The sequence below is a fragment of the Talpa occidentalis genome, unplaced genomic scaffold (assembly GCF_014898055.3).
Source record: "Talpa occidentalis isolate TD23 unplaced genomic scaffold, MPIMG_talOcc4v2.1 talOcc4.3, whole genome shotgun sequence".
Lineage (NCBI taxonomy): Eukaryota > Metazoa > Chordata > Mammalia > Eulipotyphla > Talpidae > Talpa > Talpa occidentalis.
The window spans coordinates 127,668,425-127,804,062 of NW_023603184.1; the positions used below are offsets into that span (position 1 = coordinate 127,668,425).

Consider the following 135,638-nt stretch of genomic DNA (forward strand, 5'->3'; position numbering starts at 1 on the left):
CAGATTTAATTTTCGGGGTGTTGATTAGATCCCATTCATCAAAATGATATTGAACTGGTGCGCTCTGTTGAGCTCAGCACTGGCACAGAACCAGTAAGACCACGCTCTCGGCTTCCACATCTGCACCAACGGGCCTCCCTTCTGCCTGGCGGGAGTGCTTGGTATATGTTTCTGGTACACTTTATGCCTGGTAGGGGTTTGAAAATGGAAGACTTTGAAAGTCAGCATTGCTCTCCCCCATCCTTCCACTTCAGAAGCAGTGTGAGAAGTATCTGTGTTAACACTTCCTTCCAGACCACTAAAGGTATCATTTGGGGCCTCCCTGGTAGCGCAAGGGGTTAAGCACTGCACTATGAAGCAATCCGCAGACTCTGCAGCACGAGTTCGATCCCCAGGCGCCCAGGGGAGAAACCCACATGGCGCAGCAGACCTCTCCTGTCTCACCCGCTGCTCCCCTCCGCAGTGTATTTCAGTCAGTCGGCCTGTTCTGTTCCCCACTCTGTCGCTGGTGAATCCTCTTATCCCCTGCATCTCCGGCCTATATCCCAGCTCTTGTATGCATAAATAAATAAATCTTTAAAAATAAATAAATAAATAAAGGTATCATTTGCCTTCAGTTCAGTTCTGTGCTTTGCTGAATTCGAGATTTCTCATTAAACAAATACCTTGTTCCTCTATAGACAGATCAGTAAGAGGGGCCCAATACAACACACCAATCATCTCCTCCTCTAAATCTATTCTTCCTTTTATATTATTTACTCTAATTCAAGGATATCACCGTGCCCCTTGCCCAAGTGTTGACAAACCCTCTGCAAAGGGCCAGATACTAAATATTTTAGGCTTCAGGGCTCTGAGTTCTCTATCACAACTCCTCAGTTCAGCTGTTAGGTGTGAAAGCAGCCATAGATAATGCCTAAACAAATGGTGTGTCGGGCTCCCTATAAAACTCCATTTACAAAAGCAGGTGGTCAGGCCTCCCCTGGTGGCACACCGGTTGAGGGCTGGGTTGCGAGGCAGCCCACAGCCTCTGCAGCGCTGGTTCAATCCCCAGCCACCGGCCAGGGTCCCACAAAAAAAAAAAAAAAAAGGCAGGTGTTCTCCCAGATCTGACCAGAGGATCATAATTTGTCAACCCTATTGATCAGAAACCTAGGAATGGCTTTTTTTCTTTTTTCTTTCACCACATATATCCAGTCAATAGATGAGTCTGCCAATCATATCTCCTAAATAGTCCTGAAATCGGCTCTTCATCACCATCTCTAAGTTCTTACTCTACTTCAAAGAAATTGCAACTGCAAATTAGAGCAGCTTCAAGAAAGACAACAGGGTACACCAACCAGTGTTCAAAGAAAATTGCTCAAGCATCAAAAGATTAGAGAATAAATTTATGCTTACTGTGGTTCATGAACTCTAAGATAGCATTGATGGCGATATACGTTATCTTATGCATATCACTAGGAAAGAAAAAAGTAGAGCCGAAATTATAATCAAAATGCCCTTATCAGTTAGATTTTTATTTTGTACTTCTTGAAAAAATTATTTTAGATATGGAAAACATTGATTTTTTGTTGTTTTTCAGTCTTGTGCATATATTAAATATACATCATAGGCAAAATTAACTGGCTTATGTATCCCTAAACCTTCCTGCTACATGGAGTCTGACTCATAGATCATTTCCTTCTGCAGCCAAAAAGCCGGGGTCTTTCAATTCAGCATCTTTGCCTCTGCCAGCAGGGCGATGACACTGCAAGATTTCTTGAAAGTGTGTTCCATGGTGGTTTCCAAAATTCTGCCCAGCCCTTGACACCCACTCACCAAGTCTGGTAGTTTAAGGCTAAAGGATCGACCTCCCTGGGATGTCGAGGTTAGGCCTCCCCAAAGGGTTCTGTGCAAACCTTCCTGAAATGTGTTACTTGGGTATATGGATTATGTCAAGTTGAGGGCCATTGGAGCCCTGCAGGCACATGAGAGTCTCATCACTCCCTTAACTACCTAGAAGAATGAAAGTCAGGCGTATTACCCAAAATTAGGATTTGTACCAGAAATAAACTTTCTATGGGAGAAAACTATATGGCAGGACAAATAGCTGATATAGAGCACCTTATCTTTATCATAGATGCTGCCCTCATCTAGTGAGTCCCCCTGCCTTCTCTCTTTGAAAGCCCAGGCCCCTGTTCTATTCTTTAGCTCAAGGTATGTACCCCACCCATTTGGGTCATTATGTTTGGAATCTACATCTATGTAGATTCCCCCATACATCTATAATTAAATGTGATTTTCCTCCTACTAATCTACCTGATATTTATTTGATTGCTGGGTGAACATGAGAACAAACCAGAAAGCTAGAGGGATATTTCACCTCCTCCTAATACTGCATACAGCATGATGTTTTGATTTACATATGTTATGAGCTGATTCCCAGAACAGGTTCAGCTAATATCATTCAGCAAATTTTGATGCAGTCGCTTTCATGACCTTACTTGGTGTCAAGAGAATGTTTGCCAACAACAGCCAGGACTCACATTCCTTCCTCAAAGAGTCCTTAAGCAGTTTGTGACTTAAAACACTGAGGCTCTGCAATTGTCCACCAGGAGTAGCACACTAACATATTCATGTTGGCCACGACAGCCACATCTGGAATTTGGCCTCACAGACTGTGAGCACAAAAGCCCCATTTCAGAGATGTCACTACCAAAAAAAAAAAAAAGTGCAAAAAATGTCTTTGCATCCATGAAATGTGATATTTATTTTAAGTTACAGCAAATGTTTATGGCACGTTTATAACATTTTTTATGATTCCCCCACTTCAACCAGATTTTCTGACTAACCTGTCAGTTACCAATAAAATAATAAGTGTTTCTCTGTACTAATGCCAAATGACTGAGACAATTCTGTCTCAATCTGAGGTGAGTTCTGGAGCTTAGCCTCTCTCTTGGGATGAGAGTGTCACTCGCAGCTGGACTATCTCACTGGCACTCTCTTAAGCAAGTAGGGGGCAAAACCCTAGGTTTATTTCCCCCAAAAAAAAAACTCTCCCAGGGCCTCCCCGGTGGCGCAGCGGTTGAGCGCTGGGTTGCGAGGCTGCCCGCAGCCTCTGCAGCGCCGGTTCGATCCCCGGCTGTTGGGCGAGGGTCCCACATGGCGCGCAGACCTCTCCTGCCGCCCGCTGCTCCCCTCAGCAGTGTGCTTCGGTCCTTCTGCCTGTTCTGCTCCCTGCTCTGGCTCTGGTGAGTTCTCTCACCCTCCCACACTTCTGACTGTACCCAGTGCTTGTATCAATCAATAAATAAATCTTAAAAAAAAAAAAAAAAAAAAACTCTCCCAATGAACTTGAACCATTCTTATCCCCCTATTAATTTGGCTTGAAAAGACTCAGGCCTGGTGGCAGAAGGAGCACTCAGATCCTATGTCACTTGTCAGTATCCCCCACGGCGGAAGGAAAACAAGATGAAATGAATGGCAGGGAATGAACTGAGCAGGTCAGTGAATGAGTTTCTGTCCAAAGGGCCCGATGCCTGCAAAAAGGCAGTGATACCCCAGTGTGCAGCCGATGTCCGAAACCACAGGAGCTTTGAAATGGACTGGAAACCTGAGGTGTCAGGTACCTGCTGAGTGCGCAGGCTGCATCCTGCTGAGGAAAGGGGTTGCCAGTGGGGTGGGGCTTGCTGGGCCTCCAGATGACCGACAGTGCACCAATGGATGGAAAGTTGTGTCACATCACAGAGCGGCTGGGCACGGGTGTGGGAGTCTCCCCGGACACCCAGAGAATCCCATATCACTTCTCATTTGGTTTAGGCCCCAGTGGGTGGCACAGAGCCACCTGAAATGGCCCTTCTGCTGCCCCTTCAGGATTTCTCCACTGGGACCTTTCAAGTCTCCAGGCCAGATGTCAATGGGAACTCTGAGCAGCTCCTCAGCCAGCCCCAGAGCCGCTGCAGCCTCCAGTCTCAGGAGCACAGCACCCCAGAGAGAAGCTGAACCCTAGAGGCGGAAGAAGTGGGGAGGCCATCCCGACATGGACACCCCTTTCTTCTTTTCTCAAATCAATGTCAGGGAGTCAAAGGGGTTGTGCACTGCACAGAACAGGGTTTGATTTGTTTATTTTTAAATATTTTAAAAAGGGGAAATTTTATGCTCAAATTATTTACTCAATACTCATAGCAAGCCCAGAAACCACTCTCCCTCCTCCAGCAGCCTAGGATCTGAATTTTGTCTTCTGACAATACTAGAGAAATGGGCTGCGGCCAGGTCAAGGACACTGGGGCCGGCTGGGCCCCCTGGGCTGGGTGGCACTCCATGGCAGACCTGGGTTTCCCCTCAGGTCTCTAAGCCTCTGTCTTGTCTCTTGCTTCTAAACAAGATGACACTTTCCCCTCTTTTTATTTTATTTTTTTTAAGATTTATTTATTTATACAAGAATTGGGGTATAGGCCAGATGTGTGGAAGGCTGAGAGGATCCACTAGAGACAGAGCGGGGAACAGAACAGGCAGATGGACTGAAGACACTGCTGAGGGAAGCAGCGGGCTAGGCAGGAGAGGTCTGCTGTGCCATGTGGGTAGCTCCCCAGCCTCTGGGAATCAAACCAGCACTAATCAAACCCGCGCTGCAGAGGCTGTGGACAGCCTCACAGAGCTGCACTCAACCCGCTGCACCACTGAGGAGGACCTCCCCTCTTTTTAAACTGCAGGTCTATCTTATTTCTTGACCCATTCCAGAAGAGAGCTCCTTCCTTTACCCCAGTACACTAGTTAAGGGACAGAAGAAGAAGGATGTAGCCTTAAATCTTGGAGATACAAAGTTCAGAAAGGGGGAATTCGGAGTTTTTCCTGACTTTTTCACCTTGTGGGTAATCACCCAACCTGCATGTTGTTGCTGCAGAAATGGTCAAAATTATTAATTATTAAAAAGCAGATCCATGCCCTCCATCCTTAGGTGAGGGGGAAGGATATAGGGGGTTCCAGGCAGCCCCCTTATGATCCAAGGGTTTGTATTTTTTAAAGTTTGTTCATATTTAAAGTTTGTGCATATGTATGTACATATCTCTCTAACACCAGAGGATTATCTTTCTATAAATATACAATGCAATCTGTTTTAAAAGAGACAAGATCCTATGTCCCAATTCTTCCACTCCAAAATCATGCCATCACCTCAAACTATTGAAGTCTTGTGGCTCCACAAGATACAACAAAGAGGTAAGCGCTGAGTTTCACAGGGAATTGCTCTTACTCTTGGAAGTGGGCGCCCCACGGGCCCTGGGAGGGCAGGTGCAGTAGAAGAGGGCAACGAGCCTTTCAGCCTCATCCGATAGCGCCCATCAGAAACTTGGACCGGAGCCCACTTCCTCCTGGAATGAGCTGCTGGTTGTGCTGTTGAAATCAGAAACTGTGCTACTTACATAACCGTAGCATGAGCGGGACCTCAGCGAGCCAACCCCCGCCGGGAAGGCTAGAGAAAATGAGGTCTTCCTGTAAGATCACCCCTGGTAGGGGACAGGGAGTCTAGCTAGCTCCAAAGGATAGTGTCCTACCCCACACCTTGCAATGCTTGGTGAAAAAATACTTTTTTTTTATTTTTTGGAGACAACATTGGTTTACAACACTATATGATTTAGAAATAAGGATCATACCATCCAGGTGTATGTTCCCACACTACACCCACAACCAAGGTACCCATGGTCCTCCACCCTAGTCTACTGTGCTCCCTCCCTACTCTGCTCTCCCTCCTCCCCCTCCGATAATCTCAATTCTACAGTCAGATTTCTAGGGTTTGTAATTGGCTTGGTTTTATCTGACTCTTTGGTAACAAAATTGCTCTGTTCTTCAGACAGAGACTGCTCCTTTAGGCAATTTTTCTTTTTTGGTCATTAAAATAAAATATCACCCACTCCAAGCTCTAGAGAAGGAAATAATCTTTTTTTTCCCCCTTTGAAATGTGGAAGAGAGTAATACTGGCCAACTTTCCCTAAGACCTCTTCCTCTAGTTTTAAATGTAATTAAAGCACTTGACCAAAAATAGTATTGTCTGATTTTCTGGTGTTTCTAAAATACTTTGCTGAGATTTTTCAAGAAAAGGCAGCATAGCACTAAAAATTGATAAATAAAAGATGCCCAGGCAACATCTAGATGAAGCCATAGCTTCCAGATGTAACAATTAGCATTGGAACCACTTCTGATGAACCAAAGTTAAGCATAAGCGCTTGCCACGCTTGTCTCTTCCTCTGTGTGATCCTGCGCTGTTGTGTGCCTAGGAGACTTGCCGGTAGGTGTGAAAGAATGGGGGGTCCAGGGAGAGAGGAAGGTGGGGTCACTTCTCTCTGTCTTACTTCAGCTGTAAATTTTCTGGGCTACACAACCGTGACATTTGATTTATTTTTCATTTAATACAGATTTATTCTGTGAAGCTTTGAACACTCACTAACTCAGAATAGAGAATTTTCAGTTTAGCCAAGCCAACGCTCAATAAATAGTATTGGATATGAAATTTGTTAATCTGCACTTCCCATTTGGAGATAACCATATTTTCTGCTGCCCCATTTGACAGATCTCCAACCTCTAGCATTTCAGTGTTAATCTGAAATGATAAGTGATCAGGGCTCATAACCTATTTTCTTTTCAGATGAGACTGACATTTTTTGAAAGATCACATTTTTAAAATCGCCCAGAGTACAAGTTAGGAATCCCTGGGGAATCTAATCAGATCTATTATGCTAACTATGAAGACACCCCTGCCCCCCAGCCCTCAAGAAAAGATCTTAAGGAAGTAGAAATTAAATTGCCAGGTCTAATGGATTCCTTGTGTGACTAAATCATTGTATTATTTCTTGTGTTTGAGGAGATACACAAATTTCACGGGCAGGCCCACTCCCGGCTTAGATATTTCTGCTTTAACAGCTGTTGCCCTGCCCCTGTGTCTAAGGTCAGGTTCATCCATGGTGGAGCCCAGCAGTTCTTGCTCAAGGGGACTGAATGCATGAAAGGGTTTTCTGTGGACATTATTCTGACGCTTCCAGGAGACCCCTCCCCACCCAGTGCCAGTGAAGATTCTGCTTCTTTGTGATGGGAGGTGGAAGCGATTAAAGGAATGGGGTTCAGGAAAGTGCTTTCATCTGAGAGTCTGAATAGCGTGGAGTGGCCCAGGTCACCCAGCAGCCCCAGATTAGCGCTGCCTTCGCAGGGCTTCCAAACTTCACCTTTATTTTCAACAATTTACTGCTTCTTGGTCACCATTTCTTATGCAGACTCCAAAGAGAAAACTAAACAAAGCCATTTCAATCTCTTTGGGGAAAGGGGCATAAATGCATTCAACAAAGAATAATTATAAAATGTTGACTTTCCTTTTTTCTTTTCTGGTATGCTCGCCCAGATCAGCCTGTCTTCTAACGGCAACCATAATAGCAAAATCTGAAATAGCCCTCAAGGCAATGGCATAACATTAGTTCTTTACCCTCAATTCCACTTAGTGCATTTAAGCATGGCTATTAAATATATATATATATTATTTAGAAATTATCATTTAATATATTAAATCATGAAACCAGTATAGTCATACAATTCTATATTGCCACACATTTGTGTGTATAATCTTAATAATACAATGTCAAATTTCATTTTGTTCCCAAATGAGTTGTAAATAGGGTAAGTATATTTTTTAGCTCTATCGTGGGTAATCCTTTGTTTCTTTTTTATGAATCTTAAGTCCAGTGAACACTAAAAAAAAAGACACTTAAATTTTAAAATTAATTCCTCAAGGAGTCCTTTGCTCTGATCATTTTTAGCAGTTTCTAACATTATTTCCATGGTACAATATCAATATTGTTTATATTTAAATAGGAGCATCACACACACACACACACACACATCTACCTGTTCAAGAAATTAATCAAATACACTATGACTGCATCTCAAACCCTTTCTTTCCTATCAATTATCATTTGAAATGGACAAAGGAAAAAAAAGACAGTTCTGAGTTGAAAATGAGTCAGGCAGGTGGCGCAAGGGTTAAGTGTCAGCGCTATCAAGCTATCGCCAGGCTCTTCAACCTGAGTGGCCTGAGTTCGTTCCTCTGGCAGGGGACTGATCCACATGGTGCAGCAGACCTGTCCTGTCTCTCCCACTGCTCCCCTCAGCAGTGTATTTCAGTAGATCAGCCTGTCCTATTCCCCAATCCGTCTCTGGTGAATCCTCTCACCCCCCACACCACTGACCTGTACATCAGTCTTCTTTTTTTTTTTTTGATATAAATTACCTTTTTTAAAAAAAGATTTATTTATTTATACAAGCACTGGGTACAGTCAGAAGCGTGGGAGGGTGAGAGAATTCACCAGAGCCAGAGCGGGGAGCAGAACAGGCAGACTGACGAAGTATACTGCTGAGGGGAGCAGTGGGCAGCAGGAGAGGTCTGCGTGCCATGTGGGACCCTCGCCCGGCGGCCGGGGATCAAAATGGTGCTGCAGAGGCTGAGGGCAGCTTTGCAACCCAGCGCTCAACCACTGCACCACTGGGGAGGCCCTGTACCTCAGTCTTATATGCATAAATAAATAAATCTTTTTTTTAAAAAAAGAAAGAAGCATTTTATGCAATATTTTGACATATCCGGAGAAGGCAGGATTTTAAATCTATAGTGTTCAATTAAATCAAGACTTTTTGAAAGAGTCTACCAGAATATAATACTCCTTGAGTCTCGTGTCTCCCTCTCCAATCCTGTACTAGCTTTTTCTCTAAAGAGGAATGGAGGTTGACTTAGGCAAAGTGAAGTGCCCAGTGGGGCCTGTTTGCAGCAAATTCTAAGTTTGTGTAAGCCAGATAACACCACTTTCTGAAAAGTTACAAGGTACAGGAAAAGAAAAAGACAAAAGAACTATTGTGCAGACATCCCGATGAATCAAAAGGAATAAAAAAAACACTAGATGTAGATTTGAACAGAAAATCTAGGACTAAGAGCTTGAGAGTTGTCAGGATAATTGAGAACAGGCAATTTCTTAAGTGAAAATGAACTAATGTAGAAGACATGTGCTTTTCCAGCCCTGGGAAAGGTACCCAAATACCAAATTGAGGGAGATCCCAGACAGACACACAGGAGTGAGAAAGCCATCTCCACCCTGCAAAGCCCAGCACGTTAATTAATGCTTTGGTGTTGCCGGCCACCCTCCCACCCCAGCCAGCCGGGGAAGTAAAAGCCTGCAGCAGAGTCCAGTCCTCACAGCCAGCTTGCCCTCTCTGTGGGAATCCCTGGGTCAGCAAAGAAGGGGCCACAGAACCTACGTGAAACCAAGGTTGTGGCTCAGTGGCTGGGAAGATGTATTTCTTGGCTCTTACTGAGCCCTGGAAGGTATGAGACCACCAAGCCAAGTTCCCCACAACCCTTCAGGGAAACCTGCCTCCAACCCTCCATCTGTGCACAGAGCCATTCCAAGTCAGGCCAGGGGAGGGCAGACTGGACAACAAATCACAGCCCTGCTGGGTGGGCCCTGGATCCCCAACACACACCCCTATGCCAGACTCCAGGCAAGGGCTCTTTTTGTCCTCCAGATATGAGAGCCAGACCCCCAAATGCAAGCTTGCGTGGGAGGACTCACAGGGCAGAAATCATGATGGGTGAGGGCACTGTTGGGGCACTTTCGGGGAGGATCTAGTATCAGGCCAGGTCCTGGGCTATCCTGGCCCATCCTCACCTCCCACCCTAAGCTCAAGCCTTTGGTTGGCAGGGCCAGGCGCTCGGCACTGACATTGGCATGCGTGTGGGCGTGGACTCCACACTCAGCTCCACAACATCTCAGAGACACCAAGCAGCCTCATTCTTGTCACAAGGCCAAGTGGCCTTTCAAGCCACCTCCCTGCACGTCTGGTGACCAAGACGATGGCCACGGTGTATAAAGTGCTGGGAAAAGGACAATGAGCCACTCAAGGAAGTCTGTGGCCAGGCGATAATGCAGCTGCTGTAAAATCTTTCCTTTGAAATAGGACATGAAGTTGAACTTAAAATAAGTTATCAGCTGAACAGCATTCAAAATTTGATTCCACACCTGGATTTAAGTAAAAATATAAGGAAACAAAGGCTTTATCCAGAGGGAACCAAGCGAAGCTGCTTGGATGCTGTGTCCTCTCTGTGCCATTCTTTGTCAATTATTCGATTCATAAACAGAGGTGATTCCAAAAAAATAATAAAAAGAGGAAACCTAGAAGACATGCTCCAGTTATATCAGAAAATCACCATAATCTATAGAAAGACACAGACACAGAAAGGAAACATAATAGGAAATGAGAGAAGCAGGAGCAACCTTAGCTCAGAATGTAATAAAGTCTCCCCACCCTGCGTTGGCTTGTCTCCCCCTTATCTGGCTTTGCCTCTCACGCTCACTCAGTGTATTCTATCTGCAGATGGACACTGGACTGAATGCTACAAAATAGGCCACTTTTATACTAAATGGAATTCAATAAAAGTGAAACACATGGAAGCCGGTGCTTATAGATTTTTATTATGATTCTTTTCAGCCCGGCTTTAAAACATGCTCTGATGTTGAGAGAATAAGCAACATATCTTGGAGGAGACAAGATGTCAGAAAGCAAGACCTGTCAGCCTGCACAAAGACAACCCAGGCCAAAACCTGAAACCCCGCCTTTCACGGGAGCCACAGTCAAGCTCAGCCCTCCCCACTTTGGGGCAACTCGCTTTATGTTGGTGCTCTTGATGGTTTAGGTGCCAAGGAGGTAGTCCCCACAAAGTGCCTTTTTCATGAATCTTTCACAAAAGCATGTCTTTTCTTAAGTAGTGGTAATCTGCTGTTCCTAGAGACTGATGAAGGACCCTGGGGGCTGGCAAGAATAAGACAGATGGCAATTGTGACAATAAATAATCAAATGCCTCTCTCTCATGACCTTAAGAATTCAGGGGGCTCAAAACACAGCAGAAATGATCAGGAAGGAAGAGACCTTGGGAAAGGGCATCTCATCCATCCGACCTACTTCTCACCCAGAGCTCAGACTAAGCGGGGTGCTCTTGTCCACACTTGACCCCTGACCGCCATGGGGAGAGCTATGCTCTGATGAGAATGTGGGTACAGCCCATGAGTTATGGCAACAACTTTCTCATTGTCCTGGGGGGATTCGAAGCTTCTAGACCCAAATAGAGAAATAATAAGCTCGAGAGAGGTGTTAGGCTGGCTGGGGGTGCAGAAGGCAGCAGTGGCCCTCGGGTATTGTCTTAGATGGACACGCCTGCCACAGCAGGGCAAAGAAGCTGGGGAACTGACCTGTCATGACCTGCCCCTTGGAGCCCAAGCCAGGAGTTATTACATGTCAATTCCTCCTCATGGACTGCCTGTCAACCAGATGTTAAGTGGGGACTTGGCATGAGATGTTGACCAGTCACTCACCTCACCTTCTACGTGGGGTCGCCTTGACAGCGCTGGAGAAACACCACATGCCGGCACATCCAGAGGAGGGTGGTGCACAGGGAGCTGCAGTTACCAAATCTTGGCCCTGGGCAAAAAGGATTAGAGGGTAAGTGAGCAAAAGAAATGAAGTTTTGCTTCAGTTTTCCTCATTCTCAAGACCAGGACAGAGTGACCAGTTATAAAAACCCTGATATTTCACTTTTCCTCATTTCTTAGGGCTTAAGGCCTCTTAAGAACCCTCTCTCAGCAGCCATGGCTTGTGGTCCTAAGAAGCATCTGCTGCGAGTCCCGGCTCGAAAGCATTGGATGCTGGATAAAATGACAGGATGTCTGCTCCATGTCCATCACTGGCCACCATGAGCTGAGAGACTGTCTCCCTCTCGTCATTTTCCTAAGGAACAAACTTAAGTATTCTCGAACAGGAGATGAGGTAAAGAAGATCTGAATGCAGTGGTTCATTAATGTCCATGTTAAATCTGCACAAGACTAGAGAGAATAGGTTGTGCAAGTGAGAAAGAACTTTGCAGCTGGTGACCCAAGATGCTTGCACCATCTGCTGGCCTGATCCCTGTGTCCAGATGAACATCATTCAGATTGACTTGGAAACTAGAAGATGACAGATTTCATCAAGTTCGACACTGGTAACAGGTGCATGGTGACCAGAGGTGCTGACCTGGGCAGAAGGGGTGTGAGCACCAGCAGAGAGAGACACCCTGTTTCTTTGGACGTAGTCCATGAGAAACATGCCACAGGCAACAGCTTTGCCACCTGCCTCACCAACATGTTTGTTATTGGCAAAGCCTACAAACCATGGATTTCTCTTCCCTGAGGAAGAGGTCTCTGCCTCACCATTGCTGAAGAGGGAGACAAGAAACTGGCAGCTATGCAGAGGAGTGGATGAAATGCTTTCTAGGTAGCATAGTTGGAAGGAAGGGTCATGATACATAAATAAAGAGAATAAAAACAAAAAACAACCCCTCTCTTCATGGGTTTCATAATCACAAGTGTTCCAACCAAATCCCTCAGGGGTCTCCCCATTTCTGATCCAAGATCTCTCCCCTTCCTTCGGGGGGCTCATCTCTCCTGAATATTATGTGTATCTTAATTCTCATACCCATTAAGGAAGATAACCTTGTCTTTGACTAGAAAAGCATCAACTATACTGTCCCCACAGAGGTCTATAATAACATCCTTATTCTTGAAATACAAATAAAAAAGATCATCTGGCCTCCTTTACGGTGTCCAAAACGAACAACCTAAATTGAAGGAGATTTAAAATTTGACAAATTTCTTAATTTACTTTTTCCAATTAAAATAATATACTTGAGGGCCTCCCTGGAGGCACAAGGGGTTAAGACACAACCTATGAAGCTATCCTCAGCCTCTGCAGCATGAGTTCGATCCCCAACCAGGGAGCTGACCCACATGGCGCAGCAGACCTCTCCTGACTCACCCGCTGCTCCCTCAGCAGTGTATTTCAGTCAATTCGCCTGTTCTGCTCTGTCTCTGGTGAATCCTCTCACCCCCCCACCTCTGACCTGTACCCCAGTTCTTATATGCATAAATAAATAAATCTTTAAAAAAATATATACTTGAAACAATAAATTCCAACAATGGTGACATTTGACAAATGAAGAAAAAAGAAGCACTTTTTATAAAGGTCCAGTTTATGCCTCAGTTATCCTGCCCTATGTCAGAAACAACTCCAGGCTTCATTGAAACAAGATCAATCTAATATCAAAAACGTTTCTCATGCTCTTTCCCAGTCAGCAGCTTAAACCTTCCCCAGACAATCCAGGGATCATAGCACGACTGTGTGCTGCCATCTGGTGGCCAAAGGTGAAATGACCCTGAATGCTGAGCCAAAAGACTGAAAATTGATATCCTGTAAACTGCAGTCATCCTTAGCGAGATAGTTTTCTCAAGTTTGTTACCAAAGAACAAAGGTGAAATCTTGAAAAAACAAACCAGATTTTGAAGTATCTCCTTCTCTAAGTCTCACAGATACGAATGAAAGACCCTTAAGCTGTTCACTTAAACGAGTCGGTCTGGTTACCAAGCAGAGGTACAAAACAAGAGTAATAAGTCTGCAAAGCCCTTTGGTCAAATGTATACATTGTCCATCTATCCAGGCACATGTCTGTTCGTCTGTGGTCAAATGGAGAAACAAATACAGGCATACCTCATTTTATTGTGCTTCACAGATGCAGTATTACTTACAAATTAAAGTTTTGTGGCAACCCCAGGTTCAAGCAAGTTTGGCACCCTTTTTCCAACTGCAGGTGCTCACTTCATGTCTCAAAACATTTAATTAAAACATGTGCTTTGTTTTTGAGATGTAATGATATTGTCACTTAATAAACTAGAGTGTAAACATAACTTTTATTTTTTTAAGATTAATTTATTTATGCATACAAGAACTGCGGCACAGGCCAGAAATGCGGGTGGTGAGAGGCTTCACCAGAAACAGAGTGGGGAGCAGAACAGGCAGATGACCATAAACACTGCTGAGGGGAGCAGCGTGTGTGACAGGAGAGGCCTGCCGCTCCATGCGGGTATCTCCCTGGCTGGCTGGGAATCAAACCCCTTGATGCAGAGGCTGTGGACAGCTTCGCAGCAATGCTTTCAACCCGCTGTGCCACAGGGGAGGCCCTACTAAAGCCTTTTAGAACAGAGGAATGGATAAAAAAAAATGTGGGGGATGTGTGTGTGTGTGTGTGTGTGTGTGTGTATGAGAATAGTACTTAATTATAAAAAAGGATGATCCCTTGCCATTTGTGACAAGTACAGGAACTGGAGAGGATGATGTTAAGCAAAATAGTTAGGAGAAAGACAAATATCAGATAGTCTCACTTATTTGCAGAATATAGAAAATTATAACTATAGGGTGAGTAAAAACCAAACCAATAATGAACTCTCAACATTTGCCTGTGAAACAGAGGCAAGCAGAGGGGAGGTTGGCAATGTGGGAGTGGGAGAGAGGAGACACTATGGAGCATGGGGGAGGGTTATTGGAGCACTGGCAGTGGGCATGGTATAAAGATTGGCATTTATGGAGGTTTGAACCTATAACCCCCAAAGATGCAACAATGTAAACCAACTTCACTTCCACACACATAATAAAAATAAAAGAAAATTTGCCTCTCCCTTAACAACCTAGAATTCTGGGGTAGAGGGGAGCTGTTCATTATGAGACTTATTACCAAAAATAACATTTTAGGGCCTCCCTGGTGGCACAAAGGGGTTAAGTCTCGGCACTATGAAGCTATCTGCAGCCACTGCAAAATGAGTTCAATCCCCGACAAGGGAGGTGACCCACATGGTGCAACAGACCTCTCCTGTCTCGCCCACTGCTCCCCTCAGCAGTGTATTTCGTCAGTCTGCCTGTTCTGTTCTCCGCTCAGGCTCTGGTGAATTCTCTCACCCTCCCGCGCTTCTGACTACCCAGTGCTTGTATAAATAAATAAATAAATCTTAAAAAAAAAATAACATTTTACAATCCATCTGTGGGGTGGGACAAATATCTAATTACCAAACATCTGCTCTTCTTAGGGTCCTGTGAATTAGCCTCCTCCCCTTTGAACCCCAGGCTCCTGTCTCACTCCTTAACTCAGGATGGCACATGAACTGGGTGTTTTACCCTTCTGTCTAGGACTCCTCATGTCGATATGTGCTCTCTGTACATACAAAATTAACTTTGCTTTTCTTCTGTTACTCTGTTTTGTGTGAATGTAACTATTAGGCCAGCTAAACGAAGCTTGAAGGGTAAAAGAAGAATTTTCCTCCCCCACGCAATCAACTTTCTAAAATGGTGGAGATTATCTGAGGCCATTCATGGGTCACTGTCCCTCCAAACAGCCAATTGCAGCACACATTTATTCCCTTCCTCATCCCACACCAAATTTTTGAAGGAATAATGACAGGCTATTAATAAATAAGAGGGGGAAGAATAGGAGAAGGAACAGCCACAGACACCCAATTTAAAAATTGTGAGGTAGATAGAGAAATAGCACTGACTTGCCAGAACATAGGAAGTTATAAAAGGGGGGCAGGCTGCGCTTTCCAAAGATGCCACAGCGTGTCCTCCCATCCCACATTTCTTCTGCAACGTGACCTTGCCACTCTCCCACCAAGAAATTTAGCCTAACTTCCTACCCCTTTGACTTTGGACTGACCTTAATGACTTTTCTATAACCAGAGGAAGCCTGGCAACTCTGCCCTGGTGTCTTGGAAAGCTAGCTCTCAGAACCTTCCCTCTTGGCTTTTAGCTGCCGTGCTGTGAGGAAACCTAGGCACCTGAGTGGCTGGATGGGCATCCTGGTCTACAGCCCAGCCGAACACGTATTTGAGTCACCCCCACCCAGGAGACAGACAGCCAAGTGAAGTAGTCTTTTTTTTTAAAGATTTTTTAAAATTTATTTATGCATATAAGAACTAGGGTACAGGCCAGAGATACAGGGGGTGAGAGGATTCACCAGAGTCAGAGTGGGGAGCAGAACAGGTGGATGTACTGAAATATACTGCTGAGGGAGCAGCGGGCAAGACAGGAGAGATCTGCTGCGCCATGTGGGTCACCTCCCTGGCTGGGAATCGAACTCATGCCTCGGTGACTGGAGACAGCTTGGTATCACTGAGACTTTAATGCCTGGTCACCAGGGAGGCCCCAAGTAAAGAAGTCTTAACTTCTAGAGAAGCTAGTCTGGCTAAACAACACCCTCGAACTGCTTTATTTTAATCATAGCCATAAATTAATTCATTTGTTCATTATTCCCCCTTGCTAGAATAGAATCTTCATAAGGTCAAGGGACTTGAATGTTATTAGCCACTATATCCCCTACAACGAGAAATACTCAGCATATAAAATGCAGTCAATAATTGATGAGTAAGTACAGGTGTCCCCCACAGACACATACACTCTCTCCTTGATTTCACTTTCTGCAGTTTCACTCATCTGAGGTCAATGGTGGTCCAAATATATGTTAAGAGAGAGCCCATATTCATTTAACCTTTATATTTGTTATAACTGTTTTATTTAATTATTGGTTATTGCTGTTAATCTCTTATGTCTAATTTACAAATTAAACTACATCATAGGTATGCATGTATGGGGGAAAAACATTGTATAATATATACAGGGCTCAGTACACTCTGCAGCTCAAGCGTCCACTGGGGGCCTTGAAACTCCCCTGTATATAAGGAGAGACTATTGTAAATGAATAAACGAAACAGAAAGAAAACAGTGGAAAGTTCAATCAATACAAGAAACAGAATAAAGCTTCAACAAAGTAGTAACATCCTCTGAGAGGTGTATAGCATCCACATAACAAGAATTGGAAGCTTCTGGGGGGAGCAGCTAGATAAGCAGAGACAGGGAATAAGAAAGAGTTTTTACAAAGTGAAAATGTGCTAGCTGAAATAAAAAACTCAATCGAAGGCCTATTAGTTAGCAATGACAAAAGTCGTCCCGGAAGCTGAACAAGAAAATAAAATGGAAAATGGGGGGTGGTGGGGGTAGAGAGTGTGCATGTAAGGGATCGATCTAGGAGGGGTCACATGTAATACAAATTCCAAGAAGGCAGCGTGGTTGAGCCATGAAGGCAATCCCAGGAAGCCCATGTGCCCCAAGCTGAGAGCACCCAGCCCACTGTGGGGCTGCAGGACTGTGAGATATGCTGGAGCGTTTAGAAAAACCATTATAGCTTACTTTGTTGGAAAGATCTGTTGAAGTACTTTGAGAAAAAAAAAAAATATGTGCAGTGCTAGCTTCATAGAAAGCTACAAAAATAAAAAATAATCATTTAAGTCCAGGGAAAGCAAAATGTTATGCAATTTAACTTCTATGTAAAGAAACATGACTGTCCATTTAACCAACTGCCGGTAGAGTTCAGAGGTTGGCACTGCCACACACTCCTGAAGAGATGTGGGGACCAACCTCCAGGTCTCCACACCACAGGCACATCCCTGCCAGCCGGGCCGGACTCCTCAGTCCAGGCAGGTCCAGTTCTTCCTCCATTCACAGCACTGGGCCCACGCAGGGTCAGAGAGACTCAGCAGCACAAGGTACTTTCTTGGAAAATGTGATTAACTTGAGAGCAGCAGCAACTAGGGTGTTCAGCTGAAGAAAAATGAACAAAATGAAGCAAAATTTCCTCAGCCAGTGAACATCCTAGCCACCACCAGGAGCGTGCAGGCCTCCCTCACCACCACCGTGGGAGGATGTGGCTGGATTTCCAAGTCCCTCATAACCCAAGAGCTGTTGGTTGCCTAGAGAAAATTCACCCTCCCTGCCCCCTAGGGACAATTACCAATATTTAGAGACACTTTTGTTTGCTTCAACTAGGGGCTATCGCCTGGGTGCCACTGGCAAGTAGGGGATAGAAGCCAGGGATAGAAGCCAGGAATGTGGCTAACAACCCTGCAGTGTCCAGACAGCACCCTCCTTGCTACTCCAATAAAATATCACCTGACCCAAAATGTTAATAGTACCCAGACTGACAAAACTTGAACTAGAACCTATGACACAACTATTCAAACAAGATTTAAAAATTAGCTGTCCTTTTACCACAATCAAGTTCTATTATCTATAAATACTCAGTTTAATGGATTGTTTTCTAGGCCATGTGCAAAATTTGGGACGATTTTTAGGTGTATTTGCAAGAACACCAGTCAACCCTGCCCAAATCATATCAAAACACACATCACGGTCCCCACTCCTTAGCAGGCACAGCTATAACCTCATAAAAGAGGCTTTGCATGATGTGCGGTTTTTTTGGTCTTATTTCCTAATGGAAGCTAGAGATGATCAAAAACAAAATCTGATACAAAGGTACTGAGAAAAACAATTTGATGAGTGATGTCCCGTGATAAAAATCAAGCAACATATGTGAGTTTCCTTGTATGAATAAGAATATAAGATGCCTCCAGGTAAGTCCAGTCCATCAGCATGACACACTGGAATGAAGGGACATTGCAACTAATTGTCAGGTCACACCAGACAATTAGAAATAAAAGGCGTGGCCATGTGTTTGGGTAAGATGTTTGGTTAGGTCGTATAACTGTTCAGATGTGGTCAGGAGCGACTGCCATTGAAAAGATGGTTCATTACTTGTAGTTCTCAAGAGGGGCACACCATGCTGCACAGGGCCAGTCAGGAGGTGGGGGGACGGAGGGGTGCAGGCATGTGGGTAAACATCTTTATTGAGGTGCCTAGGGGGAGCAATAGGTGACTCAGAGTGAGCAGGTCTGGGGCTGGCTAGCCTGAATCATTCCAGCAGGCACCAGCCCAGGCACTGTTCCTGCTTGACTAGTGTGGATCCAAGCAGTGACAGAGGCCCAGAGCAGGAGACCCCAATAAGGAGGTGTGCATGTTTGTAGGCTCTGGATTGGTTGCTTTGTGTTGGAAAAGCACATAGAGGATGAGATATTTACAGTCTCTAGGAACTGACTAGCCCTAGGAGGGGAAGTCCTGCAGGGTCAGCAAGCCCCAGATGACAGAGCATCAGAAGCAGAAAATAAGACATGGTTAATACACAAGAAGAATGTCAGACTGAATAACAAAACAGGTGAGGTAGTTAACTTATTCTTGCTGAGTGCGCTTGGGTCCAAGAGAAGGAGGCACCCAAGGAAGGGGATGGCGTTTGACTCAGTGTCTTCTTTTTTCTCTGCAGATGAGAAAAAAAGGCTGGGTCATGTCCTGGATGGACAAAACCAAACTTACACCCAAATGCCCATCAACTGATGAACTGACAATATGTAGTCTCCATGCAGGGGGATAGTTTTTTTCAGGAAAAAGGAATGAAATACCCTCACCTGCTCCACCAGGGACAAACCTTGAAAATGCCAAGACCTGTGAAAGGCGCTAGACCCAGAAGGCACATAGTAGGACTCCATTTGTATGAAAGGTCCCGAACAGGAAAATCTACAGAGTTAGAAAGTAAATGAATGTGTCTGCCAGGGTTGAGGGGAAGGGGAAATGTGGAGTGGCTGAAAATGGGTGATGAAAATGTTCTAAAATCACCTGGTGGGGGTGGTTACACAAGTCTACAAATATACTAAAAAAAAAAATTGAATTTTATACTTGAAAATAGTGAACTTTATGGTGTATGAATTAAATCTCAATAGAGATGTTATTTTTAAAAAAGCAGTAAGACTTTGCAGGGAGTGATGGATTCAGGGAGTAACTGGGCACAAGGGGTGGGCGAGGGTGGGGGGGGGTCAACCCAGGGTAGGAAGGGCGCTTGGCCCACCTGCCCTTCACCTCACTCCTCCCCTGCACTCACCCTCACAATCCCTTTCTGGCTTGGCCAATTGTATTCCACCCTAAGCTATTTGTGACTTTGATACTTCAAAGCATCTGATGGTCAAAAGTCTCCTACTGACATGCAAATAGTCCCAGGAGAAGCACAATATTAATAGCATCCTCCCCTGAAGGGGAAGGCAGTCCCGTAGAAATTGCTGCTAGTCAGCCATGTTGGAATGTGTCCCTGCAGTTCAGCCTTCAGCTGTGTGCATGTGTATGTGGTGTGTGTGTGGTGGGGGCTGTGGGGGTGTGCATGGTGTCTGTGGTGTGTGTGTGTGTGTGTGTATGGGGCGATGGTGTGTGTGTTGTGTTTGTGTGGGGTGTGTGGGGTTTGTGTCTGTGTGGTGTGTATTTGTGTGTCGAGGGCGTGGAATGGGATGTGCTTGACACCAGCAGCTGACAGCAGGTGGCAGGTGGCCAAGGATGGAGGTTGGCCCAGGCTGGGACAGAGGGAGGAGGCTGTGCAGTTTGGGAACTTCTGGGGCATTGGGGTGAGAAAGGGTGGTGAAGGTAGTGGGGGGCAGAGACCACAACACACTGAGAAGTCACTTCACCACTGCACTTCCTGAGGTGACACCAGAAAGGGATTAGTGCAGACTGGACAAGACTTCAAATAGGTTATGAACAGAGCAGGTGGGTGGGAGAAACCAGCAGGCAGTGTCACAGGCCTGGGCGGCCTCTCGCTCACAAGCAGGTAGAAGAGGACCAGGATTGGGTGGTGACCCCCAGCACCAGGGCAAACACAGGGAGCCCGGGTCTCCCCACCTCAGGTTCTGATTGTGCTTCGGGTCTGCACAAAGCAAAAACACAAGACATAAGGAGAGCACCCGCCCTCTCTGCTCAAGGATCTGCACTAAACTCTGTCGGTGACCAGCGCTTGCCACTGCCTCGCCATCTCAGGAAACACACTGAGGCGCTGCCGGCCCAGGTCCACCGCAGACACTGTGCAGGTGGAGAGGTTGAAACTTGGCACCTGGACGGAGTAAGGAGATAGTTATATCCAGAATTGGAAAGAAAGCACAAGACGCTGCCCCTGTAGCTGCTGCCAGACACTCTCCTTTGGACTCCGCGCAACAGCAACAATTCAGAGCAGAGGCAGCGGCCCCAGCCCTACTGCGGGGTCCACAGTGAACGTCCCTCCACTGAAGCCAGCTTTTGGCTGTTTCAAAATTTATGGGGGATTAAGTGATGGAAGCCAGACAAAGACCCTTTGGAGTCAGTAACACCCTTCAGCAAGAGTTGTAGCCTTTTGAATATTCTAGTCTTGCTGGACCCAGTATCACTAAAAGACAGCCCGTAAGGTTTTGGTGGCCACTAGGGGTTTTTTGGGGGGGGCTTCCAAAACTTTGCATCTTCAATTCAAAACCTCAGATTTGAATGGGTTGATTAGGACCTACGAATCCATGGAAAGAAAAGAGAGCTTAGCTATCCTTTTTACATATCCTCCTTCTGCTTTACCACCACTGCTCACCAATATTGCTGATTCGTCACCAAATTATGGCTGAAGAGGAAGGGGGTTTCCTATCGCTGGTCTTCACAGGAAATTATGTAAGTCTTTTCTTTGGTTATCTATGAAATAATTCTAAAGTTTTCTAACATTGCCAGAAATATTTCTTGTTCGTCCTGACTATCACTTGACAAGAGACTTGAAAGGGCTCTTTTTATAATAACCCCATGATTTAAAAAATTGATCCAGTTAAAAAATATGTAACATGCAGACCCTAAAATTGTTCTGGCTAAGATAAGGATCTTCCTTTGCAATTCCCCCACAGTCCAGCTTAACTGGATAAGATAATAAAGAGGAAAAAGAAAGAGAAGAGGGCCTCCCCTGGTGGCGCAGGTGGTTGAACGCCGTGCTGTGAAGCTGTCCGCAGACTCTGCAGTGACTGTTCAATTCCCAGCCCACCAGGGAGATACCCACATGGCACGGCAGACCTCTCCTGTCTTGCCCGCTGCTCCCCTCAGCAGTATATTTCAGTCGATTTGCCTGTTCTATTCCCCACTCTGTCTCTGGTGAATCCTCTCACCCTCCCGCACCTCTGGTTTGTACCCTGGTTCTTGTATAAAATAAATAAATCTTTTAAAAAAAATAAAAAATCTAAAAAATAAATTTTTAAAAAAGGAAGAGAAGAGATGTGCTTAAATCTAAGCAGATTCTTTTGCCATGATTCACTTAAGAATAGGGACACCTCGCCTCAGATATTAAACTTATCCTTGTGAGACGTCAGCTGAGTTTTCCCAACTGTTGCTTTAAAAACTAATGGACAGATTTTTGAAAGCATCTCTCTGTGTCTGTATGTTTGTATGTCTACCTATATTTTATTTTTTTACCGCTGGTGGTACTACTGAAATTAATTTTAGTAATTTAGAATTTTTATTACTAAAATAAAATTCATATATATTTGGATTATGAAAAGTATCTACATAAACTCTCTAAGCTCAGAAGAAAAGTATAAACTAACCCAAACATTTTTCAAGAAACATGATCTAAGATAATTTTTCTTTAATGAAAGTTGCTTTAAAATTTAATAGTTTAATTTGAAACATGCAGTATTAAGACAGGATGTAATACTTTTATTCCTCATAGGTTTATTAATCAAAAATTAGCTTACACTAATTGTATGGGGAATATAACCAAAATGAAAATGCATACATTGTGCAAAAATGAAAAATGATGTGAGAATTATATAAAATAAAATATATTAATAAAAAAAGATACTAAGGAATTGTGACAACTGAAAAAAAAAGGAAAACATTTATTTTCTCTCACAGTGGGGGGTGTGCAAGAGAAAAGGAGGAAGAGTCTGAACAAAATGGAGCTATTAGAATTCAGCTGGAGACAAGTGCATTGTAAGAGAGCATCAAACCAATGAACCTGCTTTCGGTCAACCTAGGAGACAGCAACATCAAATACTGCAGGGCTTGAGCTTTGTCAGGCAAGGAAAGGGGTTGTGATTGAGCTGTCTCAAGCCTGTGAAACAGACACATTGTGTGAAGAGTTCATGAATACACCATGGCACCCTTTTGGCAAGGTTCAGTTCATTACAGGGGGATACAGAACTTAACAGGGATTCACGAGGAACTGAAATGAACAGCTTTCATATGGGTAGGACAATCAGGCCAAAAGCAAACTATGACAGGACAAATCATAAGCTAAAGTCAGCAAGACTCTATCCTTACATGTCATTCAGACATGAAGGTTTTATTGGAAGCTTGGAATATGAACGAAGAATGAAAGTATCCTTAAGCAAACATCTGGAAAGAGAAGAACCAAGAAAAGGAGAGAACAGAGCACAAATCAAGGAAGATATCTGAGCACTTGGATTTCTGAGCTTCTCAAGCGATTCGTATTTTGTTCTATCACTGTGCTTTACCACACTGTGACCGACAGCAGCAGGTGCACAGCTGTGTGTTGTTAGCAAACATGCTGAGGTCAACATGGAAAAATAATTCCCACACTTCAGAAAGTACACCTGAAGCTGAGAAACAGGATTTCTAAGTCAGAAAAAAAGAAATTTGTTCAGGGAAAAAAAAAAGCTTTTTAATTTTGTCAAATCAAATGTTGTCAAGTTAAAAAAATAATAATAACAATAACTGACTTGGTCTCATGAGATTTTCGTGGCTAATATCAAGATATAAAAGATACAACATAGAGGGCCTCCCTGGTGGCACAGGCGGTTGAAAGCAGCGCTGTGGAACTGTCCAGCTCTCCACAGGGCAGTTTCGATGCCAGCCGAGGAGATACCCATATGGCGCAGCAGACCTCTCCTCTCGCACCAGCTGCTCCCCTCAGCAGTGTATTTCAGTCAGTCTGCCTTTACTGTTCCCTGCTCTGTCTCTGGTGAATCTTCTCACCGACCTGTACATCTGGCCTGTACCCTGGTTCTTGTATGCATGATAAATAAATCTTTTTAAAAAAATAAAAATAAAAGGTACAACATAGAGCATATGCTAAATCCACATCACCCTGAAATGTCAACCTGAAGTTTTCTGTTCAAAAAGCTTGCATAGGAGGTAAAAGATTTGAACAAACAAGGTATGGATCTCTAACAATGAGTAGTCTCATATTTTTTTTACAACTTAAAACTTCAGAGCTGAGTTATATTAAGTAATGCCATAAAATAAAGGATTATTTCAGGCAAGATAGCTTTACTAGCATAATTTCAGATTAATTGGATTGCAACTCTACCCCCAAGGAGAAAACTGAAACTGCAGTCTCTTAGGCATTAGGTCTATTATTTTTTTAGATTTATTTTATTTATTTATGCATACAAGAACTGGGGTGTAGGCTGGAGGTGCGGGGGGTGAGAGGGTTCACCAGAGACAGAGTGGGGAGCAGAACAGGCAGATCTACTGAAATACACTGCTGAGGGGAGCAGTGGGCAAGACAGGAGAGGTCTGCTGCGCCATGTGGGTCACCTCCCTGGCTGGGGATTGAACTTGGGCTGCATTGACTGGTGATAGCTTCATAGTGCTGAGAATTAATCCCTTGCACCACCAGGGAGGCCCCAGGTATTAGGTCTTGATGGAAGTTAAACATAGGTAACACCATTTTGGTTTTTTTTGGTTTTTTGGGGTTTTTTTAATAATAAATTTTATTTTTATATTCCCCATACAATTGCAACCCCCCCCATTCTGACCCCAATCCCTCCCCTCCCGCCCCTCACCCCCCAAAAAGTGTCTCTGGTTCATAGTTTTTTGTTGATTTTGGTTTTCACTTTCTTATAGTTATTCATTTTCCTGGTCCCTTATTTAAGTTTTCTAGATTCCTGCTATGAGTGAGATCATCCGGTATTTTTCTTTTTCTTTCTGGCTTATTTCACTGAGCATGATCCCTTCCAGCGCCATCCATGTTGCTGCAAATTGCATGTGTTTATCTTTTTTGAATGCTGAGTAATAGTCCATGGTGTCTATGTACCACATCTTCTTGATCCAGTCATCTATTTTTGGGCATTTGGGTTGTTTCCAAAGCTTAGCTATTGTAAACAGTGCTGCTATAAACATAGGGGTGCAGGTGTTTTTTGGAATTGATGTTTCTGTGTCCTTTAGGTAAATACCTAGGAGTGGAATTGCTGGATCCTATGGAAGCTCTATGTTTAGTAGGTCCAGAAATCTCCACACAGCTCTCCATAGTGGGTTACTCCATTTTGAATCAGCTTCTTTTTAACAATACTTTTAGTTGTTTCCCAAATCTCTTTTGGAAAATTATAGTTTTACTATGTTTAATAATGGGAATTTATTGCATATCTAAATCATTCTTCAGAAATATTTATTACAGAACTTTCAGGTTTACTTTTCTTATTACAGAATAAAATAATTTGATGTCTATAAATTAAATGTGCCTTATGTCATTTTGAAAATTATCTTATAAAGCATACTGATATGACAGTTTTTACAATTACTTACAATTTAGAAATTAAAATTTTATTTTTTTTTTTTAAAGATTTATTTATTTATTTATACAAGCACTGGGTACAGTCAGAAGCGCGGGAGGGTGAGAGAATTCACCAGAGCCAGAGCGGGGAGCAGAGCAGGCAGAAGGACCGAAGTACACTGCTGAGAGGAGCAGCGGGCAGCAGGAGAGGTCTGCGCGCCATGTGGGACCCTCCTCTGGTGGCCGGGGAGCAGCCGGGGATCGAACCGGCGCCGCAGAGGCCGCGGGGAGCTTCACAACCCAGCGCTCAACCGCTGCGCCACCGGGGAGGCCCTAGAAATTAAAATTTTAAAGGTTACAATATCTTATCATGTATGAGATTAAAACAAATAAACGTACGGAAATGATATCTGTAAGGAAAATACCATTTTCAATAAGAGAAAGAAATCTTAAAACAGATGGGTTTTACCAAAGTAAGAATGGGGCAAACACTACATTTTTTAAAAGGTAATACTACATGTAAAATCAAGTAATTATTATAAGGATATTTTAAATTAAGTTTTAATATCAGAAGTATACACATGGGAAATAAAACTTTAATATTTTTCTCATTGGCTAAAAGGACAGAAATATTCTCAAAATGTGATCAGATCAGATTTTAATACCAGATTATAAAGTTTAAGCAAGCTAAAGATCTGGTAGTTCACATTATCTTCAGGTCTTTGTTTAACTAAAGGAAATCAGTCCTGTCAGCATTGCATTGAGCTGAGCTTTGTCAGAGATACATATTTGCTTTTAAAAATCTTTAATTTTTACTCTGGGTAATTAAGTATTATTTCACAGAAATGCACATAAGGGGCCTTCCTGGTGGTGCAAGGGGTTAAGCACAGCACTGTGAAGCTATCCTCAGCCTCTGCAGCACGGGTTTGATCCCTGACCTGCCAGGGAGCTACCCACATGATAAAGCAGACCTCTCCTATCTCGCCCACTGTTCCCCTCAGCAGTGCATTTCAGTGGATCTGCCTGTTCTGTTCCCCACCCTGTCTCTGGTGAATCCTCTCTCTCTCTCTCTCTCTCTCTCTCATGCACACACACACACACACACACACACCACTCCTCTGGCCTGTACCCTAGTTCTTATATGCATAAATAATAATTTTTTTTTAAGATTTATTTTATTTATTTATTTTATTTTTTTTTTTTTAAATAGAGGCATGCTTTTATTTATTTATTTTATTTGTTTGTTTTGTTTATACACGCACTGGGTACAGTCAGAAGCGCGGGAGGGTGAGAGAATTCACCAGAGCCAGAGCGGGGAGCAGAGCAGGCAGAAGGACCGAAGTACACTGCTGAGGGGAGCAGCGGGCGGCAGGAGAGGTCTGCGCGCCATGTGGGACCCTCCTCTGGTGGCCGGGGAGCAGCCGGGGATCGAACCGGCGCCGCGGAGGCTGCGGGCAGCTTCGCAACCCAGCGCTCAACCGCTGCGCCACCGGGGAGGCCCCTATTTTATTTATTTATACAAGCACTGGGTACAGTCAGAAGCACGGGAGGGTGAGAGAATTCACCAGAGCCAGAGCAGGGAGCAAAGCAGGCAGAAGGACCGAAGTACACTGCTGAGGGAGCAGCGGGTGGCGGGAGAGATTTGCGCGCCATGTGGGACCCTCCTCTGGTGGCCGGGGAGCAGCCGGGGATCGAACAGGCGCTGCAGAGTCTGCGGGCAGCTTCGCAACCCAGCGCTCAACCGCTGCGCCACCGGGGAGGCCCAATAATTTTTTTTTTAAAAAAAAAGAAATCCATGTAAGTGTTTTAGACATTTCAATACTGTAACAGTGTAATAGCTATAAAAAGGGAAGGTTCCAGGTTCCCTCTCCCACCCAAGGAAGAGTGGAGCTGAACCAAGGAGAAGCTAAAAAAGACTTGGGGAAAGGACTTGGGAAGCAAGGGAAAAAGAAGAGAGAAGAAAACCTGGAGGAAATACATGGCGCAGAGGGACATGTGAAGAAGCCACTCTTGCTTCTTGGCCTTGGGCTATCACCAAGGACTTGAGGGACATGGATAAAAGAGATAAAGACGTTGGTGAGAGACCTATGGGAAGGCTGACAATAGCAGACTTTATCTTGACTTGGGTTTTGATTTTGCTCTTTTCCTTCTGGACTTGGCTGGCACCTTCTGCTCCTTTCCTATGGTTTCCTACCAGAAGGTGCCTCAGACTTGCGCCTTGTGGCAAGTTTTCCAGCTTCTGTTGCCCTTCTTTCGGCCAATGCTGTTTGGCTGTGCATTTACCCACGACGGGGTGGGTACTTAGAGCATTTCATGAGGAAACCATTTTAACTATATTCTTTCTCTTCTCTATCACACACTAATTGCATTAAGTTCTTTTTTATTGAAGGTCTTACACACCAACTATGTATGGTCTTTACGTGATTGCAGAACCCATTGAGAGCATGTAGTTTTGGAGAGCCCATTCTGTCCACTAATACCGATGACAAAACTTCCCAAAAATCAAAATTCTAAAATAAAGTCTTTTGATTGATTTTATTAAAATAAGAATTATAGGGCCTCCCTGGTGGCACAGGGGTTAAGTCTCAGCACTATCAAGCTATTGCCAGCCATTGCAGCATGAGTTCCATCTCCGACCAGGGAGCTAACCCACATGGCATAGCAGACCTCTCCTGACTCCCCTGCTGCTCCCCTCAGCAGTGCATTTCAGTAGATCTGCCTGTTTTGTTCCCCACTCTATCTCTGGTGAATCCTCTCACCCTGGGGACCTCTGCTTACACCCCAGTTCTTCTATGCATAAATAAATAGATCTTTAAAAGAAAGAATTATAGGAAAACTTAGAAGAAATCCAAAGACACCCATAAAAATTATTATCTCTCCTTATGGAAAGAGAATTACTAAACAAATCAGAAGAGCTGAACAAATATTTGAAATTTTGAAACTTCTTAGGAAGCTCTGTTACATAAGGAAAAATGTTCACCTCTCTTTATATATGTGTGTGTATTAAGAGAATATGATGGGCCTCCCTGATGGCGCAGCGGTTGAGCGCTGGGTTGCAAAGCTGCCTGCAGCAGCACTGGTTCGATCCCCGGCTGCTCCCTGGCCACTGGAGGAGGGTCCCACATGGCGCGCAGACCTCTCCTGCCGCCCGCTGCTCCCCTCAGCAGTGTACTTCGGTCCTTCTGCCTGCTCTGTTCCCCGCTCTGGCTCTGGTGAATTCTCTCACCCTCCCGCGCTTCTGACTGTACCTAGTGCTTGTATAAATAAATAAATAAAAATAAATCTTTAAAAAAAAAAAGAGAATATGAAACTTCTTAAAAGTCTCATATATTCTGGTATAATATTCCTTGTCAATCTGGTTATTATTCTAAAATATTTTATGTCAAAAAATTGAGCAAACTTCTTTGTCAATTGCATTATAATTAGATCTTTATGGTCATTTTTTCCCATATTTTAAAAAATATTTTTATTGAAGTAATATTGGTTTATAAAAGTATGTATCAGGTGAACAACAATATAAATTAACATCTTTTTAAACTGTATCAAGATCATCACCAAAAGTTTACTTTCTAAACACGACCATAGAATTGACTCCTTTTACTAACTATCCCCAGCCCTCTAGTAACCTCTAGTCTGTTCTTTGAGAGTTTGTTTTTGTTTTATTTATACTGTGTATTTACTTAGTTTCTTTTTATTCCACAGATGTGTCAAATCAAATGCTATTTGTCTTCTTTTGTCAGATTTATTTCTCTTAGCCCAATAACCTCAAAGTCCATTTGCATTGTCCCAAATGGCAAGATTTCATCTCTCTTTTTTAAATAGTTAAATCATATTCCATTGGGGGCATTTGCATTTATATATATCACATACTTTTTTTTATTCATGCATCTATCATGGGCATTTAAGTTGTTTACATATCTTGGCTATGGTAAATGATGCTGCAAAAAAACAAGGGGAACATTTATCTTTTCAAGTAAATGTTACTGCATTCTTTGGACAAATATCCAGAAGTAGCATTGAATTGCTGGATCATGTGGCATCTCTCTTCTTAATGTTTTGAGAAAGTACATTACTTTCTCAAAGTATATGATGGTTTCTGCTTCTCATCATCCTTGCCAATATTTGTTTTTTCTTGACTTTTTGATAGTAGTCGTTTTAAATGTGTGAGGTGATATCTCATTGTTGCCTTGATTTGAATTTTCCTAATAATATGTGGTGATAAATCTCATTTCATGTGCCTGTTGATTTATGGTCATTTTTTAAATCTTTTGTCATTCACAAAACCTATTACTTACTCTAATGCGTTGTATTCAGAGAATTCACAGGAAAAGACTGAAAAATACTGTAGAAATAAAGATTTATCATGGAACTGAATGAGGATAAGAAATTGCAGAATAATTGATCCACTTCTTACTTTAGAATTTAAAACCATCTAAGTTATCCATATGTATGCCATCAAAATTTGGCCTTTTCTCCTACTTACCTGTCTGCTGTTAAGCATCTGTATTTGTGGGCCAAATTCAGACCCACAGGCCATCTTGCCATAAGATGAGATAAAACTTAAGTGCTGAGAAGATAAGCCTGGGGTTACATACAACACACACACACACACACACACACACACCATAAAATGATCAGATAGGAGGGCCTCCCTGGTAGCCTAGGGGTTAAGTGTCAGTGCTATCAGCCTTATGGCCTGAGTTCAATCCTCAGCCAGGGAGCTCACCCACATATGGTGCAGCAGACCTCTCCTGTCTGGCCCGCTGCTCCCCTCAGCGGTGTATTTCAGTAGATCTGCCTGTTCTGCTCCCTACTCTGTCTCTGGTGAATCCTTTCACCCTCTGCACCTCTGGCCTACACCCCAGTTCTTCTGTGCAAAAATAAAATAACAATAATAATAAAGTATGTTTTAAAAAAAAGTCAAGTAGACTTTTCCCAATTGGCCCAGAGTAGGTCTCTTGTCACGTTGATATGGGAACTGAAAGTCCCTCAAGATCCTGTGAACCTCAAGAGATCTACCAAAGCAGACTGCTTTGCTGAGTGCAAACTACATTCCTCTAGGTCATAAAAGAAGAACCAGTGATTATTTCTTTGATTAGGAGAACAGGAGAAACATAGGATATATCCGCCTCTTCTTTGATAAGGATGGGGAGTGGCGTGCAGGAAGGACTTGGGCTAAACAGAAGCGTCTCTTACCTTTCAGGGCACTCATTGCTTTCTTGTAAATGTTTCTTATAAGGAGCAAACTCCCCTCAGTCTCCAGAGCCCTGCTTATGAAATAATCCTTTTGTGCTTCCTCACATTATGAATAGACATTCTAGCAGAAGAATTTTTTTTACATTATGTGAACATTAATACAGAGAAACCCCATCTCAGTGAGACTGGAGGGTAGAAAGATTGCCTACACATGTGTAAAACAGCAAAATCCAGCACCCAGCATGTCTTGCATCTCCCAAAGCAAGTTATGCTGTTTCTTACTTTAGCATAACAGAGAGGGAGGTTTTCCTGAGGTCACACAGGGGATTGCTAGTTAGTGTTCAATTCAGAGGAAAGTCTCCATGAATATACACTTTCTAATTTGCCCTCTTTACTAATTTTTTTTAATTTCTGAGTCAGCCCATTTTGTTCTTGGAATAACTGAGAATGCTTGGAATAACTTGTAATACCTTTTTTTTTTTTTTTTAAGATTTTATTTATTTATTTATACAAGCACTGGGTACAGTCAGAAGCATGGGAGGGTGAGAGAATTCACCAGAGCCAGAGCAGGGAACAGAACAGTCAGACTGACAAAGTACACTGCTGAGGGGAGCAGCGGGCGGCAGGAGAGGTCTGCACGCCATGTGGGACCCTCGCCCAGCAGGCAGGGGTCGAACTGGTGCTGCAGAGGCTGCGGGCAGCTTCGCAACCCAGTGCTCAACCGCTGCGCCACCCGGGAGGCCCAACTTGTAATACTTTTAAGATCAACAGTGATTAGTAAGTCAAAACAGACACTTGTCATGTGAAAAGTGACAAGAGAAAGCAGCACAATTGAAGCTTTGGTGCTGAAAAAGACCAGGGACCAGAGAAAGGTGCCACCACAACTGTTGATATTAAGTCCAATGAATTAGAACTCAACAGTGGCTTCAAATAGTAAGATGAGAATTTTTTACCCATGAAAGAAAAACATCAACCTGATCAAAATAAACCTGAAATGAGAAACCAGATCCTGACTCTCCATCCAGTCCTTCCTACCAGGCATGATGTCACTCAATCCATAATTGAAGCAGGCTGCTCTCCCCCTGCCTGTGACTATGCAGATATTTCTTTTCACAAACTTTTTCCTTTTGCGAAGCAGCAGCAGCAGCTCTCTGCCCACGCGTGTCTATGCAAGTAACTTTTCTTTCTCCTTTTCCTACTAAACCTATCCTTTTAAAATAGAAATAAAATAAAATAATTGAAACCTATCTTTCAAGTAAATTAAAGAAAATCTAGAAGCTGAGCTCTGCCCCCGGAGGTAGCCTCAGGTGAACATTTACACACGTCAGAGTAAAGAGCATTTCTGCTAGCCTCTAGATTCTCCAGAGACAACCTCAGGGCCTTGAAAGTCTCAGCAGAATTCCAACAGATGGTGAGATGACAAACATATGCATAATTCCTCTAACCCTGTGTGCATGTGCATATACGCACATGTGCATGCAGATGTCTGTACCTATTGGGTTTACATTGCTAGAAGCAATGATGGGGAAAAGGTGAGGAGGGAAGAAAAGTGTTGAGAGAAAGAAAAATGAAGAGATATTTATATTAGGGGAGATACCACGTTCCCCACCCCACCTAACTGTAGGAGGATCTGAGTGGCCAGGTGAGGCTATGTAACACGGAAGGCAGGTGGGCACTAAAAAAAGAAGAGTTCTTGTTCCTGTGACCCAACTTGCACCCTGGAACTGCTGGGAAAAGAACATGGAAGGAGACACGTGGAGAAGAGACACGTAGAGACCCCTGGAAGAGGCAAATGTGTGAGAGACACATGGCTAGGTGGACAGTGGCAGCCATTATCTTGATGTGCTATCTCCTTCTGTCCTGGCTTTCTAGGACCTGCTTCACACCACTTTCTTATGGTCCCACCAGAACGTGCCTTAAACTTGTGACAAGTTTTTGTGCTTAAGCAGCCCCACCTCAGGTCAACTCTGTTTGTCTGGGTATTTGCCCATGAAGGGTTGAGTGATTTAGGGTATTTTATTGGGAAAAATATCCTTTCTTCCCTATGCACACTCATTCTATTAAAGTTCTTTCACATTAAGAGTCACTTTGCATTTGTGCACACACATGACCAGACCCCTTTAAAGTGTGCAAGTTTGGGGGTTCCTGGATATCCCTTGTTCAGGCACTAAGATTTAGAGCTAAATGTAATCTTTGTGTCACTTTTCTTTTTTGCTAAAGCCATTGCCATACTAATGGCAATCGTTATGAATGATGTAACTATTCTTAGCTTACATCTTAAGGGAATTTTTTCATTAACATATGTATTCTTTTTAAAGATAAGGGGAAAACGACCAATTTAATATATGGTATTAAGCCATTAAGACACAGCAGGACATGCCTTATTGGGTTTGAAATTGCCAATGAAAGCTTTTTGCTATAATTATGCACACCCTTAGTGATTTCAATGGTAACGAAGCTCTGAGGGGTCTTAGGAAGATTCACAACAGCCACAAAGCAAATCTCTGGTTTAGACTGATAAATAACCGGTAATAAGGGGCTCCCTTGACTTCATTCATGGAAAATAAAAAGGAAAATAAATTAATTTGTGGTATTTGTGAAAGGGGAAGCCTGACAATCTGCAAAGACTACACTGGCAACAATTTTATCTTGCCTCTGTAGGTTTCCTCCTCCTCTACCAAGATCAACTTCAAAGTCGATTTCCAGAGTGGAGCTATCAGAGGAGTGAGAAGAAATGGAGCACTGGACCCAGATGACAAAAAAAATGGTCCACAGCCCCGAGCTTTCCCCCCTGAAACCAGGCACACAGTGCCAGGATCTGCCCTTCCTCTAATTTTCATGAATTTCTTTTTATTTCATGAATTTCTTTGACATCCCTTTTTTCTGTTTGTTTTTTTTAAGATTGATTTATTTATGCATACAAGAACTGGAGTCTAGGCCAGAGGTATAGGGGGGTGAGAGGATTCACCAGAGACAGAGTGGGGAACAGAACAGGCAGACTGACTGAAATACACTGCTGAGGGGAGCAGCGGGTGAGACAGAAGAGGTCTGCTGTGCCATGTGTGTAGCTCCCAGGCTGGGGATCAAACTCACCCTGCAGTGTCTGGCAATAGCTTGATAGCACTGAGTCTTTAACCCCCGTGCCACCAGCAGCCCCCTTTGACATCTGTTTTTAAAGGTCTCCCCTCTACCCAACACTGCTGTGTCAAAAAGTATTTTCACTTCTCTTTCAAAATGCCTCTATTTTGTGCAAAATGATGCACCTATTAATGCATCTGACAAAAGTACAGGATGCTAGGCAACAAACCTGCCTAAACTTAGTTGTGATAGCGGAGTTAAAAAAATGTCCAGGCAAAGAGGAAATGTCCCCTACCCACTCTGAATTCTCAGGCTGGTCCAACAATCAGATTAGCATCAGACAAATGAATAGGGGAAAAAAACAAATTTAATTATATACATATGGATAATCCACATGGATGTGGATTCTAAAGTGAATGGGCCAAAATGAGGGTATATATTGATATATATTCAGAATTAAGGAATGGGATAGGGGTCTGGGGTCTCAGGAGGAGTGGAGAAGAGGTGACATGATGAGAAGGTGACTCACATGATGAAGACCAGCTGCTCTGAAATTATATATTTGCCCTGCCATATAGGTAGGTTTCACTGATAGATTATTTCTATCCTAAATTAGGATTCCCCAATTTTCCCATTTCTCGTTCTTTGGGAAATTCCCCAATTTTCATTCTTCTAGGTAGTTAAGGGAGTGGTAAAAGTTTCTCATGAGCCTGCAGGGTTCAACTTGACCTCAGTTTAAAATAATCCACATGCCAAAGTCACATATCTTGGGGAAGCCTATTTCAACATCTTGAAGAGGTCTCTTTCAAGAGAAATTATCAATGTATGGGGCAGAGGAGAGAAAGCACTTCCTTCCAGCAGAGAGGGACCTAACTATACAAGACCAGGGATCTAGAGCCTCATGGCATCTGGCATCAACAGCCTAGGTGGAAGTCTGAACATGTGGACAGACTTGAGTCACAGGCGACTCAGTATTACTAACCTTGCATTTTCTCTTCTTTGTATCTAATGGGGTGCGTGACACAACACACACACACACACACACACGTGTGTGTGTGTGTGTGTGTGTGTGTGTGTGTGTGTGAGAGAGAGAGAGAGAGAGAGAGAGAAAGAGAAACCACTAGAAGTTCTGTCAAGAAACAACTGAAGGGGCCTCCCTGGTGGTGCAGCAGTTGAGCGCTGGGTTGGGAAGCTGCCCGCAGCCTCTGCAGTGCAGGTTCGATCCCTGGCTGCAGGGTGAGGGTCCCACATGGCGCGCAGACCTCTCCTGCCGCCCGCTGCTCCCCTCAGCAGTGTACTTCGGTCCTTCTGCCTGCTCTGTTCCCTGCTCTGGCTCTGGTGAATTATCTCACCCTCCCGCACTTCTGACTGTACCCAGTGCTTGTACAAATGGATGAATCTTAAAAAAAGAAAAAAAAGAAACAACGGAAGGGCATACTAAGACATTTCTTCCTGGCTAAGAGAAAGCACATAAATATATATAGATATATACAGAGAGATATATAGATATATATATACAAAATGTGTATTTATATCCTCAAACATCTATTTTTCAATTATGTTATGAAGAAGTTGGAAATAGGAGATAAAATAGAGTGTTAATATTCATACTTGGCTTTTATCCTGAGGAGTGGATTGGGCATGACCAAGCCTGGGTCTGCTTCTTACCTTGGGCTTGTCATTCAGTTCCACACTTGTACCATTTTATTGCATGTATATTCATTTTCCCTATAAAAATCATCAGATATATATATAGCAAAATGACCATGCTTAGTACTCCCTCAGGTCTCTTAATTTTTTTCTAAATATTGAAAAATATCTTTATCAGAAAAAGTTTATTAGATTTGCTTACTGGTTGAAAAATCCATTTTTCAAGTATAACGTGAATTATAGTATGAAAAGAGTTCTTTGGAAAAACGGAGTGATCAAATCTAGGTTTGCAGATCACTACTACTGGAGCTTAGCTTAAAGAGAACTGTGGAATGACATGTTAACTGGAAATTTCTCTGGGAAAATATATTTTCCTGCTCTGAATTTTGATAAAAGCATTTCAAAGGTCAGGTTGAATCACATCATAAATCAAAAACAGTTAAACATCCGCAATTTCATTTGAATGAGTCTAATACAATTGGTCTGAGAAAAGTATCATTACTTTTCTACTTGGTTATAATAAAAATTCCACTCTAATTGTATACTTAAAATGAGTGAATTTTATGTAAATTGTATCTTAATATTATGACTGAACATGTCCTCCAAAATTTTGCATATTGAAACCTTACTCCTCAGTATAGCCTTTGGGAGGTAACTAAGATTAGATAAGGCCATGAGGATGGAGCCCTCAAGAATATGAAGCAATCTGCAGCCCCTGCAGCTTGAGTTCTATGCCCTGCCAGGGAGCTGGCCCACATGGCTCAGCAGACCTCTCCTGACTTGCCTGCTGCTCCCCTCAGCAGTGTATTTCAGTGGAACCACCTTTTCTGCTCCCCACTCTGTCTCTGGTGAATCCTCTCACCCTCCTGCACCTCTGGCCTATACCCCATATCTTTTATGCATAAACAATTTTTTTAAAAAAGAAAGAAAGTTATTTTTCCATTCCTCTTTTCAAATCACTGATCAATCATCACTGAGCTTCCATGAAGCTTAATGACTTATCCAGAGAATGGAAAACCAGCCCATAAATGAAAAGCTCAGAACTTGCTCTTCTTGGCTCAGTTCCCTAGCTCATAAGACATCAATAGAGAAAGGCCCAAGGCATTCCCACTGTTTGCTTTTCTCTAAGATGGATAATTAAACCAAGGTCACAGAATGTTTTATTAGAGAAAGCACCAGTAACTAAAGTCCACTATCTCAACTGCTCCTTTTTCCAAGATAGAGTTAACCATTAACTTGAGTGCACAAACAAGGACTTTGTCTTTTTCTCTGATGCTCTTCCTTCTACTGTGCCACACCCGCTTCTCCTCAGCCCACTTCCCAAGCCCACCACATTTAAGTGTTATTGCAGACGAGCTTCCTGTGAATCCAATTCAACCAGGAGAATCCATATGGGAGAGGAAAAAAACAGCATCAGCACAGCATTCTGAAAGCCTTGCACGTGGTGCCTGGCAGGACACAGAACAGTGGCGCGCATCCCTGGTAGCAGGTGAATCTACTAAGCTCCGGGAAGTCCTCTGGGGGATGCTTCCCAAACTTGACTGTGCACCTGAATCTTCTGTGGGTCTTATTATGACCCACAGTTTATGACTCTTTAGGTCTAGGGTGGACACTGAGTCTGCAATTCTAACAAGCTCTCAGGAAACACTGAAGCTGCTGGCGCAGAGACCACACTTTAAGTAGCAAAACTCTAGAACAGTGCTGTTCAGTAGAAGTGTAAGGCAAGGCAAAAATCTGAGCCATATATATACTTTAAATTTTCTGTTAGTTACTTTTAAAAATAGAGAAACCGTGGGCCTCCCTGGTGGCAGAAGGGGTTAAGATGCAGCACTATGAAGCTATTAGCAGCCACTGCAGCACGAGTTCGATCCCTGGCCAGGGAAGTGACCCACATGGTGCAGCAAACCTTTCCTGACTTGCCTGCTGCTCCCGCAGCAGTATATTTCAGTAGATGTACCTGTTCTGCTCCCCATTCTCTCTGGTGAATCCTCTCACCCCCCACACCTCTGGCTTGTACCCCAGTTCTTGTATGCATAAGTAAATAAATCTTTTTTAAAAATAGAAAAACTGATAAAATCAATTTTAGTATGTTTTTATTTTATCCAATAATTCAAAATATTTCAAGGATATAACAAGGATTTATTAGGAGTGTTTCACATTTGCTTTTTCTTTTTTTTTTTAAGATTTATTTATTCATGCATACAAGAGCTGGGATGCAGGCCAAAAGTGTGTGGGGGGGGAGAGGATTCACCAGAAACATAATGGGGAGAAGAACAGGCAGATACACTGAAATACAGTGCTGAGGGGAGCAGCAGATGAAACAGCCACGTGGGCCAGCTCCCTGGCCTGGGATTGAACTCGTGCTGCAGGAGCTGTGGATAGCTTCATAGTGCTGACGCTTAACCCCAGGGAGGCACCACACTTGATTTTTCAATACTAAGTTTTTGAAATTTAGCACATCTCAATTCCAGTGAGCCATGTTTTCAGGGCTTGGTAGCCCCATATTGTTATATGGCACAAATGAAACGTGGGCACCAGGGCTAACAAGAAGCAGGTTTAATGCACTGGTGCTGACTGAGCAGATTCACATCCCAAGGCTGAGCCCCCTTTGGAGGAAGTCAGGAGATTATACACATTTTCAGTTTCTACAAAGTTCCGGGTGGGCTTGCATTGGTAACTGTACGTGGTCAGATAGGATGTGGCTACATACCAAGAGGTGAGTCATATAGTTGCATACCAAGGGGAGAGTAAGTGTCAGTAGTCATGGGACCCCTCAGGTCCATTCTGCCTCATGGTGGTACATGATCTAACATGAAGCAAGATTCATAACAGGAACTAAGTTGCATACCAGGAACTGAGCAAAAGGTTGTTACTAAGGTCCCTAGGCTGCTTATCTCAGGTCACCATGGTTCATTCTGACCAGTGTCTGGAGTGAAGGAGAACACAGTTCTAGGGCCTTCTTCACTGGCTCCATAATGGCTCGCCTGCAATACTACTAGCAGCCAAGACCAGGGGGAATTATTTCCCTCATTCTGCTCTATATTATCCTAGTGGGAGCATAGAGATAAGGACTCTTATCTTTTGAGGGCTACTTATCAGAGACAGGGAGGGGCATGATGAGGAGAGAGGAAGGAGGGCATTTATAATTGGGAGCCTGCTAACAGAAATCTAGCAAGTGCATTAGGAAGCTATGGGTGGCCACTCTGGTGGGTGAGAGGCAGGGCAGCTGCTCACCCATCAAAGACTCTTCACCACCCATGATTGACAGAGTGCTGCTGGGTCTATGCCCTGGACCCTTAGGTCACAGCCAAACATAGAAATCTGTGGCTTGAATTTACTATCAAAAACAAAGATGGAAAGAAAAATATTAGAGAAATAAAGAAAAAAAGGAATGTTGGGCCTCCCTGATGGTGCAAGGAGTTAAGACACAGCATTATGAATCTATTTGCAGACACTGAAGCACGAGTTCAATCCCCGGCCAGCCAGGGAGCAACCCACATGGCGCAGCAGACCTCTCCTATCTCACCCACTGCTCCCCTCAGCAGTGTATTTCAGTCAATCTGCCTGTTCTGTTCCCTGCTCTGTCTCTGGTCAATCCTCTCACCCCCCACACCTCTGGCCTGTACCCCAGTTCTTGTATGCATAAGTAGATAAATCTTTAAAAAAATTTTTTTTTTTACAAAGGAATGTAAAGAAAGTGGGAGATAGGGCCTCCCTGGTAGCACAGCGGTTGAGCGCTGGGTTGCGAAGCTGCCCACAGCCTCTACAGCGCCAGTTCAATCCCCGGCGATCCCCGGGGATTACCGGCCACTGGGCGAGGGTCCCACATGGTGTGCAGACCTCTCCTGCTGCCCGCTGCTCCCCTCAGCAGTGTACTTCGGTCCTTCTTTCTGCTCTGCTCCCCGCTCTGGTGAATTCTCTTACCCTCCTGTGCTTCTGACTGTACCAAGTGCTTGTATAAATAAATAAAAAATAAATAAATCTTTAAAAAAAAATGAACTCAAAATGGATAAAAGATCTGTACATAAGACCTGAAACCATAAAATACATAGAAGAAAATACAGGTAAAACACTACAAGATATACATCACAGTAACATCTTTAAAGACTCTTCACCCAAAGCAAAGAAAGTGAAGGAAAAGATAAATACCTGGGATTACATCAAACTAAAAAGCTTCTGAACAGCAAAAGAGACATTAATTGAAACAAAAAGTCACCTCACTGATTGGGAAAAAATCTTTGCACTCTATACAACTGATAAGGGACTGATCACAAAGATCTACAAAGAACTCACACAACTCAACAAAACCAAAGTAAACAATCCAGTCAAGAAATGGCCAGAAGGGGCCTCCCTGGTGGTGCTAGGAGCTAAGAACAGCACTACGAAGCTATCGGTGGCCTTTGCAGCACAAGTTCTATCCCCAGCCTGCCTGGAGCTACCCTTATGGTGCAGCAGACCTCTCATGTATTGGCCGCTCCTCCCCTCAGCAGTGGATTTCAGTCAATCCACCTGTTCTGCTCCCCACTCTGTCTCTGGTGAATTCTCTCACCCCCCCCAACTCTGGCCTGTACCTCAGTTCTTGTATGCATAAATTAATAGATCTTCAAAAAAAGAATTTAAAAAAAAAAGAAGTGGGCAGAAGAACTTAAAAGACACTTCTCCAAAGAGGAAATGCAAATGGCCAACAGGCATATGAAATAATATTCAACATCCCTTATAATCAGGGAAATGCAAAACAAAACCACAATGAGATATTACCTTACACTAGTAAGAATGGCACATATCAAAAAACTAGCAACAACAAATGTTGGCAAGGATGTAGTGAAAAAGGAACTCTCCTACATTGCTGGTGGGAGTGCAAACTGGTCCAACAACTATGGAGAGCTGTCTGGAGGTTCCTCAGTCTACTAAAAATGGAGCTACCATATGACCTGGCAATTCCACTCCTAGGGATCTACCCAAAGGACACAAAAACATTGATTCAAAAGAACACCTGTACCCCTATGTTTAATGCAGCACTATTTACAGTAGGTAAAACCTGGAAAAAACCCAAATGCCCAAAAATAGATGACTGGATCAAGAAGATGTGGCATATATACACAGTGGAATATTATTCAGCAATCAAAAAAGATAAACTCATGCCATTCGCAGCAATGTGGATGGATCTAGAAGGAATTATGCTCAGTGAAATAAGCCAGAAGGAAAAAGAAAAATATCGGATGGTTTCACTTAGAGTAGGAATATGGGAGAATCAAATAAGACATCAATGTAAAAAAATAATAACAGTACAAAACACAACAAAGCAAAAACGGACAATTATAAATCAGAGACATCCTGCAGGGGAGGAGGAGGGAGAGGGATCAGAGGGAGGGAGGGAGGAGTACAGGGGACTGAGGTGATGGAGCACAGGTGCATTGGTGAAGGAAACTCTATGGGGACTACACCTGAGGGGGTGGGGGAAGCAAACATTGTTTAAAAATGAACAATGATGTAAAATATATACAAATTAATTACTTTTTTTAAAAAAGAATCTTCCCAGTAGAGAGCTCACATGATCTTGATTTACGTTTTCACAATATCACTGGCTGCTGTTTTGAGAAGAGCCTGACAAGGACCCTGGACAAATCAGGGCCACCAGGCAACTACTGAGATAATACATGCAAGAAATGACAGTTGCATGGACCAGTATAGTAACAATGGAGGTGGTTAAACCAGAAGTAATCAATCAGTGGTCAAAGTATATTGTGAGAGGAGTTCCCAGGATTTACTGAATAACTAAAGGGGAGAAATCAAATACTGTACAAAAATTAACAATGATGTAAGAAAGTAAATAAATAAATAAATTTAATAAATAATAATTGATGGAGGATAAGGATAGAAAAGTTGGAAAGGAGGCACCCCAAGACCACAAACCTGGCTCATACAATGCCAGGAGCAGGAGGTCAGAGTAGAAATGATTAGTTAAACCAGCTATAGTAACTAAAAATCCTCAGTCGCCAAGGCACAGACCTGAGTAAAATGTCAGATGCTGTTAGTGTCATAGGGCACAGCCCGGAGGTAAAGATAGAAGATTGAGGGTCTTGTGGAACCTCAGGTACCTTTCAAATTCTACATGGTTATCCTAAATCAACAGCAAATAAACCATTCCCACAAAGGGGTGAGCCCCTCCCAAAGAGAAGACTACATAGTGCAATCTCTGTGCTGGCAGGGGGTACTCGTCCTTCTGCCCACCTGTGATTATGCAGGTTGCTTTTTTTCACCAACCTTTTCCTTTTGTAGAATCGCCAACTCTCTCCCTCCACGCCAACTCTCTCCCTCCACGGGGCAGCATCCTCCAGCCTCTGTGTGTGACCTCTACCATGCCGGGGCTTCTCTTCACTCACCTCCCTCAGCTGAGGCAGCTTTGGCTGCAGGCCTGCAACCAACCATGCAGCTCTCTCTTTTAGCAAATCTGTACCTTTCCGGGCAGCCCTTTCTGGATGTCCTGATCAAACTTCACAAACACAGGTTTTATGGACTCCACCCCCACCCCAGACCAAAGAGATCCAAGGCACCAAGAACTACAAACCCCATAATGTCATCACCACGGAAGGGAGGATGCTGGGAACTGAGGGTGGAGTTAAGCAGCCAGGCTTGGCGTATAATCAGACATGTGGGCCTTAACAGGTCCCTTGGTTTTTCATCAGTTTTCAGCCTGCTATTGGGGTCCCAGCTCAGTAGAACTGGTAAGACACATTTGCCAATTTATCTCTCTTTCTCCCTAAGCTATTCCCTTATTTATTTTCCCCTTTTTATTAAAAAAAACCCATATTATTAACCTTTTTGTGTGTGCCTGCAGTTGAGTCTCATAAGTCCCTTTAAACACACAGGTGAGAACCTACACTCAGGCCACCCCATTTCACATTGGGGTTGCCCTGTAATTAACACAAGGACCAAGGAAGAAGGTGCAGTAAATGCAGACCTATCTTCCAATGACTAGAATCATGGCAAGAGCACATGAATTTGTCTTTGATTGCTTTAATTTTCTTAGTAAAATAGGAAACAAGGATATTTGCTAAAGTTATGGATGAGACCAACTAGAGGTTAATATTCAGGATCTATGAAGAATGCAGCAGGGCCCCTCCTGGTGGCACAGCGGCTTGAGCGCAGAGCTGTGAAGCTGTCCACAGCTTCTGCAACGCGGGTTCGATTCCCAGCTGGCCAGGGAGCTACCCCCAAGGCCGCAGCAGACCTCTCCTGCCTTGCCTGCAGTATTTTTGGTCTGTCTGCCTGTTCTCCTTCCCGCTCTGTCTCTGGTGAATCCTCTCACCCTCCCGTGCCTCTGGCCTATACCCCAGTTCTTGTATAAATAATATAAATCTTTTTAAAAAAAAATTTTTTTAAAAAAGAATGCAACAACTCAACAACAACAGAAAAAAAAAACCCAATCGTAAAATCAGAGAAGATCTGAACAGAAACTTCTCCAAAGAAGACATACAGATGGTCATCAGTCCTATGAAAAAAAATGCTTAGGGTCAAGAAAATGCAAATCAAAACCACAGTGAGATATCCCCTCACACCTGTGATAATGACTCATCTCAAAAACACCAAAACAACAAGTGATTTCACTCATATGTGAAATATAAAGAAATAAAGCAAAGGATCAGGCAAAACCAAACTGAAACAAACCTTTGGATCCTACTGCAAAGCCCCCTCACTGAGCCTACCAGTGAGGGACAGATGGGGGAGAGCGAAGGGTGGAGGGTTGTTAGTGGGCGTGGGGGCGGATCATACATGGAAAAGGTGTGAACTTATATTTGTAAAACATAGAGTGTAGTAAACCATCATCTCAATAAAAATAAATAAATAAAATTTGAAGATGGGGCCTCCCTGGTGGCGCAGGAGTTAAAATCTCAGCACTATTGGGCCTCCCCGGTGGCGCAGCGGTTGAGCGCTGGGTTGCAAAGCTGCCCGCAGCCTCTGCAGCGCTGGTTCGATCCCCGGCTGCTCCCCGGCCACTGGAGGAGGATCCCACATGGCGCACAGACTTCTCCTGCCGCCCGCTGCTCCCCTCAGCAATGTACTTCGGTCCTTCTGCCTGCTCTGCTCCCCGCTCTGGCTCTGGTGAATTCTCTCACCCTCCCACGCTTCTGACTGTACCCAGTGCTTGTATAAATAAATAAAAATAAATCTTTAAAAAAAAAATAAAATAAAATCTCAGCACTATCAAGCTATTGCCAGCCACTGTGGCATGAGTTCAATCCCCTGGCCAAGGAGCTGACCCACATGGTACAGCAGACCTCTCCTGTCTCACCCACTGCTCAACTCAGCAGTGTATTTCAGTCAGTCTGCCTGTTCTGCTCCCCACTTTGTTTATGGTGAATCCTCTCACCCCCTACACCTATGGCCTGGACTCCAGTTCTTACACATATAAATAAATCTTAAAAAAAATTTGAAGATGAGGTATAAGGTGAGATTTGAGGGACAAGGAGAAAATGTGCCCTTATCCTCTAATAGAGGGAGAAGAATCAAGGATTAATTATTTGCTAGGTAGCATTATAGGTACACTTTAATCTAGCAGCTATAAAATCATGTTTATAATTCCAACTTTAAGAATAACTAGGAACTAATAAGTGAAAAAAACTGACTTCACTACTAAAATCATAAGATCCTAGACTTATTTAATTACAAGATACTTTAAATACAATCATTCAACTTCTTTCATTCATAAAGAAATATAAGACATGGGAAGTGAAGATATTTGCTAAACAAGGTCCCTAAATAAGCAAGTGGCAGCACCCAGCTCTTCATTGTGGGGAGGAGAATAAGTACTTGATTGACATGCCCCCAAATGCAGGCTATGCAGCAGTGATTGCAATTTATAGATTTCAGCTGAGTATGGTTGTCTTATTTGATGTCCAATAATGGGATGGGCTACCTAAAAGGGAGGAAGGCAGAAGAGCTCTATAAAGAATGGTTCTTGGGGGCCTCCCTGGTGGTGCAAGGGGTTAAGCGTCAGCACAGTGAAGCTATCTGCAGCCACTGCAGCACGAGTTCATCCAGGACTAGGGAGATGACCCACATGGCGCAGCAGACCTCTCCCATCACGCCCGCTGCTCCCCTCAGCAGTGTATTTCAGTCAGTCTGCCTGTTCTGCTCCCCACGCTGTCTCTGGTGAATCCTCTCACCCCCCACACCTCTGGCCTGCACCCCAGCTTTTATATACATAAATAAATCTTAAAAATAAAAGAATGGTTCTTGCATTATGGAGTTAGTTTAAATTACCTTCTGTTTCTCATATTCTAGTGTGGCTATGGGATGTTCAAGAATACTCTGTGCTGGCTACTAAAGAAATAACAAGGGCAGTGTTAGGGCCACTAGAATAACTAAGACTCTAAGCTCACTTAAGAAGCTCCCTCTCCACTAGATTCTTCAATTATAATTCTTTTTTATATTAATTTTTTTAATTTTTTACATCATTGTTCATTTTTATTATTTATTTATTTTTTTAAGATTTATGTATTTTTATACAAGAATTGGGGTACAGGCCAGAGATGCAGGGGAGGGTGAGAGAATTCACCAGAGACAGAGTGGGGAACAGAACAGGCAGATTGACTGAAATACACTGCTGAGGGGAGCAGCGGGCGAGACAGGAGAGGTCGGTCCTGCCATGTGGGTTTCTCCCTGGTGGGCCGGGTATCAAACTCATGCTGCAGTGGCTGCGGATTGCTTCATAGGTTGCATCTTAACCCCTGCGCCACCAGGGAGGCCCCATTGTTCATTTTTAAACAATATTGCTTCCCCCACCCCCTCAGGTGTAGTCCCCATAGAGTTTCCTTCCCCAAGGCACCCGTGCACCATCACCTCAGTCCCCTGTGCTCCTCCCTCCCTCCCTCTGATCCCTCTCCCTCCGCCTCCCCCGCATATGTCTCTGATTTATAATTGTCCATTTTTGCTTTGTTGTGTTTTGTACTGTTATTATTTTTTTACACTGATGTCTTATTGGGTTCCCCTATATTCCTGCTATAAGTGAAACCATCCGATATTTTTCTTTTTCCTTCTGGCTAATTTCACTGAGCATAATTCCTTCTAGCTCCATCCACATTGCTGCAAATGGCATGAGTTTATCTTTTTTGATTGCTGAATAATATTCCATTGTATATACATGCCACATCTTCTTGATCTTCAATTATAACTCTTATAACAGACTGATGCTCCCTATTTGCCCTGTGTATACTGTGGGACTTGTGTTCATACTACACGCAATGTCCGTAAAACAAGGTGGAAAAGTCAAGAGACCTAAGGAGCTTGGATAATAAACAGAACAAATAATTAGTCTTTGAATAATTGATTAACTTAGACTCCAAGGCTGTTATTCCAACAAATAGTCTTTTTTTTTTTTAAAGATTTATTTTTATTTATTTATACAGGCACTGGGTACAGTCAGAATCACAACCCAGCACTCAACCGCTGCGCCACTGGGGAGGTCCCCAACAAATAGTCTTAATGGTACCAAAACAAATCTGAACATTTTCCCAATGCCAACAATTGAGTGGATGACAAATTTGCTCCCAAGAAAGCACTGTGCAGAAATGGTGAGTGTGTTGCTATTCCAATAATCAGGAATTGCCAGAGCAAAGAAGGTGCCTTTAAAATATAATCTGGGGGCGGACCTCCCCTAGTAGTGCAGGCGGTTGAGCACAGCGCTGTGAAGCTGTTCGCAGCCTCTGCAGCGCAGGTTCGATTCCGGCCGGCGAGGGTCCCACATGGCGTGGCAGACCTCTCCTGTCTCGCCCGCTGCTCCCCTCAGCAGTGTATTTCAGTCAGTCTGCCTGTTCTGTTCCCTGCTCTGTCTCTGGTGAATCCTCTCACCCCCCCACCCCGCCCCGCGAATCTGGCCTGTACCCAGGTTCTTGTGTAAATAAATAAATAAAAATCCTTTAAAAAAAATACATATATATATAAAATCTGGGGGCTTCCCTGGTGGCACAAGGGGTTAAGATGCAACCTATGAAGCTTCCCGCAGCCACTGCAGCACAAGTTTGATCCCTGGCCAGGGATAAACCCACATGGTGCAGCAGACCTTTCCTGGCTCGCCTGCTGCTCCCCTCAGCAGTGTATTTCAGTCAGTCTACCAGTTCGGTTCCCCATTCTCTCTGGTGAATCCTCTCACCCCCCAATATCTCTGGCCTGTACCCCAGTTCTTGTATGCATAAATAAATAAATCTTTTAAAAAATAAATAAATAAAATATAACCTGGGAAAATCCTGTCTGATCTAGTTTGTTCCATGGCTTGTTTGTCTTTTAAAACTTCTCTAGGGGCCTCCCTGATGGCATAAGGGGTTAACTCGCAGCACCATGAAGCTATCCACAGACCCTGCAGCATGAGTTTGATCCCCCACCAGGAAGGTGTATTAGTACATCTGCCTGTTCTGTTCCCTGCTCTATCTCTGGTGAATCCTCTCACCCATGCCTACTGCATCTCTGGCCTGCACCCCAGCTCTTGTATGCATAAATAAATAAATCTTTAAAAAATAAATAAAACTTCTCTGCAGCATATTTGGAAAAGAACTAGGAGGATGGCAAGGAAAGACAGAACAAGTCAAGCAAGGGAGACAGATTCCGCCAGTAGAGAAAAAAGGAGCCAGTTTATATGCACACAGATGGCAAAAGGACAGTGAGCAAATGGGCCAGTTTGTCATGTCCTTTGTCCCCCAGGCAACACCAAAACAAAAGGGGCCAGATTACCACAACACAGAAGATAGTTTGCTCTGTTGCTGATGAGTCACTGCCAAGAGGGGACAAAGCAGTTTTTCAGCCTGAGGCTATATTCTAAAAGGGCTGACTTCCTCTTAAGCCACTAGAAACTGTCTACTGATGGCTGTTCAGGAAAAGTGGGAGACAAGTGGAAAATAGTCTGATAGCAGCTCCTGACAAGTGTCCCGACACCAGCATAGGGACCATGTGGAGACAGGTGCTGTGCTGGAGTCAGCCCCTACATCTTGGTGAACTAGAAGAGGGTCCTGGGAAAGATTACAGAGGAAGCAAAGACACGCAAAAGTCCATGAAAAGAGCCAAAAGGCATAGCGTGATTAGGAAGCTTGAGTACTGGTTAGTCAACAAGGGCAAAGGCAAGAAGTCACACAGGCAGTAGTAGTTGCAGGCTGGGTCCACAGGGAGTAAGGGGCCACTTGCTGGAAAGGCCAGCGGACAACACATACAGGAGAGGCCAGCCTCTGCCCAGCACATGAACGTGAATACAATACTTTAGGTCATCAAAACCGAAACAGAAGTGTTTAAGCTTTTTAGCATTTGTAAAGGCTAACAAGCAAAATAACAAAACATTAGAAAACCATTGTTTTAGGGCCTCCTTGGTGGCCTAGGGGTTAAGCCTCAGCAATATGACCATGGGAGTTCAATCCCCTCCGGGCTGAATTCGTTCCCCTACCAGGGAACTGATCCACACAGTGCAGCAGACCTCTCCAGTCTCACCTGCTGCTCCCCTCAGCAGTGTATTTCAGTAGATCTGCCTATTCTGCCCCCCACTCTGTCTCTGGTGAATCCTCTCACCACCGCCGCCCATCTCTGGCCTGCATTCCAGTTCTTGTATGCATAAATCAATAAATCTTAAAAAAAAATTTACTCTATTTTAGTAACAAAATTGGGGGGGAGGGCGAGAAATACCTACCTTGTATTAGCAGTTTCCATCAATATCCAGGCAATTATAGTAAAACCAAGGCTACTTCACAGCAAGATTTATTAATACATCCAAAAGAAAGAAAGAAAAATCATTTTGTCACACTATATACAGATAATACATACAGTGTTTTATACACATATTACATCAGTTTTTACACAAGAAAAATATACATAAAAATGTAAACTTTTGTATACAAAAACCCTTAAACAAATTAAACAAGGACCAGATAACAAAGGAGACCAATCCGATATTATTTCATCAAATTTTTAAAACAGTAATACAGTACATTCATTGAGATATATATGGAAAATGTGAGCCATCTCTCCTTGTTTAAAGGGAAATTACAAACCAAAAGCTCATCACCTCCCACAGGGTGGCCACCCTCAGCAACACCACACCATGCCATAGAAATGCCTTTCTATCCAAAGCAGGGGCTCTTACTTAACAAGATGTGCCAATCTCATCTTGCTCCTATAATCTGTGCAGAAAGAAGTGGCTCCTAGCTTTTGTGCATATAACTTCCCAGCCACTATTAACACAAATGCAGAGAAGATTCTCAGTTTGTAAGTTCCCTTTAAGCAGCTTTTTTTGTTGTTGTAAATATTTTTTAATGTATGGCGTGTTCAACATACTCGTGTGCCAAGGTGAATGAGAACACTGAAAAAGGGCTTAGAGAGCTGCTAGTCCTTGCTACCGTGCAGTTACTTGGTTAGATTTTAAAACTGGGCAAACTGTCTGTCATTTACTGGTTTTGAATAAGCTACCTCACCTTTGATTTCCCACTGCAACTTGATTCCAGCTGACACTTCATACTCTAGTATCTAGTTAGTACCACACAACCGCCAAGAAGAGGCTTTCGTTAAAGGCTGCTTCTGATATCAAGTTCCAGCTAAGCTACTCTCAAGTCACTCAAACCCCAAGCTCTTCATTTCAGTCTTCAGAGGGTCCTCTTTCTTCACTGCTTTTTCGTAACATCTTAAAATTGAGGATTGTCTATCTACCTTCCTCTCACTGTTTAGGTCTTGCTGCTGACTCATCATAAAATAAAATATTTAACAGCTTTTTCTTAATATTCCTTCATTCAGTGTGTCAAATTGATGTATCAGTGAAAAATACCTGAAGCTGTGGGGAATAACAATTAAATCTGTTAATTGCATACAGACTTGGAGTTCTTTTTTCAAAAAAATGTTGGGAAGACCATTAACTAAATAAAGCAAAACATGCTTAAGACCGCATCAAGAGAAGCGGCCATCTCGCAAAGTTGAATTTCAAAAAGGCAGAATAATAATTAGGAGATATATTTCCCTGCAGCTAGAGAGTAGTTAACTTTCCCCAGGCAAAATGATCTCAATGATCACTATTTATTAATGAAATGAAGAGGCAAATTGGTGAATTAAGTCAATCCAGGAGATAGTAGAGGACATACACTAATGGAAATATTAGGACTGCTTTATAACTGAAATCAACAGGCTGGTCTGTGGCGCGTCTCCATTTCAGAGAGGAAAAATTGCACAGGGTGCCCAGAGTGCATCTCCACCTCTCTCTCTGATTCCCATGGGACAGATAGCATTTTTAAAATGACAGTCTCCCTCAGTTAAAAAAAGGAACAATAAAAGGGAAAGGAAGATAAATAAATAATGTGTAGATGTCTTTAGATGACTTTTAAATGTTCTTTAAATAATTTTTGCTAATGTATTTTAAATCATTACATACAACTGCCATTGCAGTGACAATATTCCAGTAGGGGCAGCATTTTGCTAAATGTAAGATTGCCATTTAAAACTCATACATATACATGTGTATATACAGTATATCAACACTATTTATATACATATATATCTAGAGAGCAACATTTCATTGCCTTTGAATATCTATAGATCTACTCCCACAATATATACTGGAGACATACTGTGTGAGTCTATACCAAAGTATATGTACACATGCTTCAACATGTATATATACACTTTTTGTCTGTGTGTGCATAAGAGCTTTAAAGGCACAATATATAGGGATGCAAGTTTTCTAGAGAGCTGCAGCAAAGTTAAAACAGAATGTTACAAGTGTAAGAAAAGTCAGAAGGAAACATACCAGAATTCATTACACAAGAATTCATTAGAGCAGTTTCATCATGAGTAAAATGAGTTATAGAATTCAAGAGGCTCACGTCTGACTTTTTTCCATTATTGAAAATGTTAAATTTATGATTAAACCACAAAAACCAATTTGTTAAGATAAGTTAATGCTAATAAATGAGAAAATGGACTTAAACCTAATATGAATCATAAAATCATAATCATTTTCTTCTTCCAATTTATGTGTCCCAAAATTATTGAGGTAAAACTTCCAGATTGGTTTTGTTTGAATGTTGGGTTTTTTGTTTGCTTGTTCATTTTGATACAAAGATGAATGCCCAATTTCTCAAAATTACTATAGAACATATAACCAAAACTTTTTATATTCTGGGAAACTCGGAGATAAAGATCTTTAAAGGACAACTTTGTGTAAATCTTGAGAAGTCAAAGGAAATTAGCTTAAGTCTGCTGGCTAGAAAGGACATAATACAGGGGGAAAAACCACAAGTGAAGTATGGTTTTTAAGTGATGAGAGACTGACTAAGAAGGTAGTAAAGACAAAGAAAAGTAGAAATGGCAAGTAAGAATAGTTCTGGCAGGAACTAATTATAATAACCATACACAAGACTATAATCCAAAGGACTTCCATTTCAGTATGCTCTGATGATATACTCTACATTGTCACTTCCTTCTGCTTACAGAATAATCCAGAATTTTCCATAGACATATAATCTTGCTTAACAAAGGCTGTTTATCTATTATACACACACATTTTTTAGGGAAATATATGTATATAGCTTTATCTATACACACACATATACATACGTGTATATATAGATTTATACAAATGTATAAATAAACATAATACTTTTCAATCTTTCCATTGACAAGGCAAGTTCACATTCAGCAAAGTGCCACCACATCCCATATACACATCTCTGTACAGATATACACAAAAGGGTCTATTTTCACCCTTCAATCAGGGGGAATTTATTCTAGCAAATCCCATTAACCACTAACTGAAGGGAGAAATGGCACCAATACAAACTCCCTTCTTTCATTTGCATGCATATGTACAAGAAATATGCAGATTTTTTTTTTAATCCATAAAGCAAGAGTTGAGTGAAACTGGGAGATGCTGCAAAAATACAACTGTAAAAAAAGAACAATATATAAAGTTTTCCTAGGTCTTGACTATATCTAAGATGAATGAGGCTTCAAAGACAACTACAAATTCAGTGTATTATCAGAAGTTGTTTGACATATTTTAAAGTAAATGTTTTTTACTATTAAAAATAAATGTGATCAGAGCATTTAATAACAAATCTAGTTTTGACTATTTTAGACCACCAGATACTCCAGTAATGAATGTAGAGCAAAATGACAATTTAAAACTCAAAATACAGGAATGTATTTTTTTTTTTTAATTCCATATGAATCCAGGTAAAGTCAAGGGTAGCATAATTTTTCCTGTAGGCAAAATATGATGTTGGGGGCAGGGGCACTTTACCTTCATAAATAATAGCATGACTGATTAATTAAAAACATTTTTCAGAAATAACTGATATCCTGAAATCCTCCCAGCTTTGAAATATGCATGGTGAACACAGCAGCCCCTTCAAAAAAATGCTTTTTTTAATAAAAGGCCTATAGTTTTCTTAACTTCACCAAGAAAAGATGAGCAACAATATTTTCTAACTCAGGATATGAAGAAATATATTAACATAAAAAAAGATTCAACTGATCACTGGTCCCATCATTCCACAGATAAAAACTGCTCACATCTGGATCTCTCTCTGATTTTTATGCTTTTAAAAGCGAGAGGCTGGTTTTATAATCTGCTGTTTCGCATGTTATTTTCAAAACAAGGTGTAATATAAGTTAATCAAAAGGTTAAAATAAAAAGCACATGATATCAGAGCTAGCCTTTTAACATAGCATAATGAAGAATTTGGTGTATTTATACAACAGAGACAATGAGAAAGTAATTCCAAAATCCTCAACATAAAACATATTTCTATAATACATTCTGCTACCTTTCTCTATTTTTACCTAAGCACACATTCATCTTTCTCACACACGTGCCCCCAATGTATATTTTTGCATGTGTGTAAAAACACAGACATCTACATGCACACAGTAATTTAAATCTATTTTTAAGTCACAGTGGGAATTCCTTAGTGAGGAGGGATAAAAAGTTCCTGAATAAGACACTGAGAACATCTAGATTTATTATTTTCTCTATTTTACTTCCCAACTTACAAATTAAACTGTAAATTAAAGAATAAATCCATAGGAAATAAAAGAGGTCTTAAAAACAGTTTACAAATTCCAGCTACAGTAGTTGGGAGTTTTACTTGATCTATGTTTTTCTATTTACCCTGTAACTAAGTTTCTAGCCATCGAAAGTGTAAACCACAGATCATTTACTAAAGAAACATGATTCTCAACAGTTCTATGAGCGGTAATAAAGGTCTAAAGGTGTTCTACATTTTGAGGCCCCAGGATATCCTTTTATTTTATATATCTGCAAGGTAGCAAAGGATAGCTAGACACCTTGACACGGCAGAGATCCAGTGTAAAAAGGTGCTTCACTAGTTTGTTTTGTAAAAAAAAAAAAAAAAGCTCATATATTTTTTAAGCTATTAAACACATAGGCAACATAATTCATTACACTCAATACAGCTTTAGTATAAAACTTATAATTTATGAGGTGATGTTAATAGCATAAATTAATATACCTTTTTCTCTTAAAATCTACAATAAGTATTCTGAAAGCTCATTGGGGAAGGAAATTTTTAAATAAAAGTTTTAAAGCTGTGCGTGATGGGAAAGGATGCTGGGTGCTGAGTCAAGAGCCTGAAGGAGAAAGGAAAGAGGTCCTGTGCCAGACATTGTGGGCTGTGAAACCAAACGTTTCTCTTTCTTGCGCTCTCTTTGATGATGAGTCACCTTTAGTTTCTTTTAAAACTATTTTATTTTAAAAACTGCCCTAATTTCCACAAGGAATCCCTGAGACATACTCAACACTATACAGTGAAAAGAACCATCACTGTTGAGAGGAGCTGATTCAACTCTTCCAAGCAGATGAAGACAATGGTCAACAAGTTTCAAACTTCCCACCACTTCACACCAATCCGCTGGAGCCAACTGTACCTTAACGAGGCAGGTGGGGCCAGTTCAGGGCAAATCAGCATATTCCCCAAGTAAAGGCAATGGTGCAGCAATTGAGCTGCATGGAGCCTTCTGCACTGCATGCTGGAAATTCTTCCAAGGGGAACTTTGGGTGCATATAGAGCTTACATCAGTGGTCCCCAGCTTAAAACAATGAAAACAAGTGAAAGATTCTACCAGCGCAGATCTGGGTGTGCATACTTCAGGACTGGGGCGGGCTGGGGCGCGCAGGCAGTGGCCAGAGGAAGAAAAGTTTCACTGCCCTGCGTAGCTCACTAGAAGTTAGACAGGTTTCTCTTAAGATTATTTTCCACAATGAATTTTAGATCATCCAAAACTCTGCCATTCAAAGTAGCCAAAGATACAGGAACCTAGGGTAAAGAGTCACACCAAATTTGCTGTCTCTCGGAAATGCCGTATTTCCTTTGATTAGGAAGCTAACAGGGAAGAGCTGGAGTGAAGAGAGAATTTTTGATACAGAAATCAGGCTCTCTAAGTTTCACCCACAATTTTCATGTGAACAACACTGGTAATTAGGGGAGACATAATTATTCATAAATGTTTTGTGTTTTCTTTCCTAACTCACTGGCCAGGGGAAATGCTTAACAGATGTCCAGATATGTTCCTCATTGATATTTCACTTCAAATATTTTCAAAGATAGCATTTAAAATGTTTCTGTCACCTACTAAATGAGGATTTCATTTCCCCCACCCAGAATGTGATATTGGAATTTCAAGATATTAAGAGGTCATTAAACTGTGTTAACTTTCTATAGAATGTCAGTGAAGATTCAATCAATTATTTTTAATGTATGGAGCAGGGAACTGAATTTGATCACATACCTATGCCCAACCTCATCCCTCCCCAAGAAGTATCTTTCCATCAGGTGAAAAAAATCCTTGGAGCAATGTAGGTGTTAGTGATGAAAGAGCTACAAAAGTGCAGACTATTCAGTATGACTACATTTTCTTTCAAGGAATCCTTTAAACTGCCCCCATATTAAACTGCAGAGTTCTGCTGATCATTTAGAAGACCATCCTACTAGGTTATTTAATATATTTCATATTAAAAATAAAATTTAATAGAATTTTTAAGAGAGTACAAAGAAAGAGGATAAACTGGAAACTTTGACATCTAAAGTTTTTCAAATGATTTCAAACGTATTAGTTTAGTGTTATTAATAGCCTCATCTTTTTACAATACCAATTTCACCACAAGGCAATGGCCTCACACAAACATCACCAAGAAAGCTTTTCACCAGCCATCACTGCCACCCCAGGGCGCAGGCGCAGGCGCGGGAAGGACAGGCAAGCATCGCGGGATGGACAGCATGGGAGGAACCTCCATGCTCAAAGTTTGGTGCCAATTGGTAAAAACTGAGTGGTATAGGTCTAGAAATATAGAATCTTTCACATGAGATGAAAGTTGTCAGACAGGGCACCTGTGTCGTCACATACATCCTTTTCTGCCAAATCAAAGAACTGTCTTTGTCTCTGTGGACTGTCATCATGGATGGAGAATGAACTCTGATTAAGTTTTAGTGTTAGTCACAAAAAATGATGATTCTTAACTTGCAGTTGAAAAGACTGGGCTTATTTAAGAAATAAGTCTTATAAAGAATTACTTGGAAAAGATAAAGTAGTAGCTTTCTTTAGCCTTAAAGCTACTAAACACAGTAAAATTTTGAGGAAAAGAAATCCATTTTCCAAGTTGATCTCCACACCTACTATTTGCTTCTCATTAAATTATAATCTTTTCACGGAGGGACACTAGACACACCACACCGCTTGCCCACATGAAATTGCTCAGGAAGTCATTTATAAAGCAGTTATCTCACATGGTAGGTTTCTAGAGAAAATAATCCTTCACCGAATAAGCTATGCGACATTAATTAGAAAAAGTTCCATTGCATAGTCTGTCACTTGGTGGGTTAAGTGTAATTGCTATTTACTACTGTGGATTGTTTACTAGCTACATAACCTACCCAGATGTGCAAATTGCTAAGCCATTTTTACAGAGAAAAAAAACAATGTCTTAAGTACTTTAATTAAAATAATACTAACAATTGTGTAGAGAGTAAAGGAGAGAAAACACATCTTTTCTTGAGATGCTACAGATCACAGCCAGTGAATATCATACATTAGAATGGAATTCAGATTCTCAGAATACAGAATGCACCCATTAACTGCAGCAAGTTTGTACATTAAATCACATTAATACAATCGAACTGGCCTTTATAAATGGTCCCAAAGAACTGCAGAAACAGAATGAGGCTTCGTTGTACTATTTCTCATGAGTTTAACACTAGGATAAAAGCTAGCTTTCACCTATTTAGGACCTTATTTAAAATTTGTTTTGATTCCAGTATTGCCTTATGATAAGTATTATTTTAGAAGACACTAATTGTTTATATTTCTGGAGCAAAAGACACTTCCTTTCTTTACATATCCATAGCAAACCTACTACCGACAGACTAGAAGCATCCATTAGCTAGAAGACCATAACGGATATCCCTGGGTTCACAGATGTTTTCTCTTCCAAAAAGGGACTCACAAGAAATGGCAAAAGTAAAGCAAACTGTAAGCTCAGATTTTATTTTGAAGTAGATGAAATGAGAGGAAAACTTTTGTTTTTTTGCTAATTCCTCAAAATCTACACTGGTACTTTCTACAGGTGCCCTTTCTTCAGCTATCATCGTGGGCGTCTATAAACAAAAATGAATTTACTCAAAATTTTTGGTGTGAAGCTGTAACTGGCAACATTCCTGATCATTTCATGCCTCCTTATTAGAAAGCAGAAAAGGGCTTTTAAATGCACATACAACAGAAAATTGCAAACTATAAAATGTGCAACTTACTGCAAACTCAGCTTTGATAACTGAAGAATTTCAAGCAGCTACCATGAGGGACAAATCAACTACCCAAGACTTTCCTTCACTGTGAGAGAAGGGCTGAGAAGAAAGTCAATGTGCTCTTCTGCTACCACCTGTAATTAGCATACAAAGGAGACCAAGTCAATCGCTGGGAATGGATGGTTTTCTAGTGAGGATTGTACTGGGATGTGAAAGAGTTTAGCAAACTAAATGACACTTTTGAGCAGAGGTAACTACTCAGAAGAATCATTTCATTACAGTACAGTAACATAAAAAAGCTTGCTAACATAGGCTCACAGGTAAGAAATAGTCAAATTAACTATTCTCACCACTAGGAATAGAAATTTATGGTGATACCAAATATAATTTTGCTTTGTGACATAATTTATAATTTAGAAATTTTTCAATCTGCAAAAAAAGGCAAAGCTATTAAAAATAAATCCTCCAATCAATTATCATGATTAAAAAAAAAAAAAAACTAAATATATTACAAACACATTTTTGGCCCACAAAAAGAAACTTCAATAAATACAAAATAGGGCATATAATGATTTCATACAGTCACGTGACATTTCCCCTCCATTATCTCAGGCACGTGGTATCTGCATAATGCCTGCTGACCACCATCATTCCTTTAAAAAGCAGAGAAAGAAAAGCTTTCAAAAGAAGGGACTGGTTAGAATTAGCATGGCATAAAGAGAATACATATAGGAAGTAGGAAAATACATCCAAATCTTTACCTATTGAAAAGGAATTAAGATCAAATATTCCCTGACAAATGAATTATTATATCACATCATTAATAGATATGTTCTCTCTACTCATCTTTTAAAATATATATATGTAAATTAGACTACTCAGGTATAAATAGCCAATGGTATATCTCAGGGGACAGTGAAACTTCTCTGCAAAAGTAGAGAAAAGATGCCTTTAAAATCTAGTTCCACGGGGGTGGCAGGTAGAGGGGAGAAGGCAGGTAAAAAGAAAACTCACATATTCATTCTATAGTCACCAACTTACTACACTACCCAATATGACTTTTAACCCTATAATCCTGTATCTTAAAAAAGTTTCCCCCAAATTTAAATCTAAGTACTTAATTTTTTTTTTAAAGTACTGAAGGGTGCGTAAAATTTGTCTCATTTCCATATACTGCTTTGAAACTTCAAAATGTATATCCTTCAGATATTACACATCACTTCACAACTGGTACACTGATTCTACAAGTGTCTTCAACATTTTACAAATCTTACCAAAAATCACTACCGTAAACATGAAAAATTCAAAAGCAAAAGATGGATCAAGGAGTTTGCAGGGCCCGCCTTTCCACATCTGCCTGACCTATCCTGCTTGCACATCCCAATGGTATATTTTTTTACATCTTGCAAATGTATTCCACGGGAGAGGGATTCAAAACAAATGCATGTCTGAAAAGGCAACACAGCCACCACCAGCCTCAGAATTTCAGCAGCTGCAGTCCCGCCCTCTCCTCCCTCCCCCAAGCACACCCAGCATTCAGCTTCCTGTGCTCTGTCCTCCTTGGGATAACTTAACAGAAAAGGGTTGTGCTATTCTCACCTCTAATCCACCACCCTCTCTGTTCAGGAAACTTGGTGAACTCAGTGGGAAATGACCAACCTTATCAGGGTTGTGAGATGTGGGTAAGGAGAGATAAGAACCATACTCATTAGGAAAAAAAGACACCAACGGGACAGCCATTCCCTGGCCTGCACAAGAACACACACGGGGTGTACACATACACACTGGCGGTCAAGAGACCAACTTTCTTTTTTTTTAATGAAACATGATCATAAGTGGGAATGGAATCCTGGCCTCATGTGGCGTTTAGCGGTTGGTGCAGTCAGAGCCGCGATCTGCCCCTGCACACCATTTGCTACCTCTTACACAGGAACTCAGTTAATAGGAACTTTCTATCTAGAACCACCTATAAAGATCTGGCAATATAATGGAAAGCGTTATCTGAATACTAGGAAATAGTAAAGGGCACTGGTAATCTGAGGTATCTTCCACTTCTAGGACTTGCTGCTAAAAATCAATTCTATCCAGTCACTGTGCTGAACCACTAAGGAAACCACTGGGGTGCAGTGAACCTGCCAGGAGGGAATGAGCACCAGTGCGCAGGAGCACATGTGAACACTGAAGCGAGGTCCACTGCGGGTAACTTGTTTTAACTGGAAAAGGGAGTTCCCCTTGTGTCCCCATCTGTTATTTTTAAAATCTTCTTTAGGAAAAGGGGAAGGGGTGATAAAGAGGAAACAAAGATAGAAAACACCAAGTTCCCCACCTGCCTGCAAACACAGACACGCTCAGTTAGGGGAGGTGAAGGGAGAGGATGCATTATTGGTACTTGTAGCTGTGGCACCTGTTACTGTGAAGCCTGTAGGAGGGGCTATAGAGCTGTGGCTGGGCTGCAGGTCCTTGGGAATGCCACTGTGAGAACTCAGCTGGTGGCCGAAGGCTGCGCTGAACTGAGGGAGTTGCTGCTTGGGAGAGGTGGAGGCCATAAGTTCAGCAGAAGGCCCCATGCCACTGAAGCTGGTCTGCGGTAACCCCGGAAGCACACTGGAGCTGCTGGGGGTCACGGTGGCGAAGGCAGGCTGTGTGGTCTCTGAGTTCGAAGTGGTGGGTGGCGTGGACAGGGAAGTGGAAAGAAGATGTCCATCTGCGCCGAGAAGGTTGCTAAATGGAGAGGGATCTCCAAGGTTGACAGGGAGATTACCCCAGTGAGTTCTGGGGTTTACGACTCCTCCAAGTGGCACCTCAAGTTGGGTGGGGAGCAAGTGCTGCGCCATGATGGGCATCTCTGCTGAAAAGGTAGCTGCCATATTATCACCAGAGTAAGATGTTGTGTGGGGAGACGTGATATGGTCACTATAGGGAGACGGCACGTGCTCACTATCATAATGGCTTCCATGGGGCGAGGAGTGTGAGTGATCACTGCTGTATTGCTGTCGTGAGGTGATTAGGTCATCTGCCTTGCTCAGCAGCTGGGCAGGATGTGGCCTCTGGGAGGCATGGCTGCCATCATGAAGTCCATGAAACTGTCCTGGGAAGGCTCTCTCCCCAAGTGCACTCTGGCTGATCAGAGTGGCAGAAGTAAGGCCAACGTTGGCTGGGGCAGAGAACTGCCCCTGGATCTGCCCTGCCAGGGGTGTAGGTGGGTTGGACAAGGTAGCAGAACGGAGCAGATTCTCATCCAGCTCTAGACTAGAAAAATTATCATGTACTATACGCCCATTCAACAGCTCCCCAAGGTCCGTGTTGACTTCTCGGCTCAAAGACTGAATTCCTGAAGCTCCGGTTCCTGCAGAGAACACCCCTATTCCTCTGTCTGACAACTCCTGGACTGGCACTCCATCCGACTGGGTAAGTACCCCAATGGTACTCAGGCACTCGAGAGAGGTTACAGCCTGCAAGGCCCGTTCAAGTTCCTCGGCCTCTTCGGTAGTTGGGATGAGGTCTCCGTTCTTTCCTGAGGAAACAAAATTCACCAAGAATCAACAGTGTTACCCACCTTAAGCCAGGAACAAGGCCCCTTTGAATGATTAACAATGCTCCATTGAAAGAGAAGTTTCCAAGGATTGTATTGGAAGGAAAAAGAGGGATATTAATTTGCAGGACAGGCCTGAAAGGATCAGCTGTCCCGGACCATGTATCATCTCTTCAGTTTAGTTACAGTGCTTTCAAAACCCACCTTATCTTAATGTTAAATTCCTAGGGAGTCTCAGAATTACCAACTTAAGACTCACAGTGACTATTTGGTTATACATAAGTTTTTTGCCTCAAGTTATGTTCAAGTCACTGAGAGAAAACCTATCATATCAGTTCAGAGTTGAGACAGAAGACTGTAGGGCCCACCTTGGTTCTTCTAACCTTAGACTCTTCCAGTTGGAGGGGAAGCTGTGGAAAACTAGCATACAGACTTTCATACACGTGTTTTGTTTCAGCACAACACGAAACAACACATTTCATGGGTTATTTTTGAAATTGCTTTGAGTTATTCTCTAATTCTTCTCTCATTCTTTCCCATTTCTAACTAATTTGCATAAAACCAGAAGTCCATGGGCCTACAATGCCATTTCCAAACTAAAAAAATCTATTGTCAACAACTTGACTAACCACTACAAAAATACCCAATTTTGAATAGTGAAATAAACATTTTAAAGATATAAAATATTTCCACTGAAAGCAAGAAGCAATTGATTAAGCAAACTTTAGTTGGGAAAAGTGTACATCAACTGAAGTAGGGGGTGGGGTATTGAAATTGGGACAAATTCTAAAAAACTTCAGTAAACTTCAAGTTTAAAAATATCTTTGTTCAAAAATAATGTAAAATCACTCATTCTTTTTTTTTAAAGATTTATTTTATTTATTGATGCACACAAGAACTGAGGTTTAGGCCAGAGGTGTGGGGAATGAGAGGATTCACCAGAGACAAAGTGGGGAGCAGAACAGGCAGATCTACCAAAATATGCAACAGCAGAGGTCTGCTGCTCCCTGGGTTAGCTCCCTGGTCGGGGATGGAACTCATGCTGCAGTGGCTGGCAATAGCCTGATAGCGCTGAGACTTTAAACCCTACACCACCAAAGAGGCTCTGAAACCACTCATTCTTAAGAAACAAAGTTATAAACCTAGCTGTCAGACTATCACTCTACTAAGCTTGTCAGATGGTTAGACACAATGCACATTCCTCACGTCAAAAAGGGGTGAAATACTTTTAGCAATGTTATATTTTCATAATCACAGTGAAAGGTCTTATGTATGTGGAGGAATGCTTCAAACATCTCAAAACATACTATTTCCCTCTTACAGACTCATTTTTAAAACCAGTCTTCTTGAATCAAAACGTTGACCATACCTTCAAAAAAATCAAAATCCTGTAAGTCATCAGGTAGCCGTGGCAGGACATCTGAGAAGTCTTCCTGGTTCAATTCCAAGTCGTGTGGAATGTCAGAGATCTCATTGGCAATGTCATCCGGCAACTCATCAGCACTCAGCTCTGGTGTGGACGGGCTCCTGGGGGACAGGACATGGTTGGCCCCACCACTACCCTTTCACCTCGACACTCATGTCACCGAGACAAGCGCGTCCAACATGAAAATGAGAAACCCTAACCAGTGTCTCCTTTCCACCTTAAGATAAGGAAATCTGAAAGCAAAAGAATAGCCTGCACTGTGTATAGTCACATATAGCTGCAACCTTTACCCACACATTAAGAGAAGATAACTGTTTCAAGATAGCATTTTTACTTTGAGTTAGTAGAATGAATTACAATCTGGGATATCAAGAGTGTCTTAATGCTTTTTAGAAGACTTTGGTAATACATACACATATATGTACATATTTAAATGAGATAAACAGTTAATTTCTAGCTATAACAGAAACCACATTCATTTGGTCAAAATGCTTGCCCCGGCCAAAATTAATAATGCATCAGATTTCTTATGAAATATGGAATATCTATTAAAATAGAAAAAAAACTGAACATATACAATAAAATTCTCAATTTCAACATCTGCTCTCTTTGGTATAATCAAGAACTAACCTCAGCAGATATTTGGTAAAGTCTGCACTGAAAACTAAACTGTCTAGGTCAATATACTGAATGGCTGCTGTAGTTAGCTCTTTATACTAGACAAGTCAACATAACTAAATGTTCTGGAACAATCAGAACATGTGAAGGAAACATAAATTTGGGCTCCTTTACTGACCGGATCTGAGAGGCCTCCACTGGCAGTGAGACGCTGGTGGGCATGCTGAGGTTCCCTTGGGGGACTGCAGGGGGAATGGGTTTTTGGGGTCGACGAGGTCCACGCCTTCTTTTCTTCTTGTGTTTTTTGGTAAGTGCAGGAGGCTTGGTTTTTTTCCTGGGTTTCCTCTGCTGCTGGTGCTGAACCTTACGGGAGCTATCACCTCTCAAGAAATTATCCTTTGGATTGAATAAATGTGTATTTTAGCCTGGGATTATTTGTAAAAAAACCTAACAGCTATCTAACAATAATCAAATGAATAAAAAATAAATTTTAAAATTCAACTCAAACCAATTCAATACATGCAAATAGCTCATCCCACATTCAAAAACAATTCGGTAGCTATTGTAAGAAAATGAAGAAAATTTGTGCTCAACTTAATTCTCCTATGGGAAAAATACGGATACAAGTATACATAAAGCATAGAGAAAATTGGGTGATAATAACACAAACATCTATGAGCACACAAAAGGGAAATCAATTACCTTTAGGTGTTAAAAGATAAGTGTTTGAGGTGTTAAAAGATAAGTAGGATTTTTATTGGTTGGGATAGGGGGAAAATTATTCTGTGTTAAAGAAAGTGGCACAAACAAAACTAAGAGCAAATAGTTGGATATGACTGGTGCTGAGGGTTTACATGTGATGAAATATAAAAGTAAATTGTGAAGAAATTCGGGACTAGCTCACGTATAGCTTACAATATCTCATTCTAAACTTTATTTTACAAGTAATGGGGGGTGACTTTTGATGAGAGAAGTAACATGAAAGATTGACTAATTGGTAGCAATGTAAAGAGATGCACAGAAGCAGTAAACGGATGGAGGTAATAATTCTAATTAGGGGGCTCTTTGAACAGATGATCCAAGATAAACAGCTAAAAGTAAAGAGAGGGGGAAAGAAGTTGCTGAGATAGAATTCTCAAGAACAGATCCTGGAATGTGGTAAAGATGAAGGGGATGTAGAACTAATTGTCCCTTCAATTACTCAATTTGAGTGATTAATGGATGATGAAACTATTAGTTGGAATAAAGAACAGAGCAGAATAAACAGATTCAGAAGAAAACTTAAAGAATTAGTTTGGCTCACATACAGTTTGAGGTATGAAGATGTTTAGGGAGGGAGAAAACTGTACTAGTACACAGGAATAAAGAGAGCGATGAAGATGTAGACTTGAAAATTATGACACAATAAAAGTCTTTCAAGTAATTTAAGGGCCAGGAGACAAGGTAAAGAGAGAAGCAGTGGGATACAGCCTTATAAAATTGCTGCAATTAAAGATAAACCAGTAAAGAAAAATAAGAAATTGACAAGATAACTAGCTTTCTTCAGCTAGGAACCTTAAATCTGAATGCCATATTTCATCAATTCAAAGATGCACATTTTAGTATCTCTGCAATTAAGGAGGATTTTGCAATAATGGTATTTTACAACTGCTATTGGCCAGGTGCTAGTTATTATAGTTGGCACTGTCTACATATGCTTAAAGCTGGTCACAGCTTTTTGTACTGGCATTGTTTGAAGTAAAGGTATGTGCATTACTGGTATCACATGTGGAAGGAAAGGTGGTGTGTATGCAGAAAGGCACGTTGCTCGTGAAGCAAATATTCATTATTGAAGACAGACCACAATTTCTTTTTTTTTCAATCACAAAGCAACAATCAAGTGAGAAAGGAAAATAACCACAAAGCTGTGTGACAGCTAAAGTAAATTAGAAAATACTGCCTTTCACAAGTCAAGTAATACAACTGAACCAGGAGTTGAAAATCAGTGTCAAAGTTTAAAGAAGGTATCTGGTAAGTTAAAAACAAAAATTTAAGTGATAAGAAAGCATCTTGGAGAATTTTTTTGTCTTGGTGGCATATAAAACAACAGTGGTTTTTACAATTGATATTATCTTTGATTTAATGAATTCAGGAATAGCTCATAACTAAATACATTTTAAATTGTATGGTTCATAAAAGAAATCTAAAAAACAAAACAGATTTAGCGTAGAAGTTACTGAACAACATAAATGAAAACTATGGTCCAGAAAGAATGAATCATTAGATTCTAGCAAACATTTACCAAGTGTCAATGTCAGGATCACAACCTTAGACTATTAAATTCTGGGCCACTGGCTATTTAGATACCCTATACCTCTGAAAACTGTCACATACTCACAGAAGCAAGAGTTGGTTTACTTTTTTTGGTATAGAAGGTACCTGGCATAATACCTTCAAATAGCAGAAGAATTTAGCAAGTTTCGGATGTGTGAAAACAATAAAAATGCTTTTAGTTTAAATGATTTCCAGACATATAAATGGCTGACAGGCACATAAAAAGATGATCACTATCTCTTATTACTAGGGACATGCAAATCAACAAGCTCTCCCTCTCATCTATGAGAACGGCCAATGTCAAAAAGACCAGAAACAACAGCATTAGTGAGCATGTGGAGAAAAGGGAACCTTCCCGCACCGTTGGTGGGAACATAAGCGGTGCAGTCACAATGGAAAACAGTATGGAGATTATTAAAAAAATTAAGAACAGAAACACCAGATGACCCAGCTATTCCACTTCTAAAGGAAATAAGTCAGATGAAAAGGACAAATACCATATGATTTCACTTATTTGTGGGAGATAAAGAAATAGAACAAAATTCAGACTGTAGGAACACAAGGGTGGCTAGAGAAGGGTGGGTAAATTGAACAAATAGGAGAATGGAAACTAGACTTTTGGTGGTGATTACAATGTAATATATACAGATGTCAAATTATGCTGCTGTATATGTGAACTTTGTGTGCTATAAAACAATGCTACTTCAATAAAAACCATTTTAAAACTAAAATAAATGATTATATAATTATTTAATTCAGCTCATTAATTCAGACTTAGCCTCCAAATTTTTCTGAATGAATTAGGGCTCATGATACTAGCATTAACTAGAACAATAATTAGTTAAGTTCAATAGGATTATGTAAAGGTTTGGCTTTTGACTGAAATTATATTCAATATTTACAGAATTGTATAGAAAAAAAATGGGAGAAATGGGCAATGAAAGTGTGGAAGCCTGCTAAGTATAAGAAAATGCATCTTTAGACGTATAGACTATGGTAAACACAATGACCTTGTTTGAGTACCTACTAAATAACTTCTGAAACACTGTTTACTTTTTTTAAATAGTGGTATGAAATTAACTCAAATGCATCAAAACTAGCACTTTTTTGGACTACTGTTTTCTAACAGTAATAGAACAAAGTAGAAAATATCAGGCACTGAAAGTATTACTTCACAAAAGTTGTTACAGTGATTTGTATATACATGTAGTTGGTACTGAAAGTCACAAGATACTTCCTGCTGTCCATAGCTATCAGCATCTAAAAGTCTCTGTTGTATAAAATCAAATCTGAACTCACCATTTTTTTGGCATGTTCTTCACACAGAGGTGTCTGGTGTGTAATGTCAAATACGGGCACAGAGCATTGCTGTCCATCTGCAAACTTGGCCGTGCAACTTGAGAAGAGCTGCTGAGAGCGGTTCAAGAGGATATCTGGGTTTTTTTAAGTTAGGAATAAAATCGCTGAACCTCTATATAATGTTCCAATTTCTACATAAAATTTACTCTTTCCCTTACTTTATTTGATAAGTATACATTTTATTATGTATAAAGGATAACGTATCAAGCCAACTATTAATATGGGAAAATTATAATAATTGAATTTATCAACCCAATTTATCAGAATATATATCTAAAGGAGTCAATTTTGCTAATGGACTGTGAACATAAGCCTCCTTTATGGCATTACTGATTGCTGTGATTTGAAGAAGGGTCATTTCCTTTTTACACAATGACTATTAAAAGTTCCACTATTAATGGTTAAATAGCCAACTTCTATTAAGGAAAACTCCTGCATATGATACTTATCAAGAAGAAAAAATTTAGAGACATAATTATAAAAATATCATTCGGCCAAGTTTGGATTTTTTGTATCACATTTCCAATACCAAACTGAAACCTTCAACTTATGAAAAATTATTTTAAAATCAAAACCTTACTATTAAAATTGGAACATCAGCTTTACATGATCAACATATTTAAGCATCTGTACTTTTATCGACTAACTACATTTTCACAAGATTTACTGTATGTCTAACAAGGAAGTATCTTCCTGTTTTTCCTTTTTTGCTTTTATAGTTAATACTATCTAAAAAAGTTGTGAAAATGCACAAAAACAGAGAAGGGCAGTAATCAGATAGTAAAGAAGAGTAAGTTATTGCTGCTGTACAACAGTATAGCTTTCTTGGAAGCATAAAAATAGTTTTTGATTTTTCCACCAATAGTTACATCATAATGATTTTTTTTAATTCTTTTTTTTTTTTATAGAGGCATGTTTTATTTATTTATTTATTTTATTTGTTTGTTTGTTTTGTTTATACATGCACTGGGTACAGTCAGAAGCGCGGGAGGGTGAGAGAATTCACCAGAGCCAGAGTGGGGAGCAGAGCAGGCAGAAGGACCGAAGTACACTGCTGAGGGGAGCAGCGGGAGAGGTCCGCACACCATGTGGGATCCTCCTCCGGTGGCCGAGGAGCAGCCGGGGATCGAACTGGCGCCGCAGAGGCCGCAGGCAGCTTCGCAACCCAGCGCTCAACTGCTGCGCCACCGGGGAGGCCCCATAATAATGATTTTAAACATTAAATAGTTGTAGCTTCAAAAGTCATTCACTTGGTTTAAGAATGAAATAAAGACCCCTCTGTTTTTGCCTCCCATAGAGTCACCTATAATAAACTTTTCCCAGTTCTAAAGAAAAACAAAAGAAAAAAGAAATACACAGGGGCCTCCCCAGTGGCGCAGCGGTTGAGCGCTGGGTTGCGAAGCTGCCCGCAGCCTCTGCAGCGCTGGTTCGATGCCCAGCTGCAACCCGGCCACCGGAGGAGGGTCCCACATGGCGCGCAGGCCTCTCCTGCCACCTGCTGCTCCCCTCAGCAGTGTACTTCGGTCCTTCTGCCTGCTCTGCTCCCCCCTCTGGCTCTGGTGAATTCTCTCACCCTCCCGCGCTTCTGACCGTACCCAGTGCCTGTATAAATTAATTAAATAAATAAATAGATAGATAAATCTTAAAAAAAAAGAAAAGAAAAGAAAAAAGAAATATACAGCCATAAATGAATCCACACTTTCTAATGAACACTCGATTTAGTTAAGAGGATACGCTGGAAGCAATGCCTGGTGAATGGAAGGGCTTTGTTAGTGCACTGTTCACCCTTCACAGTTCCACTGCACGCTGCTGGTTCCACCTCCCTCAACTTGGTCCGACTTATGCTAAGACAAGAAAAAAAATTAATTAAAAAATGTTTCAAGAATTCGGGGCAGTTTTTCAACATTATGTTACCACAGTGCAACACCAACATTTTACCTACCTACATTCATTAATTAAAATGCAGTGAATTACGGGGCCTCCCTATGAAGCTATCCGCAGCCACCGCAGCACAAGTTCAATCCCCAGCCAGGGAGCAACCCACATGGCACAGCAGACCTCTCCTGTCTTGCCTACTGCTCCCTTCAGCAGTGTATTTCAGTCAATCTTCCTGTTCTGCTCCCCACTCTGTCTCTGGTGAATCCTCTCACCCCTCACACCTCTGGCCTGTACCCCAGTTCTTGTATGCATAAATAAATAAATCTTTTAAAAAAATGCAGTGAGTTACAATGACCAAATCAAGTTTTCCCCCCAATCTATTGACAAAACAAACAAATTACATTGTAAAGAACTTGACTAAGTCTATGTGGTTGTTTGTTGTTTAAAGATTTTTATTTATTTATTTTTGCATAAAAGAACTGGGGAGTAGACCAGAGGTGTGTGTGGGTGGGGGTTAGTGGTAAAAGGATTCACGAGAGACAGAATGGGGAGCAGAGCAAGCAGATTTACTGCAACATACTGCTCAGGGGAGTACAAGTAAGAGAGAAGAGGTCTGCTGTGCCACATGTGGGCCAGCTTCCTGGTTGGGGATTAAATTAGGGCCATTTTTACTCAGGCCGACTTAATGATAGCACTGAAACTTAACCCTTAGGCCACCAATGAGGCCCTGTGGTTGTTTTATTTTTAAGTGACATTCTGGTTCCTTTTATTTCACAAAGATACAATAGAGAGAAGTGATAAAGACTAGATCTGACAGACCTGGTTCCAAATCTTAGCTCTGCCTAGTACCAGCTGTGTGACTTTGGGCAAGTTACTCAGCCTTGCTGAAACCTCTACTTCCTCACCCATAAAGTGGAAATAAGAGTACGTTTAGCTGACAGCTAGGCACTAAAAGACTTGACCTAATAACATGAGGAAGTAGATAGTGAGATGAAGAAATGAGTGATTTGCTCTCATTTTCCAAAATGCACTCACTTTAGGCAAATTTTTAAAACTTGATATGTGCAATGTCATCTTTCATTAAATCAACCTCTACTTTTTACCTTAACTATTTAAATCTTTTAACTTTATTTTTAAATTTTACAAAGAGGCACCATATCCCCCTTGGTTCAAAAAAAAAAAAAAAAAAAGTCAAAGAATAATGAACTAGGTAGTAAAGCAGTAAAGAATCTCTTTTCTGTCCCTGTCTGACAAGCTGGTTCTCACTCCCTCCACATTGAAAGACTCAGCTATATGTGCGATTCTATAATAATCACAAATTATTAGGCCTTTACATATGCCTGACTACGTAAAAAGAATCTACTTAACAGTCCAAATCACAAGTCAGGTATCAAAACTAAAAAAAAAATCTTGAAAGTTGTTTGCTTCAAGATCTTTTTAAAAATCCAATGCAACGATTTACATTAATCAGAGAGGGTCATATAGTATCTAAATGACATGAATTTACATACAATTTAAACAAAAGAATATTTTTATTATAATTATTGCTTTCAATAAATAGCTAATGCAAATAGAAAACCAGGAGTTATTTAAGAGTTCTGCAATATCTGTTGGGATCACGAGAATGGGGAAGTGGGTCATTCAGTTTAGCCCATAAAAAGGATATACAATTTCAAATAAATAAAGCTTTACGATGCTGGCAGTTAAGCCCAAATTCTCTTGATTAATAGAGAGACCAGAACTCTCTATATTAAATGGATAACTTTTATGGAAAAATTTCACATTTTGTTCAGTCATCTACCAGGTCCAGTATGCAACACAATCCCTCATTTTCTTTATCCTGGATTTCAAAAGCAACCATTGTTTTTTTGTTTTTTTTTTAAGATTTATTTATGCATACCAGAGCTGGGGAGTAGGCCAGAGATGTGGGGGGAGGGGGAGAGGATTCACCAGCAACTGAGTAGGGAACAGAATAGGCAGATCTACAGAAATACACTGCTGATGGGAGCAGCGGGCTAGACAGGAGAGGTCTGCTGTGCCATGTAGGTCACCTCTCTGGCTGGGGATCGAACTCATGCTGCAGTAGCTGCAGATTGCTTCATAGTGCTGACGCTTAACCCCACTGTGCCACCAGGGAGGCCTTCAATTGTGCTTTTCAATACGAACACATAATTCACCGGGGATTTCATCCATACACAGACACACACTACATGGAGGTGCATGTGCATATACACATTCACAAAGAGACTAGAACCCAAACGTTCACAGTGCTTATTCTGTTTTGTGAACAGTGATATTATGGAGCTATTCACCTTCTTTTGGCTTTATTTTTCAAAATTTTGTCCAATTAGCTAGTATTTGCATTATAAAGGGATTTTTCCCCCAAAAGAAATTCAACACAATATTCTGAATACAAAATATGTGGAATAATGTAACTATTAAAAGAAAATACATTGGAAAGAAAAATTTTAAATATAAGTAAAAAATATAAAATACCACTTCTGTAGTTAAAAAACTATTTTAAAATACTTACATAACACGAAAATTTCTAAGCACTGTATTTATTTTAAAGTCCGATAACAGGGTCCTCCCTGGTGGCGCAAGGGATTAAGCTGATACCAGCACTATGAAGCTATTTGCAGCTACTGAGTTCGATCCCCAGACAGGGAGGTGACCCACATGGCGCAGCAGACCTCTCCTGTCTCGCCCGCTGCTCCCCTCAGCAGTGTATTTCAGTCAATCTGCCTGTTCTGTTCCCTACTCTGTCTCTGGTGAATCCTCTCCCCCCCCCAACCCCTGGCCTGTACCCCATTTCTTGTGTGCATAAATAAATCTTCAAAAAAAGAAACAAAGTCAGGTAACATTCTCAAATCTTATTTCAATAAATTTTAATCAAACTCCAGCAAAACTATAGTAGTGTTTCAACTTTACTGTCAGTTCATGGTGGCATTATTTTGCCACCTTTGTAGAACTCTATCCGAGCTACAAAAACAAAATATAATGCTTAAATATTTCAGGCTTACATGTCCTTAACCCGTTGTGTCTCAACCAGCCTCTTAAAAACTACATAAAACAGTGCCTTCCTTGCTGGCACAGCAGGTTGAGCGCAGAGCTGTGACGCTGTCTGCAGCCTCTGCAGCGCGGGTTCGATCCCAGTCGGCCAGGGAGATACCCACATGGCGCGGCAGACCTCTCCTGTCTCGCCCGCTGCTCCCTTCTGCAGTGCTTTTGGTCTGTCTGCCTGTTTCGCTCCCCAGTCTGTCTCTGGTGAATCCTCTCACCCTCCTGCACCTCTGGCCTGTACCCCAGCTCTTGTATAAATAAAATAAAATCTTAAAAAAAAAAAAAAAAAAAAAAAAACTACAGAAAACAGACTGAGACAAGTTCCTGAGAAACAGGAACTTGGGACTCTACCTGGTTCGACTGCATGCAGCTCTCTGCAGCTCCTGTATCAACTGACCAGCACATTCTGGCTCCCTGCTGGCCGCCTGCAGCAGAGCCTTCCTAAACGCATGCCGGCACTTCTTCTGGCGGGACTCTGCCCGCTCCAGGCGGCAGAGGTGTTTATATTTCTGCTGAAAGTAAGTGCAAAGTTGGGTCACCCTGGAGCTCCTACTCTCTGTATCATCATCGTCTGACCTGGAAAAACAGGGAGAGAAATAAGACTGATTACAGACAGGCTCAAGGTGGCTGGATGCACAGGGTTAGAACTTGTGGCATGTGAGTGTATAATTAACAAAATGAAAGGAAGAAAATTCCAGTAGAGCTGAAAATAAACACACTGTTTCAACAATAATGCAGCACAGAAATTTCAACAGCTTTAAGAAGTTTAACCTCTGGGCATGTCACAATTAGATACAATACAGCCATGTCTTCTAGATTTTAAGTGATCAGGGGTTCTTGGGAAGAAAATAATTTCTTTACTTACTAAAATATCTGAGTAAATGACATGGCAGTTATGAGGAAATACTGATCACAATTTTTATAAGCTAGGTCAGACCAGAAGTAGAGCAGTGAATACTAACAGTGCATTATCAAAGAGTTGCCTATTAGATGTACTAGTTGTTTCAAACCAGCTTTTTCTGAGCACAAGGGACTATGGTGATGGTCCATGGGTGAACTGGTGGTAGGAATTTTACAGGGACTACATCTGACAGGAGAAAACATACACTGTACAAAAAGGAAGAATGATGAGAAATATGTATAGAATATATATAGAATAAAAAATGTAAAAAAAATACAGCCTTTTCTTGCTAAGTTCTTAAGGAGTTTTGGTGGTAGGGATCACAATCATGCCATGGTACTTTATCTATATAGACACTAAACAGAATTTCATATACCAGGGATTATACTGAGGCTCTTGTCATTATGCTAATATTAACTGACATGGCTCTGTTAGATGTTTGGAATCTGTATCTCGGGAGGTTAGAGAGGTCACTTTTGTATCAAGCAAGTGTGATCTCACCTTTCTGTTAGGAATAATGCATAATAGACTTGAAAACTGACCTGTGTCATTTTACCTTCTTTCTCTTCCATCATAACACAAATAAATAACATAAGTGTGATACCACAGACCATATTATCTTGCTAATCTTCTGTACATCATTGCTTGGTTTCTCTTTCTCTTCTTAAATGATATTACTTTTTTTCCCCCATCACAATAGCCCTTCACAGGTGATTCTGTAAACTTCTGTTTATTATCTGTCCTAAGTAATGTGTTTTCTTCAGTATATAGTCTATTACAGATATACCAACAGAAGGATCTTTACTTCAGTCTTTTTGTTTATTCAACATTCAAAATTTACTGAATGTCAATTTTGCTGAGTACTGCCGAAGAGAAACAAACATTTCCTGGAATTTGCAATGCAATTCAGACAAGACATACATATCCTGAAATTTAAACAATTCAAAAGGACAGAATCAGTAACTAACACTGTGGTAAAGAGAACAATGATTCAAATATCTAAGCACAAATTAGAAAAATCTAGAAGCTTTTAAAATTTCAGATTCTCAGGTATATTTACTGTGAATTGTTCCCTGAAGTACTACAGCAAGTCTTCATTTTTCTTCTTTCCTCTTGTCTTAGTCCTCACTCCATTTCTGGGAATTCTTATTCATTTCCAAAACTTTAACATTGACTGACATAATAAAGACACAAATCTGTTTTCTAGCCCACATCTTTTAATTAAATTTCAGATACAAGGCATTTATTTTGTGTGTCCTTCCATATCTAATTAACCAAGAAGTGCCAGAATTAAGCAGGACAGAATACTGAGGAGAGGAGCTCAGAGAGAATTTTAAAGATCTGCAGAAGGATCCTCTGAGTCTTTACCTGAGAATCGATCCTTATGTGGGGTGAGAATACCCAGAAAAACTACATGAAAAGGATAGGACAAACACATCCTTGGAGCTCACCCAGGGCCAGGGCTAGTTTGTGTTCTCACCATCCAGAGTGGAAAAACCTGTAATACTCAGGGCTCTGGAGAAGTGTATTGCCTCAAGACTGGGATAAAATTAGTGCTAACCCAAGTATGTTGTGGTCCCATTTAGCAAAGCTTAAAAAGCAAGACTTGAAAGTCGTTTCTAAATAACATAATTACATCTCCAAACAAAACTCAATAATATTTAAATATTAAGTATTATAATTACTTAGCTATTTTAATATTTATCTTAAAATATTTAAGACAAAAATAACCAAAAATCAAATAAATAAAAATGTCCGACATTAAAAGTAATCAGGCATTCAAAGAAACAGGAAAATAGAACCCATAAAGAGAAAAATCAATCAACAGAAAGAGAACCCCAAACAATACAGATGATAAAATTAGTAAACCAGACATCAACAACCAGTTACTATAACTATGTTCCGTATGTTCAAGAAACTGTGAGAACAGAAGCAGAAATGGAATATACATTGTTCCTCATCAATAGCAAATAGCAGTACTCCCAATACTGATGTTTAGGTCACCCTGAAAATTAAAATAGAAATCATAACTACCACTTTTTAATCATTTCTCAGGTACCAGGCACTGTGCTGAGTATTTGAAAAATTAACCTGAAATATCCCAAGTTAAGTTGATGTTATTACACTCAGAAAACATGCTTGATCGTATATGTACCTAAGAAAGCTTAAGCTCATTTATATGTCTATCTGAAAGAATATACCGATGATAAGTCTTGAATGACATATAAAATGGAACTTCAGAGAGAAAAAAAAAAGTGTAGTATTTTCCAGTACTATAGAGATCTGGTAGGCAGGGACCACAGTGTAAATGGATGCATCAATTCTAAATTCAACTTAATTGGTTCCTTCAATGATAAGTGAAACAGGCACAGAAATAGATTCACCAAAAACAGTTAAGAGTAGCTTTCTTCAAATAATGGAATATTTTTCTCCCAGGTACCTAGGTTACTACTATTACAATAAAACTAGATCCAGCTTAAAAAAAAAATAGTATATACAGAGAAAAATCAACCTACCACAATAGCAATTTAAGAGTAAAGCAAAAAGAGACTCACATGTGTCTTTCGTATCTGAGGGCTTCTCGGATGGACCATGCAACCTGGTATGGAGAGGCCTGCTCTGAGTCCTCCGGCTCCTCCCCACTCTCTTCAGACCAGTCCAGCCCTGGGGCAGATGGGAGGATGTTGCAAGTCAGGGAAATTTGCTCTTATTTAAATTTAGATTAAAAGGTACAAAATACACAGCACAAATAAGGCAAATACTATCATAGTGTAACGAAATGCTGATGAGTCTCTCCATGTTCTTACAGATATTAATAATGAACATATGATATACACTCAGGTTTAAAAAATGACATTATCACAAAAGGGTTATGTTCCAAGGATGAACTTCTTTCATTAGTTGTTCACTAATGGAGTCACAGTGACACAGGTAAAGAGAGAGTTCAGGTTAGGGGGAAAAAAAGGTGTAATTTCTTACAAATAGCAAAACATCATACACTACAATAATGTCAGACAGATATAAAACATATTCAAGATGATGGGGGAAGAAGCTGAACATGTGTTCAGGCAAAAACAAAAACCAAAACATGCTGAGGGAGTCACTCTACACTTCAACCAAGGGCTCTGGGGTAAATGGTCAAAGGCAGATGTGCTCAGATACTTCCAGAAGACAGGACTCTGTCCACTAGCAGGGTACCCTCTGACTCTTGCTCCCAGAGGAAGAGAAACAGGAAGGTGGTTCTATTTCTATGTGGCTTGGGTTTCTTTTCATTCATTTAAACAATAGCTGCCATACTGTTTAATGTGCTTCACTTTGAAAACCAAGTTTAGAGGAAAAATAGAGACATATACTATGAACAATGCTTACTTATTTTAAAATTTTTAATGACTAGAAAATTGTTGCCTCCCAAAATAAACATTTTACCTTCTTAAAAGTTTTATATCTTGAATAGGTCTGACTGACATTGCACAGTCTAAAACTTAACAGAGTGGCTATGTAACTCGAATACACTCATTTACTGTACAACTTTGACTTTCTATCTCCATAACTAACATTCTGTCTTCCTCAAAAATCAGACCCTCAAAAATCAAGACTACCTTCATTAGACAGTTATGCTAAAAATGACCTCACATATTTCTCCCATAATTCAAACGAGTTTGTCTGTGCCAAATAGGGAAATTAAGAAAAGGTTAATAGAAATGCAAATTATAAATGCTTAAAATTAAATAACACTGTCACTGGCATCAACAAACCTCAAATCTAGTTAAAAAGGTTACTCTCTAAAATGTCAGGTCACCTCAAGAAGTAAGTTTCTTTTTCTACACTAAAATTACTAATTTTTTTGGAAAAAAATCTATAGAAAAACAAGCAGTCGGCAGCAGATCTCTTGCCCGGGGCTTCTCTTCCTGTATTTTAATAAATCCACCTTTTCTGTTCTCAAATAAGCAAAAAACCCACACATTAAGCAATCACAACAATGTCAGCTTCAGTATATTGAAGGATGAGGCCTTTCAAATATAGTCACAACTAAGGCATCTTTAAAAATTACAAAATTAAAAATTATAAAATGAGTTATCTTTTATCACTGCCAGGACACCTAGACTTTCTCTGAAAATGTGAACTCTAAGTCATAAGAACTAAAGTGGAAATATTTCTCCAGTTGTGAAATTAACTGTCCAATAAAGTAAACCTTTGATCTTAGCTTCATTATCGTTAGTTTTAATGTAACTAACTGAGATAACCAGCCCAGACAGGACTGTAAAAGCTAATTACAAGACTGCATTTTTCTCTAAGTACTTGCTGAAATGAATGCAGGTTGTGCTTGGTCATAATGCAGGTTGTGTTGCAGTTACTAGTTTCTCCAAAATAATCTTTTCTTTGGAAATGTGCATTCCAATACATTTGAATTTAAATAAAATGAAAAGATAATACTCTTTCTTTAAGTTTTCATTCTGTTCAAAATGACTAAAAGTCAGCCCTCAATGCAACACAAAATTTCAGTTAAAAAAGTTAAAGTTGGGGCCTCCCCGGTGGCGCAGTGGTTGAGCGCTGGGTTGCGAAGCTGCCCGCGGCCTCTGCAGCACCGGTTCGATCCCTGGCTGCTCCCCGGCCACCGGAGGAGGGTCCCACATGGCGCGCAGACCTCTCCTGCCGCCCGCTGCTCCCCTCAGCAGTGTACTTCGGTCCTTCTGCCTGCTCTGCTCCCCGCTCTGGCTCTGGTGAATTCTCTCACCCTCCCGCGCTTCTGACTGTACCCAGTGCATGTATAAACAAAACGAACAAACAAACCAGCAAACAAATAAATAAATCATGCCTCTATTAAAAAAAAAAAAAAAAAAAAAAAAAAAAAAGTTAAAGTTGCCAGTATTCAGAAATAAAAATTTAAGTGAAAATTTAGTAGATGAGGGCATCCCTGGTGGCACAAGGGGTTAAGCACCACACTGTGAAGCAATCTGCAGCCTCTGCAGCATGAATTCCATGCCCAGCCGGCCAGGGAGCAACCCACATGGTGCAGCAGACCTCTCCCTTCTCGCCCACTGCTCCCCTCAGCAGTGTATTTCAGTAGATCTGCCTGTTCTGTTCCCCACTCTGTCTCTGATGAATCCACTCACCCCCCACACCTCTAGCCTGACCCTAGCTCTTGTATGCATAAATAAATAAATCTTTTAAAAAAATTTAGTAGATGATATAGGTAAATGGTGGACTAATACTTTTTCAGAAATGTTACATCTGTCTCAAAAGTTAAACTCTCATGACTCTCATAACAGATGACTAAAATATAAGTAACAGAAGAACTAAAAAGAAAATCTAGGGCCTCCCTGGTGGTCTAGGAGTTAAGTCTCAGCGCAATCATGCTGTGGCCTGAGTTCGATCCCTGGCCAGGGAGCTAACCCACATGATGCAGCAGACCTTTCCTCTGTTTCCTGCTGCTCCCCTCAAGCAGTGTATTTCACTAAATCTGCCTGTTCTGCTCCCCACTCTGTCTCTAGTGAATCCTTTCACCCCTTGCACCTCTGGCCTACACCCCAGTTCTTCCACACAAATAAAAAGAAAAAAAAAGAAAAAATGTAGGCATACATGTTTATATACACCAAGAATGAAGTGGGGGGGCAAGGGTGAGGAAAGTCTGACTCAAGAGATAGAAACCTAAAAAAAAAAAAAAAGAGAGAGAATATAGGGCCTCCCTGGTAGTGCAAGGGGTTAAGACACAACCTATGAAGCTATCCATAGCCACTGCAGCATGAGTTCGATCCAGGCCAGGGAGCTACCCACATGGCACAGCAGACCTCTCCTGACTCACCCTTCTCTCCTCAGCAGTGTATTTCAGTCAATCTGCTTGTTCTGCTCCCCACTCTGTCTCAGGTGAATCCTCTCACCCCCCACACCTCTGGCCTAGACCCCAGTTCTTGTATGCATAAATAAATAAATCTTTAAAAAAAAAAGAGAATACATAAAAAATTTAATTTCAAAATTCCAAAATCATTAGATATTCAAAAGCAAATAACAAATGGGAGGAGAGACTTGGCAACAAACACAAAATATGTATAAAAAGCTCTTACCAATCAATAGAAGATAAAAACATCAATATAAATGAAAGAAAAACTTAAAAGGCAAAATAATGAGGGATAGGGCCTCCCCTGGTGGTGCAGCGGTTGAGCGCTGGGCTGTGAAGCTGCCCGCAGCTTCTGCAGCGCCGGTTCAATCCTGGCCACCAGCGAGGGTCCCACATGGCGCGTAGACCTCTCCTGCCGCGCCCGCTGCTCCCCTCAGCAGTGTACTTCAGTCCTTCTGCCTGTTCTGCACCCCACTCTGGCTCTGGTGAATTCTCTCACCCTCCTGCGCTTCTGACTGTACCCAGTACTTGCATAAATAAATAAATAAATAAATCTTTAATAAAAAAAAAAAAAAAGTAAAAAATAAATAATGAGGAATAAAACTGCTCCAAAAGCATATGGACAAATATTTAAAGCTCCATTATTAATTCAAAATAGCAATTCTCACTCAAAGTATGGTCCACAGATTCCCAGGGATAACTGAGGCCCTCTTTAGGGAATTCCTTAAGTCAACATTACCTTCAAAATAATACCAAGACGGGGCGTCCCTGGTGGTGCAAGGGGTTGGGACACAACCTATAAAGCTGTCTGCAGCCACTGCAGCACGAGTTCGATCCCCCGGCTGGCCAGGGAGCAACCCACATGGCGCAGCAGACCTCTCCTGCCTCGCCCGCTGCTCCCCTCAGCAGTGTACTTCCGTCTGTCTGCTTGTTTTGTTCCCCACTCTGTTTCTGGTGAATCCTCTCACCCCCAACACCTCTCGCCTGTACCCCAGTTCTTGTATGCATAACTAAATAAATCTTAAAAAAAAAAAATACCAAGACATGATTTACCTTTTTCACTGTGCTGACATTTGTACTGATGGTATACAAACCATGGTGGTTAACACTGTTGGCACCTTAGTGTAAAAATATCCTTGAGATAGCCCTTATTTATTAAAGATGGTTTATTTTATTAAATCTCTACTCTTGAATATTAGTCTTTATGATGCCTGAAGTATACATTAAGACCTCTGCTGCATATGAAGAAGCTATGATAGTTGTATTGACAAAGAGCACTTGTGTGACTGTGTTCACTGTGACTTGAATGGCTTTTTTCATTCAGCACCATTTTTATCTGAAGAATGACTGAAACAACTATGGTTATTAAGACTTGGATATTTGGCAGTCATTTTCTCCTATAGTGTAATTATCACTTTTCAAGGAAAACAATGGACGGTATTGGTTGCCAATGATAAAATTCGTATTTTGACTTAAAAGTCTGAATTTTTGATTTTTGGAGAACTTGATTCAATCATTGAGAGCATGACAACTTACTAATAGTTGATAGGCTTTTCTGAGATTGGTGGTAATATTAAAGTATGAGATTTTTTAATTTTGCAACATTAAGTATATCAACATTTGGAAAATCTGTGTATCTCAGTAAGCCAGTATTTTTCTAAACGACCAACTCATGATGTTACAACAGCATACACAGGTGAAAAATCCATTCACAATAAAAGACAGCCCAATGAACTTTAATGTAGCTGCATGCAAAGTCCCTTATAGTTGCATGCAAAGTTCCTTCATAAAGTTATAAATGTTTACATTACAACTAGACTCTAAAAAACTACTTACCCCTTGACGGGTTTTGATGTACAAAGAAAAATACCCAAAATTATTTGAAAAAAATTCCTCGCACTTATCCAATGGAATGCTCTTCAGCTATTAAAAAACACAAAATAGGCCTCCCTGGTGGCCCACACAGTTAAGACACAACCTATGAGGCTATCCAGCAGCCACAGGGAGCCGACACATGGCGCAGCAGACCTCTCCTGACTCACCCGCTGCTCTCCTCAGCAGTGTACTTCCATCAATCTGCCTGTTCTCTTCCCACTCTGTCTCTGGTGAATCCTTTCACCCCCCACACCTCTGGCCTGTACCCCAGTTCTTATATGCATAAATAAAGAAATCCTTAAAAAAAAAAAGACAACATAGGGCCTTCCCAGGAGGCATAGGGTTTAAAGTCTCAGCACTATCAAGCTAGCACTAGCCAGTGCGGCATGAGTTCGAGCCCCCGACAGAGCTAATCCACTTGGTGCAGCAGACCTCTCCTGTCTCACCTGTTCCTCCCCTCAACAGTGTATTTCAGTAGATCTACCTGTGCTGCTCCCCACTTTGGTGAATCCTCTCACAACCCCCACACCTCTGGCCTGGACCCCAGTTCCTATATGCATAAATAAATAAATCTTTTAAAAAATTTTTTTAAAAAATGTAAAGGCTTTTACATTTTTATTGTAATTAAAATTCTTAGAAGTAGAATTGGCAATTCTACTTTTTTTAAGATTTATTTTATTTATTTATGCGTACAAGAGCAGGGGTACAGGCCAGAGTGCCAGGGGGTGGTGGGGGTGGTAAAAGGACTCATCAGAGACTGAGCAGGGAAGCAAAACAGGAAACTGACTGTAATAACTGCTGGGGGAGCAGTGGGCAAGACAGGAGAGGTCTGCTGCTCCATGTGGGTAGCTCCCTGGCCAGGGATAGAACTCATGCCACAGTGCCTGTAGATAGCTTCAGAGTGCTGAGACTTAACCGCTTGTGCCACAGGGAGGCCCAACAATTCTATTTCTAAGAATATATTTAAAAGAAAAATTAACAATGTGTGGGTCATTTTTAGAAAAGCTCTATATATCTAATAATTCATGATATAAACTGGAAATAATTTAGAGAGAGAATTCAGCTATGACAAACTATACTGGGTATGAAAATTATGAATTGGATAATATATTGTGAAAACCTTAAAAAAAAGGGTTATAAAACAGTACCTATCGCAGGAATTCAATTTTATATATCTAAAGATATATCAAGGATTAACAAATGGATATTAATAGGAATTGGGATGTTCTAATTTATTATTTTTGTTTCTATTTTTTAAGTTTTATTATTTTTAAATACCAAAGGTCATGCCTGGTTTAATAACATTTAGTAACAGATGGAACAATATAAAGATACAGATGAGGAGTTATTAATCCCATCTCCATAAAATCACACACTATCTAATTCCTCAGCCTGGTAGTATATATGCATTCATACTTTTCCTATGTGAAATAGGCAAATGTCTAGCCATACTCTTGATCAAAGATATAATAATGTCCCTTGCTCATTAACTTTGCTAGTATTTACAAAAATGGGACAATACAATAACTGCACTTTTTCTACTTGCTATATCATGGGCACATCCAGGTAGAAAGATAACCTGATTTCATTCATTCTTCTTAATAGCTGCCTCATACATAAAATGTATGTGCCATAATTTACTCAAGGTCTCCTATTGGTTGTTCAGGTTGTTTGCAGATTTTTAAAATCTTAAGTGATGTTGCAATAAACATCCTTGAACATACATCCTTATATTCTGGTATGTTTTTATCCATAGGATAGTGAGTTTGCTAGTTATACATATACTATTAATTAGCAACTACTGCCATATTACTCACCAGCAATGTATGAGATCCCATATCCTCATCAACTCTGATATAGCTTTTGCCGATCGGTGGTAAGTCACTGTTATTTTATTTGCACTTCCACACCTGCTGTGGTGACTGAAGTATCCCCAACCTTTGCCCATTTTGCTACTGGGGTTATATGTCATGCAAACACTTTTTCTTGAAATTAAAACCATAGCTTACACCAAATTCAAGAATAAATTCCAAAAGAATTAAAGGTTTAAATGATGAAAAACAATCATACTAGTAAAGAAAATAGAAAATACTTGTATAAACTTGGGATCAGGGAGACTTTCTTGAGCAAAACAGATGACTTAGAATTAACAAAGGAAAGACAGACATTTGACTACATTACATTTCTATCTGTATTTTTCCACAGATATTGTGAACAGGTATTGCTTATATTGCTTTGGGAACTAAAAAAAAAAAAAAAGTTTAAAAAAAAACTGTTGGCATATATTAACACCACTATCATTATTCCAAAGTCCTATGATAAGACATGTAAAGAACTTTATTAGACACACAGCATACAAACACAACTGCTGTTAATGTAGCCATTAACACTCCCAATAGAAACGAGGACTAGAAATGCTAAATTCCCAACTGCTATTTCTGTATCTGCTCACAAAGTGATAGTACCCCGGCAGTATATTTACTTCAAGGCCTCTGCCTCAGTCCAGATCTCTAACTGGACCACTGTATGAGGCACTTCCCTATCACATGTGCGATAGTTATGAAAATGAAGCCTCCCACTAAGCAGCAGGGTCTGTTAATCACATACACATGATATGGCAGAATGGATAACTCACCTAAATGGGGAAACAGATCAGTGTCCAACTGATGCTTTTGGGTGCACAGTTTCACCAGTCTCTGCAGTCGACTTATACAAGAGAAGTGTGGCGAGAAGGCTGTGGCTTTCATAAGGACCCGGTCAGTCCTGGGCGGGCCCGCAACGGGTGCCCGACTGGATGGCAGGAGGGGCAGAGGCCTCCTGTGAGACGCCTGCCTGGCTTGTGCTATAGTGTGTGTGGTGGAGGCCACTCCCTGCATTGGTAGGCTGGTGTTCTGAGGTTGAGGTGACTTGCAGACTAAACCCTGCGGTGGCGCTGGAGGTTTTAAAGAAGTGGATAAAGGTGACAGGTGGGAGTGTGGCTGCGGAGGCTGTTGCTGTGAAGGTGCAGGAGGGGGACTAAAGTGCTCTTGTCGAACTTTTAAAATCTCTGTCTCTCTCTGGCGCTGCCGATTCTGGGCCAGCTTGCTCTGCAGCTTCTTCCTCACGGTGGCCCCTTTCTTCAGGTCATCGTCTTCCTCGTTGAAAGCAAATGGATCTTCCAACTCAGTTTCCAGGTAGTGGAGAGGGACCCTTGCCCCAGGTGGAGAGAGGGACATTCCATCCAGTCCATTGGGCATCTTCAAGGCCAGTGTGGGCACCGTCAGGCTAAAGGCCATGGTATCCATCTGATGCCTGACCTTTACCTCATCTATAGGATCATTCTTTTTCTTCCTCTCTTTTTTCGGGATAAAGCCAAGTACCTGCAGGTGGCTGTTGCAGTACCTTTAAAAATAGACACACACATGGGAAAATGTTCATTATACATATTATGAAAAACAATACAGAGCTACATATTCTAAAACAGGAACCCTAATATGTTCAATGCATGTAGTCATTCTTGACATCCATGGGTTTAATATATGCAACTTCTGCTACCTCAAGGAGTTCTTAAAGACTGTGGTACTTTTGCTGAAGCGAGTAAGTAAATGTACATGTAGAGGCTGCCAGACAAAACCTAGCCATTCAGCTTGAGAGTGGCCTTGGACAAGAACACAGCTACTGCATCTCACACGGCTTTGCTACTCTCTATTCACAGCATACATGGTAACTGAACAAAGAGCAAAAAGATGAAAGATCACTTCAATTTCTCTTATGCAGAAAAAAAATATATGTCCGAATGCCGTTCATGCATTTGGAGACTCACAAAGATCATATGACATAACCCTTAAAAATGTCACGTGTTGGGCCTCCCAGGTGGCGCAGCGGTTGAGCGCTGGGTTGTGAAGCTGCCTGCAGCCTCTGCAGCGCTGGTTTGATCCCCGGCTGCTCCACGGCCACAGGAGGAGGGTCCCACATGGCGCGCAGACCTCTCCTGCCGCCCGCTGCTCCCCTCAGCAGTGTACTTCGGTCCTTCTGCCTGCTCTGCTCCCCGCTCTGGCTCTGGTGAATTCTCTCACCCTCCCGCGCTTCTGACTATACCCAGTATATGTATAAATAAATAAATAAATCTTTAAAAAAAAAAAGACTGTATCCCTTAAAAAAAAAAGTCACATGTCTACAGTGTGTGTGTGTGTGTGTGTGTGTAAGGGGGGGAGAGAGAGAGAGAGAGAGAGAAAGAAGGGAAGGAGGAAGTAAACCAATAAAACTAGTAAGTGCGAATACAGATGAAATGAGCCTCAATAGCCACCTATAACTACATAGAACATCTCTATACCTAACTGTAGTAGGTACTGAAATAATTCCCTTTATACATATGAGAAAACTAAGCTTTACAGGAATTTTGGGCAAATAACTTGTCCAATTCAGCTGGAAAGTGACAATAATTGAGCGTTGAATTAAAAATCAAAACTCACAAAGACACTGATCAGTCTGCAATATTGAGGTTATTTTTGTAAAGTAAATGCTATTTTAAAAACACTATGAAAGGATAGAATCCTATTACATAATGAGAAAGTAGAACGCCTGTCTTTCCTACAAAGCACACTAAAAACCCATGTCCTAGGCCTCCCTGGTGACACAAGGGGTTAAGCACAGCACTACAAAGCAATCCGCAGCCCCAGCAGCACAAGTTCAATCCCCGGCCTGCCAGGGAGAAACCCACATGGCGAGGCAGTCCTCTCCTGTCTTGTCTGCTGCTCTCCTCGGAAGTGTATTTTGGTCAATCTGCCTGTTCTGTTCCCCACTTTTGTCTCTGGTGGATCCTCTCACCCCCAGCATCTCTGACCTGTGCCCCAGCTCTTGTATGCACAAATGAATAAATCTTTAAAATAAATAAATAAATAAATACCCAGGACACATTTAACTAGTAGAAAAGTAGTATTTTCCAAACTAATATACTTCATTCAGTTCCACAGATATTAACAAGTATGCAGTAAAAACAGTAGTCTGTGTGTAACTAAATATGAAAAATGTGGGCTTACAAAGAATTGGACAATAATTTTGTTGTTTGTTTCTGCAGAATCACTTCTCGAAGCATGTTGTATACTAATGTACATTACGGAGCTCCAGTGGGGGACATGTGCACACCTGGCAACATTTCCAAAACTTTTTTTTTTAAAGATTTATTTATTTATACAAGCACTGGGGTACAGGCCAGAGGCATGGGAGAGTGAGAGAATTCACCAGAGACAGAGCAGGGAGCAGAACAGGCAGGAGGATCGAAGTACACTGCTGAGAGGAGCAGCGGGCGAGACAGGAGAGGTCTGCGCACCATGTGGGAATCTCCCTGGCTGGCCTGGAATCGAACAGCAATCTGTGCTGTTTACGGCCTCCCTCAGAGGCCGCGGACAGCTTCACAGTACTGCACTCAACCCACTATGCCACTGGGGGAGACCCAACATTTCCAAAACTTAACACCTAAAGGGGGAGTTCCTACACCTTTAAATCACAAACAATGTTGTCGACCAATGTTACCACAATAGAGAAAAAGAAAGAAATATATTGATCAGAGATACTCTTTAATTTTAAATAGGACAAATAAGAAAATCTTTTCTGGACAAAAGAGATCTACATGGTATGTGTATGTGCTGCCTAGATAATTAGTACTAGGTTCCCCAGATACCTTAAAAATAGAGCATTAAGGGGGCCTCCTTGGTGACACAGGGGTTAAAATCTCAGCGCTATTAAGCTATTGCCAGGCAATGCATCATGTGTTCGATCCCTGGCCGGGGAATTAACCCACATGGCACAGTAGACCTCTCCTGTCTTACCTGCTGCTCCCCTCAGCAGTGTATTTCAGTAGATCTGCCTGTTCTGTTCCCCACTCTGTTTCTGGTGAATCCTCTTACAAGTACACAGCCCCACTCTGGCACATCTGGCCTACATCCCAGTTTTTGTATACATAAATAAAAATAAATCTTAAAAAAAAAAAAAAAGAGCACAAAGCCAAGCCAACACCTTGCAATCCAGCAAAAGCAAATCTGCATACACAGCCCTTCTTTCGCCTATCCTTAACTCTCACATCAGTCATCAGCAGTCTTACAACATACAGTCTGAAATCTAAAAAACCTTGCCTCCTGTGAGAGCATTCTGCATAACTAGATGTACAATAGCTTCCTTAGCATAGCATTCAAAATAAGTATACAAATATGAATTTTTAGTGTAAAATAATAAATAGGTGATTGTGAATGGGTTCTTTGGAGGGATGAAAATGCTGTGAAACTAGACTGCTGTTAACAGTGGCACAACTCTGAATATTCTAAAAAATACTGATTTGCACACTTTAAATGGGTGAATTTATGTTATCTAAATATATCTTAGGTTGTTTTAAAAAAGAATAAATGTACAGGAGACAAGAATATTTCTGGGCACATATATACCACCGTGTGTGTGTACATATATGTGTACATATAAAAAAAATTATAGCAAACTAATATTTAGAACACTGTAAAAACCAACTGAATATAACCACTTATCTCTGAAATAACAAGGCTATATACACTAATGACCCTTAGCTTCCCAACTGTACAAGAACATTAGAAAATAGATTTTACTTTTTACTTACACCAGTACTTCTATTAGTGCATTACACTATTACATTTCAAATAGGTAGGAATCCCATAACTTAACATTTTTAAAACATACCAGGTAAATTAGAAATCAAATATTAAAATGCTTCCTCTAGCTGACCTCCCATCAGATAATTTTGTCAATTAAAAGTCCTTCAGAATTTGTTATCTAAAATAACACATAAAACCATCTCAAATCTGTGTCAAGAGTAAGCATATTAATAATACTGAAATCTTGTTTTCAAAAGGATATTAATCTTTTCTGTATTATATTACAGTGTAGTTATAATGATCAATACACATATATAAGTTTAGACACATTATTACATTAATTCAACCTGGAGTGTTATCATCTACTGATGTCTATTTTAAACAATTTTCAAACAAGTCTACAAACTAAAAAATATCTGTGTTCATATGGTCTTGGACCAACTTGGGAAAAAAACATATAACTTTTTTTTTAAGAAAAACTATGCTTAGCTTGACACAGCAACACAGCACTATGAAGCTATTGTCAGCAACTGCAGCATGAGTTTGATCCCCAGCCAGGAAGCTGACCCACATGGCGCAGCAGACTTCTTCTGTCTTGCCCACTGCTCCCCTCAGCAGTATATTTCTGTAGAGTTGCCTGTTCTGTTCCCCAATCTGTCTCTGGCCCACACCCCAGTTTTTGTATGTATAAATAAATAAAAATAAATCTTTAAAAAAACAGGAAATTACTTGGAAGACATGATACGGAATAAATAGTTCAGAAAAATCAGAAGTGATTCTCACTTCACTTCTTGTTGTCTTGCTGTTAGCTACTAAGAAATAGTTGCTTCAGCTAAAATTAAAAAAAAAATATTTCAAGGTTGGCAACTGATTCAAGCTCAACCATTCTTCAAATTAAAAGGAGTAGGGGTTAAAAAAAAAAAAAAAGGAGTAGAGGTTAGAAGTGATCATCTTCAGTATGCTAAAACCAAGTGGTCTCTTTCTCACCTGAGATTAAAATTTTATTCTTTGCCTCACTAAGCAGCTGTTTCTAATTTTCAGGTATTGTAATTTGAAACCTTAAATGCACATTAGAAATTCTAAGAATTGCTTCTCGGCCTTTTGGCTAAGATCAAGTGTAGAAATTCAAAGAGAGTATCCCCAAATCACCACATTATACTAATTCATTTTGGTAGACTCAATCATTACTATTTCATATTAAAGGTGTAAAATTTGCCCATCTGAACATAAAATACATTTTTCAACAATTTTATGCAGGTAGCATTTTCTTAGTTATAGGAATAAGGATGAATGTTGTATATATATTCTTAAGATAGTAGGAAGTTCCAATTTTCTATTTCAAACTAAGAATTTGAGACTTTGTGGAAAACAAGCATGCATCCCTGGATAATATCTTATTACAATGATCAACATTGATTTCTGGAGAATTGAAGACAAAGAGTATCTGAGGTAGAGTATAAATTTTCCTATGAACATGGAAAATGAATAACAAGCATAAAAATACCCCATATTGTTAATTTTATTTTAATTCAGCAAAGCATATATTTGTAATTCTAGTCATAAAGTCTAACCTTCTGTGAAAGTAGTTTCTAAATATGGTAAATATACTCTATATGAAACCCTTTATAACAAAAAGAGGCAAGATTATAGAACACTCCCAAGCACAGTTTAGAAGTCTGTTAGAAAGTAAATCTGAATGATTCAAGTGCACGTTCCTTTGAAAAATTCTTTTTCAATAAGTACATACACTTTGTGACTTTTCAAACACGGACTGAAAAATTCCAAAATTATTATCATTAATAACAACCTACATAGTTTCTATAATTTCTCTCATTTAGGCAGAAGACAAAGCTAACCAGAGAAATCAGGAGTTACTTAGCAAGGCTGAAAACCAAACACATCAGTACTAAGACTTCAAGCAACAACTTTGAGAAACATCTTTTTCAATAATCCCAGAAAGTCTGTAAGATCAAATAATTCCCCAAATTTGCTTCTCCATTCTTGTTAAATGGCCATCTCTCATCCTTCCAAGCATTTCAAAGTTTATGTAGAGTATCCACAAAACTCAACATTTAAATTCACTCTATCAAAGCAAAAAAAAAAACAAAAATGGGAAAAATTCCAAGTCCACTAATTAAATCCAGGATTTATTACTGGTTTTGGCGCTTACCTACGATCTTCTGATTTGGGGATGGGGTTGGTGCAGCGTTGGCTGTTATACTTGGCCACATATTCACATTGCTTGAAGGGGGCAGTCTTGTCCTCCAGAACGTGTCTGATACAGAAAGCGTAGCCGTTGAGTCGCCGCTGCTTGCACAGTTTGGGGCTATATGAGCACAAGGGCTTATTGTCAACCTCAGAGAAGTGTATATGTTTCCCTTCATACATCACGTGACTCTATTCCTTGTGAACATCAGCTAAAAGACCATCACAAAAAAAGAAACCCAAATGATAAGTCAGAGAACATAAGGCAGATTTAAGTTGAGAATTTCACTGAGGGGCTTCTAACCCCACAGCCATACCTGATTTTAAATCTTCTGCACCATAGCAATGTTAAGACAACCCCAAGGATACCAGTTTGGAATGCTGCAGAATCAAGATGAAGCAGATTGTCTACAAAAATATCAAAAGGCCTAGTTAACAAATAGAAATAAGCAAAGTTGCTCACCTGGGAATTAAAACACCAGGCTATCACCCTTCCGAATGGGAAGGATTCTTCATTGCAATTCAATATCCCAATATTGAGTTCAAACAAGAAAATAAGAGACATTAGAAAATATTAAGCTACTTTACCCCTCCAAATTGAACTAAATATAAATAGCTTTTACTCTGCTTACGTTTTGTAAATACCTCAAAGCTATAGGGCTCTGGGCCTCCCCGGTGGCGCAGCGGTTGAGTGCTGGGTTGCGAAGCTGCCCGCAGCCTCTGCAGCGCCGGTTCGATCCCCAGCTGCTCCCCGGCCACCGGAGGAGGGTCCCACATGGCACGCAGACCTCTCCTGCTGCCCGCAGCTCCCCTCAGCAGTGTACTTCCATCCTTCTGCCTGCTCTGCTCTGGTTGGTGAATTCTCTGCCTCTGGTGAATTCTCTTACCCTCCCGTGCTTCTGACTGTACCCAGTGCTTGTATAAATAAATAAAAATAAATCTTTAAAAAAAAAAAGCTATAGGGCTCTTCCACCAAACGAATGTCATAAGGTGGCAGACTTTTTATCTTGTGACTGGCAGTTTTTATATTATACATATTTTCAGAACCCAAATCCCCTTCCAATGCCAATGGAATGAAAGGGAGACCAAAGTTTCCCTCTGAAATCCTTTATTTTTTGGTATGATGGCAAAATACCTGGCACCTTTATAATAAATGTTACTGTGAAATACAGAGAAAGAACAGATTCTTGATTTTTTTTAAAAGACATTGCCCGTTAAGGTTCCCCTCCTCACTTATCCCATACAAAATATAAATTACTTTAGCCCAAAGACTAGTCACCAGCCACACTCCCATCATTCAGTCCAGGGCTCCCTGCCACGTGGTGCTCAATTACAACAAACAGGGCAATAGTCACAACTAAGGAATCTTTGGAGCTTTGATGAGAAAATATTAAGGGGGGGAAAAAAAAAATCACACAATACTCACTACACTCTCCACACACAAAGTCCAGCAGTAGCATTTACATACTATAACACAAGTAGCCACAAGGAAACCGAATCAGCTCTGTGAAGTCATGATCATAATAGGTTAATGGCATCAAACCACCTTCTTTCACACTCCAAAAGGCACCCAGATGGTGGATGGAACAGTTTAGACACCAGTGACAGAAAAACTCAGGAAATATTCTCCTTTAGAAAACGGAATGTGAAATTCTTTACACCAGTGAATGACAAGCTAGATAAATGCTGGAGGGACCAAAAGATGTGTCTGCCCAAGTCTGAAACTTGCCAATTTCAGTGTTGGTTTGAACAAATCATTTAACCTCTCTGAATCTCAGTTTTCCCCTCTATAAAACAAGAATAATAATAGTAGCTGTGTTATCATCAGCTTGTTCTAAGGAGCAAATGATACAAAGTATGCAACACACTAAGTACCATTCCCAGTACATGTCAAACACCAGACAGATGGGAGTTATTATTCACAAATGTTAATTTTTAATATTCCTACATTCTACCTGCTGACAAAAAAAGGTGGAGAATATGTACTCTCTTGGGGAAACATTTCACTTACTCTCGAAGGAAGGAAAAAAGATCTAAGATTTTAACTTGGTTAAAAATCATATTCATGCTGTCAAAACACCAGCAAAAATGTAAAACAATGCTACTTCAATAACTAATTTTAAAAAATCACATTCACTGCTAATATAATCACATCAAATAAAACAAAAACAAGAGTTTTCCCTTCTCACTTCACTATGATGCAAGGAAGAAAACGGGACCAAAAAAAAAACAAAACAAAACAACACATTAATTCAGCTGCCCTAAAGTTCTGGATGTTCAGGATAGGAAATATTTCACAGCAAGTTCATGCTGTCTTACTTTACACTCTTTGGCCTGCTTATCCACCTGGCACACATAAAGCTTTCAATGAATTAGCTGAAGTAAAATTACATGTACTTCAGGGAAAAAGAAAAGAAAAAAACATGCTGGATATAAGTGGGAAAAAAGTAATATACAGTCAATTTGATTGCCTTTACGAATAAAAAAGCAGTCTATAGATCTACGTGTATGAGAAAATTTCATAAACCACACAAGCCCAAAGCCAGTCATGGAAGGGTCTGAGGGTAACTTTTTAGGTAAACACAAAACCTATGAAAATTGATCTAATTTTTTTAAATTAGCTAGAACTGCTAGAACAGTATTAATAATGTCTACTACCATTGTGGCTAACTTTAAAAATAAGAACAGCTTGGGCCTCCCCTGGTGGCGCAGCGGTTGAGCGCTGGGTTGCGAGGCTGCCTGCAGCCTCTGCAGCGCCAGTTCCATCCCTGGCCACCGGCGAGGGTCCCAGAAAAAAATAAAATAAAATAAAATAAGAACAGCTTCAGGTCAATGGTAGGAATTAGGCTGACTTTCATCCTAAGATGTGTTTTCCATCCTTAATAGTAATTCCCACTTTTTTTAAAAAACAAAAAGCTCAGAATTGATGGCTAATTTACTGAAAATTCTTTCAGTTTCTAGGAAGATGCTCCTTTTTCCCTCCTTTGCACTTTTTAAAACACGATGATTAGTATTTCCTGATCCTGAGTTCTTTTTACATTCCTGGCATGAAAGCAATTTGGGCATCATGTATTATCCTTTTAATGTACCAATGAATTACACTTTTTAATATTTAAGATTTTTGTTTCAAAAATGAATTTTAATTAATGTGCTGATGAATTACACTTTCTAATATTTAGGATTATTATGTTTTAAAAATGAATTTGTGTGTGTGCGTGCTGTCAGAATTTGATATCAATATAACATTTCAAAAAATAACTTCCTGTTCTTTAAAATTTTTAAAGCATTGCAGTTATGATGTTCCTCAGAAGGTTGCCCCAGCCCAGCAGTGCCTTTTTTTGTGATCAGGTTTACTAATCCATCTGCATACAATTTAGTAGTATGCCCTCTTACATTTAATTCCCTAAATAACTGTGAATCACTCATATTCTACATGCGTTATTTGTGCTTTCTCCTCGTGTTCATGATTCAATAAAGGGCTACCTGTTTAATATTTTTTACCATCAATCTAAAATCTCCGGGACTTGCTAGTACCTGTTTTCTCATTTATCAATTTCTGATTTTATCTTTGTTAGTACCTATTTCTGCCTTCTTTCCATTTTGTTACTTTTCAAAAAACTTATGGGCTGGACTCCTGTATTTTCATCCTTTTCTTGTTTAGTAATTCACTTATCTTATGAATTTTCCTCTTAGTTCTGCTTAAATATTTCCTATAGGTGTTAATATGCATATTTTTGATTATCAATACTTCTGGTTGATGTGGGCTTGATTTTTTATTTTCTCCTTTGACCCAAGAGTTATTTAATTTTTTCAGAGGGTAGAGATGCTTTCCTTTGTTTTAGTGCTAATAAAGAACAAGCATAATCTGCACATATCTGCTTTTTTGATCTGACTCAGATCTGTTGGGGGTGTCTAGCAGATACTCTTCAAAAAGTCTTCATTGCTTCCAGGACATGTGGTTTGTCATACCACATATCATGCTATATATGTCCAGTATGTTATTATTTATCAACAGTTCAAAGGGATGGACAAAATCCTCTATAATTTGATTTGTCTGTTTCTCATTATTTTTGTTTTATAAATTTTAAAGTTGTATTACTCCACCCTTTACCACTACAAAGTGCAATTGGTTATCAACCTTGTTTGACACAAATAGCTGGACTCTTATTTTTGTGGCTTGAATGTGCTAAGTCTTTGCCTGTCCTTCTGCTCTCAAGTTTTCTGCTTGAGAGGAATTGTTTTTAGATAATAGGTCAGCAATGTATGACTTAATAGGACAAATTTGGCCCACTGTCTTTTTTTTGCAAATAGTTTTATTGGAACACTGTTCTGCTCATTCATTTATATATTGTGTCTGGCTGCTTTTGTGCTATAACAGTTGAACTGAGTAGTTGCAACAGAGATTTACAGATGTAAAACCTAACATATTTACTAAAACATTATTTGTTGGTCCTTTTTCAGAGGCATCTTTTACTGGGTTTGATGTTTTTGCTCCAATCTGAGTGTTTTCTTTTAATAAATGAATTTATTCAATTTATAATTATTTACTTATATGTACTTCATCTTAATTTTACTTTTTTGAACTGCTTTGAGCTTTCAATTCAATCTTTTAATTACATATTTCATTATATAGTCTGTTTTCTTGGAAGATTTATAGTTGAGGTCCCATGTCTGTATTCCTCACTACAAAAATTATAGTGTACTTTGCATTATTATGACTAATATGAAGAGAGAAATTTCCCATTTGTAATTATTGACCCAACCGCAATGCTCAGTATTTTTTCCTCAATTTATTATTTCCATGTTGCCATTGATTGTAACAAGCTAATGCTAGTTCTTCATATAAATTTGTTTGACCATAATCACTAATCTTTTTAACTTAATTTTCATTTCTCAATTCAGTATTTTGTAATATAGTACTCTCCCTTCTCACCTCCCCTAAGGACTGATGTTTGGGAACTGTCTATTTGGAAATACATAAAATATTAAACTATAGCTTGCCTAGACATAAAATTCTTGGACCATACCTTTTTTTTTTTAATTCTACTGACTTTATACATTTCCCCCCATGTTTTACAGAATGGAAAAGCCTGAGGTCAGCATCTTTATTTTATTTTGATCTAACAATAAAGTCTTTATATTTATAAACTAGAAACCATTCTAAAATATCAAGGTTTTTTGTGTGGGAAACTTAATGTCTTGAAAGGTTTTTTTTTCAACTTTATTTATTCTCACCTTCTGCAGGGGTATCAATTATTAATATGCTACATTTATTATATTGTTATCATTTTTTCTAGTCTTTTTATTTAGAATTTCTACTTGGATTATTCAAATTGCTCAAGCTTATAGCTGCTTTGAAAATGACCTTTATTTTTCTTTTTTTTTTAAAGATTTATTTATTTGTTTGTTTGTTTGTTTATACAAGCACTGGGTACAGTCAGAAGCACAGGAGGGTGAGAGAATTCACCAGAGCCAGAGCAGGGAGCAGAGCAGGCAGACTGACCAAGTACACTGCTGAGGGGAGCAGCGGGCGGCAGGAGAGGTCTGCGCACCATGTGGGACCCTCCTCCAGTGGCCGGGGAGCAGCCAGGGATCGAACCGGCGCTGCAGAGGCTGCAGGCAGCTTTGCAACCCAGCGCTCAATCGCTGCGCCACCGGGGAGGCCCAACCTTCATTTTTCTAATGACTGTTTTCTCTTTTATTTTATACCCTGGGTTCATGAGATTTTTCTTCTTTTGGTTGTTTATTTCTTGAGCTTTTCTATCTCACCTTTAAGCAGTTTCAGAAGAGTCACGTCTCACCTCCAACTCTACAAGCCACATTCTACCATAGGGAACGATTCATAATTTTCTCTTATCCTGTTTCTGAAAATGATTATCACCAATATTCTTCCCTTGATGCTTGGCACGATGATGGACTAGTCTACCCAATTTATAGGGGTCCACGTGGCATGATAAAGGATAATAATTTAGACTTTCTCTTTTATAAAATGACCAAGATGAGCTGCTATAAGGCTACTTGCTGCAAGTGTCTCCTCTACTCCAAACTTCTTGCAAAAGTAGTAACTGTACAGATCATAATACAACCCCACCTCTCCTGCCACTCAGGGAAGCCCAACCTATATATGCCCAACTTTGCCATTCCAAGCGTGTGGGTTATTGATTTTGTCCCCATAGCGTCACCTACTTGGGGGAAAGCTGCTCCCTTCATTGTGCCTGTTTTCTACTAGAAGAAATCATCCTTTCTTACAACCGGTTTTGTCTTGGTTCAAGTTTCACTGCACTTAATATTACTAATACATACATTCTCACTATAAGGTTTTAGTAATTATCAAAGATTGAGAGTCTTTCCCGTTTCTCATTCTCCTTGTTCTTTTTAGTTGGTTTAGAGAGAACAGAGGTTGCAGCACTCTGCTGCCACTAACCAAGAATGTCTCTCAAAATCATAAAACAAATTTATTATCAAATTTTACAATGCTATTTTTGTAATAATTTTCTATTTTAAAAAATCAGCATGCTATTAACTTGAGTCAATTCATTTTCACTGTCAAATCCACGTGATTTAGCTTTTAATGGCAAGTATTTATTTATTAAATACTTCTGAAAAGTCCATCCATAATATTCCCAGAAGTTGTGGCAAAAATAATAGCAGGAGATAACTTTTGCCCTTAGAAGATTATAATCTACGAGTTGAGATGCATTCAAAAGAAAGAAAGTGAGTAATCAGGGAACCTCCCCAGAACCCCCACCTCACCATCTCTATGAACAGGCTGCTCCATCTGTCTAGAGCAACTTTCCTCCTTGCGCCCCTGCTCTGTGAGCCATGTTCTTACTCTCCAGAACACAGCTTACTGGTGACCACACCAAGATTCCCAAAAGTTGAGTTAGCTCCATGGTCCTCTGAAGTACTCTGTATATATTAATTACTGTTTGGGCCCTTATATTCTTCTTTAATGGCCTAGTCTTCCCTTTGTCTTCTCTCCTACAAAATAAGCACCCAGAGGGATGAAGTTTTCCATTCATCATTATATTCCAGGGCCTAGCACAGTACCCAAATGTTACTGGGTGCTCAATAAATTACCTATGGACTATGTATTTCTGTGACTGTGACTCTTCCCAAAGGTTATGGTTACTAGATTCACCTACTGACCAGTCAATATTTTTTAATCACTAAGTTGTTATCAGATAATCTACACAATGACATCTAACATGGTCACATACCAAGAGCAAGTTTTCTAGTACAATACATCACATGCAGTAACATCAAAAGTTTTCATCAAACAGATGGCATGTAATTTGTGGTCCAATGTCTAGTTAGTAAAAAATGGTTTTTTTTCTTAAAGTAAGGACTTATTAAAATCTGCCTTCTAACTCTAAGAATTTAATTCGTCTACTGAACTGCCCTCTTTCGGCATTTACCAAAGTGCTAAAGCTTTTTGCTAACCACCGTTGGCATTATAAAAAGGTGTTTAATTTCAATATCTCATAAACAACTTCTCTTCAACCTTAATTTTTAAAATCTGTGATTAATTTTTTCCTCCATTTCTTGGATTTTTAGTGTTTTACTGAAAGTCAACTTTATGTCCTTCTCTGCATCTTCATCTTTTTAACCAATCAAGTTTTCTTCATTTTCAGATCCTTCTTTTAAAAGCTCGATTTAATCTTTATACTTATATCTTCAATTTCCTGATGTATTCATGTTAGGGGGAAGTATATCAGGGCTGCTCTGTAACATTCAGACTCACTTTATAAACTACAAAAGGAATGTTGAGGGGAAACTGCCCTCTAGTTTGAAATCTAACTTTCTTCTAAATGAGTATTATTTAGTATCAAAATCACTTGATCTATAAACTGGAAACAAGCATTCACTTGGTCTCTACATTAATAGGATTTTCCTCTTTAATTATAAACTGGAAACAAGCATTCACTTGGTCTCTACATTAATAGGATTTTCCTCTTTAATTAAAGAAATCATAACAGAAGTACTAAGGCAGATACCAGGAGAGAAAAACCTTCATTTTTTTTGTCATTCTTTATATCTCCCTCTCAGAACTGAAGTTCCTTTTCCTCCACTTCACCAAAGATGAAGTTCAAATGGCCTTCACTCTTTGGCGTTCATTGTAAGATATAAAGAAGAAATGAAACATTTAATATGTAAGTATAAAGTCCGCATGATCTTCATCAACTGTCTTATAGACTCTGATACTTAAAAACTCTTCCATTTTCTAAGCCATGAAAAAAAGCTGTATCCTAAACTCTAACTTTTAACATATGATGAATATAATCATTTTAAAAAAGAAAATCTTAACCAGAATAAATGTTTTAATATCGGCAGCAGATATTACCTTCTTCAGTTGTGGCGATAACTCTGAATATAAACAATGTATGCTGCCTTAAAGAGAGCACTTCAGAGAAGCAGTAGAATATACACCCCCTTATCTAATTATAACCAAAAAGCAAAAATAACCACTACAGAATAGTCCCACAGAAAGAATAGTGCCACAGCAAACATACCCATATACTGGAATTCAAGAGAAGGATATATAGTTAAGTATAAAATCTTTTAAAAAATCCTCCTTGACATTATATGCTGAGTTTAACTGGAAAATAAAACAATTCATTTCCACAGTGCTTTTCTTTTTTCAAATACAGAGGAATAAAACATGAGCAGGGAGAAAAGTAAGAAAGGCAAGCTTTTAAGAAAACAACTTGCTCCTTTGCAGTCTTCCAACAGCATAAACTATAAACCAATTTGACAAAAATATGAACATTATTCTCTTTGGGACTGCTGCTGTATCACCTCCATGTGGAATCTCTGTCATTGCTGTTCTTTTGATTCTCATGTTTCAGAAGCATGTTCATTTCACTGCCACAGGATTTTCCCCTAATTGCCTTCTGTAATTTCATATTCTACCACCTTTAAAGAGTCTATACCTACAACATACCTTTCAATATTTTTTGAATCAGCATGATTCTCAGAATGCTAGTTTTCTAATGTACTTAATGCAAATTAAAATATTTACTTATCCCAGAATCATCTATTTTAAAGTCTTAAAAAAAGTCCCCTATCCATTTTAAGCTTTTTTTAAAAAATAAGTTGTAATTCAATGCAATGGAGCACAAAATGTAACAAGATACTAATGAGATGAGAACACCAATTTTTTAAAAAAACTAATATCCCACATATCACTGTGAAAAATAGTAAAATTAGATTCAGAAATGATAAAAACCTGTGATTCAAAAAAAAGATCCCGTGTCAAAAATTCCCATCACCCCAAAATATAAGCAGCATTCAATATAAAATCCAAACTAGAATATTTTAAAATAAATCAAATGAATGCTTATTGAATGTCTATTATGTGCCAAATACTGTGCTCAAATGGAGCTGTTTAAATAAATTTGTATTATGAATTTAAATTAAAATGGCCTATATTAGTTGAGTTCCTTACCTAATGTATTAGAAAAAGAGAGTTTACGCAGAGGCCCAGAGCACACTTGGGTTCTCGTGGGTACTAGAGGCGGCACTCAAATCCGGTTCTACAAACCACCACTTACATGTGGGACCTTGGGCCAGTGATTTGAGTTTCAGTTTTCTCATGTTACGGAGAAATTATAATGCTATGTATTTCACTGACTTCTTAGGTGACTCAAATTAGGTTATTTCACGAATCACACTTAGCATAATAACCATGATGTAGTAATCACTTAATATTAACTACTATTAGAAGCAGTAAGTAGTAGTTTATTGGTATTATCATTTTAATCTAGAATCTGCAGGACGAAAATGCGATCTCCAGCTGCTAGCGGTTTTCTGAACAGTAGTGTAATTCTCCTTTCAGTCAAGACCTCCCACCTTCTGGGGGGAGGGTAACAGAATCCACTGAGAACTGTCTCCTATAATCCATATTTACAATTTAATATTAAAAATACCTTCATCATATAGAGCATCAATCTACTGATGTTCTTATCATGCAATCACTAGCAGAGTGAGCGCTTTCATTAGGTTTTCGTGTTTGTGAGAACCGGTTAACCTTCCTTTACAACAAATGCTTTCTGAGTTTCTATCTATGTCACAATCACTCTCAATTGTTATAGAAACCCTAAAATTGCAAGAGAGAAGAAAGAAGAAAAACTAAGTTGTGGCTATAGTCCTCAGAGTTCTTTTGTTCTAAGAATCTGAAACGAATGGCCTCTTTGTTGTTCTATTCCACATACACTTCTCCATCCTATCTTACTTGACCTCTTCTGCAGCCTATGGCACTGTTGACTACTTTCTCTTTCTTGAAAATATCCCCTTTCTGGCAGCTCAGCCATGGCCTGCCTTTCTCTTGGTCCCACATTCAAATGTCAATGTTCCCCAAGATTCTTTTAATCTTATTTTATAGAGCTGCAGGATGAAATAGGCTGCAGGGGTAGGGCTGGGGCAGACTTTGCTCACCTAGAGAAGGCTGACTCAAACCAGCTCCAGCACATTGTCCCAATTAGAAAAAAAAAACCACACGAAAATGTGGACCTAGGGTCTCCAGGTCTTTCAATTGTTCAAAAGAAAAAAAATCCAAATTTCCTCACAGGATATTTTTTTCATGTCAGCAGCTCATTTAAACTGTTAAAATGCAAAGTGTGTGACCCTGAGCAAGTTACTTTACAAATAACTGTGCCCTCCTCTATGAAACAGCAGTGATTAAGCCACACACAGAAGTGTGAGTCAAATGAAACATTTCTACTGCAGACTTTCATTTTAATTTCTACTCCGCATCTACCCCAAGACTAAAGGTTTTTACCCCAGATTTCAAACCAAATGCACAAAATTGTGAATGTGCATAAATGTATTTTTCTGGGAAAAAAACATTAAAGTTAAGGAGATTTCCCCTCCCTCAAAAAATAAAGTTCAACAAATTCTAAACCAAAAACAAACCAACCCAACAACCAATGACTCAGCCAAATTCTTCACCTCTCATCGGCCCCCACCGGTTCCCCAATCTTCATCCCATCAACCCATGCAGACCACTTTACTGAGACCAGGCTCTCCCACCTGCTTCTCTCCATCTCCATTGCCACCGCCTTAGTAGAAACCTTCACACTCTTCTCAGCAGTTAGTTGCCTCATCAGTCTAATTCCAGTCCTACCCCTTTTTATTCCACGATCTGTACAACTCAAATCCACTAAAACGTAAATAACTAGTTCGGCCAAACTGACTGCAGGATCTGTGGATAAACGTAAAAGGAACCCAAACTTCTCAGGACCAGGCCCTGCTGACCCTCTTCCCCTTTACTCTAATTTCCCCAAATCCTATAATTTGCAACACAGAATACTCTTTTGTCTGAAGGCATTTATTCATACTTGCAGGTCCTACCTCCTGGAATGCCTTTCTAACCCCTCCCACTGTCTTAGCTGAAAGGCTTGCCCCGGTCACAATAAATAGGTTTTCTTCCTCCAGATTAATCTAGCTTTTATCAGTCAATTTGTAAATCGCTGCTAATTTTTCTTCTAGACTAAAAACTCCTCAAGGGCAGAGAATGTTTCTTTGTCCAATAAGGCCCAGGGCTAACACAAAAACTTAGTTAAATGAATGAAACAGCAAAAGTTAGAGCAACTCCTACCTTTAAGTCAGGTAAACAGCCTCAAGGTCCCAAGGTGAGTCCCCCCAGAGCCACACACTACTCAACTCCTTCAAAGCCCAACCAGGCAGACTACTTGAAGAGGTTAAAGGCAACAGTTTGAATTCAAATAAACCCACCTTCTTTGCCCACGGGGAACTTAGCATTCCTTTACATTTACCAATTTACTGAATTCAACAGCAGAGACAAGGCTACCACCACATTGCTGACTTTCTAGAATCAGCTAATTTTTTTTTTTTAGGCACAGAATATTTGCCCCTTGAAGGTAATTATAATATTCTATTTGTACTCAAACACTAAGTAGTATTAATATATACTGAATCAACGCATACACACTGAAAAATTCCACATCGGGAATATTAAAAATCTTTAAAGAAAAATCTTTAAAGGGACTTATATAAAGGTCAGGTACCATGTACCATCCCAAAGGCTTTATGTGCAATTTCTCATTTAATCTTCACAGCAACTCCATAAAGAAGGTATCATCACCCCCTTTTACTGATGAAGAAACTGAGAATGAGATTAAGTCATCAGTACTGATCACAGGCAGGATTCAAGGCCCATTTGACTCCAGAGCCCAAGCTTTTAACCAGTACAAAACCACACGACAACTGTTAAAGATCTTGAGATTGTTTACAATATACGCACCCACCATCACACAAAAAGAGAAAGAACAGAACAGCAAGATAAAATGCTAACAATGGTTATCTTCTGAATGGAGCAAATAGGTTTAATGGGAGAATATGAACACATTTTACTTTTAGACAGAAAACACATAAACAGGAAAAATGGTATTTAGGTGGTGCCAATAGCAAGTATGGTAGGCTAGGAGAATTTTTAATGAACACTTACTAGGAGCCAAGCACATCAGCTATCTCATCTAAATGGTATATCCAAGAAATGTTATTTTCATTTTATGGACAAAGAAACAGAAAGATTGAGTACCTGCCTAGTGAAAGAACTGGGGCCCAAAGCCCAGTTCAAATTTATTGACCACAGGATACCAAGTTACAGATAAAGTTTAGCCAAAAATGTTGTCTAAAAAATAAATCACATTCTGGGAAAGAATCAGAACCAGAATCAGAACTAGCCTGGCACCCGCAGTGAAAGGAAGAAAGACAGAGGCCTGTGGTTTAACTTTTAAGTTTTAGTCATAACTATCTCTACAAGTATCTCAAAATAGTCAGGAGCATGTATAAAATCAATCTTCTCCATCAGGGCTGTGGGAGAAACCCACATCTGATGGGAAGACGACTCCGGGCTGCTTTGCCCAGGCCAGAGCGCTGTTAGCATAAACTGAATGGACTTAGCTGGACCTCAATTGTGCAGGCAGTGGAGTACTGGCTTTGGGAGCAACTTGGCGCCTCCAATCCAGTCTCACCTATTCATCTATTGTTTACAGGTTCCCAGGTGTGTGGTAGAGAGGGGGGGAAATAGGTGTTCTATGTCTGAGGACACTGTTCTGTGTGCAGATAGAAATGACCTCTCATCCAAGACTCTGGTTCTTAACCCACTGAGAGCTGCTAACCCTGGGGGAACATCTGAGATAAGGAGTGATATTTTTTTTTCAAGTAACATTTAATTTTAGATGCTCTGACTTAGAAATTTTAAAAATCCATAGAAATTGTTATAGGGCAGCCCCCTAACAAAATTTCATTTATTTCAAAATAGTAACAATAAGATTTGCTGGGAAAAACACTTGGGGTGGGGTATAAAAAGTTGGAGTGGGGCATACAAATTTCCTATACAATCTTTCAAAGGAAAGAAAACCTGATTGTTTGATTTATTTACAAATTAAAATTAACATCTACTTATGAAACTAAATATTTAATAGTGGAAAAGTATATTCCCTTAGCAATTTTAAATAAATTCATTTTTTGCCCTGAAAATCTCTTGCTAGTTTCAAATGAAATGTAACTTAAAAATATTAAACTCACTATCCTTTCAGAATTAAAGTAGCCTTTGAGGTGAACAGATTAGAAATTAATACATGCTTGGGAAATGGTGGGGCAAAAGTACAAAGCTTTGGGAACTCGTACATATACCTTAAAAAAGGTATGAAGCAAAGATAAAGGGATTTTTTTAAACCTTAAAATGTTCTAAGGAAAGAGACTCAATGATTTCTTCCATCCAATATGCTATACAAATAAGGTCAAACTATAAAAGAAGTTAATATTTTTTGGTACACAAGGCTATTAAAATGTCCAAGTCACCGAGCAATTTCAATTAATTAATAAAGTTAAACAACCATTAGATGTAATTTGCATTTTTGTATGAAATCCACACAAATCTCAAATGTCAGAATTTTCTTAAGTAAAATGCTAAGTGACTGGATAGCTATCATTGTGGAGAAACACAAGTTTTACTTTAGGCAGACAAGGAAAAGACTGACACTTAGTAAGAATCACAGGAGATGACTCCAGACACAAGTCAGCACTGACAAGTCAAGCATTATCTAGCCGTTGCTCTGCCAGCACCAGCTTTTCAGTAGGGAAGAGTGCTCTGGGTCTGAGCTGTCAGAATGTGGAAACCTTCTGCTGCCTAAGTCCAGCCTGCTACCCAGGCAGGACACACACACACACACACACACACACCCCTACACACCTCACTGCCCCAGGAACACTAAAAAGAGAAAGGGAAAACAAACGAAAGAGGAGAAATAACCTCTCCAAACATGCCCACGTGGGTGTTGGTAGCAGGCGGAAGGGTACATTTCATTTCATTATTCAATAGCATTTCAAGTTCAATACTAAAGAACAAACAGGAGGTTAAGTGGAGCCACAGGAAAAACCCCATCGCTAAAAATCTGGAAATCTAGATTTGGAAATTTAAGTGCTCTACTTAATTTTTTTTTTAAACTTTCAAAGTGCAAGTCACTAAAATATTGCTAAAATTGAATCTATCTAAACATGGGGGTTGGGGGGAGAGGAACCCTACCAAAACCACACAAGTGCCAGCTATGTTCAGAGCTCCCTGAGGGCTGTTCCACAGACCCCACCAGAGTTTGGACAAAACAAGTTTCCTTAAAATCCCCATTTTTTTTTTTTCCGCATTTCTAGGGTCGATTTTAAGAGTAGCACATAAATTCAAATAGTTGTTATCAGAATAAATAAACTACTGATCCTTAAACTGCAGACGTAGTTTCAGGAACTGCTCTGCCCACCTCCACTCCCTCCTCCGAAATTTTAATGCTTTCAAGCGTTTTGACAACCAGGGTCTCCCCCGGGCTCTGTTCACGTGTTTGTTTCACCGGAGAGTGACCAAGTAGGGCAGGAAACTCCCACCTCGGGGTCTACTTCAGAAATCCTGCCCCCCTCGCTCCTCACCGCTCCCTACACCTTTCCCAGGTTGGGCTGTTCAGAAAAGAGGGGGGGCGGGGGTCTTGAGATCCAAAGGAGTTCGGGAGGAAAGGAGGGTGGGGTGATAAATCCGAAAATAACACCCCCAGTTGCTGAGGCTGGGCTAAAAAAGGCGAATTAGGAAAGCCTGCCCGGTACAAATACTACCTGAATTTACCTCCTCCCCTCCCACTGCAAAAAGCCCAGTCACTAACTAGCAAGCTCAGAAAAACCCCTGGAAAACTTTTCCAAACGGGAAGAGCAGGCCCCCTCCCCAAGCTGGGGGCTCGCGGGGAAAGGGCTGGAGTTTGCAGCCCTGGAAGGGCTCGCGGGGGAGCGGGGTGGGGCGCGGGCGATGGGGTGCAGGGGCGGAGTACCTTCAATGGACAGGAACTGGCAAAGAGTTTCAAAATAGCCGAGTGCTCTTCCCCGCGCCCTCGGGGGTCCCGAGCGCCAGGACCAGGGTCCCCAAAAGGCGAGCAGCCCCCAATTCGGGCCTAAAAGGAAACTTTCCGGGCCGCGGCTGCACCTGACTCCTCACCGCCCCTCCACCCCACCCCACGCCCGCCAGGCCGCCCGCCCCGCCCCGGCCTGGCCGCCCCGCGCGCAGGAGGGGGAGAAATAAATTCAACTATAACCGGATTTGAGGGGGGAAGCTAGAGGCCCGGGGGGAGGGGTAGGTGGGCGCCCTCCCCCCAGTTCTAGGCCCAGACGCCCCTGTCCCAACAGCCCGGGCCTGCCCCGCCGCCGGGGCGCCTCCGGGCCGGCACTGGATCGGCCCGCAGCGCCGTCGTCCCGCCCGGAGCCCCCGAGGGGCCCGAAGGGGCGCCGGGAGGCAGGGGGTACGGGCATAGGGCGCGGCCGCCGCGGGGCCCGCCGGCCCGAGGCCTAGCCGGCGCCCCCCCACCCCCACGTCCGCCCCACACCCCCAAGCCCGGCCCGCGCAGGCCGCGCCGCTCGCCTCGCTCCGGCCCGGGCCGGACCCCCGCCCGCTCGCCCGCCCGCCCACCCGCGGGCGCCCCCGAGGCCCCCGGTCCCCCCGTGCCCGCCACCCCGGCGCCGGCCCCTCTCACCCTTTCATTCTCTGCCCTGGGCCTGGCGCGGGCCGGCGAATCCCCGACCTCACGTAAGCGCGCTCGCCGCCCGCCCTGTTTGCGCGGCCCAGCCCGCCGCCCTACGGGAGCCCGGGGATGTGGGCCGGGCCTGGGGCCGCCTCTGCTTACCTTTCAGCTGCTTTTTTTTTTCTCCTTCCCCCCTTTTCCCTCGGCTGGGCTGACAGATCAGAGTGAGAGGCGCTGGCAATGGACTGGGAAGCTCGGCTGCCGCTGCTACTGCTCCCCCCTGGGCTCCGGCGAGAGCCTTGCCCTGTCAAGCAAGAGGGGTGAGGATCATATTTTTATTTTGGAAACTAAAAAGTGCTCCCAGGGTCGGTGATTATTAAGGGGAAATCCCTGAATATACTCTCCAGCCAAGAAGGCAGGGCTGCCGGGTCTGCACAAGAAGAGGCAGCAGCCTCCTACAGCACCACTACAGGCACTGCGAGGACATAACACCAGACCGCCGCTCCTCTGCCCTCCGAAACGACAACTTTCCTACCATCTTGGAGGCAGAGCAAAGGGGGGCCAGGGGGAAAAGTGCACCCGCTCCCGATAAAGTACAAATTTCTACTTCTCGTCTTTGGAAAAAAGTCCGCTCCGGCCGTCTACACCGGCGCCTGGGGGAAAAAGCAGGGAAGAAACTGGGGATGCTTGAGAAACGTTTTCATTTGCACCTGGGGGGAAAATGTTTCTGCATCTTCTGATGGAAAGAATTCTTTACAAGACACAGGTTTTCCGGTGATTATTTTCTATTTTCTATTTAATTTTTTCCATGTGAGTGACAGTGGTGTTCTAATTTTTTTTTTCAGGCTAATGATAATTTTTCTCCATTATAGATCAAAGTTCTGTGTCTGGTGGTCAGTTTATGAATTTGTACAAGTGACTTGATAACCACTTTGTTTGCTTGTTTGCATGTTTATTATAATAGATATATTTTATCTGTTTCTTTATATTATATATAAAAATGTGCGGTATGTATTGCCCCTCAAAACTCACATTGCCGAAGGACAGTTGTGAAGGGATGTCTTTTGTCTTCTTTTCTTAAAGCATTGTTAATAAAACCTATTGATTGTCCTGAAAGGCAAGATATAGCTGTTTATTTTTCACAGTGCAAATAAAGGCAGAGATGGAAGTGGGCACTTACATACAAGTTAGGTATAATTGTCTTTCTAGAAATTATCTTAATTGTTATGATCTGCCCAGAAAGGAGGATCACTGTCAAACTGGGAATAGATTTTAAAAACAGCTTTAGATTTTCTTTTAAGTAAAATGGCTTATTAAGAATTATATCCAGGCATTGAATTTTTTAATTCTAATTAAAAAATTAGAGTCTTTAAGGTTTTGCTCTTTGGTACATTACAATATGTTGCTGTCCACTTTGTGTGTCACAGAATTGAGAAATGTGTCTATTTTTATTAGAGTTGAAATATTGTTGATTCACCACTTCCAGTGTGCTGCCTGGCTATATAAATGACTTAATATATTGCAACGAATGTCTTGAATCTTCTTTTTCTAAAGAGCAAAACTTAGTAGATAGGTAGAATCAAAAGTGCACCTTGCTGGGGCTGCAGAGGTGAGGGAAGGAGGGGCACTAGAACATTTTCTTACTGGAGGGGAATAAATTGCAAGGATTTTTTTTTTTTGAGGGGGTAGGGGGTTAAGCAACAGAAGAGTACAAGAAGAATCCCTATAGATCTCTTTGTACCTGCAGAGAATGATGAATTGAATCTTGTACTAAGTTATTTCTCTGACCCATGTTGGCTAACCTAGTAGGAATGAATTTGTAATATTAATGCCTTGAATCAGTGGACTAATTTCTTTCATTAAAAATTTATTACAAAGCATTTAGAAATAACTGGTGACTTCATTTTTAAGACGTTTATTTTTTAAGCATCCAAATTTAGAGAGCCCCTTAACTGTAAATGAGTTCAGATAATGCATTGTCAGATACTTGTTATTTTCACACTGACCACCATCTTTATCTAAAATTGAATATAGTAGCTTTAATAGTCTGGGTTTTCCTTGGTAGTTTTTTTATTTTCTTTCTCTTCGGTAGAAAAACCCAAAATAATTAAAGCAAAATTAACTGATTCTTATCTCAGAAACCTAAGCTGTGAAGTAGATTCAACTTATACTTTTTTTTAACATTTGGGCATTTTTTGGACATTAGGTTTGTTGTTTTTTTTTTACATTAGTTATATATTAAAGATTTATTTATTTATGCATACAAGAACTGGGGTGTAAGCCAGAGGTGCAAGGGGACATGGGTGGTGAGAGGAGTCACCAGAGAGTGGGGAGCAGAACAGGCAGATCCACTGATATACACTGCTGAGGGGAGCAGCGGGCAAGAGAGACAGGAGAGGCCTGCTGCGCCATGTGGGTTGCTCCCTGCCTGCTGAGGATCCAACTTGTATTGCAGTGGCTGGAAATAGCTTGAAAGCATTGTCTTTAACACCTGCGTCACCAGGGAGGCCCCCTACATTAGTTATAATAAAGATATTACTTCCTTTGGGCTTCCCTCATGGCGCAGGGGGTTAGGCACCTCACTATGAGGCAGTCCGCAGCCTCTGCAGCACCAGTTCGATCCCTGGCTGGCCAGAGAGCAGCCCATATGGTGCAGCAGACCTCTCCTGTCTTGCCCACTGCTTCCCCTCAGCAGTGTATATCAGTCAGTCTGCCTGTTCTGTTCCCTACTCTGTCTCTGGTGAATCCTCTCACCACCCCCATCTCTGGCCTGTACCCCAGCTCTTGTATGCATAAATAAATAAATCTTAAAAAAAAAAAAAAGATATTACTTCCTTTAATGTAGGTAGAACTCTAGTGGACTTGAGAAACATGTTTTCCAGCAACTTACTGTTCCTTTTTTTTTTTTTTAACTTACTGTTCCTTACAGATGGCATGATTTAATAGGTATGCTTTAAATTTTTCAAGATTTAACATGTTTGCTCAAGCTGATTGCACCCTTTATTGCAGTCCCTCTAGTGACCAAAGAAACTTGTTTATGTGACATTTGTCAAGGGAGAGGAATATGCTGCATGCTCATAATTGAGCATTTCAGTGTCTTTCCTCTTTGTAAAGCTTGACTAGTGCGTGGCTGCCATTCATGACTTTCATCCACCATCTAAGTACTGTAATGCAGACGTGGGGAATTACTGCTCAACTAAGAAGGGAATCCCACCAAATTTGTAATGTTGGCATAGCTGACTGATTAGTGTTTATTTCAATAAATAATTATACTCTTTGGGTACTATGTCTCCAATTCCTGGAAGCTGCGGGTGCAAACAAAGCTACTGTCTTAATTATCTCTTATTTTCAACCAATATAATTCCCAGAACTTTATTGAGTGTCTAATGTATCTTGATAACATGCTAGACACTTTTATATATGTATTCACATATAATTCCTCCGAGAATTCAATAGGTACTTTACTTTTTTCTTTCACCTTTCAGATAGAGTTGCGATAACTGTCTTCACTTTCAGACAATGAAGACCTTCTTGGCTGTAAAGTTTTATAATAAGGTTCCAAATCTTCATTCTGCTCTGGAGTTTCTCAGTTTCCTACTATAGCTCTATGCTGTATATCTATAAATACTCAGTTCCTGCCATATGCTCTTTACCAAAATCAAACTGAGTAGCCAGCATTTAGCGCCTTCTAAGCTCCTTAGTGGCACTCAGTGGTGACTCATTTCACCCTAATGAAGTCTAGAACCTATGTATATCTGTTGTTTTGAAGAATGCAATATATTTCTCAATTGAAATGCATTGTGATTAAGAGGGACTTGCTTCTTGGTCTGGAAAATGAACAGTATGTATTGTAAAGCACTAGCAATTGTGGAATTAGGCCATTTTGTAAAAGATCTAATGAATGGATGCCTGAGTGATCTGCAGCCATGACTGTCTACGTTTTGTGTGTGTGTTTTTAAGATTTTATTTATTTATTTTTGCATAGAAGAGCTGGAGTGTAGGCCAGAAGTAGGGGGGAGGGTGAGAGGATTCACCAGAGACAGAGGAATGTACTGAAATACACTGCTGAGGGGAGCAGCGGGCAAGACAGGAGAGGTCTGCTGCACCATGTGGGTTAGCCCCCTGATAGCACTGAGTCTTAACCCCTAGGCCACCAGGGAGACCCTTTTGTCTAAGTTCACCTATCTGATACTTGGAAGTGGTGTCTTTTGTTATCATGCTTTAATTTTACAAATAAAGTAGCTTGTTTAGCCTTTAGCTGAAATAGAAAAACCCTTGCCTTAATTATTTTTACTATTATAAGGCTCTTTAATTGATCTCCCGTTTAGTATTAATGATTTTAATTTTGTAAAAATTACGCACCTTATTGTGTATACTACTGTGAAATTAAGGACGCACCAGTAGTATCCCTTAAAAATTCTCATTAATAGACTGTGACTTTAAAATGAAAGATTTGTGTATGTTTGATATATAGATGCCTTTATTAGTGAGTGTTTGCTGACAGACTTATCAAATATTTAAGAAGACAGAGCAGACAGGGCTATACAATTAAGTAACGTTTCTTTGCAGGAGTAGGGGTATGGCTACAAACCTTCCCTAATCAGATAAAAGTTTTTTCTAACACTCCCAAAGACTGTAAAGTTATACCTAGAGCCTTTTACTAGTTGGAAAACTCGCAAAGAGGTAAAAAGCGTGTACCCCCTAAAAGGTTTCAGATTACACCATTGTGATCTCTGTAAATACCATACTTTTTTTCACTTTAAGTAGTAGTTCTGTTTTGGAAACATTTGTTGGTTATGTTTCTATCAAAAACAAAGATTTTGGTTTTATTGTAGTTACTGCTCCCTGCAAGAAAATGTTACTGAGAGAAGCATTGTGTTTGGTAGACATCCACGTCATCGCTTTAGATTATCTGAGTGTGAAGTTTCTGTACGATAGATCCAGCTATAGTCAAAGCACACATGATCAGATCATCTTCACATTCTAACACCTAACTTGGGGATACTCAGATCCGGACTACACCATGATGCCAAGTCAGAAGCCAAAACAATCTCTTTTTTTTTTTAATTCCCACAAGAGCCAAGAGATATCTGGAAACCAGCTGAAAACACTGGCAGCAGCAGGGACAAGACATGTCCCAGATGTCTTTACACTGCCTTCTCATCATGGTACAGGGGTGACAGGGACATGGTAGTGTCCCATTAACTTCTGACCTTAAACTAAGGAAAACTCAGAAGTCATATTTTAAGTAGTGATTGGTAAAAAACGCTCTGATGCGATATTAAAGATAGAATTTGGGTAGAATTATAATTGAGTATCAGCCTTTTCTATATAATGAAAACTCTAGGTCCCAAAAGTGGTAGTTAGCTAAAACATTGTAGGAAGAGAGATCCAGAGTGCTCAGAATAATATACAGAGATCAATGGAAAGGTGACAGTATTCAGTTCTGCCATATTTTGGCTAGGCAAGGCTTTGTAGACCCACTGGGAAGGTAACCACTACTTTTTTTTTTTAAGATTTATTTATTTACATACAAGAACTGGGGTACAGGCCTGAGGTGCGGGGGGTAAGAGGATTCACGACAGAGTGGGGAGCACAACAGGAGGAATGACGAATCCACTGCTGAGGGGAGCAGCGGGCGAGTCAGGAGAGGTCTGCTGCACCATGTGGGCAGCTCCCTGGCCAGGGATGGAACTCCTGCTGCAGTGGCTGCAGACAGCTTCACAGGTTGTCTTAACCCCTTGTGCCACCAGGGTGGCCTGGTAACCACTATTTCTATGACAAAATAAACTCCAGCTCTCAAACAACCAATTTACAGTATGTTTTGAAACACAGCCTATTAATAAGTTTGAACTTCCTGTAGTGTACTATCTTTGCCATATTTGTTATAAAATGCCAGAATCCAATAGTAAAACTTGGGGTGGGGGGAGCTCTCCTTCAAATAAAATAAGGAGTAACTGTGAACATAATTCAAACAGCTTGGTTTAAATTCCAAGACAGGGCCTCCCCGGTGGCGCAGCGGTTGAGCGCTGGGTTGCGAAGCTGCCCGCAGCCTCCGCGGAGCCGGTTCGATCCCCGGCTGCTCCCAGGCCACCGGAGGAGGGTTCCACATGGCGCGCAGACCTCTCCTGCCGCCCGCTGCTCCCCTCAGCAGTGTACTTCGGTCCTTCTGCCTGCTCTGCTCCCTGCTCTGGATCTGGTGAATTCTCTCACCCTCCCGCGCTTCTGACTGTACCCAGTGCATGTATAAACAAACAAACAAAATAAATAAATAAATAAAGCATGCCTCTATTAAAAAAAAAAAAAAAAAAAAAAAAACAAGGTTTAAAATCTACTCTGATTTGTATTTTAAAAAAAAAATAAATTCCAAGACAGAAATGCTAGGGTTAGTTGTAGACCAAGAAGGAAGAAAAGACCTCAGTAACTAAAAATTGCACTGTTTACCTTAACTATATACATTTGTGTGTGTGTTTACATACCTGGATGCAATGTGGTCTTATAGTAGGTATTTGCATTTTGCTCACTTATTTATTTTTTACATTTTATTTTTTTTTAAGATTTATTGATACAAGAACCGGGGTACAGGCCAGATGCGCGGGAGGGTGAGAGAACTCACCAGAGACAGCGGGGAACAGAACAGGCAGACTGACGAAACACACTGCTGAGGGGAGCAGCGGGCAAGTCAGGAGAGATCTGCAGCGCCATGTGGGACCCTCGCTGGTGGGCCAGGATCGAACCGGTGCTGCAGAGTCTGCTGACAGCTTCACAGAGCAGCGCTCAACCGCCTGCGCCACCAGGGGAGGCCCTATTTTTTACATTTTAAAAGGACAGCTTTATTAGGAAAAAGAAAAAAGAGAGAGAGAGAGAAGCACCTGCATAGTCACAGGGAGTCAGGAGAGCTGCTCGTTTCATTTTTTTTTTTTTAAAGATTTATTTATTTATGCATACAAGAGCTGGGGTATAAGCCAGAGGGTGGAGGTTGAGAGGATTCACCGAGACAGAATGGGGAGCAGAACAAGCAGATATACTGAAATACACTGCTGAAGGGAACAGCAAGGAGAGGTCTGCTGAGCCATGTGGGTTTACTCCCTGGCTGGGAATAGAACTTGTGCTGCAGAAGGAGCTTCATAGTGCTGAAACTTAACCCCTTGAGCCACCAAGGATGTCCTGCTTGTTTTATTCTTAAGGAAAACCCCAAAAAAGGAAGAAATAAGGATAGAGAAACAGTTAAGAGTCTACTAAAAACTACCTGTCCTCATTCTCTTACGCTGTTGTTCTTTAGGCCACAAGCAAGCCATGACCATTCTTTTCTTGATATGCACTGTTCTCAGCTTGCCAGTTAAATCCCACACTACTTTGTTTTTTTTTTTTTTTTTAAGAGGCATGTTTTATTTATTTATTTGTTTGTTTGTTTTGTTTATACAAGCACTGGGTACAGTCAGAAGCGCGGGAGGGTGAGAGAATTCACCAGAGCCAGAGCGGGGAGCAGAGCAGGCAGAATGACCGAAGTACACTGCTGAGGGGAGCAGCGGGCGGCAGGAGAGGTCTGCGCGCCATGTGGGACCCTCCTCTGGTGGCCGGGGAGCAGCCGGGGATCGAACCGGCGCCGCAGAGGCTGCGGGCAGCTTCGCAACCCAGCGCTCAACCGCTGCGCCACGGGGGAGGCCCCTAAATCCCACACTACTTTGATACCATGTCAAAATCTGGTCCCTGAGGTCTCTTGATGCCAACTAATAACCTTTTTCTTTCTTTAATGCCTTATGCTGTTTTCTAGGTTTTGTCTTTCCCACATGTGTTCCTCTCGTGAAAGAGTAGCTGTAGTGGTGAATAGCTCAATCTTGAGTCATGACCATCTGGTTCAGAAACCTGGCTCCACCATTTTCCCACTGTGTGATCTGAGCTAACTACTTAACCTCTCTGGGTTTACTCATTTGTAAACATAGGCATAATGATGACCCACCCCCTTGGCTTGTGAGGGAGCAATGACAGTGCATTGGAGACACAGGGCAGGGTCTCCAGCACACAGTGAGTGCCAGGAGGAAAGGGCTGCTCCTTTTGGTTGCTTGCCAGGTCAGAGAGGACTATTTTGTTTTTGTTTTCGTTTTAAACCAAGACAATGGAGTTAGCAGCACTGGTCACAAACTGCACTCACTAGAGAAAAATATGAAAGAAGACTGTGATGATGACATATCACACAGTTACATTAAAAAGCATTGTGATTTTTCCCCCCAGATTTTTTGGAATACCCAGATAGTGAAGAGTCTGCAATAAGGAATTTTAAGTGTAGCTGAGATGTTTCATGTACTGAAGTTTTTCCATCAAGGTTTTATTTTTATATTCCCCATACAATTGCAACCCCCTTATTTTGACCCCAATTCCCCCCCCTCTCCCGCCCTCTACCCCTCAGAGTGTCTCTGGTTCATAGTTTTTTGTTGATTTTGATTTTCACTTTCTTATAGTTATTCATTTTCCTGGTCCCTTATTTAAGTTTTCTAGATTCCTGCTATGAGTGAGACCATCCGGTATTTTTCTTTTTCTTTCTGGCTTATTTCGCTGAGCATGATCCCTTCCATGTTGCTGCAAATTGCATGTGTTTATCTTTTTTGAATGCTGAGTAATATTCCATGGTGTATATGTACCACATCTTCTTGATCCAGTCATCTATTTTTGGGCATTTGGGTTGTTTCCAAAGCTTAGCTATTGTAAATAGTGCTGCTATAAACATAGGGGTGCAGGTGCTCTTTGGAATTGTCCATCAAGGTTTTAAAGGAGTAAGTGGTTTAAGATAGAAGACAGGGTACACAAAGAGGACACACAGAACACATGACAGGAGATTATTGTGATCCGTTTTTGCCTATTTCATTAGTCATTCTCAAGAAAGAGAAATACATTTAAATCTCATTATGAGATTGGAAAAGCAGGCATAAAAAAGATAATGAGACATAAAAAATATGAATTATCTTTAAAAAGAGTCATCCTACAAATAGGATGTTATTCCCAACTAACAGTTTTATAGGGCAGGTACCAGCTCACTGCTTCAAACTGCACATTCAGTATTAGGTAATAGCGAAAAAGTGTGGGGTTAAGAGCAGAAAGCCATGGGTGAATCCCCAAGCTAATATTTATGTACTAGTTATACAAATGGGGGCCAGTTCCTTGCCTCTCAAACCTCAATGCCCTCATTCTTAACACAATTGCCTGAATAAGATGATTTATAGAGCCCTGTGTGGTGTGATACGTAGCAGCCACTCCATAACTGTCAATTTCTATTTCTTTTCACTGTATTGATAGACAGCGTCTGGACTCAAAGCAGGACTTTAATTAGAAAACTGTGAAAAGGGGCCTTGCTCTGGAATCAATTTCTAAAGTATTGAGCAATTACCAAATTAATTAGATCCCTATTCACATATTTACTATTTTCTAGCATACTTGTGTCAGATTTCTCTTGAGTAAAAGTTAAAAAACATATCTGATTGAACTATATTTTTACAGTAAAAACAGACTCAGCCAGCACAAGAACACAAGCATTTATTTTTTTTTCAAAGATTTATTTTTTTTAAGATTTATTTATTTATGCATACAAGAGCTGGGGTGCAGGCCAGAGATGGGGGGGTGAGAGGATTCACCAGAGACAGAGTGGGGAACAGAACAGGCAGACTGACTGAAATACACTGCTGAGGGGAGCAGCAGGCGAGACAGGAGAGGTCTGCTGTGCCATGTGGGTCACCTCTCTGGCTGGGGATGGAACTTGTGCTGCAGTGGCTGTGGATAGCTTCATAGTGCTGCATCTTAGCCCCCTGTGCCACCAGGGAGGCCTTCACCAGCATTTATTTACTCAGCTGTGTACCAGACTGCTAGGCATTTTCCTAGGACTTGGGGTCTTTTTATTCAGGGTACTAGGTGATATAGTGCAAGAGAGCACATCTAGACTGTGTGGCATAGTGTGTTTGAAATAGGGAACTTAATCACTTTAGCTGCATATAACCTACTAAGAAGTATAGGATAATAGAGAATAAGAAATAACCAAAGTCATTGTGGTCAAAAAATACTATTTCACAAAACTGTTCTCTTCAGTTACATATGCATATATGTGTGTTTTTATGGTGGGTCAAGATAAAAAGTTAGCAAACTACTGTATAAATGAAAAGACTAAAATGTGTAGCATCCTGCTGTGGTTAAGTAATGAACAAAACACACTGTCCTACGTGTGTGTCCTCATTGTCCTCCGTGTGTGTCCTCATTGTCCTCACATTTTAGGTGAATGCAGATAGCACTGGACTAGTTGAAGATTGGGAATGGTGGGCCTGAGAGGAACTGGAGACCCTGGGCTTTAAAATACAACATTTCTGGGCCACTCTGGTGGCGCAGGGGTTAAGTCTCAGCGCTATTAAGCTATCGCCAGCCACTGCAGCATGATACCAGGAAGCTAACACACATAGCACAGCAGACCTCTCCTGTCTTGCCCGCTGCTCCCCTCAGCAGAGTATTTCAGTAGATCCACCTGTTCTGTTCCCCACTCTGTCTCTGGTGAATTCTCTCACGTTCCTCCCACCCCACACCTCTAGCCTACACCCCAATTCTTTTTTTTTTTAAAGATTTATTTTATTTTTATACAAGACCCGGGTACAGGCCAGATGTGTGGGAGGGTGAGAGGATTCACCAGAAACAGTGGGGAACAGAACAGGCAGACTGACTGAAATACACTGCTGAGGGGAGCAGTGGGAGAGACAGGAGAGATCTGCTGTGCCATGTGGGACCCTCGCCGGCTGGCCAGGATCAAACTCGCGCTGCAGAAGCTGTGGACAGCTTCACAGTGCGGTGCTCAACCACCTGCACCAACATGGAGGCCCAACACCCCAATTCTTGAATGCATAAACAAAAAAAGTAAAACTAAAAAACTACATTTCTTATTTCCTTTTTTTAAACATTTGTTTATTTATGCATACAAGAGCTGGGGTGTAGGCCAGAGATGGGGAGTGGGGAGAGAGAATTCACCAGAGACAGTGGGGAGCAGAACAGGTGGATTGAATGAAATACACTGCTGAGGAGAGCAGTGGGTGAGACAGGAGAGGTCTGCTGTGCCATGTGGGTTAGCATCCTGGCGGGGATCGAACTCGTCCTGTAGTGGCTTCATAGTGCTGAGACAACCCCTTATGCCACCAGAGAGGCCCCCATTTTTTACTTCTTTTCAACTGTGGTCAAGCTCATCTTGTCTGAGGCAGATTTGCTGACTGATGAGAACATGTGACACTGGCTGGGGTGTCTTACCAAATGCAGCTTATCCCTGCAGTTTAACTTGCTGACCTTAATGAGAAGGAACCATTGTATGGTCCAAAGAAGAAAAGAAAGCCTGGACCACTAGGACTTCTCTGCTTGGAACAAAAGTTCCGAGTCAATGAAGTCAAGTAATGAAGTAAATTGTTTACTGTAAGTTGGGCCTCCCTGGTGGCGCAGCGGTTGAGCGCTGGGTTGCGAAGCTGCCCGCGGCCTCTGCGGTGCCGGTTCGATCCCCGGCTGCTTCCCGGCCACCGGAGGAGGGTCCCGCATGGCGCGCAGACCTCTCCTGCCGCCCGCTGCTCCCCTCAGCAGTGTACTTCGGTCCTTCTGCCTGCTCTGCTCCCCGCTCTGGCTCTGGTGAATTCTCCCACCCTCCCGTGCTTCTGACTGTACCCAGTGCATGTATAAACAAAACAAACAAACGAACAAAACAAAATAAATAAAAACATGCCTCTATAAAAAAAAAAAAAGAACCGTTTCTTTAAAAAAAAAAAAAAATTGTTTACTGTAAGTCAAAAATAACTTGAATCGCAAATATTTGAGATAAAAATGTGGGGTTTGATTCAATAGACAAAATTTGTTGTAAAGGTTAACTTTGTAACAGTTGAAAATGGGAAACTTCAACCCAAACTGCTTAGCCTTCTCTTATTTGAAGTATTATTGAGTGCTAACTGGGCATGACACCAGGGTGGGCTCTGTGGGGAAGTAAAAGAAAATATACAGTCATGCACAGGATCTTATAATCTATTGCAAAGATAAATACTCCCTGGAAGCATTTGCAGGACAAGCCAGGACTCATCACAGGGAACAGAGGGGCAGAGCAGAAAAGGCTGCCTTGCAGGATTGGAGGAGGTCCAGGCCCTGACTCGTGGCCCAGTGCCCTGGGCTGTTCTCAGAGCTCTGAGCCTCTTGCTGCTTCTAAATCCCCATGAATGTGTTAGTGTAGATTCAAGAAGATAAGGTGAAAATCCGTAGCACAGTCCTGGCACAGAAGATACCAGATCAGGGTTTATTGAATCTACATTCAGCAAATTGAGAATTATAATTTATCTGGGGCAGAAGAAGTGGCAAGAAATAAAACAGGAGTGAGCATGTGTTCAGCACAACGGAAGGTATGTGCTGAAAAATGGTAGAAAATAAAGAAATAGGGTAGTGCCCAATTAAGGGAGCTTTGAAAGCCAAGCTGAAAAGTTGGAACAGATATAACAGGCAATAAAGAGCCATTATTTGTACTTAAGCAAAAAGGATCTTCTATTAATTATTCAAGGAGTACCCATGAAATCATTCATAGTACGTGAAGCACTGTGGTTAGATATTGGGGAAATAGTAGTCCCTGCCCTCAAGTGGCTTAAGCCTGATAAAGAAAGAGCAAAATTGTTCTAGAGATTTTTTTTTAAGGCTTATTTTATTTATTTATGCATACAAGAACTGGGGTGTAGGCCAGAGGTGCAGGGGGTGAGAGGATTCACCAGCGACAGGGTGGGGAGCAGAACAGGTGGATCCACTGAAATACACTACTGAGGGGAGCACCAGGTGAGACAAGAGAGGTCTGCTGCACCATGTGGGTTAGCTCCCTGGCCAGGGGATCAAGCTGGGGATATCTATATAAATCTAATTCTGTAATAACCCTTGAGCATTATATTACAATTAACTATATTATAGTCTAGTTAAAAATCTGGGAGTGGTGCTAAATATTCTCCTTTTTTTTTCTATTGGCATATTTCTGTTGTGTATTCTTTATTGCTAAAAATCATGTAAAAAAGGAAGTTTTTAAGTGACTAATACCACTTAATATTGAACACCGAAACAGGTTAAAAAATCCAAAAATAGAGTACAAGAGAATCACCTGCAGGAAAAAGCAAACATACAAAAGGGAAAAATATGATTTTCAATATAGCCTTTTGTGTAGAAACACTGGCATATTTGAGCAAGTCTCTTTGCGTGTCCCCTTCCCCAATGATGTAGGACATGATCAATTATACCATCTGCTCCTTTAGGTAACTTGGCAGCTGTTAATTGACTAACATTGTTTTGCTGTCACCATTGATATTTCTAGAACATATGAACAGAAGATTTGTAAGAATAGCTTTCATAATACAAGTTTCCTTCAAATTATAGAGGGGAAAAAAAATGAATCAATATTGACCAACTGGGAAGAACTAAATAAATATTTACATTGTCATGAATCATTTCAGTATTTCAGAGGTTATTACCATGATGTTTTATATATTAAATGTTTTAAATGTATAAAACAAGAACAATTAAATTAGAATTTAATGCCAACAAAATTTGTACTTCAAATGGGGAAAGAAGGGATCATCTCAGTTTGTGGTAAGATACACAGATGCTTCCTGTCCAGAATGATGTTCACATTAACCTCAGAGGAGGCCGTTAAGCCAGCCTTGAGCTAGAAGGTAAACATCATGTTTATGGAGGAAGGAGGTAAGAATCATCTTACCTAACCCTTCTGAGTAGCAAAGTCTAAGTACTTCATACCACATTCATCGATACTGTAATAAATTATCATCCACTCCCTATAGCATGTGTTTACCTCTGAAATGAAGCTAAGAAAACAATTATGGGATTAGAGACACAGGGTGCCGTGCAGACCATTTGTCCTCTTTTTCTTGTTGTACAGGGGTTTCTGTCTTATCTGAATCTGAACTGTTGGAATAATGTGTTTCTGAGCTTTTTTTTTAATGATTTATTTTTATTTATTTATGCATAACAAGAATGGAGGTGTAGGCCAAAGGTGCAGGGGGTGAGAGGATTCACCAGAGACAGAGTGGGGAGCAGAACAGGCAGATCTACTGAAATACACTGCTGAGGGGAGCAGTGGGTGAGTCAGGAGAGGTCTGCTGTGCCATGTGGGTAGCTCCCTTGGCCAGAGATCGAACTCCTGCTGCAGTGGCTGCCCATAGCTTTATAGTGTTGAGACTTAACCCTTTGTAACACCAGGAAGGCCCTCTTACTTCCCTCTTTATCTTGACTTGAGTTCAGAAAACTTCTGAAATACTCATTTTTTTAAATTCTGGAGAGGATTTTGTGTATTTATTGTTTTACGTACTAACTACTTAAATTGAAATAAAAGCAAAAAGCAAGCATCATTGCACCAACAGCCTCTATAATGTACCCAGTTATGCACATTTTCGGATTGTACCCATTAACAGTTTTGCCTTCCTTATCATGCTAATTGCCTTAGAATTATTGTAATAAAGACCCAGCCTTCCAAAACATACTACCTCTTCCAAACTTGTGCTATCTTAAAGGAAAATAGAATTAACATTATTAAAAGACAAACAGTAAGCAATATAGCTGTTAGTGTTTCAACCAAGAATTTTAAAGCACATTAGAAAAGGTTTTTGTGTTGGGCCTCCCTGGTGGCACAGCAGGTTGAGCACAGTGCTGTGAAGCTGTCCGCAGCCTCTGCAGCAGGGGTTCAATTCCTGATCAGCCAGGAGGATTCCCACATGATGCAGCAGACCTCTCCTGTCTCCCCCACTACTCCCCTCAGCAGTGTATTTCAGTCTTTGCCTGTTCTGCTACCTGCTCTGTCTCGGGTGAATTCTCTCACCCTCCCGTGCCTCTGAACTTTATTACCCCAGTGTTTGTATAAATAAATAAATCTTTAAAAAGAAGAAAGAAAGGAAGAAAAGGTTTTTGTGTTACCTAACACTGGCAACACAAGTCTAGCAATTGAATTGCTTAAGATGACATAGACTCACCTAATTCTTGAGAGAAATAACTTCAAGTGTGTTTTATTGTCATTTTTGTTATTAACTGCAGACTTTATTCCGATTTCACCCATTTCCTACTACTATTCTTTTCTGCTCCAGACTCTCAGTCTTTGTCTTTCATGACTTTGACCCTCTTGAAGAGTTAGTTATTTGGTAGACTCTCTCCCAGTTTGGGTTTGTCTGATGTTTTCTCATGAATCGAGGAGGTAATGAGTTTTTTCTTTTTTTTAAAGATTTATTTATTTATGCATACAAGAGCTGGGGTACAGGCCAGAGATGCAGTGGGTGAGAGGATTCACCAGAGACAGAGTGGGGAACAGAACAGGCAGATTGACCGAAGTATACTGCTGAGGGGAGCAGCGGGCGAGTCAGGAGAGGTCTGCTGCGCCATGTGGGTTGCTCCCTGGCCAGCCAGGGATCAAACAGGTGCTGCAGAGGCTGCAGATTGCTTCATAGTGTGGTGCTTAACCCCTTGCGCCACCAGGGAGGCCCCGAGGTAATGAGTTTTTGGCAAGAAAATCTCAGAAGCCACATCTCATTTTAGGGCAGCCTGATGTTGGTAGTGTTAAGACCAGTCGCATAGTTTTCTCCTGCTTCCTTAGCAAATAATTTAACAAATTTATAGTTTTCTACTGCTTCCTTAACAAATAACTTTTATAGTTATTTAACAAATAACTATAAAAATAATATCCACCTATTATCTCATTTTCTGGCAAAGTATGGCTGGGCTTCTTGCTCAGGGTCTCAAGACCAAAATCAAGGTGTCTCCGGGCCTGCTTCTCCTCTGGAGCCTGTGGTCCTCCTCCCAGCCTGTTAGGTTGTTGGCAGGATTGAGTTTCTTGATTATAGAACAAGTCCAAACCAATAATCTCCCTTTCTTAAAGTCAGTTGTGCCGCACAATGTGACCTAATCACATGATTAAAATCCATCATATTGACTTCCCATATGATTATGATTTATTCCAAAGATGGGGACGACAGGAGAAAGATGGGAACATCTTAGAATTCTGCCTGCCACATTAGTCACATTAACCCGGGTTACTTAGTTAGGCTGTTGTCTTCTGGGTTTCTTTACTGTGAAGTCACTGTTTTTCCATTTGTAATTTCATTTTATTTTTTATGGTAAGATTTTTATTTATTTATTTTGCATAGAAAAACTGGGGTACAGGCCAGAGGTGCAGGGGGGTGAGAGGATTCACCAGAGACAGAGTGGGTAGCAGAACAGGCAGATCTACTGAAATACACTGCTGAGTGGAGCAGTGGGCGAGACAGGAGAGGTCTGCTGTGCCATGTGGGTTACCTCCCTGGCCAGGGATCAAACTCAGGCTGTCACAGTGGTCCATCACAGTGGTAGCGCTGAGACTTAACCCCTAGGCCACCAGGGCGGCCCCTCCATTTGTAATTTTAAAATACCTTGGAGATATTACGAATTAAGGGAATATTCAGTTTCTCCTCAAACTTCCGTGTTGTAGGGGTGAAAGAAATTTACCCCTACCCTTCTGGGTTCTTACACTGGTCAAGCAATCAAATTAACATCAGACAGATTAGTAGGAGAATTAAACTAAACTTAATTACCAATGTGTGGGTACATATCTACATGGATATGGATTCTAAAACCATTGGGTCAAAATGAGGGTATATATCCTGATCAAAGGGATGGGATAAGAGCTTGGGGCTGCAAGGAAAGAGGAGGGGGTGTGACTTGATGAGGAGAGGGTGACTCAATATGGAGATCAGCTGTTTGCCCTGCCATATAGATGTGTTTCTACAATTTTAAAAAAGAAGAAATTCTGGTAAAAATCCTGATTCTGGGTAGTACCCACAATTTTCATTCTCCTAGGTCATCCAGGGAGTGGAAAGTTACTCGTGAGCCTGCAGGGCCTTGATTGACTTTAGTTTGAAATAATGCACATGTTGGGGCCTCCCTGGTGGCGCAAGTGGTTGAGCACAGCATTATTAAGCACAGCATATCCGCAGCCTCTGCAGCAAGGAGTTCGATCCCTGACCAAGGAGCAACCCACATGGTGCAGCAGGCCTCTCCTGTCGTGCCTGATGCTCCCCTCAGCAGAATGCCTGTTCTGTTCAGTCATTCTGCCTGTTCTGTTCCCTACTTTGTCTCTGGTGCATCCTTTCACCTGCCCACCCCCCCGCACCTCTGGCCTGTACTCCAGCTCTTGTATGCCAAATAAATAAATCTTTAAAAAAAAAAAAAAAAGAAGAAGACTGTAATGATTTAGCTTTAAAATACAAAAAAAAGAAATAATGCATATGTGAAAGTCACATGTTTTGGGGAGGCCTGTTATGAACATCTTGGGGAGATCTATCCACTACCCTAATTTAACATTCATAAATGCAACTGTCCCATTCTCCTCCACCTTACTGTTTGTCTACTTCTTCGCAGACTGGTGGATATATTTTTTATTCCTGTAGCTGTAATCTCATACTATCATTTTGTTTTCATATTGTTTCAGCTTTGGCCATTGTGAGCTCTTTCTCATCAGTTTCTATATCCTGACCTGTCCCCACCCTTTTGAGCCCTCTTTTGCTTTCTAGCACCAGTAGAAGCTCTAGACTCCTCCTGTATTTTTTCCTTCTCCAGCCCCAGAAAAAAATTCACTTTTCCAAAGTTAACTCCAGTTTTAAGCCAAGAGAACTAGAAGGAAATTTCTGTTTGGGTTGGCTACATATTAGTGTGTCCAGAGGTCGGTTGCAGATTAATGATGTATTAGTTTCCACTTATCCTAACAAAGTACTACAAATTCAGTGGCTTAAAACAACACATTTATTTGTGGAGGTCAGAGTCTGAAATGAGTTTTACTGGTAAATTGAAGGTTTCAGCAGGACTGTACTCTTTCTGGAGGCTCTAAGGGATCATTTGTTTTGTTGCCTTTTCCAGCTTCTAGAACCTTTCTGCATCCCTTAGCTCATAAGCCACATCAGACTCTGGTCCTGCCTCACACTTAGGAGGATCCTTCTGGTTACCTTGTGTCCCCAGATAGCCCAAAACAGTGTCTCCATCTCAAAATCCTAACTTAATCACATCTACAAAATCTCTTTTACTATAGAAGGTAACATATTCACAGGTTCAGAGGATTAGTACAGGAACATTTTGGGGAGCTATTATTCTGTCTCCCACATGAATATACTTGGATTAATGAGATAATCAGTCCACATACATCAGGCAAAGGAAAATATCCTTTTAATAACATGTCCTGTTTTTCCTCTTACCTTGTATGTCACTTAAAAAATTTGCAGTTTATGTTTTACATCTGTCTAAATCCATTATAAAAGTAAATGTCATTAATCCTTCATTTGTATGTAGGATGTTGGTTTTGATTTGTCCTCCAGTAACAGTGAATTGTCTGTCCATCTCCTTCATTTGTCCTCAAAAGCATAGATTTTTATAGAATCATACCCATTTGTAAAAGCAGTAATTATAATTTTCCATGATGCATCACTTTGTTGTCCAAAGATCTTGGTCTATATGTGTATTCACACTATTGGTTGGAAATTACATTGCTGAATTTAAATGTGTGGGGAAAAAAACAACTAAAGGTCCTCTTTGAGACTTATTATGTTGCACTTATTTGCTTTTTATTCACTTATTTACTAAGCAAACATTTATTAAATACCTGACTTGCCATACATTGCAACAGATATTGGTAATGAACAGTAGATATTATGTCATGACCCAAAATTTAGAGCTTCTGCTTTTTAGTATTATATCCTCAGGGAGTGATTCAAGTATCTAAAACTTACATACTTATTTCCTGTCTGGGAGGTAAATCCAGACCAAGGTTTTCCCATTCTTACTACTTTCAACGGATTAGAAATAAAAATTTGCTATAAAATATGTATAAAGAGCCATTTGATGTTTTCTATTCTAGTGCTGAACTATAGATTGGTTATGCATGAAATCATAGTATGTATACATTTTCATTCTTTTTAAAGGATAAAATTCACAGAAAAATATTTAAATGTTTACTACAATAGCAACTAACACTTAATTAAGCACTCACTCCTACCCAGTACTTTATACATATAAAAAAATTATTGAGTCTTCCCAACAACTCTATGAGGCAGCTGTTATATTATCATCCCCTTTTGGTACATAATAATAATAGAGAGACATAGGTTAGAGTCAGGATTTAAATCTGAAGAACAGATTCCAGAACTTTCTCTCTTAACACACAAATCAGCATGTATAATATCATGCAGTGTCGCTGCTTGGCAAATAGTGTTGGCTATAATGTTTGCTCCAAATTATGCTCATAACTTGATCATTTTTCCCAACTTTGGAATATAGCTGAAAAAACTATTCTCAATGGATTGTGATACATACCGTGAACATAAATTTTAGATGTAACCCAAATGCTACAGAGACTTAGTAAATCAAATTCCTGTTGAATGAGCATACAGTAACTAGAGGCAAGAACAATGCAGACTCAGGTTCCTCATTGCTTCTATTGAAATCATCTCTGTAATTTCACGCATGGTTCCGGGAACACGTAATTCCCAACACAAGTTATTCAGTGTGAAGTAGAACTACACACCGTCTCTCTTTTGCCTGTGGCAAGTACAGTTCCATAATTGATGAGGGCTGCTGTCAATTTAGGTATCTGCTAAGGTTTGAATATTTTTGTCCCAGTTCCACCACACTCCCAGTTAATATGTTGAAATCTTAATGCCTGCTGTGATGGTTTTAAGAGGTGGGGCCTTGGGAGTTGCTTAAATGATGAGGGTAGAACTCTCATGAATGAGATTAGTGCTTTTATAGAAAGAAACCCCACAGAGCTTTCATCCTGTGAGGTCACAGCAAGATGACAGTCTGTGGGCCTCCCTGGTGATGCTGGCACAAGGGGTTAAGACCCAGAACTATGAAGCTATCCTCAGCCACTGCAGCACGAGTTCAATCCCCAGCTAGGGAGGTGACCCACATGGCACAGCAGACCTCTCCTGTCTCACCCGCTGCTCCCCTCAGTGTATTTCAGTCAATGCTCCTGTTCTGATTCCCAGTCTCTGGGAACCCCCCCCATCTCTGGCCTGTACCCCAGCTCTTGTATGCATAAATAAACAAATCTTTAAAAAAAAAAATGACAGTCTGCAACTTGAGAGAAGGCCTTCACCAGGACCTAAGCATGGTGGCACCTTATCATGGACTTCCAGCCTCTAGAACTGTGAAAAATAAATCTTTTCACTTTTAAGTGACCTAGTATATGGTATTTTGTTAGAGCAACCAGAACAAATGAAACAGTATTATTTTTCAATTCTTAGAAAAATGCTAGAAAGAATCCCTGGGGTAAATAAAATTTGGCTCCTAGTTATAGCTTCTTTAAAATACATCCTGTTCACACCAATCAGAAAGAAAGGTTTCATGTTTGCTGAGTGCTTACAGGTTTCATTTATTCCTAGTGTTTTTTCTATTCCAGGAAACCTAAAGTCTAAAATATTTTCATTTTGAAATTCATAGATATTTCCCAACCTACTTTAAAAATCCACATAGATAGATAGATAGATAGATAGATAGATAGATAGATAGATAGATAGATAAGTTGTAAAGGGGGAAAGACGAATTCAATATATATCAACATGCAAGTCTTTGAAATATAAATACTCTCAAAAAGAAGGAATATTATTCAAGATAACTGGTAGTTTTGGAATAAAATAGGTGAAATGCAAAAATTAATTTATATAGTCCAATAAAATTCATTCAAAATAAGCTCTTATTCGTAAGTTTTGTCAGCATACATGACTACATGACTATTTCAACTGGTTTGCTAATCACTTAGAAGTGATTTTCATAGTATTGTCTACCAATACTTTTAAAGAAATTATGTCCTGAAGGACCAATACAGTATAAGGAAAAGATTACTACTCAGTAAATGGATTGTTTTCTTTTTTTTATTTTTCTTTTTATTTATTTATGCATATAAGAACTGGTATGTAGACCAGAGGTGCAGGGGGTGAGAGGATTCACCAGAGACAGAGTGGGGAGCCAAACAGGCAGATTTACTGAAATACGCTGCTGAAGAGAGCATCACGTGAGATGGGAGAGGTCTGCTGTGCCATGTGGGTTAGCTCCCTGGCCAGGGATCCAAGTCATGCTGCAGTGGCTGGTGATATCTTGATAGCACTGAGACTTTAACCCCTGGGCCACTGTGGAGACCCCTGAGTGGATTATTTTCTATATTGCTATATTTATTTTCTTTTTTGGAAAGGACATTAATCTTGATTTTAAAAAATTGAGTGGCCCTGAAAACTTTGTCACTAATTTATTTATAAACATTTATAAAGAGCCTGTCTGCTAAAAGTGTACCAAGAATTACGCATTTAGAAGCAAACAGCCCCCCTGCCCCGAGGCAGCTCAGAATTAGTGTATACAAATTACAATACTGAGAGATAAGCACTATCCTATAGAAGGATGTATGCAGGAGATATCCAGGTTGTATAGAAGAGACCCTATTCCAGAGAGAACAGATTTTTTTTTTAATATTTATTTATTCATGCATATAAGAGGTGGGGTGCAGGCCAGAGATGTGGAGGGTGAGAGGATTCACTAGAGACAGAGTGGGGAGCAGAACAGGTAGATCTACTGAAATACTCTGCTGAGGGGAGCAGCAGGCAAGACAGGAGAAGTCTGCTGCACCATGTGGGTTACCTCCTTGGCCAGGGATTGAATTTGTGTTGCAGTGGCTGTGGATAGCTTCATAGTGCAGGGTCCTAACCCCTTGAGCCACCAGGGAGACCCCCAGAGAGAACAGATTTAGTTGAGGAGACACAACTCTTGAAGAACAAGCATGAGTTGGCCAGATAATGCAGGTGGGGTGGAGGAATTCCTTGTAGGCATGGATAACTCCATACCACTGCACATGCAGGCAAGCACTTCCTGTAGTGTAAGGAGATTCATATGGCCCCAGCAGGATATGTGCACATATGGGGCAGTGGAGGAAGATGAAGCCAGAAAGGCTCTGATGATGGTCACAAAACAGTAAGTGGTTAAGAAATTGTTGCTGGTGCAACAAAACTCTTCAGCTATTCAACAAAGCATTCAGTGACCAAAAAAAGTAATAATAAATAATAATCCCAAATCTCAATTTCCTGTCCTGGCCATTGTTCTTTCTCTGGTCCTGAATAGGTATCCCTATCATGGAAGTGCTATAAATGATACATATGAGCAATTTATATATTCATATATGTGCCTCTAACTCCTTAAATGGCAGGTAGATTGGTAGTACTAAATATCCTTATTTTATACATTAAAAAAAACACAAAAGAACTGGTCATTTATATCAATCACTGAGTTATCATGACCTAGGCCCCGAATCCAGGGCTCTTTGGTTTGCAGTTCACCTGTCTCTGCACCTAACTAGATATCATAGAAATTATATTAAGAAAGAATCACTTAAAATTACTCAGTTTGATAAAGGACTACGATGACTTTCTGGTACTTTTGCTAGTTAAATTTTAAATATAGCAAGAAATGACTTGTTGCCTCTGATAAAATATTCTCTCTTCAAAACAAATTAACTTTTACTGTTCAAATAAAAATGTACTGCTCCTTTGATCCCACAATGCCATTTCAAAGAATTTTATCTTTACAGATATACTTAGAAAAGTATGTAAATATGTACAGGAATGTTATCTGTGGTAGGAAAAAAAATTTAGAGAAATCCCTAAATATCTTGTCAAAGCAAAAGCAAAATGGCATGGTGGTTAAAATTGCCTGGATTCAAATCCCGTTTTCACTATTTGCTAGTTGTGTGATCATGGACAAATTTGTTTACTAATTTGTAGTAGAGCTACTAACTGTTTACTTCATTGGGCTATAATAATATTCAGAACTGTGCCTAATCGATAGTATATACAGACTACATTTTGGTTATCTTTATTAACATCAAATTGGGATAAGTTCTGGTAAAGGCCAAATAATACTAGGTAATTATTTTTTTTTAAGATTTTTTTATTTATGCATACAAGAACTGGGGTATAGGCCAGAGGTGTGTGGGTGTGTGTGAGAGGATTCACCAGAGACAGAGTGGGGAACAGAACAGGAGGATCAACTGAAATAACTGCTGAGGGGAGACAGGAGAGGTCTGCTGTGCCATGTGGGTAGCTCCCTGGCTGGGGATCAAACTCATGCTGCAGTGGCTGCGGATGGCTTCATAAAGCTGAAACTTAATCCCTTGCACCACCAGGGAGACCCAATACTAGGTAATTATTTTACAAGAAGAGCTCTGTGTGTTCTATGTAACCAGAAGGCAGTCCTTACCAAATCAGTTTGTCTCCCTCCCTCCAATGTCCAAGAAAGAATTTAACTAGAGGTGCTAAGCTGATATATACATATTGAAAAACAACAAGCAAAAATTTTGAGTGCTGGTGAAAAAAGCATTTTGGGGGCCTCCCTGATAGCGCAAGGGCTTAAGCACCCCACTATGAAGCAATCCGCAGCCTCTGCAGCATAAGTTTGATCCCCCGCCAGCCAGGGAGAAACCCACATGGCGAAGCAGACCTCTCCTGTCTCGCCCACTGCTCCACTCAGCAGTGTATTTCAGTCAGTCTGGCTGTTCTGTTCTCTGGTGAATTCTCTCTCACACACACACACCACCCCCCCACACTGCCTCGCCCTGCATCTCTGGCCTGTATCCCAGCTCTTGTATGCGTAAATAAATAAATCTTAAAAAAAAAAAAAAAAAAAGTATTTTGGGGTCTTTGGAAGGGGCTGAGAGTCACTGGAGCAAGGTGGAGTGTGAAATTTCCAGTGTGGTAGGGTAAGTTCAAGGGAGAAAAGAGGCCTGGGGAAAATTTTACTGTAGGCCCCGTAGGAAACTGGGATCCGGTATCTTTCCATCACTAAATGTAAACATATGCTTTACTGCATCAGAAACTCTAGCAGAAACAATAATTTCTCAACTGTTTATTGTGTACAATCATGCTGAGTCAGAGGGTGAGTCAATCCCACTCTCTGAGAGGGAGGTGCCTACAAGGGAAAAGGAATGACCTCTTCCTGGGAAGCAAGGCCCATTAGGAAAATTCCTTGCCCAGTTTCCTAATCAATATCTTGGTGCCTGGGGAAATGAACTGTTATCCCCAAGGTTAGCAGTTGACTTGCTCTACTCAGTCTTGAAGACAGGCACCATAATTTCAGTTTACATCAGTTTGTTCAAATTTACAAGCACCTTGGGTTCTGCCCAGGGAATAAAATTGGGTAGGCATAGTCCTGGCCTAGTAGCCTTAATTATAAAGTTGTTAAGGATAATAGGTTGCTGCAATAAAATCATAGAAGCTACTAATAATCTCTTTGGTGGTTCGCCTAGCAGAAAGTTTATCCTGCCCCTTTTTAGGGTGTTTTTCATTTTCCTTCTGAAAATTGCTTTTCTTGCACATGGATTTATTGAATTAAACCACAAGCCAGGAATCGGAGAGCCAATTTCAATAAAAGATAGTTCACAGTACAATAAAATGTGACTCTCAGACACAAATATAGTATAAAAACGATTATAAGGTATTTGTCCTAAATTCCAGTTTTGAATGAGAACTGTTTATTTGGTGAGTCTACCAAAGGGCAGTATATTTTGTATACGCAGTCAACCTGTATACAAGGAAATGTGCCCTCAGTGAAGGAAACTTTGAATAGAGACGTATCAATTTTGTAATGCATGAGAAGATGATGACAAAATTGAACCTGTAGAAAGTGCACCTTCATATATGACTGTCAGGTCAAGGCCGGGGCAGCGATGAGGCAGAGGGAGGAACTTGAAACTGCGGCCACCTGCATCCCAGAGCTGGCTCTACCTGGTTTGCACCGCGCCTGATAAGCAGCCATGAAAGAATAATAAGCTCCAAGAGAGAACAATTTCTTTGAAAAGCAACTTCACTCCACCTCCCACCAAAGCCAGACTGGTCCTATAAAAAATGACCCTCATACCCTGAGGGGCATGACTTTTCTTACCTTTGTGGGGGTCAGTGAACTTCACTGGGGCACAATAAACTTTTTGCCTGTGGGAAATTTAGCCTGGCTTTCCTTTTCTTTACCACGCCAACCCTTTCAATGACCAGGAATGATGTGAGAAGAAAACATTAGAGATAGATCACTAGAGACCCAGGGAGTGAAAAGACTCTTCCCACCTATTTTTTTTTTTTTTTTAAGATTTTTTTTAAATTTTTTTTTTAATAGAGGCATGTTTTATTTATTTATTTGTTTGTTTGTTTGTTTTGTTTATACATGCACTGGGTACAGTCAGAAGCACGGGAGGGTGAGAGAATTCACCAGAGCCAGAGCGGGGAGCAGAGCAGGCAGAAGGACCGAAGTACACTGCTGAGGGGAGCAGCGGGCGACAGGAGAGGTCTGCGCGCCATGTGGGACCCTCCTCCGGTGGCCGGGGAGCAGCCGGGGATCGAACCAGCGCCGCGGAGGCCGCGGGCAACTTCGCAACCCAGCGCTCAACCACTGTGCCACCGGGGAGGCCCTTAAGATTTATTTTTATTTATTTATGCGTGTATACAAGAACTACGGTGTAGGCCAGATGTGCGGGGGGTGAGAGGATTCACCAGAGACAGAGCAGGGAACAGAGCAGGCAGACTGATTGAAATACACTGCTGAGGGGAGCAGTGGGCGAATCTGGAGAGGTCTGCTGTGCCATGTGGGTATCTCCCTGGCTGGGGATGGAACTCATGCTGCAGTGGCTGGTGATAGCGTCATAGCGCACAGAGACTTAACCCCTTGTGCCCTCAGGGAGGCCCCTTCTTCCCATCTCTTATGGAACAAAAGGTTTGAAGACACCCACATCTGGCCAGGAAAGCAAACAAGGATAAACAAGGAAAGGGCCTGGGTAAGGAAAGGACCTGGGTCACAGAGTGAGGATGCTCACGGGAGATGCTGAGGAATGATCCCGACCTCCCTAGGGAATGCTGCTGCTGGGGATACATCACCACTTCTCCCTGAGTCCCTCGGGGCTGGCAGGTACAAAACAAGTGCATCCCAGGAAGGGGTATGACTGTTTAGTTCCTGCTGCTAAGCAAACAATATGCCAAACAATATAGACCAGGTTGCTTCAGTCTTAAAACAATAAGAAAAAAAATAGGCAAAAAAAAATAAAAACGATGGCCTTATTTCTCTTGGCAGGGGCAATTGATATTAATGAAATTAAGTCATGCTTTCCGGCTCCTTTTAGACGTCCAGCTTTATCTCAGCAAGTAGATGCTTCTGTTCTAGAATAACCGGCAAGGTCACTCTACCCCTGGGAACATGAGGAAAATTCAACAGTCTTGGAAGAGTTGAAAGAGCTCAGCAGCGTCAGTTCCTGTCCTAGTTTGCCCTTGTGACTTGGCACTTTTTTTAAAATTCAGAATATAATTTATATTAATAATGTGCAGTGCATTGCTTATTAGGAGTTTATTTAACTTGCTGAAGAATACAGTGTTCATGTTAAACAAAAATCATTCCATTATTTCACAAACAAAATGGGTTTATTCAGGAACAACAACAAACAAGTATTGGAAACAAGTATTGCAAAGGACAAGGAGAAAAAGGAACTCTACTACACTGTGGTAGGACTGTAAACTGGTGCAATGATTATGGAAAACAATCTGGATTTACCTTAAAACATTAAAAATGAAAATACTATATAACCAGCAATCCCATTCTTGGGCATCTGTCCAAAGAATATGAAACCAGGCCTCTCTGGTGGCGCAGGGATTAAGTCTCAGTAGGCGGCATGAGTGTGAACCTGACCCACATGATGTAGCAGACCTCTCCTGTCTCGCCCGCTGCTCCCCTCAGCAGTGTATTTCAGTAAATCCACCTGTTCTGCCCCACTTTGTTCCACCAGTTCTACCCCAGTTCTTGTATGCATAAATAAATAAAAAGAATCTTAAAAAAAAACAAAGAATATGAAATCATCAACACAAAAATCCCCATGTTTCATAATGTTCATGGCAGGATTTTTTACAGTACCTAGGAAATGGAAGCAGCCTAAGTGTTTTTTTTTTTTCATCTTTTTTTTTAAGATTTATTTATTTATACAAGCATTGGGTACAGTCAGAAGCGCTGGAGGGTGAGAGAATTCACCAGAGCCAGAGGGGAGAACAGAGCAGGCAGACTGACGAAGTACACTGCTGAGGGGAGCAGCGGGCGGCAGGAGAGGTCTGCGCGCCATGCGGGACCCTCACCTGGCAGCCAGGGATCGAACTGGTGCTGCAGAGGCTGCGGGCAGCTTCGCAACCCAGCACTCAACTGCTGCACCACCTGGGAGGCCCCAGCCTAAGTGTTGATGGACAACTAGGTCAAGAAAATGTGGTATAATCCACACTATGGAGCACTATGTAGAAGACTGAGATTGAGTCATTTTTTAACAAAATGGAGGGAATTTAAGAGAATACTGTGTCCTAAAGCAAGTCAAAACAATAAAAATAAACACTGGACATTTATATAGCAGACAGTTCGATAACATAAAGCCTTTTTTAAAGCCAGTGGCAATCAATAAACAGGAAACAATAAATCAATAAATACCCAAGGGTTCTGCGGTTAAGAGGGAGGGGGAGAAGAGACAGGGTGTGTAAGGGATGGTGGTGGGAATAAAACCAAAACAAAACGAGGTATGAGGTTGGAGATGTGGCAAATGTGAGCAGGAGCAAAGAAGTCCCCTTTACTAAATGAAACACATTCTAGAGCACTATGGAGAATAAACAAAATAAAGCCTGAGAGAGGGAGAGAAGGAAGCAGAAAGGAGGTGGGAGGGAAAGAAATATTTAAAATATCTACCAAGCAGAAGGCAAAAAAGGCAGTTTGGAAAGTGCAGTCCCGTGGAAAGACACACAAACACTCTACCCATATCAAAAGCTAGTACCCCTTACATAGGAGGGGCTGCTGCTGGGAAGTGAGGACTTCCTCTGAGATGGGAAAGCACTGTCACTTCCTGTCTGAGATGGAAGGCTTGTTGGGTCCTGTAGTTTGCTGACTGTGCACGTTTAGGAACTCTTTTCAAGACTCCCAACCTCATTTAAATAAGGTTTCCGTTATTAACTTTCACAATAGTAAATCCTGCAAAGTGGAAATGCAATAGGTGATATTGGAAAACTACAGCTTGGCTTCCATTGTTGTACTCACACTATAATACTAAATACATAACTTGGGTCTCTCCAGTGGCACGAAGGGTTAAGACACAACCTATGGGCTATCCGCAGCCACTGCAGCATGAGTTCAATCCCCGGCAGGGAGCTACCCACATGGCACAGCAGACCTCTCCTGACTCGCCCTCTGCTCCCCTCAGCACTGTATTTCATCAGTCTTCCTGTTCTGTTCCCCATTCTGTCTCTGGTGTATCCTCTCACCACCCCCACAACTCCGGTCTTTACCCCAATTCTTGTATATATAAATAAATAAATCTTAAAAAAAAAAAAAAAAAACTAGGGGCCTCCCTGTTGGCGCAAGGGGTTAATCACCGCGCTATGAAGCAATCAGAAGCCTCTGCAGCTTGAGTTAGATCCCTGGCTGGCAAGGGAGAAACCCACATGCTGCAGCAGACCTGTTCTGTTCACCGCTCTGCCTCTGGTGAATCCTCTCAGCCCCCCCATCCCCCCGCCCGCACCTCCGGCCTGTGCCCCGGCTCTTGTACGCATAAATAAATAAATCTTTAAAAACAAACAAACAAACAAAACCAAATATGTAACTTGAGGAACACTACCTCATTTGGACCTACCTAGTATGTACTCAATCTATAGCAACCCATACTGGATGATCTGTAAGCAACCTAACAGAGACTTGTTTCCCCCTACATATAGGCTAAATCCCCTGAAGAACATTTCAGTTACAATTGCCAAGGTTCTTGAGTTAAATTCAAAAGCTTAAAGAATTTGGGCCATTGGGAAGGGTCTCAACTCTATCTCATATATGTCAAGTAAATTACCAGCTCTGTACTGGATACAAAAGCAGTAGAGGGGCCTCCCCGGTGGCGCAGCGGTTGAGCGCTGGGTTGCAAAGCTGCCCGCGGCCTCTGCGGCGCCGGTTCGATCCCCGGCTGCTCCCCGGCCACCGGAGGAGGGTCCCACATGGCGCGCAGACCTCTCCTGCCGCCCGCTGCTCCCCTCAGCAGTGTACTTCGGTCCTTCTGCCTGCTCTGCTCCCTGCTCTGGCTCTGGTGAATTCTCTCACCCTCCCACGATTCTGACTGTACCCAGTGCATGTATAAACAAAACAAACAAACAAATAAATAAATAAAACATGCCTCTATTAAAAAAAAAAAATTAAAAAAAAAAAGCAGTAGAGTTGGATATATAATAAGTGACCAGAAAATAGGTATGGATTAATTGGTATATTATAGAAACTTTATAATTTATTAGCCTCCCTCTCCCCCTCCCATATTTTCCTGTTCATTACTGTGGGACATAATTTCCCCCATATCCATTTTCTCCTTGTATTGGTTTTGTTTGACTCTCCTCCCACCAGCAGGTAACATGTTTCCTTTTCTTAAATCTGGGTGGGCTCTGAGTCTGACTAATAAAGTACGGTGGAAACAATACTATAGTAATTTCTGAGGTTAAGTAAAAATATCCTGGCAGCTTGTTCCTTGGTTCTCGATCACCCTCTAAGCACAACTACCTGGAGACTGTCCTGCTGTACAGAGCACAAGTAAATGCTTTGGAAGGTAATCCTTCTATCTGAACCTCTCCTCATTACTCTAACCCAGGAGCCAAACATGATAGTGAAGACACCATCTGGGAACTGAGTCCTCCACCATAGATGCTCTAGGCTCCATCTACTGAGTCATCCCCAAATATACCAATCATTCCATTAAGGATCCAGTCATGGAAAAGAAGAACAGTCCTCTTCTGTATTTTGGATCCACAGGATCTCATGGACATAATGAAATGGTGGTTGTTTTACACCACTAACTTTTGGTGTGGTTTGTTTCATAGCAAAAGATAAGTAAAACAACTCTGTATAATCTCTGTGGCTATAAATCATGCCTATGCTACGTGAGTGGAAGTGATTCAATTTCCAAGCCATTGTCTTCCACTTCCTCCTCCTCATCTGCTTCCTGCTAAGAGGGGGTATTTATTGGACTAGCTACCCAGGAATCATAGATGTTACCAATGGCTGTCAAAGAGTGAATCCCGAGCCTCCCTGGTGGCACAAGGGGTTAAGTCTCAGTGCTATCAAGCTATTCCCAGACACTGCAGCATGAGTTCGATCTCTAGCCACGGAGCTAACCCATATATGGCACAGCAGACCTCTCCTGTCTCACCTGCTCCTCCCCTCAGCAGTGTATTTCAGTGGATCTGCCTGTTCTGCTCCCCACTCTGTCTCTGGTGAATCCTCTTCCCCCTCCCCAAGCCTCTGGTCTGCACCCCAGCTTTTGTATGCATAAATAAATAAATCTTAAAAAAAAAACCCTGAATCCTGAGGTAACAGATTCTGAGCAAAATTTAGTGTGTGGGACATTTATTAAGTAGTGCCCAAGGTAAACATCTGTGTTAAAGGAGAAGACATATTTAAAAAACTGAAAAAAATGCTGGCAAGGATGTGGCAAAAAAGGAACCCTCTTACATTGCTGGTGGGAATGCCAATGGTCCAGGCACTATGGAAAGATTTTTTTTTTTTTTTTTTTGTGGGACCCTTGCCTGTGGCTGGGGATCGAGCTGGCGCTGCAGAGGCTGCGGGCAGCCTCGCAACCAAGCTCTCAACCGCTGTGCCACCAGGGGAGGCCCCACTATGGAAAGATGTGTGGAGGTTCCTCAAAATATTAAAAAATGATCTACCATGTGATCCAGCTAGTCCTCTCCTAGGAATTTACAATAGCCAAGATATGGAAACAACCCAAGTGCCTAAAAACAGATGAATTGATCAAGAAGATGTGGTCCAAAAGCAGATGAACTGATCAAGAATATATATACCATATATTCTTGATCAGTTTATCTGTTTTTGGGCACTTGGGTTGTTTCCATATCTTAGCTATTAATATATATATATATATATATATAGTATATAAATATAATGGTATACTACTCAGCAATCAAAAAAGATAAACTCATGTCATTTGCAACAACATGGATGGAACTGGAAGGGATTATGCTCAGTGAAATGTCGGAAGGAAAAAGAAAAATCAGATAGTTTCATTTTATAAAACAAAGAATCAGGAAGAAGACAAAACTTGCAAGCTGACCATAGATATGAGGCATACAGTGGGGGATGGGAGGGTGGAGAGGGATCAAAACAGGGGATGGGAGGGACTATGATGAAGGTTCATGGGTGCTGCGGTGGTGGGAGAACTATGGGACTACACGTGAGTGGAAAAATCAGATACTGGGGCCTCCCCGGTGGCGCAGCGGTTGAGCGCTGGGTTGCGAAGCTGCCCTCAGCCTCTTCAGCGCTGGTTCGATCCCCGGCTGCTCCCCAGCCACCGGAGGAGGGTCCCACATGGCGCGCAGACCTCTCCTGCCGCCCGCTGCTCCCCTCAGCAGTGTACTTCGGTCCTTCTGCCTGCTCTGCTCCCCGCTCTGGCTCTGGTGAATTTTCTCACCATCCCGCACTTCTGACTGTACCCAGTGCATGTATAAATAAATAAATCTTAAAAAAAAAATCAGATACTGTACAAAAATGAACAATGTAAGAAAATAAATTTAATTATGAAAAAAAGGGGGGGGGGCGAAAGCAGGAGTGGGCAGAGGGAAAAATTGAGCTGCAGTGCAGACCCAATGACAGCCTCAGCCAACCCCACTAAGAGCACAGGACCTGAAACTGTCTTCAGAATTGTCCCCCATCTGGTATTGATTGCCAGGCTTTACCCACACATCATTTATATGGGTCACTCTGGCATATGCTTTGGCTAAAGTATAAAATAGTATATGCAGTTATCTTACTGTTGCAAAATAAAACAAAACAAAACAAAACAAAACAAAGCTCAAATATTAGTGGGTAAAAACAACAAATACTTATAACCTCACAGTTCGAGTGTATCAGGTATTTGGTAATATATGGTTGCAGTGACGCTGTGGTTGGGGTTGCAGTTGTGATTCTAATGCACCCAATGGATTTAGCTCTCATGTGGCTGCCAGTAACCACTTCCTTACCATGTGGGGGCCTCTCTCTAATCGTGTCCTCACAGCATTGCTGGTGGTGATCTGAGAAAGAACCAGAGCAAACCCAAGAAAAAAGGCAGTCTTTAAAAAAATCTAATCTCAATAGTGACATTGCTATTCAATAAAAGTGCATCAATAATCAATGATCCAGCCCACACTCAAG

General features: G+C 41.1%; 1 protein-coding gene and 1 long non-coding RNA gene across 7 annotated transcripts; one reads left to right on the forward strand and one right to left on the reverse strand.

Annotated features, from left to right (window-relative positions):
• Window positions 1-47,636: 47,636 nt before the first annotated feature.
• INO80D (INO80 complex subunit D) lies at window positions 47,637-103,948 on the reverse strand. Of its 6 annotated transcripts, none has more exons than XM_037523904.2 (11): window positions 103,548-103,948; window positions 87,687-87,777; window positions 87,335-87,581; window positions 81,204-81,949; window positions 73,413-73,521; window positions 70,308-70,532; window positions 66,750-66,859; window positions 64,956-65,089; window positions 61,522-61,739; window positions 60,669-60,826; window positions 47,637-59,281 (listed from the first exon to the last, which is right to left on the reverse strand). In XM_037523904.2, exons 3-11 carry the CDS (start codon window positions 87,550-87,552, stop codon window positions 58,116-58,118), a joined length of 3,084 nt encoding a protein of 1,027 aa, XP_037379801.1. In that variant the 5' UTR covers window positions 87,553-87,581; window positions 87,687-87,777; window positions 103,548-103,948; the 3' UTR covers window positions 47,637-58,115. The 6 variants fall into 6 exon arrangements, with proteins under 6 accessions (XP_037379801.1, XP_037379804.1, XP_037379803.1 ...); XM_037523907.2 differs by lacking the exon at window positions 103,548-103,948 and adding an exon at window positions 103,398-103,483; XM_037523906.2 differs by lacking the exon at window positions 103,548-103,948 and adding an exon at window positions 102,702-102,852.
• Window positions 103,379-104,496, forward strand: LOC129146653 (uncharacterized). Its single transcript, XR_008553636.1, has 2 exons — window positions 103,379-103,450; window positions 103,604-104,496. It is a non-coding gene; the product is annotated as an uncharacterized LOC129146653 (long non-coding RNA).
• The last annotated feature ends 31,142 nt before the right edge of the window (window positions 104,497-135,638 follow it).

Excerpts from the sequence above, each read along its gene's own strand:
- INO80D (XM_037523909.2), bottom strand. The coding sequence starts at position 87,552 with ATGTATGAAGGGAAACATATACACTTCTCTGAGGTTGACAATAAGCCC. Across the intron at positions 70,533-73,412 it reads CTCAGATACGAAAGACACAT|GTCAGACGATGATGATACAG; the intron begins GTGAGTCTCTTT and ends CTGTTTTTCCAG. Across the intron at positions 60,827-61,521 it reads GTGGAGGCCTCTCAGATCCG|GAGCCCGTCCACACCAGAGC; the intron begins GTCAGTAAAGGA and ends CCTGTCCCCCAG.